This window comes from Delphinus delphis, chromosome 16 (genome assembly GCF_949987515.2).
Source record: "Delphinus delphis chromosome 16, mDelDel1.2, whole genome shotgun sequence".
NCBI classification, from domain to species: domain Eukaryota; kingdom Metazoa; phylum Chordata; class Mammalia; order Artiodactyla; family Delphinidae; genus Delphinus; species Delphinus delphis.
The window spans coordinates 69,739,422-69,883,600 of NC_082698.1; the positions used below are offsets into that span (position 1 = coordinate 69,739,422).

Sequence of the window (144,179 nt, forward strand, 5' to 3'; positions counted from 1 at the left end):
ATTCAGAATTTTTAAAAATCTATGGTAGATCTCAAATCATGTTAAAAATCATTAAAATTGGGCTTCCCTGGTGGCGCAGTGGTTTAGAGTCCGCCTGCTGATGCAGGGGACACGGGTTCGTGCCCCGGTCTGGGAGGATCCCACATGCCGCGGAGCGGCTGGGCCCGTGAGCCATGGCCACAGAGCCTGCGCGTCCAGAGCCTGTGCTCCGCAACGGGAGAGGCCACAACAGTGAGAGGCCCGTGTACAGCAAAAAAAAAAAAAAAAAAAAAAAAAAAAAATCATTAAAATTGATGTAATTAATGCCAACAATTACTGCCTAAAATGTGAAGACGATAAAAATATTTAGACAAACTGGAAAAAGTTGGGGAAAAAAAATCAAGCTTGAACTTGACTGGGCCTCTAGAGTTTCGCAACCTTGGCACTATTGGCACTTTGAGCTAGATAATTCTTATTGGGGCAGGGGGCCTTTCCCATGTATTGTAGGATAGTTAGTAGCATCCCAGGTCTCTTCCCACTAGGTGCCAATAGCACTCACTTCCAGTGTGACAACAAAAATGTCTCCAGGCATTGACAAATGTCCCCTGGGGGCAAAATTGTCCCCCCTACCCCCGACTGAGAACCACTACTGTGGATCCAACTACCAATTTACAAGAAGTTCAGAGGACAGAGGAACAGGAGATGGAATCAACAAAATTTACTCTGTGGGAAATTCTGCAGATCAAATGACCTTGTTTTTTCTACAAATAAATTGCAAGAAAGAAAGAAAAAGAGGTTAAAAGAGACTTAAGAGGCATCAGCCAATTGCAATGTATGGAACGTATTTTTACCCTGATTCCTACAAAGTATAAAAATATTGTGCAACAATAAGAGAAGTAGGAACACACTGAATGGATATTTGATAATAGTATGGAATTACTGTAATTGTGAGATTGTGGCTATGTCCCTAAAAAAAGATTTTATCTTTTAGAGAGCCTACTGAAATACTTTCAGAAGACATGATATGGAATTTGGGATTTGCTTCAAGGTTGATCCAGGAGGGCTGGGGTTGGGAGGAGGGAGCAACTTAAATAAAACAAGACTGATTATGAGTTGATAGTGTTGAAGTCAGGTGATGGGTTCATGAGAATTCACTTAATTAGTTTCTTTTACTTTGGATTATGTTTAATATTTGCTATAATAAATAATTTAAAAATATTTAGACATGTGTTTTCGAATAGTTTTAGCCTCATACACTGTCCCTATAGTAACAGCTTAATTTTTGTACCGAGTTATTAATTAATAAGTTAATTGGCCAGAGAAAAACACAGTGCATTTGCTTTAATCTATATTGGTTGGCTCTATTGATCAACTTAAAATTATTGGTAAATCACTGTCTTATATTAGGTAGACAGAACAAAATCTGACACAATGCTCAGTATAGTAGTTTTCAGGTAATGCCCCCCTCAACCCTGGGGCCCCACAGAAGTACTTTCAGAAATATTTGATTCAAATTTCACTTTTTAAACACTTTTTCCGATTATTTTTTTTAAACTGTCATTTAAAATAATCCAACTTGGAGATTTACCTATCTGTTAGCATGTAAGTAAAGTTAACTTGATTTTCCTGACACTGAAGAGTGAAGTTACGTCTGCCATCACTGTTTAATTGAGTAAAGAACATACTGCAATTGCAAGGTGAGTGGTTGAAAAGTAGTACAATTTCCATGACTAGTCTGTGTGAATTCAAAATTTCTCAGCGTTTTGTAACCCTCCCCAAATGCAAATATTTAAAGTACCTTATGACTGCAACTTGCAATACTAATATCCAAATATTAATTTTTTGTTATCCTTGATCATTGTATAATACTATAGAAATGTTTTCAATTATACTAAAATCATTGTGTGCCAATCAAATGCTGTATCATTTACTTTATACATTTGAAAAAATAATGCTAGAGCAAGAAGTTTGAATATCAATGTCCATGTGGAAAGAAAATCAGGAGACCTAGTGAGGCCTGGACATCAGGTTTGAGCAAACATACCAGATGCATCTGAGGCAGAACCACATTTCAAGAAATGAGGCCTTACATGTTAGAAATTTCATTCCAGTTAGAAGCCCCATAAGGTCAGGAATCACATCTGGGTTATTCACAACTGTATGCCCAAGCCATTACCAACAAATGGCTTGTGAGAGCTTTATTTCCCACCTGAATCTCCATTAGTTCCCACCAAGACACGCTAAATTCCAAATTAATTATTTGCAAAGTCTCTAATTCATAGTTTATATAAGTTTCTCGAAATGATTAAGTTATTATCTAAGCAAACAGACTCCAATTCCATTTTTAAATGTGGTAAATATTTAGAAAATGTAGAAAACACTTAGAAAAATGGCATGCTTTCCTAAGCATACCATTTATTCAGCATACTAAGGTCCATAGATACAATTTAAGAGTAGAAAAATAAGCCATGAAATCAAAGCCATTAGGAAAATATGTGCTACTTTTAGGTAATGTAGGTGAGAAAGGAATTGGCCCCAATTAACTTAAATGATAAACTTAACATTAAGAATAATTGGTTGGGGGACTTTCCTGGTGGCACAGTGGTTAAGAATCTGCCTGCCAATGCAGGGAACCCCATTCAAGCCCTGGTCCTGGAATATCCCACATGCCTCGGAGCAACTAAGCCCGAGCTCCACAACTACTGAGCCTGTGCTCTAGAGCCTGTGCTCCGCAACAAGAGAAGCCACTGCAGTGAGAAGCCCGTGCACTACAACCAAGAGTAGCCCCCGCTTGCCGCAGCTAGAGAAACCCCATGCCGGCAATGAAGACACAATGCAGCCAAAAATAAATAAATAAATTAAAAAAAAAAAGAATAATTGGTTAGTAGAATTTTCAAAAAAGAATTGTGTTTTCAGGTTAATGATTCTGCTTATCTTTATCCTGCAATTATTTTCACAATTTTTTCCATTTTATTATTCATCTGTAACTTAGCAATTGCTAAATGAAGTGGTAAATTCTATAAGTACATAAAGGGAATGAACTTTCTCAAATATAGAAACTATGGAAGAGCTTAAGCCTCTGTCAAAAACCCAGCATCTCTTCAACATGCCTAAGATTCACAGGTTTAATTCTTATTCAACATTTCAGGTCTATATTATTTACTATAGCTTGTTAGATAATATGATTCTTGCTAGTATTATATCCCCTGCTAAAAGAAAATGCAAAGAGTTTGATCCTTAATCTCTTGGACTCTAGCCTAAATTAATGACAGATTTGTGTACCAAACATGAAGTCATAAAAATCCAAACCAGAGTACAAAATAATTTAAAAATTAAGGATGTTAATGTCCCCTTTTATACTTTTAGCTAAACATCTTGAAAATAAGTTTCCCCTAATCAATAGTGTAATAATGAGAATGATGTTTGTACTCTGAAGTCAAATATGATTAATTTTAGAGTAAATCAATTTTACAAAATTTATTAGAAGTAGAACTAATAAAATTACTGTGGTATTATCATATTAGTATATGATAATTAAAGAGAAAATGAGCATATCAAATTTAAAGGATCAAAACATGATTTATAATATCCATAAGGATTAATAACTTACAAGAGAATCACTCATTTCTTTAAACAGCTTTGGTTTATTAAAAACTAAAAGTGTGAAATGACTAGCACTCATTTCATGTTGACCTATTTTAGAAAAAAAGCAAGTTGATTATTAGGAAAGCAAATGAGAGCCAAGAGAAATAATCTATCCTAATTGATCATTAATTAATTTTGACTGGTTGTTCTTGCTAGACATTTGTATGAAATTATTAACATTGAAAGTACTTCAATAATTTAGCCAAGTATTTGACACAAGTTATTTTAATGATACATGAAAGACATCTTGTTAACATTCTGGAGTGAATAATGTTATTCATACAATCATAAATATGATGATCATAATAATAGATTCAGATTTGTAGTCTCATTTTTTAAATTGATTACCATGGCATCAGACCGACATTTTATCTAGTTTTGTATAAGCTTTTGATATGAACCTTGTTAATTTGGGGTTTATAGCCACAGAAATAAATAATAATGATCCCGAGGAATTATTTAATTCCACATACAGAATTTTATAAAGTATATGGGAGAATTGAGACTGAGGGTGTAGGTGGCAAGGCTTTTTCTTATACTTTTCATCTGAAAAATCAACATAAAATTAAGCAGGTAAAATCCTATGTTGGTTATACTTCCAACAGAAACCTTTCTCTAATAAAACCTGAAAATGAATTCAACAACGCTAAGGCTGACTCTTGACTTTAGAGAGAGAGAGATGTGACTACTGATCAAGACCTCTATCTTAAAAGCTAGATTATGCTTTATTTTTCAAAAGAAAAATTGCTGCTACTGCTAGGAAGAAAAAAATTACTTTCTCAGTGGACAAATGAATATATTTGTTTTTTGGTTAGTGCAGCTGTACCATAGTGCAGTCAAGGAAGCGTTTTATTTAAAAGACATTACAGCTGTCACGACCCCTGAGCTCCGGGTGATTAATGAATCTTACATAAACTATGACAATTGGATATGGAAGACTGGAAAACAAGTGGCACAGCAGGATCTTCAATACTAGGCATCTTTTCCTTCTCACTCTTTTCTTTCCATTTAACTGTTTACATGTCCAATAGGACATGTAAACTTTTAGGCTCACAGCCTGAAAGAGAAACCATAGCAGGAGCCTTTCATATATTTCTGTTGATGTTGATGAACATGAGGAGATGGCCATTGGGGAAATCATAAATTGCTACCTGGGTGAAACCTTTACCAATACTGTAAGCAGTCATTTTAAAGTGATGGAAAAATATTGTGGTAGCCAACCATTAACAACCAATTCATGTCCTTCAGTAAATGTTATCATCAAAAAGGCCACATCAGAAAACCACTTTATGAAATGTTCTTTTGTCAGATATAGGAACTGCACCTTAAGATGCCTTATAGTATATATCAGTGTTTATACAAATACATAATAAATGAAAGCTAGCAATTTATCACATTACTAAAGATCTTTAGGAAGAGATTGCCAGTATGCCTCAGTAGCGTATTAAAGGTATTTAATAAGAAGTAAATTCTTTGTTATTTTTATAACATTTTACAATCATTACATTGTTTCTATCCTCTTTTATAAAATTGTGGAATAGAACTAGATAGATAATCTCTAAGGCTTGTTCTAATTTCTAAAATTCTGTGATTGAATCTTTTTTGCTCTGAAAGTCCTATAGTACATTTTAGTAATAGTCACAAAAATTCTGACCTGATAAGCCATAAAGAATTGACATCAACCCAGATCTTTTTTTGCTAACATTGTCACACAATACGTTTTATTCTATACCTTAGAAAAACATAGTATAGCACCTATCTTGTTCATCTGGTGATAATTAATAACCCATTCTCATATTCAAAATATGTATTGTAAGATCTTCTATTTATTTAATAAATTTAATCTGTTATTCTATTAAGATGAATTTTCTGGGACAACCTACATTTTTTCAGGGGGAAATATTTTGTTTGAATAATAAAAGGTGATTGACATTATCAGTTTGAATTAAAAAGGTGATTAACATGCTTAGTCAACAATTAGTTTGTTTCCCCTATTAATGAATTAAGGCATAGAAAAAAAAGATACACTAAGGGCTTTTAATAATTCTTTTTTTTTTTTTTTTTGCGGTACGCGGGGCCTCTCACTGTTGTGGCCACTCCCGTTGCGGAGCACAGGCTCCGGACGCGCAGGATCAGTGGCCATGGCTCACGGGCCCAGCCGCTCCGCGGCATGTGGGATCTTCCTGGACCGGGGCACGAACCTGTGTCCCCTGCATCGGCAGGCGGACTCTCAACCACTGCGCCACCAGGGAAGCACCAAGAATTTTGAAAATTCTACAGACATCTTCAACTTATAAAACTTATATTTGTTAAAACTGCAGTATGTTAAAAAGTAACTTATAGTAATCCCAATTTTGTTAACCATTATTTTAATTTTTTTAATTTTATGAATTTGAAACACAGTTAACAAAGGCAAATTTAGTTTCAGTAAATAAATATAATGTTCAAAAGGGGAAACTAATTTCACGTTAGGTAATAAAATACAAATCATTTTGTATGTAATTTCTATAATTAGCTTGAACATAAGAAACTATTAAGCAAAGATGCGAAGTAGAACTCAATTAAATAAAAACTATGCAGAAAAATAAGGTATTAGGCATTGGGAAGAAAATTCTTTCAACAGGGAAACTACCTCATCTTTTCTATTTAGTATAAATAGCCTTTCTCAGTACAGCAACATTTAAAAGAATATTTTGGTTAGATACTTTTCAAGTAAAAATCAAGTGTATGATTAGTACATAGAATTCTTCAAAGTATTTAGAGCTACACATTAAACCTGCATGTAAAATCTCGGGTTTTATTAATACTATGCTAGGGAGAAAGAGTGACATTGTTATACTAACATCTACAAAGCAACAAAATGAAACTCCAAAAGATGAAGATATTGTTAGGACATAAAAAATACAGATGTACATCTAATGACTATATGCTTTGGCATGCACAAATGTCCTTTCAAGAACTCAGAGCCACATTATTTGAGTTACAAGTGACAAGTTTCTTGTTGATGCTATACTATATACTATTCTATATTTTACTTATTTCAACTAAAGAGTTTAGTGCATGTTTTACAAAATGAATATTTTTCTGTAAGTAGCAGAGAAATGATTTGAAGAAGTAACTCAGCATTTCATGTATAATTATTCATCACACATCATCATCATTACTGTGATAGCACCAGACAACCAAGCACTTTATAGAATTAGCATGGAGCCCCACCCTACCTGCCTGGCCATTCATAACACAGCAAATGGCAAGCCAAAAATAACATTCCCATAAGACCCAGAATTCTCTCTCACGGACAGCTCTAGTGAACAGTTTACGGTCGTTGTTAACCAGTGAAGAAGAGCTCAACAGGCTCACACACTTTGCAAAGTGGTCAAAGGATTCTCCTGCCTTTAGGTTTTCAGAAAATAATAGAAACAGCATTTTTTCAAGACTCTGTGATTCATTCTTTCCAATGTGAGGATCTCAATGGAAGACAGGGGTCAAGCCCTTGGAACTCAGAATGCGGGGGTGAAGGAAAGGCAGATGGAGTTTGAAAACAAAACAGTTTAATAAGCTTGACTCTGCAATTTGTGGTAAACAAGCCAACTCAGTGCTCACCTTGACATCACACAAAACAAAAATGTAATATTTTCTAAGGTCAAAATAAACTTTTTTCTTCTAAAATTACCTTTGGTTTTACTTTTGTTAGTCACAACTTTTTAACTTACAATAAAATTTCAAAAGCATTAAAGACTCTTTAAAGAAGTTTATGGTTGTAAAAGAAGGTGTGCATAGTTATTTAGCTACTTTAGATGGAAATATTACTACTTCATGCTGAAATTATCAAGTCATTCATTCCACTGTTATCTGATTTAAATCTAGAGTTTTCATAACTTCCCTAATGTTTTCTTCTTGGGATTAGGATTATATAGGGGAGAATAAACCAATTCAGTGTTGTTAATGATACTACTGGCATATATTTGCACATGCTTTACATTTTTCAAACACTTTCACAAATACTGGATACCAAAAAAAAAAAAATCCAGTGACAAGGGAAGAATGATTAATCCTATATCACAAGTGATGAAACTTACATTTACAGATGTCAAGTGACTTGGTGCATAGGTATTTGGTGGCAGGGCTAAGACTATAGTTTAAATACCATCTCTTAGTTTGGTACTTGTATCAATCAGGATGGGCTAGGTAATGCTGTAGTGACAAACAATCCCCAGATCCAGAGGCTCAAAACAACAAAGATATATTTCTTGCTCCTAATATATGTCCATCAATAGATGTCTGTGGGTTCTCCAGTTCTCTCACTCTGAAACCCAGGATTTTGCACCATCCACTATCTGTAAGGTTGCCTGTCACTGGGACAGGGGGAAAGAAAATTATAGCAAATCACATACTTGCTCTTAAAGCTGCTGCACAGACACTTCTGCTCACGGTTCATCAGCCAACGCATGGCTCATAGGCACAGTCAACTGCAAACAGGCAAACTTAGGAGCAAGGGAACCAAACCAAAACTATTTTGTGAATGTCACTGATTACAACAGTCAGTCCTATTAGGCACTAAACATTCAATTCACTCTTCTTCCTATAGGCAATATGTACTCACCTGTCCCTGAAGGAGAAAACCGAGAAGTGTCTTTCAATGAGAACATCAAGTTCAAAGAGCAGAATCTATGGGTGATACAGTGTAGTCCCTACATCAGGAAGAAACATGCTTCATGTCTGAGTGTGGCTCTGCTTGATCCAAAAAACTTCTGAACTAAAAAGGCAAGTCATCAGTTCCCTAAACATCCAGTATACACTGGTAAACTTGTGTTCAGGGTAACCTCAATAACTATTCCCTGGAGAAAAATAGGAGACACAGCAGTTGCTGGTGTGTAGCAGGTGTGAAATCCCAGTAGGCAGATATTGTAAGGATCCTTTATCCCGAGACGAGAGAAATGTTCCTTGATTAGACCCGGAAGGGGCTTCCCAGTCCAGTTATTCTCCATGGGTCTCTGTTCTAACCTTTGAAAAATGCTGTCTTTTCCATTTTCCTTTTTGGACACATTCAAAGTGAGCATCAGAATATGACCTTGTTAGGACACAGAGCAGCTTCTTCAGTGGCTACATGTGCAGAAGGAGAAAAGCAAAGATAATATGGTGAGTTTTCCTTAAAATCAAATATGTGCAATTTGACTGCTTTTTATTCTGTAATTATTCTTATATTTGTGCTGTTCAAATACCCTTTCTTGTGGACTTTTATATCAGCAGCATGGTGGACTTCATGAATAATGGTTCCTCTCACTATTGAGTAATTTTGCATGAAACATAAATTTTGCATAAAATATAACTTTTGTAGCATTGCTGAGATCTCCAGAAAGAAGAAAAATCTCTAAGGGACTAAAATTAGAATAACAACAAAAATAACCAACCAAACAAAAAAACCTTGAGTTGAAACCAGAGCTGTAAGCTATATGTGCACACATGCATATGCACTCACACACAAAGCATTTTGCTTTGTCACTGGCAAGTAGAAGGATCTGTACCTGAGAACCTTATATTAAACTTAAGAATCTGGCCTGACTGGTCTTAGGTACCTAGAGCCTTTTGGCTCCAAGCAGAAGCATAGGCAAATCCTCTCTGGAAAAAAGTCGAGATTAGCTGAATTTGAACACAATAAATAAGACGATAGAATAAGGTTTAACCTCTGTCTAATTGTAGTCCCTGAATAACAGAATAGAGAGAACAGAGGAAAGGCAATTTTTGAAGAGTTAATGCTTAAGAATGGAGAAAATAAATCCAAAGTTACAAGGTGAACAATGTATACTTAGTGAGATAAAGAGTTAAACATTAGAAACATTTCCTTTAAAATCGTGAAGAAAACAAATATACCCACTATCACCACATCATTTAACACTATAATGGCTGCCTGTCTCAGCCACTGCACTAAGTGAGATAAAAAGAATAAGGAAAATTAGAAAAGAAAGAAACAAAATTGTTATTATTCACACTGAGTCATTTACATAGAATACTCCCCCCCAAAACCTACAGACAATTTATTGGAAATAAGAAGAGAATTTAGCAAGGCATCTGGATATAAAACCAGCAGATGAAAATCGGTTTTATTTCTATATACTAACCACAAATCGAAGACATATTTTTAAAGCATTATTTCCAATAGCAAGAAGAGATACATGGAATCCAAAAATGGAACAAAAGATATGCGAGGCCTATGTGGAAAAAACTGTAAAACTTTAAAGACATTAAAGAATCTAAATTTGCAACATATGTGATGTTCACGGATAGGAACGGCCAATAACCTAAATATATCATTTCCTTCTAAATTCAGTGCAATTCTAATAAAAATTCCAGTAGGCTTCTTTTTTATTTCTTTGGAACTTGAAAAGCTGATTCAAAATGTTATGTGAGAGTGCACAGGCCTAGTATGTTGGCTGGGTACTCCTGAGACGGAGAAAACAATGGTGCATATCCATAAAGAGAACCTTAAAAGAACCAAAGCAGGAAGAGAAGGGTTTGTCTTTAGCCTAACTGATGGCATTAATGCGCCTAAAGAAAAAAGTTACCTAGAGAAGGAGCTGGGTTTATCTTGGAAACGAGGGGCGCATATGAGAGGCTGTGAGGGAAGATGGGGAGTGGAAGAAGCAGAATTAGAAAAATTTGAGGAGGTGAGTCTGCAGGTATGCCCTCTGTTAAACATAGATGGGTCTGAGTATTGTAGCGTGATGCTATTAGATATGTAAGTCAGCGGTTTTCAAACATTTTCGTGCAAAACACCTAAAAGAATTTTTTAAAACTTTTTACCCCTTACATATTTTTAAGGCGGCATCTGTTATGTTTTAGCATACATCTAAATAGTTACAAAGGATGTAATTGCTGATGTATTAAAAAAATATAATTTAAAATTTAAAACATATTTATTTAGTGTATCCAATGGAATCCAAAATGTCAAAGACCCAGCCATCATTTAAATATATGAACAACTTAATCTATAAGTTGGAAATTTTAGTGTTCCTTTTCCTACTTGAACTTGTATTTTTATTCCACTTCCTCCACAGAATTTTATGCTCATATAAAATATTTTTATGCTTGAGAGGTCTTTATTGCTCATCCTATCATGTTTCTCTGCAGCAAACATATGCATGTTAATTGGAATTTTATATTTAACTGTCAAGAGTTTTCTTTTGGGTTGCATTATTAAAATCATTAGTAGTACACAATTGATAAAAACAAAATAAGTATATTACAAATTATAATGGATCAATATTAAACATCAAAAGTGAAATTTTCCTGGCAATGAACCTCATAATGAGATGGATGAGCCCCTTCTTCCCTCCAATTAGTTTATGTATCCATGGGTGAATATTAAATAATGCTAGAATGAGCCAGCTTTCAACATCAAGTCCACATCTGGTTTTCATTTTTATAAATGTAAGCCCTAAGCTTGTGGTTCATTGCTTATAGCAACATCAATACCAATAAATTTAATTGTCCCTTTGGCTCCCATGGCTTCTATACCCTGGGGCATGCAGTAGGAATGGGTAAAAGTGATGCCTTTCTTTTGTCAAGTGGGAACAGGTGGCTGTGAAAAGGGGCCTTATGTGAAGCCTAGAGAGCAGGCAGGTCATAGGATGGGGAATATAAGTTGAAGATCATGATGATGATTCCTTTAAAACTGCCCAAGCCTATATAAACCCTGACAAGGTCTTTGTGTGCTATAGTTTGTGGCTCATTGATTCAAGTCCTAAAACCAATTCCTCTGGCTGATTTGCTTGCTCAGTATGGAGCCCTCTGATTTTAACGCCATTCGAATGTCCTTAGGCCTGTGTGTAATATGCACCTCACGTTAACAGTAATAACTCAAATTGAACTTAATTTCGTCCCCACCTGCTGACAGAACCGCTCATCCTTTGCAAATTCCACCCACCCAACCCCCCACCCAAGCTCCTAAACAGCGGCTCTTAAGTGTTCACAGATAAATCCACATGGCCAGTTCTTGTCTCTCACTGGGCATGGGCACCAATGCATTATGGTTGTACTTTTAACTTTCACATAGTATAAAATGTACTGGAAATGAATTAAATGTAAATTAAATTTTGTAAGCCAAAAAATGTATTATTATTTTGTCAGGTAAGTATCTGTTAAAATACCATACATTATTACCATTGTTTAACTTGTACAAGAATATTTTAAATGTTTTAGAAATATTTCTTATTATGAAATGTTTAAGACACACAAAAGAATATATGTAATATTTAGGTAAGTTACCAGGTAAACATTAAAATGAATACATGTGAACCCATCACCCAACATAAGAATTAAAGCATTACCATTACTAAAGCATGCCGTTTCCATCCCATCCCACTGCTTTTCTCCCAGAGAGTCACTATCCTGAGTTTTGTTTTTAGCACTCTCTTCCTTTTTAAATATAAACTTGTAAATACATATATAAGTATATGTATGTATTCCTAAGCAATGTATTGTTTAGATTCTCTTATTCATCTTTATAAAAATTATATATTTTATGTACTCTTCTTCAACTTGCTTTCTTCATTCAGTATTTCTAAGACTCAGGCATGATGTTACATGTATCTATGGTTCATTCATTTTTGTTGATATATAATATTCCATTGGGTAAATCACCACAATTTTTTTGCCCATTCTCCTGAAATGAACATTCGGATTGTCTTAATATTTTTGTTATTACAAGCAGTGTTGCTGGTGCACATTTGCAAGAGTTTATCTAAGGATATATAGATCTAAGAGTGGAATTGCTGGGTATTCCCATTTTCAACTCTGTTAAGATAGTTCTGATTTTTTTTCCAAAGTGATTGAACAAAGTTACATCCCCTCTACCAGTGTATAATATTTTCTTGATTTTCACTTTCACCAATCCTTAGTATTATCAAACTTATTGTTACCAATCTAGTGACTATAAAATATTATCTCAATTTTACAGGTTAAAGCTAATGATAAATTTGAGCAACTTTTCACATTTTATTTGCCATTTGGATTTACTGTCCTGTAATATGTGCCTACCATAACTTTTGATCATTTTCCACTGGGACTTTTTTTGATTTGTAGGAATTCTCCCTATATAATCTAGGTATTATTTTTCAGTGGTGGGTAATATATCTTGAATATATCCAACCCTATTCACATAAGCTTTTCTCATTCAGTTCTCAGTGTTCCTCAGGTCCTGTACGTTAGCTCATAGGCACTGGTGTTTTCTTCCTGCAGTAGCAATGCCTCATGTTTATGTGGGATAGCCAGTTTACAAAGCACTCTCACAAATCTTATCTCATTTGAGTCTCTCAACAACTTCTAAAAGAGAAGTTGGGTATTATTATACTTGTTTTATAGATAAGGACACTGAGTGGCTTGCCCAAGGTCACAGGGCTAATAAGTCCTCAGACTCCGTATTCCATATCCCCCTTATGATTATATGACGCTTCGGCTGTTTATAGATGATGGCTTATTCATTTAAGCAAATGCTGCACTTCTGCTTAGCATCTTTACTTCAGTTCCTTCTTTTTTATGTTTATAATTCAAGATACAGCTCTAGTCTATGAAGTTCATTCTAAATTCATTACCTACAAGATAATGTAAGTATCCAGATGAGTAAAGGAAGCTCCAATATGATTATTTAATAGGGTTTTTAAAAAAAGAATGTCCAGGGCTTCCCTGGTGGCGCAGTGGTTGAGAGTCCACCTGCCGATACAGCAGACACGGGTTCGTGCCCCAGTCCGGGAAGATCCCACATGCCGCAGAGTGGCTGGGCCTGTGAGCCATGGCCACTGAGCCTGCGCGTCCGGAGCCTGTGCTCCGCAAACGGGAGAGGCCACAACAGTGAGAGGCCCGCGTACCGCAAAAAAAAAAAAAAAAAGAGAAAAAAAAAGAATGTCCAGGAGGATACCAGAAACCACAACAGTTACCTGTTCTGGGGCAAATCACATTTTTGAAAGTAATGGGTCTATTATGTAAGAAAGCTGATTTCAAATTCAGTATTTTTCTTTCTTTTGGCCTTTTAGAGAGTTAAAAAGAGGAATACGGTGAATAAAGAGAAGAAAAATGTACTTTAATATTTATTAGTATTATCTAAATTGGCTGTTCTATTTATGTCAAATACTGATTTTCTATTTATTTATTAATTACTAAATATTATTTATTTGTTGTATTAGCTATAATTAATACTTATAATTAGTATTAAATGTTGAACTTATAATGGGAAGTGATATTGATAGGACAGTAATTCCATCACTCAACCTCTGGCTGAAGCTCCTACACCTGGGCAGTTGAGTGAGAAACCACCTACTGTGCGAGCCCAAGTGGGTGGGCTGTTAGCTCTCAAATGAGAGATGCCCAAGTGTCACCTGTCAAGCATTTGAGACGGTGAAATGTAGTACTTCTTACTTTCTGGGAGTTGTTAAATTCGCTCATTCATTCACCCTCAAGCTGATCAAACCACTGCATGTGAAACCTTTAATCATTTGATAGTTTTCATAGATTATTCAATTTTTATGTACATCACATACACCAGAGAAAACTATGTTTGATGAAATTAGCAGTAATAAGAAAGGACCTGAGTATAAATAAAGAAATAGCATTCCTACTCTGAGGTATTTTAATCACCATAATAGTTGTGTCTTAAGCACTTCCTGGGTACATCCCTTGATGAGTAATAAAGAGATAGAACCTCATTGTATCTTCTTCTCCAAAGAGAAAAGTTTTAATAGCAACTGTCTGTTCTACAGATAATTACTAAATATGACCTTTCCTAGGTCTCTTTTTTCTAGTATAAATGCATCTCCAATTATATACCTAGTATTTACTCATCAAATATTCCTACATCAGTGTCCAATTTAAAATTTGTTGGCTTGCTATTTTATTTTTGATTAGTGGCATTTTGCTACTTTAATTAGGGTACTGAACATCACTGTCAGTACTAAGGTTTTTGTTTTTGTTTTTCTTGGGTCTTGCTTTTTTGGCACGTGGAATTTTGTTTCGTATAAAACAAAATGACTTTCTCGTGGTCTCTGATGATGGTCTCCTTTAAAATTAAAGGAGCATCTGGTTTTGGTGTGGGGATGATCCACGATTACGTTGTGACTGATCTATATTAGTTACTTGTACATTCTTTTTTTTTTTTTTTTTTGGAATTTCACAAGGGGAAAACTACAAGTAATGAGTTTTATATAATTAAATTTGTTACAGATTTTCATGTTCAGGATAAACGATTTTTCAACCTTGGGTGAAAAAACTTGCATCAGTTTAAGGTGACTGTGTTTTACCTTAGGACAACTGTTGCATGCCAATTTGCGCCTGCGCACACGCGTGTGTGTGTGTGTGTGTTTAAACAGTTAAAACTGAGTTAAAAGATGTAAATTTAAAATTGGTTGTGTATCTAATCTGCTCCAGGTTCAGTATATAAACAATTCTTTAAAAACAAACAAACAAAAAAATGGTTGGCTTGGTCCTGTTTCCATGAAGTGATGGTTTCTCTCAGTATTTTGTTCTGAGTCTGAGAGCTGTGTATATGAGAAATAATATATGGCTGATAACGAGTACCCTGTGTGTATTTCTGAGTCAGGTACTATACTAGGCTCATAAGGCTCACTTTGAATAGGGGATAATTATACCACAAAGTGGTAAGCATGAGAGAGAGGTGTGCATAAGGGGAGAAGGGTACCTAATGACTCTAGAATTCAGATCTGTGTTTGGAGAGAATGAGTTGAACTCTGTATTGGTAGTTTTGAACTCTACATATTTCATAGTTGTGTGTAAGGATCTGGGTCATCCCTAATGACCCATACATTCCTAATGTAAGGGGAGAGCCATTCTTAGATGGGCAGCTTCTAGTGTCACTTGGTCCAGGGCCTTGAAGAGGCAAACTACCCTTATGAGAGAAAGGGCATTCTTTACATTTTCACAAATTCATCTCCAAACTAACTGGTTTAAAAAAGTCTTGTGGATAATGTGACCACATAACTTAATATCCACTTTGCCTAGGACAAGACAAGATTTGTGGGACATTGGGACGACAGACCCAAACAAGGACTGTCTCAGGCAAATAAACAGTCACTTTATATATGGAATGAAAAGTGACCTAGGCCTTTATGAGGTGAGCTGGGATGGTTGATTTGATAGATTCTACCCTCAGGAGAAAAAATTGTCAGAAGCCAGAGACTTCTGTTGCCTTTTCAAGGGAAGGACTGTGGATATTTTTTGTTGTCGTTTTTAATAAATTTGTTTATTTATTTATTTTTGGCTGTGTTGGGCCTTTGTTGCTGTGCACAGGTTTTTCCTAGTTGTGGCGAGCGGGGGCTACTATTTGGTGTGGTGCGCGGTCTTCTCATTGCAGTGGCTTGTCTTGCGGAGCACAGGCTCCAGGCGTGTGGGCTTCAGTAGTTGTGGCACATGGGCTCAGTAGTTGTGGCTCATGGGCTCTAGAACACAGGCTCAGCAGTTGTGGCGCGCAGTGTAGTTCCTCTGCAGCATGTGGGATCTTCCCCAACCAGGGCTCGAACCCATGTCCCCGGCATTGGCAGGCAGATTCTTAACCACTGCACCACCAGGGAAGTCCAGGACTGTGGATTTTTAAAGAGTTTACAAAGGCCTGAAATCTTTGGCACTTCAATTTTGATTTTTAAAGATTCCATGCTTTGCCATTATATTTAATTCCCAATAATTAGTTTCCCAATATGATTAAAAGGGTCTTTATATTGGTCTTTAGTGACAGCAAGAAATGGGACTCTGGGGAAATGATACCTCATTCAGCTGTCACTTTGGATGTTGGTGGGGAAAGAGTAATGAAAGAGGTTTTTTGCAAGAAATAACAGACTACTCGGCTGGGGGGGAGGGGCATCTGGAATTACAAAGAAACACTGTGGACACAAGAAAAGGGCTTGTTAAATGCCTGACACGGTGTCTCACCAGCCTGATTAATAAGGCCATGATCTCTAAGTGACCCCGGGTGACAATCTGCGCTGTGTGTGAGTGATCGCTGAGGGCCGTGTCATTTGGTTCTCTGGGAGTGAGAACACGGGTTGTCTGTGGGAGTCCAGGGACTGCAGCCTTGGGTCAGCCCACCCCGAGCGCTTTGGAGGGCCTATGCAGGCCGAAAGCACCCTGCGCAAAAGGCTGGCCTTGAAAACCAGCAGCCGAAATCGTGCACCAGGGCAGGTGGTCTCAGTGACCAGTGCTTTCCCCACGATCCCGCCTACTCCTGTCTCAGGCCCGCCCACACGCCAAGCATTGCCTTAAGTCGGCCCACCGCTCCCTATTGTCCAGCGGGCACTGAGAACTCGGGTCTCCGCAACGTTCAGGCGTGGGCGGCGCGGGGCGCGCCCACTGCGCGTGCGCGCGCCGGCTCGCAGGCCCCCTCGCCCCCTCTACGCCGGGACTTGGTACGGCCGGGACGTCCCGGCGGTTGGCGTCCTCCGCTGCTCCAGTCAGGGGCGGGCTTTTCAAATCTTACCTTTGGAAGAGTGGCGGCGGCCCAGGCTGTGGCGCTGGTGATGGAGGGGCAGATCCTGAGGGGACCCGAGCTCCGCCCGGCGGGGCTTCCCGCTCAGCAGGTGAGTGAGGAAGGGAGCCGGCTTCAGGTCCTCAAGCGGTCGTTTTGCCTGGACGACGGGAAATCCCCCCCCCCCCCGCCCCTTCGCGTCTCGTATTCCGCCGTGGCCAGGAACAAAGAACTAGGCGACTGCACTTTTGAGGCCTAATGGAGCTTGGAAATCTCCCCGTTCCCGTCTCCCCACCCTCTCCCCCAATTTTCTTAGGGAGGAAACAGGCCCGGAATGGGGAAGCGACGCCGGAGTCTTGAAGCGCGTTTTGGGGCGCACCTGTCCGCCGCCCCTCCTCCCAGGATTGGGACGCTTGTCTTTTTGCAAGGGTGGGTGACGCAGGGGGAATGGGAGCCCCGGGATATCCCGGAAGCCCACCCGAGGCCCGTGGAGGACACTTGGCTTATTACTAGATTTGACGCAAAGCACAATCACTGCAGGAGCTTTGTCTACACACAGTATAAACTTGGTGGAGAGGGTGGAGAAGTAAACTGCAACCGCTGAACTCGAGAAAAAGTTGGTCTGATAGTGGATTCTTTTTGAATTGGATAGGAGAGAAGTTTGGTGTTCGGTATTTATCCATGTAAAATGTGTGTTAGGAACCTTTCTACTTAATATAGTCCAACATTATTTCTTGGCAGTTATTAAAAGTTTATACTTTCCACTCTTAACCTTTAAAGAGAACTTAAAAGATGGGACTTAGAACTCTGATGTCTTTGAGCTGGATCTCCACTTCCAGTTTACTCTCCACCGTGTTTTTCCTATTTTTAAAGTAGATTAAACCATATGAAATTCCGAGTTTTGTAGGTCAAAATTGGTAGAATATTAACAATTTTGTATGGTCCCACCTATTACCTTTGCTTAGCAACCCATTTTCTTTTCTGTAATCCTTAGAACCCTCAGCAGATAGAAAATTGTTAGGAAGTCTCCATAATGCTGTGAAAAGGAAGACCTTGAGTCGTTATGCAAAGAGGGCAGTAACTTTATCAGTAATTTATGCTGTGTTATGCCAGCATTTCCAAAAATTTCAAACATTTCGATGCAGAGTGTTTCTTTTCTGTTCTATCCTGTTATGTACTTTTGTTACCGAAATTGGGGCCCGGCTGCTGGCTGCTCAAAAGCCAATAAAGAGGCAAGATTGGTGGAAAGGAGTTTGCTTTGTTTTGGATGCCGGCAAAGGCCGGGGTCGGGTGGTGGGGTGCAGTGTTGGACGCCTGTCCAAAGGCTGACTCTGCCCCGCTGACAACCTCTGGACATGAGCTTCTGTAGACAGAGGGAGGGGCCACATGTGGAAACGGCACAGCCAGCTCTGACAGCCGTCTTGAAATTGGTCTTGCAGTGGTCTGACCAGTGTCGTCGTGATTATTTTAAGCACAGTTAACCTTCAGTTCCAGGGTTGGTTTGTTCCCATTTCTTTGAGGCTAGTTCTCGGATTCTGGCAGCTTATGTCTCGGCGCAGTCTGGTCGCCATGTAGTTAACGTCCACCTGCTGGGGGTTTCAGTACCTATCAGACAGCTCCCAGGATGTGGCTCAGAATATTACCTATAGCCCTTGAGAAGGAACTGAAGGCCCTCGACTTGGCTTACTGACTAAATTATTATTGTTTTGTCCCATTTGACTGCTTTTCTTTGCTTCTGCATATTCTCACTTCTCTGATTAAACTTATCGTTTGACTCAAGTTTTTCCACGGGCAAAAAGGCAGGCTGAGGACATGGGGGGCAAGGACCACAGGGTCCTGCTCCGTTTCCCTTTGATTGTACTAATTATTTTTTTAAATTTGATTTCTAGTGAATCGGTGATCTTGAGGTTCTTGCACTTACCATGTAGGTGTTGGTGAGGCCGATCAAGTATATTTCTTGAGCTGTGTGCACCAGTAAATGTTTTTGTATGGTACAAAAGAGATAAGAGGATAAGGTCATAAAAGGAGTTTAGCTACATGGAATGAAAAGAAATATTTAAATATACGTAACGGCTGGATTATTTACATGTAGGAAAATACATTACTTAAAGATTCTTAGGCAGCAACAAATTAAAATAATTGAGTTGTGGAATTCCTTCTGTTTGGATCTTGGAGAAAAATTGCAAAATAGTAATAGGTTTTAACCTAACAGGAATATTGAGGGTCAGTAAGAGAATTTTATACTTGACTAACACTGTCTCTGTGTTTCCTTTGATCCTAATGAACCTGCCGTCAGATAGGGATAGCACCAAAGATTTTGAGATGGTCACTCACTAGTGTAACACCTCTACTCAAACCTTGGAGTCATCTGTGACTACTCACAGCATAGAATATTGGCTTTGGAGTCAGATTAAGGTAAAATCCAACTCTGTTTGTTGTGCAGCCTTGAATAAGTTACCTGTCTTTTCTAAGTTGCAGTTTCTGCAGTTGTAGGATGGTAAACTGCTTATCACAGAAATTTGTTGGAATTTGAGAACCTCTTTAAAGTACTTGCCACAGTACCTAGCACTCATACATGCTTGAGAGATGACTTATTTTTGTTAGTATCTTTTGTCCCATTCACCTGAATAGTTGGCATAGCCACCTTTTCTTACAAATGTTTAAGCTTTTGAAATTTTTATAAAAATAAAATTTGAGAAATAATATTTTCTCATTGCAGAAAAGTAAACATAGACAGAAACATGAATTTAAGAATTCTTTCTCCAATTCCATTCCCCAGAATGAGCACTGTTAACAACTTCTAGACTTTTCTCTGTATGTAAACAACTCTTAAAATACACAAAATTTCTTTTGGAAAGAATGTATACTGTATATACTCTTCTGCAATCTTTTTCATCTTGCTCTCTTAGCTAACATGGTTTAACTATACCCATTAGGTGGGTGATAGTTTCTATCTGGATTACTACAGTTTTCTTACCAGCAGCCCAACTTCGTTTGTTTTTTTACTTTTTTTTAGTCAGTGCCTAATTCCAACACTAAAGTCATTTTCTTTGTACTTCCTTTGTGCCCTTCTAGCTCTTAAAATCTAGTATATTTCCATTTTCTACATTATCTAAGTTTGCACATTTAAATCATCTGTTTCATTCTTAGCCTTGCCCTATCCATTTATTTTTACCTGCCTGACTTTAAATACCTATGAGATAAGGCTTCTCTTTGACCTGACAGCAAGCGCTTATTTAGAAAATTGAAGAAGAAATAACAAAAGGAAGGCTCTCTCCCCATTCTCCGCTCTTCTTGGAGGCTTGAATTCACACACTTCTAAGAGGGATGCATACAGGGAAACATGCTTTTGTCATGGGCCCTAGTCAGTCTTGACTCTGCCATTATGGTTGAGGCAGTGATGATTTTCGCTCCCTACTCTTCCTCTTTGAGGTCAGTAAGCATCATCATTGAATGCCACCCTCATTACCTGATCATTGTTCTCTCTGTGGTTCGCACTAGACATCACTCCTAGCCTAGGAGCACTTTGTACCCCTTTTTAACTTAAAACAAATCCTTTGACTCCATTATGTTTTTCTTGGCTAGAGTAGTTTGCTTGACCAGAGATGTTTTCTCTGCATGTAAAGTATAGATGTGTACTAAGTATTATAGTATATATTATGCTAAAAGAACTTGTATGGAGAACACAAAACTGGCTAATACAATGGTCCTTTTTTTCACCCTGAATGTGTTAAAAAAAGAAACTAGCACAACATTTTAAATCAACTATGCTCCAATAAAAAAAATGCATACACTTAATTTATCCGTCTCTGTCAGCCCTCCCAGATCCACATCCACTCACTGTAGAGCAGGGGAGGTAAGGTCATAGTTTACTAAGTATGTTCATTTGGCTGGGTTAGGGATCAGCAAACCACTTCTGTAAAAGGACAAATAGTAAATATTTTCAGCTTTGTGGGCCACACAGTCTCTTTTGAAATTATTCAGCTCTGCCTTTGTAGCTTGAAAGTAGCCATAGACAACACAAACGGGCATGACTGTGCTCCAGTACAACTTTATTTACAAAAACAGGTACTGGCCAGGCTATAGTTTGCTGCCCACTGCTCTAAAGGACAGAATTCTAATATAATATCTGCTAGCTATATCTCATTTCCTTACTGAATATTTAATCTTAAAAATACTGTAATTTTTTTTAAACCCTGACTTTACATTTCCTTTCTCCACTATATCCCATGCCTCTCTACTTTTATGAAGTCTTTATCAATAAGTGAAGAAAGACAATCTTCATTTACCAGATGGAAACCTTTAGAAGTCCGAACTGATTCCTTAGTGTTGTCTCCGGCCACCTACTGGTTTCTAAAGGTTGTTGCAACTTTCCAGATGGCTGGGGAATTTCAAGTAGTGCAGCCCTGGTTCTCTGCCGTGGCTGTGCACTGAATCACCAGAGGAGCTTTAAATAAAAGAGCAGGTTCCACCTCCAGAGATCCTAATTGTTTGGGGGTAGGTCATAAGCTTAGGTACTTTTGTAAGGCCCTTCCTCTCTGCCTGAGGTGATTCTAATGTGCAGCCAGCTTTAAGAAGGACTGTGCTAGTCGTTCAACTGGCTGCCTGACTGTAGTATTTAAACTGGCTGCCTGACTGTAGTATTTAAAAAGCAAACTTGAATTTAATGGCACCAGATGGTATTCGTTTATATTTGAGTTGTGGGGTAAAGTTATTCATCCCACTTTCAAGTTTCTCCCTAAGTAGACTCTCTAATGCTAACCCGCCTGCCAGAGTTTATTTCTATAGACATATGGGTCACATAGATAATTCTTATAATTGATTACTAATTACATTAAAGAAGAATTTACTTTGGGACTGACAAGTCATAAAAAGATGAGATGGAGTTGTTGAAATTCAGTCATGTGTAAAGAAGGAAAAGCAGCAAATGACTACATTTATATAGTACATCAGTTTTGAGTTATACTACAAAAGAAGGTTTTTATGTGGCGATTACATCATGTAATTACAGGAGGTAATTAAACAGATCTGTTTTCTGCGTGTGAATAGCACATTTGATTGATTTGGATAATCAAGTTAAATCATCTGCAGTTTTTCTTTTTGGGTAATCATAGACTATTGCTCTAACTTTCAGCTTTTCTTTTTGAAAAGATTGTCCTTTCAATATCTGGAAATTTTGTTATTAGATTCATTCAGATTTTTGATATAAATTTTATTCCAGTTAAAAGGTAAACTATAGCGTTCATTTTTTTGTTTTTTTTAACTGCAGAAGCTAGGATGATCTCTTCATTTTTAGAAATAGACATACTGAAGCATTATTACATGTTTGTAGTATATTAAAGAGTATCTAGTGATTTATAGTTTTTAAAAAGTCACTGAATTTAAATCAGAACAATACATTTCAGTTTATAGAATTTTGATGTTACATATGAAACTTGTTTATAGAGCCAGGCCATTTTAAGATCATTGTACAGAATGAAAGACTTTCAGAACTAAAATGATTTAGTAGTTTCATGGTGACTCTTAAAGCTAAAATAAATATATCCAAAAACTGTGTTCTAAATCTCTGTTCCAGGTAGCTAAAGCTTCTGACATTTTCTTAGCACAGTTCTTTCACTCTCTTGCTTCTGAGATTTTATTTACATTGCTTACCCTAACAAATAGCCTGTCACCTCTCTGCTGTTTAACCTTGGTTTCTTTATTCAGCATCTGTTCTTTTAGAAAGTGTTTCCTTGGTTAATTTAGTGTCATCAGTTACATCTTGCCATCTCACAGTGCAACTTACATAATACATGCATGTGCTGTATTGTTCACATTGGTTATTATATTCTTGTATTAGTTTCCTGAGGCTGCCATAACAAATTACCAAAACTGAGTGGCTTAAAACAACAGAAATTTGTTCTCTCAGAGTTTTGGAGTCCAGAAGTCTGAAATCAGGGTACCTGCAGGGCCATGTTCCTGCTGAAGGGACTAGAGAAGAATCTGTCCTTGCCTTTTCCAGCTTCTGGTGGTTGCTGGCAATACTTGGTGTTCCGTGGCTTGTAGACTCATTACTCCAGTCTCTGCCTTCATCTTCACATGGAGTTCTGTATGTATCCCTCTGTGTCTTCACTTGGCTTTCCTATGAGGCCAACAGTCATTGGATTTAGGGCCCACACTAATCCAGTATGACCTCATCTTAACTAATTACATCTGCAAAAGTATGTCCAAATAAGGTTACATTCTAAGGTTCTGGGAGGACAGGAATATGTGGGGGACACTATTCAGCCTTGTACAGTTACAGTAAGAATATATATTATTTCTCACCTTTGTTTCTGTTCTGTTTATCCAGTAGATTGTAAAGACTTCCTAATAAAGCAAGAAGTTAAGATTTTGCACAGAGCCTTTAAAAGATTTTGTACTATCATACACTAAAACTTTGTTACTTTCCCAATGTAGTATAAAATTATAATACTAGATAGTACATTTTCCATCTATTAGGGGTAAAAAGAAATGTTATAATTTTGGGTTTTGCTACCTTTTAAAAATGCTTTTTCTCTCTCTTTTTTTTAAGGACTGCAGCATTCAAGAAAAAATACATTTAGAGATGCGAATACGAGAAGGGGTATGGAAACTCCTTTCTCTGAGCACTCAGAAAGACCAGATTTTGCATGCAGTTAAGAATCTCATGGTGTGCAATGCTCGAATAATGGCTTACACATTGGAGCTGCAGAAATTAGAAGAGCAGATTGCATATCCAATTGGAAGATGGTTAGTGACATTGTTTACCTATGGCTTTTAATGTACTTAAATATTTACATTAAAAACATCATATAGGGCTTGCCTGGTGGCGCAGTGGTTGAGAGTCCGCCTGCCGATGCAGGGGACACGGGTTCGTGCCCCGGTCCGGGAAGATCCCACATGCCGCGGAGCAGCTGGGCCCATGAGCCATGGCCGCTGAGCCTGCGCGTCCGGAGCCTGTGTTCCGCAAGGGGAGAGGCCACAATAGTGAGAGGCCTGCATATCGCAAAAAACCCCCCCCAAAAAACGAAAAAAACAACACCATATAATTTAACCTGAAATGTCAAATCATCAAAGCTTTTAAAAATTACACTGAAGTAGCCTCTGATATCATAAACATTTTTAAGTAGGGCTCAGAGTAAACTTACTATTAAGGCAGCAGTTTTTACTGGCCAGTTTTGTTGTGTTCAGTACTTCCAGATTGTAAAATGAAGTGGTTAAGAAGCAAGGAGTGAGGAAATATTTTAAGAAGAAGGACTAAGACTGATATCTGAGTGTATAGAAATGTAAATTAAAAAAAAAAACTAATTGCTTAAAAATAAACTGATAAAAAGATACTAGCTGAGAGTAATGGAAACTTAGAAATTGAAATGAGTGGGCAGCAAAATTAAAGATATAAATGGAATTAAAGCTATGAGTGGGATTAAAGCTATGAATAGACTTAAAGATATGAATGGAAGGGAACTTAAAAATCTGGTAACACATTCCTTTCATATGTTGAGTGTAAGTTCCAGAGAGGCAGGTGACTTACTCAAGGACACTTGAGTGACACTAGTGATGCTAGAACACTAGTGAGTGTTCTAACTAGTGACAGAAGCTAATGAGAGGTTACTTACCATTTGCTAAGTAACTTCTGGTCCTTGTTCTCTCTGTCACTACATGCTGCCTTTTTGGATCAGGTCTAGATTTTGTGTATGAAATTTACATCCTATCCTACTTACAATGCCAAGTCTTATTTGGACCTTAGGATTGACTCGATTTAGTGGCTAGATATTGGTTTCCTTTTTAATATAAATGGTTTCACATTATTCATTGTTGATCAGTCTTAAAGCTGTAACACTAATTAAAAGTTTCTTTTTAGACATTAGTGGCCATTGATTGGGCTGTTCATGGTACACCTCCATGAAATTCTTGAAAAGTAAGGTAAAAACACAGGTCAGAGAAAGAGATTTTTGTAAAAATAGAATATTGATGAAATCGTATAATAAACACTTATGTACGAAGTGGCTAATATTTATTAGCTTTATTCCCTTGGGATAGCTGTTTAATCTCTTTGTGCCTTATTTCCTTCATTACAGTTGACATAATAATATTTACATTTTGAAAATTAAGATGATATATATTAAAAACCTAATAATACCTTTTATGTAATTAGTACTCAACGTATGTCAAACAATTTTCACTATTATTTATCCCTGGCATTATAAAATGAAATTATTCCAGTATCATAATCCAGGAAAATACTTTTCAGATACACATACACTGGACTAAGGCAGTGCTTTACCAGCTGTGTCAAATATATTACTTAGAGTAGATGATTTTGTATCACAAGATATGCAAAGCCAACGAATAAATATGGCGTATCTTTTTATAGCATGAATTTTTAAGATAAAGCATTAGGAATTTAGGATTGTGGCATGGTTTTGGATTATGCTGCTCATCGGGATACATGTTCCTTCTCCCCAGCCTTTATAACAATATGTTGTCAAGGGGCGGGACTGTTTAAGTGGAAGAATTTTAGAAGCACTGGTTTAAGTACAGTGTGGGACTAAACACTCAATATTATATCATTTCTCACAGTTATATGGAATGTTCCTCCGGGAATCATGTCTACCCTTCATATTCATGTTCTTTAAGTATAACGAATTGTGAACTGGCCATTTTCTTTAACAACTTTCCTGCAACTTTCCTGAAGTTGCTGATTTGGAAAAATGTTAAATAAGCTTAATTCCTGTTGGATTTATATAACAAAGATAAGAAAAAAATATCTGGGACTCTCAACTGAAGATGTGTACAATTTTCAGTTTCTTTACTGATTATCTTTGATAGATGAAAATAGCTTTGATGCTATATTTGTTTTATATTTGAACATTTATATTTGTTCATCATTCCTTGCCTCCATTAATTATTGAATTATTTCTTTAAAAAATCTGAATATTCTATATGAATTATTTTGTTTACAACTTCATTTTGTTATGTGCAGATATAACCTGAGGTTACTGATCAAACGTAACTGGAAATTATAATACTTTCCTTCTTACTACATAAAAATGATCTAAAGATAAAAGAGAATCCCATGATAGTTTTTTTAGTTCCTTGAAGAAAGTTATGTAAATTATGCCATTTGATTAGTCAATCCAATATTTATTGAATATCTACTACTTGTAGAACACTTATTTAGTATTGTGCCACTGTATCCAAATTCAAAGAACAGAATTTGTCGAAATGTGAGTATGTTTGTATATTCAGTAGTCAAATACCTTACCTTTAGAGACTCAGTGGTCTGTTCCTTAGCTTGGTTTTGAGGGTCTTTAAGATAGAAAAGTGCTCCACTTCTACTTTGCTACCAGAATTAAAATAGCATTTTAACGAGCATCCTGCCTACCACTAGTCTACCTTCTCTAAAATTTTATGATAAAATGTAAAAAAAATTAATACAGACAATACATCTAGACTCTTTCAAAGAAGAATCACATCAGTATGAAATGGTAGAATCGAGGAAGGTCTAATGGAAGAATTGGGTCTGAATCTTCCAGATCATAAAGGATGGGTAGAGTTTGGTTTGTTGAGTAGAAAGCAAGCAGATTAAAAGTAAGAAAAATAGCAAAACAAAAGCTTAGGGTGAAAAATGAGCATGAATTCCAGAACATTGAAGAGATGTGTTTGGTTGAGGCTGAAGATCAAGCCAAAGTTGAAGAGGAGGTGGGTAGCAAAATTCAAGGAAGTTTACAGTGATATCAGGTTAACTGGTATTAGCTGACAGCCTTTCCAGGTGCCAGACACTGTGCTAGGGTTTCACAAATACCACATCACAAACTGAGAGAGGTATAAACCTCTTTATTAAAGATTTGGGAACAGGAACTTGGAAAATATTAGATAACTGTTTCAAAGGGCACACAGTGACTCTGTGACTAGGATGTGAACCCAAATGACTTAAAAGCCTGAGCCTCGCTTAACCCTCCCCAGAGAAGCCCATGTATTTTGTACTACCCCAAGTTGCCCTGTTCAGTTGTTATAGGACTTTACATTTATTTCATTGTTTATCTTTTACCATTTTATTTTCAGTAAGAGAGAGGCATGATAAAATGGGTGTTTAAGAAGGTTATCTGGCAGTAGAGTATTGAAAAGGATGGTGAGACAAAATAATTGAAATAATAAATTTTTAGGGAAAATATTTAAGAACAGGCAGATAGAGAAGTGATCAAATAAGTAACTTTTGATGAGATAAAAACTAGTGCGTGAGTTTTGGGTTATTTTAATAGATATTTACTCAAGGTCCTCTTGATACAGTAACAACCATTCTGCAAACAGTTTCACTTATTTCTCAATTTATTATGAGTTTATTAAAGTAAGCAAATAGTCTTACTTCATTTTACAGCCTGTTTAAACTGGGGTTCCAGGAAAGAGTTAAGCCCTAATGCCCCAAGACATGCATTGTATACAATGACTTAACTTCCGTGTATTTAGAATACTACTAGTTTGGTACCATTCTTGGGAGAATTGAGAAAATAGTCATTCTCTGGTTTAGTTGAGGAACCCCACTTGGGAAATCAGTGATATAGTCATATCATTTATTCTTTTTTTAACCACCTATCTGAGAATATTGGTAATTGGTTAAATGTTCTAATAATGTAACGGAAGCTTTGTTCTCCTTAAATGTATGTAATTATGAAACACCTTCTGGTATACTATCTATTTTTTACATCTAAATATGCGAACGATACCCAGGTTTGTGTAAAATTCATAATAGAGTTGTGTAAAATTCATAATTATGAAACACCTTCTGGTATACTATTTTTTACATCTAAATATGCGAAAGATACCCAGGTTTGTGTAAAATTCATAATAGAGTCAGGGTGACTCAAAAAAAAAGTAGAATATGGAAAGTTTTCTAGGTTGAGTAGACAGTAGCTAGTGAGGGTATGGAGTGGAGCACGGACAGCTGACTGCCTTATTAGTTCAAAGGGTAGGATTACTTGGTTACAGCAGTCTGTCAGTATGCTAGTCTTTTAAGTGGTAAATGAGACTATCTCCCTGCCTTTTGCCTGCATGTTATAGCCATATATACCTACTTAAAAGACTTGCTTATATTGGTCCACTTCTTAAAAAACAGCTAATGGTTTCCATTTACTAAAATTCCTTAGGTAGGCATCGCATTCCAGGATCTTCGTGGTCTGATCTCAAACTACTTTCATAGTAGTTTACAAATTAGTTCTTAACTTTCTACTTAACAGATTTATTTCAGCCAAATGCTTGATCTGTATCCCCAAAACAGTTCTTGATTTTTCTGTCTCCAGTGCTTTTGCTTATACCGAAGTGCCCTATCTTCCATTCCCATTTCATAAGACCTCTTTTGCTCTGCAGTACCCTACTTGCATCATCAAAGTTTCCTTTGAAATTGTATTCAGAAAAAGATCATTTCTTCCTTTATGCTCATAGTAAGGACTCAAAAAATGATTATTTGCCTCCTTTTAGTTCTAGTAGCATCTGAACCATGAATATCTCACTGTAGTATACTATATTCTAATATTCTATATTCCATTTATGAGCATGTATTATCAATTAAATTATAAACTTTTAGGGGCAGGGACAATGTTGGTTCTTACTTATTAGATGAAGAAGTAGAGATGATATCACCACTCATTTCATATGGTCATTTTTGAGGATTTAGTGGCTGGAGCTTGGAGGCAACTCAACTAATGTTGATTCTTTTCTCTTTCTTCTTTGTATCCCCAGAACACCTAACAGTGCTATGTAACTATTTAAGAACAATTTAATTTGTGCTTCATAACGTTTTGCCTCCTCCTCCCTTCCATGTGTATGATGAGCAAATAGGGCTTATAATTTAATAACAGTTAATTATATGGCAGTTACTCATTTTTCTTCTTTTTACTTTCTTCCATGTTCTTAGGTTCTTCCTGTTTTTGTTGGTCTCTGTGCTTGACATGTTCCAGATTATCATTTACTATTTTCTACTTCGTTCACTTTTTTAAAACCAACTTTTTATTATGAAATTTCATATGTAAAAAGTTTAAGAATAGTATAGACGTCATGTATATTCTCCACCTGGAAGGACCAGTTAATAGTTTGCCACATATGTTCATCCACTCTCCTTCTCTATCTTGGTACTCATACACACAGACACATACTCACACACATGTGCATGCATGCATGTACACACATACACATTTTTCTTTTTCTGTGTTGAACCATTTGAAAATAAGTTGCAGACAACATGGCATGTATATCTCAGTAGTTCAGCGTATATCTTCTAAAAACAACATTCTCCTATATAACCAAAATATGATTATCATATATAAAATATTGACAGTAATTGCATAATCATCCACTAATATTCAGTCCATATTCAATTTTACCTAGTTGTCAAAAGAAAATTCTTTATAGTTCCTTTTCCAAAACCAGAATTCAGTCAAGATTCATTTGGTTATGTTTCTTTAATCATTTTACCTTTATCTAAAAACTCCTTGCCATTGATGCTTTGAAGAGTCTAGACTTTAAAAAATATCCTTTAAAAATATTCTGCACTGTATATTTGTCTGTTTAGGGGAGGGAAGAATTTCTGCTCTACCCCTCTTGGTTCTTTTGACTGGTCTAATAATTAAATAGGTACAAGACAGATTAATAGGAGAAAAACAAATTTAATTTCGTACATATGGTGGTCCCATAGGTATAAGACTCAAGAGGTGACCAAAGCATGTTGTTTATACACCTTTTTAGACAAAGAGTAAATTATTTGTGAAGATTTGACAAAACAAAAGGGTTTGGGCTTGGAGTAGCAAATTAATGAAGAAGTAATAAAGTTTGTTTATACAGCTTCCTCTGCCCCAAACTCTGTATCTCTGGTAATAAGGATGCCCTCCATCCTCCAGCATAGGGAGGATATCTTCCCATGGGAGCTTTGTTTCCTGCTTTCAGGGGAACAAAGGAGGGTTAGGGTGTTCTTCTTGCATGGGCTGTTTCTCAAGTGACTTGATTTCATTTTATTTTTAATAAATTTATTTATTTATTTATTTTTGGCTGCATTGGGTCTTTGTTGCTGCACGCGGGCTTTCTCTAGTTGCGGCAAGCAGGGGCTGTTCTTCATTGTGGTGCACAGGCTTCTCACTGCGGTGGCTTCTCTTGTTGCGGAGCACAGGCTGCAGGCACGTGGGCTTCAGTAGTTGTGGCACGCGGGCTCAGTAGTTGTGGCTCACAGGCTTAGTTGCACCGCGGCATGTGGGATCTTCCCGGACCAGGGCTCGAGCCCGTGTCCCCTACATTGGCAGGAGGATTCTTTACCACTGCACCACCAGGAAAGTCCTCTCAAGTGACTTTAATTCAAAATAGTCAACATTCCACTTTGGCATATTTTGGGGTGGCCTCCCACAAACCCCATCATCTAATTGTTTCTTTTGGTATTATTGAACCTTTTCTCACATTCCCTGTTTTTGCTGTAACTGGAAGTTGGACCAGACTTAATCAGACTCAGGTTAAACATTTTTTTTGTAAGAATTTTTCTTGGTTAGGTTGGGTACTGTATATGCTGCCAGTGTGGTACGATGTGATGTTTGTTTTTACCGCTCTAAATGATGCTGAGTTTGATCCCTTGGTTTAGATGGCAGTTGCCACATTTCTCCTCTGTGATATAATGGTTTTCCCTTTGCAATTCATAAGTAACCTTTGGGCTCTTATATTGGGGCTGGGAGAATATTCTGTTATCCAACAAGCTTTCACTTAATGACTGTATCCATTTATGATCCTTGCCTAAATTATTAGGGCTTTACAAGACAGTGATTATCTAATTCTATTATTTTTTCTATACTTTTTAGCTAATATTCTTCTGTAAGGAAGGCCATTCCTCTTCTTTCTCTCTCCATAGATTTGTGGATTTTTATTTATTCAATGTTTTATCATTTATAGTCATTAATCATTTTGATAGATTAAATTTTCCTAATTTTGTTCAATGGAAGTTCCGTCAAACTGGCTTCTTTTTTCTTTTTTTTTTTTTTTGCGGTACGCGGGCCTCTCACTGTTGTGGCCTCTCCCGTTGCGGAGCACAGGCTCTGGACGCGCAGGCCCAGCGGCCATGGCTCACAGGCCCAGCTGCTCCGTGGCATGCGGGATCCTCCCGGACCGGGACACGAACCCGCGTCCCCTGCATCGGCAGGCAGACTCTCAACCACTGCGCCACCAGGGAAGTCCCTGGCTTCTTTTTTCTTTTGACCTGCTTCTATATAAGTCTTTAAGAACTTTCTTACTTTCTGGCCCAAAAGGTGACCCAGGCTTGCCTTGTATTTTCTGTGCCTTAGACCTAGAGTCGGCCATTTCTCTAATGACTCCTGATTCCCTTTAATGGTGAAGAGTACTTTGAAACCAAGATGTGGGCACTAGGTGTGCTCATTGTTATTGGGGATCACTTCTTTTAGGCCTTGAAAAGGACATAGCTATGGGAAAGACTTTTTTAAAAATCATGAGTTTATATTGATATTTATAGGCTTTGTTTTCTTGAATTACTTTATATTTGTATCTCTTTTTCTTATGCTGAAAATCTGAATTGCTAACCAACAGTAATATATTTCCTTATTTATATGTTTCTTATTTGTTTTATACTATGATTATATAAAATAGTTTCATAATTATAGTACCAATATGATTGCTGACATAAACCCACCTGGGCAAGTTCAAGATGTCCTTATAGTTCTTTTCCAACGTACAGAAATTATGGAAACTTTCCAATATACAGAAAAGTTGAAAGAATTGTACAGTGAAGACTGATATATCCATCACCTAGAGTCTGCAGTTAATATTTTACTATATTTACTTTATCCTATATCCTTTTATTTATCTGTCAATTCATCTTATTTTTTATGATGCAGTTCAAAGAAAGTTCCTTTTTGTGAGTGTGTATGTGTGTATACATACAAATATACATACATTCTCGTGGATAAAGGGTTAGGAGACTATGTTTAAAAGTTACTTAAAATGATCTTTTTCTCTCTGTATGGTTATGTTACCAGTTTCATAAACAGTCATTTGTTACTTGTGTCAGTTTGGGGTTGCCTTTTTTCCCCTCTTTGAATAAATCATGCTTTCTGGATATGTTGTATTTCTTTTTCCCCAAAGCTGGATTAGTCGTACCTGCCTCTGTCCCCACTTCAAGAGGCAGCCACTGTTCTGCTTTTTTTTTCCCCACCATATGTTTTGCCTGTTCTAGAACTTAATACAAATGGAATTGTCCAGTGTGTGCCCTATCCTTTTCATCAGCATAATACTTTTGAGATTCTTCAGGTAGCTAGCATGTATCAGTGATTTGTTCCTCTTTATTGGTAAGTAATATTTCACTGTATGAATATACCATGGTGCCACTTCTTTCCTCTGGGGTTGACTTTTCTCTAATTTCTTCCTGGTTTTGGTTGCTTGCCAGTCCCTTCAGGTAGTTGTTTTTTAATAGTTTTTCCATATTTTATATTGTTTTCTATGGGAGAATTTCTCTGATATGAGCTATTCCAACATTACCAGAAGATAAATTCATTTTGTTGCATCTTGAGCAAATAAATTTTTAGTTTTTTCTACTTTATGAAATATTTTGACATTTTCTTTCTGACTTAATATGGTCAGCTTTCATGACTGTCATGGGCTTTTGAAGTTATATTTCATTTTTCAGAGTACGAAGTTCAATATGTATATATATATTTATATATATGCAAAAGATTTATGTTATTGATTATGTTTTTATCTTTTGACCACTTGAACTATCTTGGACTGAAAGAGATAGGTTAAGATTTTTGTTATTAAGGTTTTGCTGTCTTACCCTTGTATATCCTGTACTTAATGTTTTATGAAACATTTGGTACTTTAGTACTTGTTATATATTTATTGCCAATTGCAGCCTTTAGCATTATAAAAGTGTCCTTTTGTTGTTGTTGTCCTATAATGCTTTTGGATCTGAGTTCTACAGTTTCCTGATAACAAGATCATATACCCTGATTTCTTATTGTTTGCATTTGTTTGGTGTATCTTTGCCCATCTCTTTAGTTTGTTAGCCTTTATGAATTGTTTGGTTGAAGGTGTGTTTCTTGTATTCATCCCAGAGTTTGGTTTTACATTATGAGCCTATCTGAAAATCCTTTTACTAGAGGAGTTAAGCATACTTACATATATATTACTGATATATTTGGTTTCAGCTTTGTCATATGTTCTTTTATGTTATGTTAACTTACGTGTGTTATAATTATAGCTTGTCTTTTACCCTGTGGTCTGTTTTCTTTTTTTTAAATATTAATTTATTTATTTTTGGCTGCGTTGGGTCTTCGTTGCTGTGCGTGGGCTTTCTGTAGTTGCGGCGAGCGGGGGTACTCTTTGTTGCGGTGCATGGGCTCCTCATTGCAGTGGCTTCTCTTGTTGCGGAGCATGGGCCCTATCTAGGCACGTGGGCTTCAGTACGTGTGGCTCGCAGGCTCTAGGGCGCAGGCTCAGTAGCTGTGACACATGGGCTTAGTTGCTCCGCGGCATGTGGGGTCTTCGCGGACCAGGGCTTGAACCTGTGTCCCCTGCATTGGCAGACGGATTCTTAACCACTGTGCAACCAGGGAAGCCTGGTCTGTTTTCTTTATTTAATTTAAGAAGAGTTTTATTGGTCATAGAAGTTACTAGAACTTTATATTTATAAACTATATACTGATAACTTTATAATGACCTTAGTTCTTTTTTTCTTAGGCTTTTCCTATTTTGTTTTTCTGCTTTAAACGATATCATTTTGTTTCCACTTAATATTTTCTGTGTAGAAATCAATGAACTTACTCTATTTTCCCATGTCTTTCTTCTCTACCTTTCTTTTTTTTTTTAGGGTTGTATTTCTCCTTTGGTAGGTGGATAGTGTTTACATACTAATCTTGTACTTGTAACTTCACCTTTGTTTTAGTCTTTGATCTGCAATTAAATATATATAATGTTCACTACCTGTCCTTTTGTTGTACTTTCCAAAATTATCTCTTGTTTAGAGGAAACTCATGAGCTAGTAGATTCCACAACCTGAGTGCAGTTTTCTTCACATTCTTGCATGTTTAAAGTGCTTTTCTTTAGTGTTGGTACCTAAAGTGCAGCTTGGCTGGATACAAAATCCTTGGCCAACACTTTCTTTCCTTGAGCTTCTTGAATACCTTGCTCCATTGTTGTCGTGTTATCAACAAATCTAATGTCTAATTTTTTTTTCCTTTGTGGACTGATTTTTTTCCCTGTAAATGACTTGGTCTTTTTATCTGGAAGCTGAAAGATGTTTTCTTTATCTTAAAGGCTGGTAATTTTACTGGAATGTGACTACGGCTGAGCATTTTAGCTCATTTAGTGCCTTTTAAATATGTAGATTCAGTTCTTTTATTTTCAGGTTTTCCTGGAATTAAAGCCTCCAGAAAACATTAATTCTGTCCTATCTCATTATTTTATTTTTCTTATGTAAGGACTCCAGTTGCACACAAGTTGGATCTCCTTTGCCTGTCTTCTATGTCTTTCACTTTTTCTTTGATGTTTTTAAACTCTTTATTTTATTTTTGTTCTTTTGGTTCTTTGGGTTCTCATCCACTGTGTCCCTTAGTGTACTTTCAGTTTTATATTTTTGTCCTTGGGCACCTTGTATTTACTCTTCATTTTAGAGATGATTTAATTTTTTCCAGCTTCTTTCCTTGTTCTCTTATTTTTTTTCTTCTTTTTTCATTATTTACCTGCTCTTTATCCTTTACTAATGTGAGGTGTTAGATTTCAGATTCATGGTTTCTCTCATATTTGCAATAGCTTACTTAGCTACACTTAATTTATTTTGGAGTATCGTGTTACCTTGTTTGTTATTCTATATTTTTTGGAAAGTTTTTGGTGGGGTATTTTTATCAGCTGAAGCATTCTGATTCTTTCTACTTTCACTTTATAATAGCTTTCTATGGGTGTTTGGATCCTTTTTTGTTGTTGTTCCTAATGAAACAAAATGAAATACGTAGGATATAGCATTTTCCTGGGCCAAGTGATGGTGGTGGGGAGGGGGTTGGGTAAAAAGGCTTACTTGGTTTCTTAGTTCAAGAGTGTTTTCTATTATTGGAACTATGAAAAGTAGTTTCTTTAATAAATGGTTCCTTTTGGGATGTTGGTTGGTTGGTTTTCTGATACTTTGATACTGGTTTGTTTCTTAGGGTTTTTAACTTAAGCTGCTTTCTCCTTCTTCTCCTCTTCCTCCTCCCCCTCCCTGTCCCTCTCCCCTCCTCCTCCTCCCTTTTTTTTTTCATGGCCCAGTCTTCAAAGGATACCTCCCCTATTGCATGTCTGTCTTCTCCACAAGACTAACAACTTCTGAACCAGATTATTTTGGAGCCCCTACCAGTGCTGTGGTAGCACTGGTTTTATATCCATTCTCTTTTCTTATGATCTTCTAGAGGAGATCATAAGTTGATCTTATTTGCGTTTTGCAATACCAGACTCTTTACTTGTGTAAGGCCTCCAGGAACTGGTTTTGATGTTTTCAGTTGTCAGTTTCCTCTCTTACATGTAAATTGAAGTTTGTGATAGTCTCTTTTCTAGTTATGCTGTCGGTGTGGGCTGTAGATGATTTTGCTTTCCTTGTTGACGTGAAACCTTTTGTAGGATTTCCTGGAGAGATTCCAGTTTAGGTGGCTACCATTATTTTACACAAACTGGAAAGTCATACTCTGATCACTTTAACAAATGATTTAGTGCCTCTTCCACATAAGCTCCAAGTTAATACTGAAGCCAAAAATACAAACACTCACAAAGTAATCCTAGTATTTGTGTAGCATTTCTAAGAATGATTCAGAATACATTAAAAATATTGCATTCAGTAGCTGTGAGGTAAGTAGATACTTCCCGCATTTTACAGATGAGGTTGCTGAGGCTAAGAGATTAACAGCAACTCATTAACCAGTTATTGATGGATAAGAGTCACACCTAAGACTTTAGTCTAAATCTACTGCTTGCTCTACCAAAAAGACATATCCTATTTTACTTCATTTAGTATTCACTAAGTCTTTACTGAATGCCTTAGAATGTACTGAGCTGTATACCAGGCACTGGTGATTGAGCAGTGAACAGAATAGACAAAAAAAATCCCTATTCTTGCAGAGCTTACATTTTAGCAATAATATTCTCCTCTGCCCCAACCCACTAGTCTGTCTCTTGCCTTAACTTCTTAAAACTGTATTTGGCTTTGTGAAAATAATACTAGTCAAAGACATTTATAGTACCTGATTTTAGGTATCATTCACCATAATTCTGATTTTAATAATGCCACAAAAACTAGTTTCTCATACTCCAATTGCCTAGTTTAATTGCTTATATACTACAATATAAACAAAAATAAAAATGTGGGTTGCCAAAAATAAAAATAAAAATGTGGGTTGAAAATTATGTACTCCTGGTATTTCTACAATAAAACATGGTATAGTTAAGACATTAATTATTTTATTTTTTAAAACTTTATATTGTTTGGTATCTGTTGAAAAGAGGTTGTTGTCTCAAGGTTTGAAGTAGAAAACTCATCTTCCCAGCTTAACATAGTTATGAAGGTATTAATTTTATACCACATAGTTTTAGGATGGTTTAAAAGTCCACATTAAGCATTTCTGTGTGTTTTAGTTTTCACTTATTTGCACAAGAGGTGAAGAATTTTATAACCTGCTTTGAAATAATAGAATAGTATTTAGAATTCTTCTAAATGCTTTGTTAATATAAAATTCTTTCATCATTGTGTTATTTCTCATTGTATCTTGTTAATTCTGGAAAAGAAATGCTATTTTAAATTCCCATATGGAACAATATAAAATAGGATAATATGTATTTACTTGGCCAATTTTAATACAGATTTTTGAGCAACAAAGTGGCTGATTGGCACCCTCTGTTGGTCATTTTATTTACCTACAGGCAGAAATATAAGTTAATAAAACAAAGTTAAAAGTTGGTCTTATATATTTTTATCTCTATCTTTTAAATTACAAGTCTTACCAAAATAATGCTCTAAACTGGGTTCGTAAGAATAAGGTACAAAAAAAAAAGAATAAGGTACACTATTATTTAGCTGTGCTTTTGTTTGAATGATTTTGTGGTTATTTGCTTTTTCCTCAGACTGGCTCTCTAACTGTAGCATTTAGAATTGACATTAACATTGCAGATTTTAAAACAACTATTGATTTAACTGTAGCAAACTGTTAGCTACAGTAGCACATTATTAAACAGATAATGTTTAACAATTTATTGTCAATTTGGATTAATTAGAAAAACATCACATTTTAGCACCCTAAATAGCAGTTGAGTTATTTGAAATGAAAATAATTCAAGCTTCTGAAACATGAGTCTGGATTACTTTAGTTCATCTCTCAATTTTTTAAAGAAAGAATCATTCTGTAAGATTATATGGTTAATTGGATTTATATTATAATTTGATAATATTTGTATATAATAAGTTTGTTGACAGGTCCTGAAAATGCCTATGCAAGTAATTTTATACTTATAGGGGAGAAAGCTATACTCTGCCAGGTGGTTGAATAGTTTGGAGGGGAAAAATTTTTTTGGTAAATGTTCAGCAAGTTTGCTTTTGGTGATTCTAGTATTTTAGAATTTCACTTGTCTGCCAAAGCCTCAAGTTTAATCCAATTTAATAATGCCTAATGGATTTCAATTTTAACATAATTTATGACCTATTCCATAATACTCAAGTTACTCACTGTATTAGAGCTTCCTTGTATTTTTTCACTGAAATAAATATTTTAAGAATTTATATTATGCATTGCTCATATAGAACGTGTTTTTAGAAGTATTACAAATGCCAACCAACTGTATTTATATTGTATTTCTTGTACCAATTTGAGGAAATTGAGATTTGTGTTTGGTTTCTAGTGGGCCTTTCAGTATATTATTTTCACCACAACATAGTAGACTATTCAATTGAATTTTTCACTCTGATGAATTAATAAGCCAGCTAAAATTCTCCAACGTGACAAACTGAACTTGCGTATAAAATACCGAACTTGACTCTTTTTAAAATTTATGATTCAACAAAACATTATTTTGAAATAATGAGTACTTTTATTTTTCACTGAGTGAATTTCCTTTTAACTTAAATACCAGTGTGACCATAAGGTAATTAGATAGGATCCTGAAAATTTATGGCTGTAAGTCTACAACATTACTTTAGTTACACCTAGTGCTTGATTCTGTAAATACCGTATAAATGTCCCATATAAGCTTATCGACTTCAATACATCAGTAAGGAATATATTTCACCTGTAATACGTATGTGCTTAATCCACTAAGAGAGTAAAAAAGGTGGGATGATGTATTTTGTTTTCAAATTTGGATGCATGATAATGAATATATATGCAATCTTTTTAACAAGGCTACTGAAATGTGTTAAGGTGTGTCACTCTCCTGAAACTTAGTTAGATACACTTCAAACTCCCACCCAATCTTTCTCCAAAAGCCCTTTTAGAATCAAAACAGTATTCAAATGAAAAGTTTCTATCTTACCACGTATTTGAAGTACCTAGTTAAATTAACTGGCAGTTAATTGGCTAACCAAATTAAATAGAGGCCAAAAAAGAGTGCAAAGAAGAATACTCCTGGATACATTGCTCTAGAAATGGAATGCTAATCTCTAAATGCAGGTTATTAGGAAATAGGATATTGGATAACTATTCAGAGATGGGATTGATTTGGTCTAATAGAAGATAACTATTTTGAAAAAAAATTTTTTTTAATATTTAAGTATTTATTTATTTGGTTGTGTCGGGTCTTAGTTGCAGCTCGTGGGCTCCTTAGTTGCAGTTCATGGGCTCCTTTGTTGCGGCTCACCAGCTTCTTAGTTGTGGTACGTGGGCTCCTTAGTTGTGGCATGCAAACTCTTAGTTGTGGCATGCACGTGGGATCCAGTTCCCATACCAGGGATCGAACCCAGGCCCCCTGCATTGGGAGCATGGAGTGTTAACCACTGCACCACCAGGGAAGTCCCTGAAAAAAATTTTTATGATACTAGTATAGTCTACAGTCAGAACTGGAAGTGTCTTATATCCCAAGAATTTCCTTTGAGACCTTTTCTATTGTCATGATAATGTTTTCCTCTCCACATTTTATTCTCTCTAGAGGGCTACTCCCTTCCTTTGCCAACTTAGTTCATTTATTGTTTCAGTGTATGCTTAGCTTTTTAGAACTTCAAGGAAATGAAATATGATATTACCACACATGAATATGTAGCAGAGAGTAATTTTTTAAATATTTGTTAGATTTTATAAGGATAAGATACTCTTGGGCAGCATGTTCATGGTTGGGAAGTTCATTAACTTTTTCAGGCAACTATAATCTGGTAAGCTAGAAATATAATTTATGAAATGGTGATGCAACGTATTATACTTCCTAGGACCTGTACAAATATTGCACATCTTGTTTTTAAATGTAAGAGGTCACAAAAGCCTTTCATTGTAGAGTAAGCCATTATATAATCATCAGGGAATGTAAAGCTTGTATGAAAAAAATCAAAGATAATGGCTCTATATATTTCTTTTAAAGCCAGCTACTGTTGACTAAACATCATAAAGTTTAAATCAAATAGTTTGTTAACTGGAAGTCATTATTATTCAAGGATGTGGTTTTTTTTAATATTTAGGCATTTGTGAAAGTTCGTTAAAACAATTGCTTATTAGAGAAGATCCTTTTTTTCATTAGGGTTTTTTTTCTTTTGACAGTGATGTGAATTTTGAAAGTAAAGCACGAACAGCATGTAAGGGAAAGATTGCCATATCAGGTATGCTATATTGGATCATTTTTCTATTGCTGAATAAATTCCATAAAGTAACTTCCTAGAGTTAGTGGGGCTTTTTAATTCCCTATGTCCATTTTCTTTTTTCATTTTATTTTGCATACCTCTATCAGAATATTTGTTCTAAAACACTGTTTTCATCATTATGCTCTACATTTGTGTAGAATTTTACAATTTGAGAAAACTGTTTCATGTATATTACATATATTATGAAGTTTTCTCCTCACTGCAACACTGTGTAATAGGTAGGGTAGTTCCCTTTTTCTGTAGACTCAGAGGTTAAATGACTTTGGTTGAGCTGGGCTGCAAACTCAAGTCTTTTGACTCGCCATTCTGTTTTTGCTCAGAAGTTTCAATACTGTGTTTAACCTTTGTCTACTCCAGAATTTCCATGAGGGTTGGAACCTTGTTTGCTTTGTTCATCACTATATACCCAGGAGCTAACACAGTGCTTGTACGTAGTTATCACTCAGTGAATATTGATTGGATGGATGACTACACTCCATTGCCCATAGGATAGAGACTAGACTTCCCCCTAGAGTTTTCTATTCCCAAATATTTTTCTAGTCCTATCTTCCACTACTCCTATACATAAGCTGTCTGCTTTAGCAAGACATTTCTCTCCCTGTTCTGTCAACACACCCCATGTTCCTAATACCCAGTTAGCTCTTGAAATAACTATATTATCTTCAGGACCTATTTGCTCATCTATAAAGCCTTCCCTGTTCCCTGCTAGAAATGTTTTTCCCTTCTGTAATTCTTAATGCAGTTAGGAGACACTTTACCACTAGATGGCACTTATGCTGTGTTGTCTCAGTTTCTCCAAAGTGTTAAGGAAGCTAAAGACAATGGCTTGGAGATGCCACAGATTGAAGTGAATAAATACATGGCTGACTCATGTGTATACTAGTTAGATAATGTACCTTTTATAAATATTATCTCATTGGTACGTTTTGGAAACAACAGACCTCCAGCGGTCCTTAAATAATAACTAGTTTGTTTCATTGGCTAAAAGCCTCAGGGAGGCTGCTGCTGTATTTCAGGCCCTCTTACCCAAGGAACTGTTTGGTTGTTGTTTTTTTTTTTTCCCAAGGAACTGTTTTTAAAAATGTCTTCATGTTAAAAATTCTCCTACAGGAAGGATATACCTGAATTTTACATATGAAATAATTGTCCTAAATCAGAGGAATTACCCTCAGCAAAAATTCTTCAGAAGACTATCTGAGCTATATATAAAAATCCATTGCTTGTTTTATAGTTATTTATATTTATGTTTTCATCTTTCCAATTATGAATGGAATAAAACATGTTTTATATCTTATTTATCCTTTTGATGCCAAGCATAGCACTTTTACATATTAGTTGTTCACTATGTTCAATACATTTTAATGTGAAAAAACAAAATATTATAGATCTTTAAAGGAGGTTTTCTAAAAATACTTAAACATAATCCTCCATTCCTTGCTTCTGATGTAGTGCCACTCAGTACACAAATGAGATGTGTTAAATTGCTGTTGAAGACTGAATGCCATGATAAAGTTAGCCTCTACTGTCATTTCATAATAGTTTATTGACTGCAGCAATCATGAAATTAGCATTAACTCTCCATTTAGAAGAGTGTTTAAATAAAAACATTTAAAGTAGAGAAAAAACTATTTTCTTGACCATGAATACTCGAGTATAGAAATTAAACTTATTTCTGCATGTGTTTCTTCTTTTTAAAAGATCATTTTAAATTAAATTAAGGAGCCAAAAGTCTCAGAAAATGGGATACATATGTAATTTGTTTACATCTTTCCTTAGGCTTAATTATATCTTGTCTGTGTATTTGTGAAAGATAAAAACAAAGAACATTAAAAACTAATTCACCTTTATAAATCCATTTTCTTTTGACATGGGAATGAAAATGTGACTTTTGTTTTGATCAAAATGAATATTTGCAACAAAGTTTTCATAATGTTTCTGAGATTACATTGATTTCCAGGAGATACCTGGGATTTCTATTTCTAGCTTCACCACTCACTGGCCAGATCTTTATAAAAGTAAAAAGAATAATTGAGGTTTATCCCGATTGTTTCTGCTCAACACCAAATAATTGCATATGGTAATTGTCTCAGCCTATTCACTAACTACTAATTCGATGACTAAAGCCAAGTCAGTTCACAAAGTACCTCGGTTTTCACTTTTGAAAACGATAGACTTCTAGGACCTGATAGCATCAAGTTAGCGATCCTATTATGGCTCTTTCACTTTACCATTAAAGTGTCAATTAAGACATTAAAAAAAAGACAAAGGTAAGAGTACTGTAAATTAAAACTGAGTCAACCATTTGCAAGAAGCTGGAAGGAATTTCTGCTCTTCGAGACTGAATTTTAAAATGTAGCTAATGAGTTACACATCTTTTGCCATCTGAACAGTACGTGACCACCTGGGAAATAGATAAGAAATGTCCACCTTCTCCTCTTGAGGATCTGACATAGCTAGGCATGGGAAAGGGCAAGACTGACCAATAGGCCATGGTTGTACAGCAAAGTAAGTAAGGGTCCATGTTCCTTCCAAGATAGTGTAAATAGTTAATACCACCCTACTAGAAAAAGAATAGCTGTGAAAAAGAACAGTTGTGAACTGCAGTGAGGCAGCAATTCTGGTCAAGAAAGAAGCAGGCCCTTTGACAGGACATCAGCCAAGTCATAATTATAAAACAATAAAGGTGAGCCCATTAAAATCAAGAACAAAATAGCAATGTCTATTATATTAATATTACAAAAGAGTTTTAGAAATTTTAGCTAAAATAGTAAGAATGAAAGATGAAACTACTGAAAATAAATAGATAAATTGAGTACTATTTGAAGATAATAGATTGCAGACCTAGAAAATATAAGGAAATTTACTGAAACATTGTTTGAATTAATAAAGAATTCAGTAAAAGTGGCTAGATTCAAGATATATACATAAAAAGTTGTAGCTGCTCTCAACACCAGCAAGAACGAGTTACAGTAAAAGCAGCAAAAAACAAAAACATTAAATACCGCATGAATAACCTTAATAAAAATATGAGGGTAACTGTATTATGCTACTCTATGTAAATAGCATATTGTAAAGTTAACAGTTCCCAAGTTACTTTGGATACTAGAATTCTAATAAAACATTGGAGGGGGAATTTTGACACATTATTTCTAAGATTTACTTAAAGAAATTAGCAAGAGAGAATAAAATGTTTTTGGAAGGACATATTTCTGACAGATGGTAAAGTATATTATAATGTTTCAATGGTTATGATGGTATGGTATTGGTATCAGGATAGATAACGATTCAATTAGATCTATAAAGCATATAGCCAAGGAAAGAACACTTACTCAGAATGGCATATATGATAAAGATGGCATCATTCAATCAGTGAAGAAGAGAAGGCCTATTAAATATATAAATGGAGCTAGAACTGTTTTTATAAGAAGAATATTTATATGTTTACCTCACATACTCAAAAATCTTACAAATATTAAATAATTTTTTAAGATTCATTCATTTATTTATTAAGATTCATTCATTCATTCATTCATTCATTTATTCATTCATTCATTTGAATTGGGTCTTCATTGCCACGTGGGCTTTCTTTAGTTGCGGCGAGGGGGGGTTATTTGTTGTTGCCGTGCATGGGCTTCTCATTGTGATGGCTTCTCTTGTTGTGGAGCACGGGCTCTAGGCTCACGGGCTTCAGTAGTTGTGGCACACAGGCTCAGTAGTTGTGGCTCACAGGCTCTAGAGCACGGGCTCAGTAGTTGTGGCTTGCAGGCTCTAGAGCGCAGGCTCAGTAGTTGTGGCGCCTGGGCTTAGTTGCTCTGCGGCATGTGGGATCTTCCTAGACCAGGGCTCGAACCCGTGTCCCCTGCCTCGGCAGGCAGATTCTGAATCACTGCACCACCAGGGAAGTCCCTAAATAATTAATTTTTAAAAGTACAAACCATAAATATATTTTTAAAAAGAAAAAGAAAAATGGGCCATGGATACAAACATATTCACTGAACTGGCCAGTAAGTTTATTAACATTTTTCTTAGTCAAGAAAATGCAAATGTCCAGTGGCTAAGACTCCATGTTCCCAATACCTGCCTTCGATCCCTTGTCAGGGAACTAGATCCCATATGCCACAACTAGAGGTCCCACATGCAGCAATGAAGATCCCGCGTGCTGCAACTAAGATCCGGTGCAGCCAAATAAATAAATAAATATTTTTAAAAAGAAAAGAAAACGTAAACAATTAAATCCTGTCACTTGACTATTAAATTAGTAAATATATGTATATTTAATTGAAGTACAGTGAGTTTACAATGTTGTGTTACTTTCTGGCATACAGCAAAGTGATTCCGTTATACATATATGTGTGTGTATATATATATATTCTATTTCATATTCTTCTCTATTATAGGTTATTACAAGATATGAATAGAGTTCCCTGTGCTAAACAGTAGGACCTGTTGTTTATTTTATATATAGTAGTTTGTATCTGCTAATCCCAAACTCCTAATTTATCCCTCGCCCACCCCCTTTCCCCTTTGGTAACTGTAAGTTTGTTCTCTGTGTCTGTGAGTCTATTTCTGTTTTGTAAATAAGTTCGTGTTGTATTTTAGATCCAAAATATAAATGATACCATATGGTGTTTGTCTTTCTCTTTTTGACTTGCCTCACAGTATGATAATATCTAGGTCCATTCATATTGCTGCAAATGGCATTATTTCATTCTTTTTTATGGCTGAGTAGTATTCCATTGTATTTATGTACCACATCTTTTTTATTCATTCATTTCTCAATGGACATTTGAGTTGCTTCCATGTCTTGGCTGTTGTAAATAGTGCTGCTATGAACATTGGTGTGCATGTATTTTTTCAAATTATAGTTTTGTCTGGATATATGCCCGGACTGGGATTGCTGGATCACATGGCAACTCTATTTTTAGTTTTTTGAGGAACTTCCATACTGTTCTCCATAGTGGCTGCACCAATTTACATTCCCACGAACAGTGTAGGAGGGTTCCCTTTTTTCCATACCCGCTCCAGCATTTGTTACTTGTAGACTTTTTCATGATGGCCATCCTGACCAGCATGAGATGGTACCTCACTGGTCAGGTAATTTTTGTAGTTTTGATTTGCATTTCTCTAAAAAATAGTGATGTTGAGCATCTTTATGTGCCTGTTGGCCATCTGTAGGTCTTCTTTGGAGAAATGTCTATTTAGGATTTCTGCCCATTTTTTGATTGACTTGTTTGTTTTTTTTTGTTACTGAGTTGTTTATATGTTTTGGAAATTAAGGCCTCATGGATTGCATCATTTACAAATATCAATACTTTCTCCCAGTCCGTAGATTGTCTTTTCGCTTCGTTTATGATTTCCTTTGCTGTGCAAAAGCTTTTAAGTTTGATTAGGTCCCATTTGTTTGTTTTTGCTTTTATTTCTATTGCCTTGGGAGACTGACCTAAGAAAACATTGGTATGATTTATGTCAGAGAATGTTTTGCTTATGGTCTCTTCCAGGAGTTTTATGGTATCCTGTTTTATATTTAAGTCTTTAAGCCATTTTGAGTTTTTGTGTATGGTGTTGAGGGAGTGTTCTAACTTCATTGATTTACATGTAGCTGTCCAGCTTTCCCAACATCACTTGCCAAAGAGATTGTCTTTTTTCCATTGTATATTCTTGCCTCCTTTCTTGAAAATTAATTGACTATTGGTGTGTGGGTTTATTTCTGGGCTCTCTTTTCTGTTCTGTTGATCCATATGTCTGTTTTTGTGCCAGTCCATGCTGTTTTGATTACTGTAGCTCTGAGGTATTGTCTGAAGTCTGGGAGAATTATGCCTCTAGCTTTGTTCTTTTTCCTCAGGATTGCTTTGACAATTCTGGGTCTTTTATTGTTCTGTATAAATTTTACGATTATTCAAGTTTGGTATAAAGTGACAGGGGTTAATGTGACAGGGATTGCATTAATTCTGTAGATTGCTTTGGGTAGTATGGCCATTTTAACAATATTAATTCTTCCAATCCAAGAGCATGGTATATCTTTCCATTTCTTTAAATCATCTTTAATTTCCCTTATCAGTGTTTTTATAGTTCTCAGCATATGTCACCTCCTTGGTCAGGTTTATTCCTAAATATTTTATTTTTTTGATGTGATTTTAAAAGTGTTTTTTTTTTTTAACTTTCCCTTTCTGGTATTTCATTGTTATCGTAAATAAATGCAACAGATTTCTGTATGTTAATCTTGTATCCTGCTACCTTGCTGAATTTGTTTGTCAGTTCTAATAGTTTTTGTATGGAGTCTTTAGGGTTCTTTCTATGTACTATCATGTCATCTGCATATAATGACAATGTAACCTATTGCCTTCCAATTTGGATATATTTTATTTATTTTTTTCTTGTCTGATTGCTGTGGCTAGACTTCCAATGCTATGTTGAATAGAAGTGGTGAAGGAATTCCCTGGTGGTCCAGTGGTTAAGACTTTGTGCTTTCACTGCCGTGGGCCCGGGTTCAGTCCCTGGTTGGGAACTAAGATCCCACAAACTATGAGGTGCGACCAAAAAAAAGAAAAAAAAAAAAAGTGGTTAGATTGGGCATCCTTGTCTTGTTCCAGAATTTAGTGAGAAGGCTTTCAACTTCTCACCATTGAGTATTATGTCAGCTGTAGGTTTGCCATAAATAGCTTTTATTATGTTGAGATATGTTTCCTCTATACTCACTTTGGTAAGAGTTTTTATCATGAATGGATGTTGAATTTTATCAAGTGCTGTTTTTGCATCTATTGAGATAATCATGTGGTTTTTGTCCTTTCTTTTGTTGATGTGATGTATCACATTGATTGATTTGCATATGTTGAACCATCCTTGTGACCCTGGGATAAATCCAACTTGATCATGGCATATGGTCTTTTTTATGTGTTGTTGGATTTGATTTGCTAATATTTTGTTGAGAATTTCTGCATCTGTATTCATCAAAGATATTGGCCTATAATTTTCTTTTTTGATAGTGCTTTTGTCTGATTTTGGTATCAGGGTGACGGTGGCTTCATAGAATGACTTTGGGAGTGTTCCCTCCTCTTCAGTGTTTTGGTATAGTTTGAGAAGGATTGGTCTGAGTTCTTTGTATGTTTGGTAGAATTCCACAGTGAAGCCATCCAGTCCTGGACTTTGTTTTGCAGGGAGTTTTTGTTTTTGTTTTTTGTTTGTTTGTTTAATTATTTTTTTGTTAAATTTTTGGCTGTGTTGGGTCTTCGTTGCTGGGCGTGGGCTTTCTCTAGTTGAGGCGAGCAGGAGCTATTCCTCATTGCGGTGCACGGGCTTCTCATTGTGGTGGCTTCTCTTGTCACAGAACACGGGCTCTAGGTGTGTGGGCTTCAGTAGTTGTGGCACATGGGCTCAGTAGTTGTGGCTTGTGGGCTCTAGAGCACAGGTTCAGTAGTTGTGGCGCATGGGCTTAGTTGCTCCGCAGCATGTTGGATCTTCCCGGACCAGGACTTGAACCCATGTCCCCTGCGTTGGCAGGCGGATTCTCAACCACTGCACCACGAGGGAAGCCCCTGGAGTTTTTGGTTTTGGTTTTTTTTGGAGATTCTATTTCACTTCTAGTGATTGGTCTGTTCAAATTATCCGTTTCTTCTTGATTCTTGATTCAATTTTGGTGGGCTCTATGTTTTTAGAAACTTGTCCATTTCTTCTAGGTTGTTCAGTTTGTTGGCATATAATTGTTCATAGTGTTCTCTTATGGTTTTTTGTATTTCTGAAATATCCATTCTTACTTCTCCTCTTTCATTTCTTATTTTGTTTATTTGACTCCTCTCTCTTCTTGGTGAGCCTGACTAGAGGTTTGTCCATTTTGTTTACCCTTTCAAAAAAACAGCTCTTGTTTTTATTGTTTTTTTTTTTATAGTTTTTAAATCTCTATTTTATTTATTTCCTCTTTGATCTTTATTGTTTTCTTCCTTCTGCTGACTTTAGGTTTAGTTTGTTCTTTTTTTTTTCTAATTCTTTCAGGTGGTAGGTTAGGTTATTTATTTGAGATTTTTCTTGTTTTTTGAGGAAGGCCTGTATTGCTATGAACTTCCGTCTCAGGACTGCCTTTGCTGCATGCCACAGATTTTGAATGGTTGTGTTTTTACAGTCATTTAAACTTAATTGATATTTTCAGGACATTATATCCAAAAAAATCCAGAATATACATTCTTTTCAAGTGCACGTGGAACACTCTCTAGGATAGACCCACATACTAGGACACAAAACAAGCCTCAGCAAATTTAAGAGGATAGAAAGTTTTTCAAGCATCTTTTCCATGTACAACGGCATGAAACTGAAAATAAACCACACAAAGAGAAACAAGAAAAAACAATTACATGGAGACTAAACAACATGGTACTAAAAAACCAGTGGGTCAGTGTTGAAATCGAAGAGGGAATTAAAAAATACTTTGAGACAAATGACAATGAAAACACAACCATAAATTAGTAAATATATTTTAAAAATTATTGTTGGATGAAATGTATGTAAAGTGTTTAGCCAAGCTTTCTACCTGGTTGGCAGAATAGGGATGGAGTAATACAAAGATGTTCTAGAAAGGAAATTGGAAATAGGCACTAAGAACCTTAGAATTCTAAACAAATAAAAATGTAGACAAAAGATCATGGGATCTAAAAGTGAAGCACATCATAAAGGTAGCCAAATAGCTTATGTTCAGAAAGATTTATAATTATTTGAAAGTGGCATAATTAATAGGTATGAAAAATATGCAAATAAACTTCCTAAGTGTAATAAGGAAATGTCTTAAACAGAAATTTTCCAGAAAGGTTCGATATCGTTTTTGTACTGAGTACAAAATTAAAAATTAAAACTAACTTCACTTTATCATTGAGATTTCTACTGTGCTGTGTTATGCTGTAATCACACATCTTAATCTATTTGGTAATACCTTAATTCTCTAACTTTGAAACTATGCAGATAGCATAAGAATGTCAGAGGAAAATTGTTACTACATAATGTTAACCTAGTATTAAAAGTAAAGGGAAGAATGGAGAAAACTAGGAAGGCAAAATTTTGACTGTGTCAAAGCTCTAGATTAATTTCCGGAATAAAGATTGTTAACACAGTCACTTTGGAGTTTGAAGAACGTGTGAATGAGAGAAATATGTTTAGCTCACTTTTAGAACGTACGCCCTTTTCTTGGCCTGAAAGAAGTAATACATTCCTCTTTTTAGTTTTCTTAAGGAAAATGCTACAGTTTGTAACATGAATATACAAAGATCTGCAAATTCTTTTGTAGACAAGTTAAATCTTCTTAATGGAGAGATCTTGGATTTGTTTGTTAAGAGCTGGGTCTCTCCCAGAAACCAATGATCTTAGACAAGTCAATCTTAGACAACTTAATTTTCTTCATCTTTAAAGTTTGCATAGTGGACAAAAGTTCTAAAGTCATTTCTACCTCTTACTATTCTATGATTTTGAAATATATTTAACTACATTTGCTGCTACTGCTTACCCAAAATAGAAATTGAACACTAGGTTACCCAAATTTCACCTATTTCAAAAACATAAATCATGAAAAGAAAATTTTATGGCATAAGCTTATTACAGACCTTTCTTAATCAATTAATTTCTTGAGTAGTAGTTGGTGGGTTTTTTTAGTAAAATAAATATAACAGATTTTATATTCCTAGTCTAAGCTGTTTTTAAGAGAAAACATTATTGTGTTTGAAAATTTAAGTAATAAATAAATATTGGCTTTAATGGTCAGAATCCATTGTGGAATTCAGAGGTTTATTTCACTCTAAGAAATGAAATTTACCAAAATTATTACTTGTCATTTCTTTTCCCCCTCCTCTATAGATATTCGTATACCACTAATGTGGAAAGACTCTGATCACTTCAGCAGTAAAGAACGTATGTATGATTTTAATTGTAATTGAAATATCTTCTGTAATATGTAGTAAATTTGAGATTATTAGGAGAAAAAGCTGCTTCTCCAGTGAAATAAATGGATGTCATTTGACAGAATAAGCAGAATCTTGTTGATAGGAACCTGTGCAAGGATGGTGAGTAACAGGTAATAGAGAAGGGAATTGTGCAATGGAAGGAAATGTTTGAGTCATGGTAAAGGCAACATTATTTGACCAAGATCTTGGAGATCTTTCTGCCTTGTTTTCTTACTTCAGATTATTTAACAGGATGTAAGAGGAAAAGATTTTTAGCTTGATCTGATTGTTTTCCCCTTCAGCATTTTATGGCTTCATATAGTCTTAACAAATCCATGCATTGTGGGTCATGGAAATGAACCTCAAATGATTTTTAGCTGTTAGAGGCAAAGCAGAAAAGATATGATAATCCTTTATCTTTCTTGTCTATTGTGATAGCTTTGTTCCTCATACTTTAAAATCTGAATCACATTGAGCACAATTAGTTTTATATGAAAAATCCAAAATCAGATTAGTACATTTGTTATTCAATTAGGAAATATAAATTACTTTACAAAGGAATACATGCAGGTATTAAGTACATCTTTCTGATTGCAGTAGAGAGTTAAGTTTTTCTGAAGAGGTACATTTTCTCAGTAATGAGGTTTCAGTCCTTTAATCACCTAATACTGCTTAAAAACATCATCAAATTAGAAGGCCCAGCAGCTATGGTTTTTGTATTCACATGTCTACTTTTTATTGTTTTTGTGGTTTCCTCCCTTTCAGTTTGGTGGAAAATGTTTTGCTGTTAATGTGCTTGCTCCTAACCTCTCATAATAGAAAACTTATTTTTCTTAAAATATACTTGGAAACCAAATGACAGGGGTAATAGTATGTATATAAAATAATAAATTTGCTATTAATTAAAGCTTAAAGAGTTTTCTAGGAATAAAATTTGTGAGTTTGGTGGGTACTTTTAGGCTGCTGAGAGGCCTCTATTTTTAACTTTATTTTTTGATACTCCCTACTTTCATTGTTGTGCCTTAGTTGGGCAAGCTATTAATATATATTGGCAAAACAGTCTCTATAAAAAGTTAAAGGATTACAGTGTACAATGTATGAAAATAAGAATCTATTAGCAAATATTTAGGCTAATTATTTTCATTTTCAAGCAGATTTTAACATAATATAGGCATGATTCATCACATGAATCATTGTGTTATGTTGTTTTTCTTCTCCAGGATCACAGCGCTATGCCATTTTTTGTTTATTCAAAATGGGAGCTGAAGTTTTTGATACTGACATGGTGATTGTGGATAAAACAATCACAGATATATGTTTTGAAAATGTGACCATATTGTAAGTATTTTTTAATCTTCATTGAATGAAAAGAATCTAAAATTCTACCTTTTTCAAAGGAAGGCAAATTTATTGGATTATTTTTGAAGCATTAAAATCTTTAAATTGATTTTGAACCTTGCATTATTCAAAATAAGCCCATCTCTGCATTTGAGATTTTTCCAGTGTAAAATAAAGTGGAAATCATGTAATATTAGTAGTAACACTATGAATACAATGGAATCTCATTATAACATTATTTTATGTAGAGTGAATTTGGGCATAAAAGAGGTTCTTACATCTCATATAGGAGATTTGGTTACAGAAATACCAAAATAGTATAACAACTTTATGAGATAGTTCTGAAATATGTACCATAGGCAAAGTACTTTGGTAAAATTTTGAGATATTTTTTTTCTTATGGTGCACTTTCATGTTTTCACTCCAAAACAATAAAAAGTTGGGTGATCCTCAGGGCTGTTTTTATTGCCCCTGCTCTTTTACAGGCTCATTTTATTGTGGTCATAATATAGAACCAGAAAGAACTCCTCAGGTAGCCATAGAAATCATTTTTAACTAACATAAGTTTTTCCTGGCCTTTTTTTCTATTGGCCTAAATCAGTATGATTTTTATTTCTTACAGGGTTTCAAAGACAGTATCTTTGCATCCAAATATTAATAACTACTTAACTATTAAAATCAATATACATGTTTTTTCCATCTTTAGCTATGGAGCTATATACAGTTGAGATTGAAAGTACTAGTTTTGCCACTCATGTAGCATTAAAAAAATGATTGCAAACCATGTTTTGTGGCTTTGGTTCAGTGTCCCATAAGGAATTGTACAGCACAGAAAAATATAATACATTTTTCTGAGTTATCAGCAGTAGTGCAGGCCATCTTATAAGCTCTGTTGAACCAAAGAAATTTACTTAGGATGCCCCAAATATTGCCAAATGTTTACATAACTAAGACTTAAAAATAAATATTTATTATTTACCTAAATATACTAATTTCCATTATCAACTATTACTAGTGCATCTTTTCCTGCCAAAATCATCCTGTTAATGGACTCTTTTCTTCACATCACTTTGCTATTGTTTGTTTTTACCACAAAGACAAAAATCATAATTTTTTTCACAGAAAGAACAATGCAAGTTACTTGGGAAGACAACTCATGATTTATAATTTTTTTTTAATTCTGTAAATATTTTAAATTGTTCTAAAAATAACTGCTCACAGATGTTCTAAATGTTATTTTAAAATGTGCTTTTTGTTATGATTGTTTTAATAAATATTCAATATTTATGAATCTCTGGTTTTTCTCTAAATATTGACATTTGTTAGTCATTACCAGGAATACTGTATGTTTCAGAGTTGCCAAATAATAAACTATAAAAATATTTGGAAGTTATTCCTTGGATTTATTCAAACTATAGTTTGGCTATTTAAATCTTAAAAAGTCTATGCTGTGTTTTTAAAATCTCTGAGGCTGATGGATTGTCCTCTACAGACAACATCTACTGCTGATGGACCTCCTTTGCGATTTGAAGTATATTTTACTGTTACTAACATCACCACAATCGTTTATAGTAAAGATAGTTCACTGTGTCTGAGAAAGAGCAAAGCCAATCTTGGCATTGCAGATTTTCTGCATATTGGTTTAATAAATACATACTGAATATCTTTTATGCTAGATTAAGAATACAAAGATTACCAAGACATCACTCCCCCTCAAGGAGTTCATGCCTTGAAATATATCTCTTTATATTCATTTTTTTGTTTGTTTTCTCCTGTACAACTAAATAGTGAAATGTTATTTCAGAGTTATTAGGTACAAAGGTGGAGCGGGGAGGAGGGGCGCGGTGTTGAGTGGACTGTATGACTTTTATGAAAAAGGCGTGAAAACTAAAGGTTTCAGCAGAAGAAAGCTTTTGTTTCTTTTAATTTTCTTTGTGTTCTTTGTTTTCAAATCTTTTTCCTTTGGAGGAATCGTGATTTCAGGAAATCATACATATAATGTAAATACCTTAAAAACAGCTATATTATAGGAATGAAAAGGAGAAATAGCATTGGCAACGAAATGACCAGGGCATTTTATTCTTTTCCTTTAAATAATTTGCCTGTAAATATTGGTTAAATTGAGTTAAGATTGCCCTACTTTAGAAGCTGGTAGCTCTCGAAGTTGTAGTGACTCTCTCAGGTCATTTAGATACTAAATAAACACTGGGATATTCTATCTCATTAACATATATTAACATAAACCTGTTCCAAATGCTGCTTTTAAATGTTATGAAAACATCACAGGATGTTATTTTATTTTCTACTGAGTTAAATTTCTAACATTATGATTGTCCTTGTTTTTAGTAATGAAGCAGGGCCAGACTTTCAGATAAAGGTGGAAGTATATAGTTGCTGTACAGAAGACTCTTCTATAACCAACACACCAAAAAAATTAGCTAAGAAACTGAAGACATCTATAAGCAAAGCTACAGGGAAGAAAATAAGTTCAGTGCTTCAAGAAGATCATGAAATGTGCTTGTCCTTCAGTTCTGCTATTTAGTAAGTTTTCTAATACAATATTTACAGCGATACAGTATAATTATGTATTTGTGACATTTTAAAGTATTGTATATGGAGAATATCTTTACATTTTAAATGGGAAAAAACATCCTGAGGCAGGAATATAACTTGGTTGTCTGACATTTACCCAGCTGAGTTATCCTTAATACCTTCCTTTGAAAGTAGAAAGTTGGGGCTTCCCTGGTGGCACAGTGGTTAAGAATCTGCCTGCCAATGCAGGAGACACGGGTTCGAGCTCTGGTCCCGGGAAGATCCCACATGCCGCGGAGCAACTAAGCCCGTGTGCCATAACTACTGAGCCTGCGCTTTAGAGCCCACAAGCCAAAACTTCTGAAGCCCGCGCACCTAGAACCTGTGCTCTGAAGCAAGAGAAGCCACCGCAATGAGAAGCCCGCGCACCGCAACAAAGAGTAGCCCCTGCTCGCCGCAACTAGAGAAAGCCCGCGTGCAGCAACGAAGACCCAACGCAGCCAAAAATAAATAAATTAATTAATTAAAAAAAGAAAGTAGAAAGTTGGGTGACAGTGTGCTTTCAGTGATTTTGAATTCCAGTATCTAGCAGAAAGGTGAATTATTTTTCTTGAAAAGGGACTATCTACATGTTAAGTTGTTTGCTACATATCAGTCTACTAATTGGATTTCTGCATATGTCATGCATTAGTCTTAAAGATTTTAAAAAATATTTTATTTCTTTATAACAAAACCACATTACCATTATCACATCTAACAAAATAAAAAATAAGTTCTGAATATCATCTGATGTCCAGTCTGTGTTCAAATTGCCCCAATTCTGAGGAAGTTCTCTTCTGATCTGTGCAAGTCAAGATGCAAACAAGGTCTACAACATTGCATTTAGGTGAGTCTTTTAATCTTTAACAATTTCCCATCTACTTTTTTCCTTGCCATTATTTATCGAAGAAGCCAGATCTTATAGATTTCCCATATTTTGAATTTATCTGATTCCATCTTTGTGGTCTTTTTAAACATCTTTTTCTATCCCCTGTGTTTCCTACAACTTGTAGTCAGATCTAGAGGACTGATTAGTTTCAGGTTCTCTTTTAGGACAATGTACTTTCTACTGTATCCCATTTGGAGGTCTTGTCTCACTTTTACTCACGTTAAACCTGACCAGTGGGTTCAGGTGTTGTCAGCCTGATCCATCCATTATAAAGTTCCCTATCAATCTTTTATCTAATGGTGTTAGCAGCTATTGCAGGTCATTCATTATTTCATTAGGGGTTATAATTTGGTGACTTTCTAAATTTGTCCTTTATTTATTTATATTTTATCTTGATTCTTTTCTCTCTTTTTTAAAAAAATTATTTATTTATTATTGGCTGCGCTGGGTCTTTGTTGCTGCATGCGGGCTTTCTCTAGTTGCAGAGAGCAGGGGCTACTCTTCGTTGCGGTGCACAGGCTTCTCATTGCGGTGGCTTCTCTTGTTGCAGAGCACGGGTTCTAGGTGCGCGCACGCGCTTCAGTAGTTGTGGCTTGTGGGCTCTAGAGCACAGACTCAGTAGTTGTGGCGCGTGGGCTTAGTTGCTCCATGGCATGTGGAATCTTCCCGGACCAGGGCTCTAACCCATGTCTCCTGCATTGGCAGGCGGATTCTTAACCACTGCGCCACCAGGGAAGTTCTGCATTTATTTTTAAACCTAGAATTCTCTCAAAGAAGAACTTTCTTTTGTTAACTCTCTGGATATAAATGCAAAAAAATTGGTAGAGGAGAAGGAGGAAAAAAATACTCGGTTCCTTCATTTTAGAATAATAAGTTGATGTTCTACCATGGAGGTGATCAATGTTTTGTTTTATTTGAACTCTTGTATTTTTATATATTTGTGTTTCAGTCTATTACAGTTATTCTCTTTGAAGCCAATTTGTCCCATCTTTGATCAGTGGGGAACCTTTAAGCTGACTCTGCGTCCTTTTGACACAACCTAATCTCTGATTAGCTTCTTTGCTCTCTGGCCAGGGAACACGTTCCATGTTCATCTTCTGTTTTTCTGCCCACAGTTGGAATCACCATCTCTTCAAGAAGCCCTGGTTTCTTTCAGATACTTTCTTTAAACATTGTGTTTGCTTCTTTACAAGTATTTTTATCTTTTATGTTTCTTGGGAAAACTGTTGTACAGGCTGCATTCCTAGAATTTCTTTGCATGTCTTGGTAGGATTGGCTCTTCAGCATGTAAGTAATTTTACTGTAATTACAAAAAGCAAAATATTTTAGGTGTAGATCCTGGAAATATCAATCATCAAAATGTAACTAAATAACTCTTTTCATATCAGATATATTACATGTGAAAGTGACTTGGGACCCTAGCATTGTGGCTTTCAGTTTATTTTGATTGAGAGCCACAGTAAGAAATACATTTTACATTATTACTGAATGCACAGTAACATAAGCAGACAGATTTCGTGAAGCAATACTTAGCCCTTGCTATTTATAGTATAGTCACTTGACTTTTTTTATTCTAGTTATTTTCAGTTTCTTTTAATTCCGTTTATGAATCATTAAATTGATTTCATGATTGTTGAATGGGTCCCATCCACTGAAAAAAAGAAGGCATAGAAGATGTAAATCTTTGCTAATATAAATGTCATTAAAAAGGAGGGAGGGATACCCTTTCATTTTCTTCCTTTAGAATTAAGGCCGTCTTAAAACTTTTGTAGATTAAGGTGATAATCAAGTATTTGCTGGAAAATGCTTTAATTCAACTATAAGGTAATGGAACTCTGTCTTTTTGATGATTGAATGAACAATTGTATTTCTAGTTTGAAGCATAGATTTTAGAACTGAAAGAGATAATCACCAAGTTAGTAGTTTTAAAACGTTTTTAAGCAGCAAAATTCTTTATTTTAAAAAAAAAAAAAAACAGGACCAACATAGGCAGAACACTCTATGACATAAATCACAGCAAGATCCTTTTTGACCCACCTCCTAGAGAAATGGAAACAAAAACAACAATAAACAAATGGGACCTAATGAAACTTCAAAGCTTTTGCACAGCAAAGGAAAACATAAACAAGATGAAAAGATAACCCTCAGAATGGGAGAAAATATTTGCAAATGAAGCAACTGACAAAGGATTAATCTCCAGAATTTACAAGCAGCTCATGCAGCTCAATATCAAAAAACAAACAACCCAATCCAAAAATGGGCAGAAGACCTAAATAGACATTTCTCCAAAGAAGATATACAGACTGCCAACAAACACATGAAAGGATGCTCAACATCACTAATCATTAGAGAAATACAAGTCAAAACTACAATGAGGTATCACTTCACACTGATCATCGAAATATCTGCAAACAATAAATGCTGGAGAGGGTGTGGAGAAGAGGGAACCCTCTTGCACTGTTGGTGGGAATGTAAATTGATAACAGCCACTATGGAGAACAGTATGGAGGTTCCTTAAAAAACTAAAAATAGAACTACCATACGACCCAGCAATCCCACTATTGGGCATATACCCTAAGAAAGAGTCATGTACCACAATGTTCATTGCAGCTCTATTTACAATAGCCAGTACGTGGAAGCAACCTAAGTGTCCATCGACAGGTGAATGGATGAAGAAGATGTGGCACATATATACAAGGGAATATTGCTCAGCCATAAAAAGAAATGAAATTGAGTTATTTGTAGTGAGGTGGATGGACCTACAGTCTGTCATACAGAGTGAAGTAAGTCAGAAAGAGAAAAACAAATACCGTATGCTAACACGTATATATGGAATCTAAAAAAAAAAAAAAAAATGGTTCTGAAGAACCTAGGGGCAGAACAGGAATAAAGATGCAGATGTAGAGAATGGACTTGAGGACACGGGGAGGGGGAAGGGTAAGCTGGGACGAAGTGAGAGAGTGGCATCGACATTTATACACTACCAAATGTAAAATAGCTAGTGGGAAGCAGCCACATAGCACAGGGAGATCAGCTCGGTGCTTTGTGACCACCTAGAGGGGTGGGATAGGGAGGGTGGGAGGGAGACACAAGAGGGAGGTGATATGGGGATATATGTATATGTATAGCTGATTCACTTTGTTATAAAGCAGAAACTAACACACCATTGTAAAGCAATTATACACCAATAAAGATGTTAAAAAAAAAAAAAACAGGACCAGTAGTGTCCTGAACAAGTTACATTATTTCCTGGGCCTCAGTTTTCTCATGAAAGGTAAGGATGCTTAGACATAATCATCTATTTTTAGAAGGCTCCTTAGAGACATTTTAGGGTTTCATATACCTTTCAAGCATGTAAAAACAATGACTGGGCTTCTCAAACAGTTTAAAATTTCATTGTTTGGCAGGGAATACTTGATTTTTCTATCCTGTCATTTATTATTTGTGTGACCCAAGACGGATTAATTTACTCTGGGTTTTTATTTTTCCCTCTGTAAAATGGGAATAATAAAAATGTAATAATATCGAACGCCATTGGATTATTATGAGACTCAAAAAGGTAATTCATGAGCTTGGTATGTAGTAAGCATTTAATAAATGTAGCTGTTACTATTATTGTTACTATTTTTACTGTTCTGAGACCAGTGCTTTTTCTGAAATTTTTTTTCAAATTCATGCTGAAGCACTTCAGTTTAGAAACCTTCATAGGATTATAAAATGTAGACAGATATTTTAAAATTGAAAAACCAATGTTTATCATTTCATAGAAGATACTCTAAGTGATGTTGGAACTTGTGTTTAACCTATACTCCTCTTCAAAGCCTAGAGGTGTATTTGAGAGTAACATTATTGCTATTAAGCTCTTTGTAATAGGGACTGCCATATTTGTCTTGAAGTGTTCATTCTCCTCTTCAGATTTGTCATTCTATTTGGTTTATTTCGTGAATCCAAACACCAATTTTCCTTATCAACATTTCCCATGAAACTTGCATGCCATTTGCTTATTTATACCATTAAAGCTGATCAAAAGATAGGGTAAAGCCTTTTATAACATTTCACCAAATTATATTCTTCTAATACCAGCATTCTTTTGAGCTTCTGGTGTGAATGCCAAGTATACTAGGTTAAACTCATAGCCCAGAACTACTCTTACCTGATACTTCCTTAAGTGACCACTTCAGCACCCTGATAGGAGTTTGAGAATAGCATTAGTAATCAGAATGCATAAGAGGATCAATTTTTATTTCTTTAATAGTGATCTAGTTCAATGAGAAGATTCCTAATATAGCTTTTAATTTTTAACCAAAATGGGCAAACTATATCTTCTCTAATTATATGGCATGTGCCCAAATATAGCTGTTCTTCCTAACAAAAGAGTGCATTTTTTTCAGACTACCGTTTAAGGTAGTCATTTATTTTTTCACAACATTTTTGGAAACCCCGCTCCATCAAATGTTACAACAATTGGCCTATTTGCTTTTTTAAAAAAATGTAGCTGATTAAACTTTTGGGAACTCAATATTAGGGTTGGCTAAAAAGAATGAGAGTAATGTTTTAGTAAGAAAACGTTATCCTGACAAGAATGTTTTAAAACTGAGATCATTGTTGATTTTGGAAGCATTGGCATTGTAATTAGTCATGGTTTAAAAATGAAGTAACTTGAAATATCATCATAAAGTATTGTTTGATCTGAAAGAAGACAGTGAACATTTTTGGTAATTTTTAGCATGCTCCCTGGTGTGATTCATTTACTCATTTTATTTGTGGAATTTAGCTTACTGAAATTCCTGTAGCTAGATTTTCCCAGTGTTTCTAATAGCTGAATTAACTATTTTATGCTCCTTGAGAACCATTTAGTACATTATTCTTCATTGTATAAATTGTAATTTTAAAGAATTGTGAAAACTAGTAAAATTGAGAGTGATTATTTACTGGACAGAAATGTGTATTAAAAAAAATAAGCCCCAATACTACATTTTAAATTGGATTGAAGTTACAAAACAAATATCCTTGGGCAGAATAAGTGGATTATTTATGTTTTGAGGAACAGTGGTGTTAATGGTTTGGTAGTGTGAAAGATAATGCAGTGTTCAAAAATAACTGAGGAATTACTCACCTGTTGGGTATAATTTTGTTTATTCATTAATTTAATCATCTTAGAAATTATAATTCAGCAGTTATGTCACATGGTACTTTGGATCTAAACGTTAGTAAGTCATGTTTCCTGCACTCAAAATTCTTAAGGAAGTATGAAGGTAGTAAGTAAAGTATAGTGGGATTCTGTTTCCAGTGTACCACTTGCTAGTTATAGGCAAGTCAATTACATTCTCTGAACTTCAGTTTCATCATTTGAAAATATGGACCGAAATATCTGCCCTGCCTACCTTAAGTAGCTATTGTGAACTCTTAAAGATATTGCATGTTAAAGTGCCTTAAACTGCACATAGGTAGATGTAGTATTACAAAGCTTTGCATGTCTCTGATTTTGGGGGGAGGTTTTCATCCTACCACCACTTCACAAATCCTATGGCATTTATTATTTCATTACAAAAGTAATATAAACTTGAGAAATAGAATCTAGAAGAGAAAAAAATGTATTCATAGTTCACCCTAAATCAAATACTTTTTATAATTTTGAACTGATATTTTTCCTCCAGGTTTTAAAATTCCTAGCCTTGGGGATAGATATTCATAATTATACTACACATTCATATACATGCATGTATATACACACACACATTTTCTTCTTGAGTTATTACAGACTCTTCACATGATCATTTTAATGACCACTATCAACTGTCTCTCTCATAGCTTATTCTTAGGGGAGGTTATCAATAATCTTTTTTGTATTGTTATTTTAAGATGTGTAATTCATTGGAAATAGAGGCAAATGTATTACATGTTTACCTTAAAGTAGTTGAGGAAAAGGTGTCTTAGTTACAATTACTTTTTAAGGCCTGAGAAAAAAATTAAACATATACTTGGGTCATCACATAATTTTAGCCTCTTTTGTCACACAGGTTGTCACCTCTCCAGCGCACTCAGTGCAAATGAGCTTTATTAAAAGTTATATTAGCTACTTCCTGTGCGCACTAAAAGCAGTATTTCGTACTGCACTGTGTATGGAAATGATGCTATTCCTGAAGTGACGCATACTCTAATGTTTTTAGTGGTCAGCGAGAATAAATTACATCACTCCTAAAAGTAAAACACAAAGTATCTTTATTCTCTTTCTCTCCCAGTCTCTGCCTCTCACTATTTCAGGTATTTTTCTTGTTGGATTTAAAAATACATATAGACTGTCCATCTAATACTTCGACCTCTAAGTTTGATGACCTCTTTGCCTCCAGTGATCTTGTTCTCATGCCTATTTTAGCCATCCACCCCACAATTGTACCATAGGTCTTATCTGGTCTCTGTAGTAGTGTCCCACACTATCTACCACCTCCCACGTTTCCAGCTTTCTCCTTTCAGTACTCTGACTCCAACTTAGCTCAAGTTCTATGATTTACCATTTTGTTCTTTCCTAGCATTTCTCTCCTTTTGTCATACTTACCTTGGAAAAAATTCAACCTTGGTTAAATCCTGCCTTTAGCTCTTCTGCACCTGCACTCGTGAGGAATAGATGAGGAACCTGGAGAAAACAGTCATACTGACTGGTCTCACTTTAGAAGGATCACTAACCTTAAGTGAGTTCCAGTATGTGCAGTCCTACTAAGTGTCCGTAGCCCTCCACTTTACCTCTCGTCAGAGTATTTCACATTGTGTCACTCTCTCTTATGAAACCTCCAATACCCACTCCTCTCCACTCCTTATTCAAAGCTGATGACTTCATTTCCTATATCATTGATGCTGCTGAAGTAATCAGAAGAGAACTTGCATATCCTCCATCAACCAAATCTATCAGCCTACCTGCATCTGTATATTTATTTGCTGCTTTCCTTCCTTGTAACTGCCTTTGCTCCATCTGAGGCCACCTACCTGTACACTAGATCCCATCTTCTCAAGTACACAGAAGTAGGCTCCTGCACATGTCCCCCACTTCTACTACATCTTCAGTGTTTCTTTTCCTGCATCATTTCCAAAAACATACAAACATGCTGAAATACCTCACATTTCCTCTGCCCCATTTAACAGCTATCCTTTACAGAAAAGTTTTTTATATTCTCTATCTCCACTTTTTGTCCTCCCATTCTCTCTTGAACCATTTCAGTCAAGTTTCATCCATCGTTCAGAAACTGCTCTTGTCAAGGTCAGCAGTGATCTACATGTTGCCAAATACCATGGTCATTTATCATTATTCCTTCTCCTGGACCTTTCAGTACTATTCAACACAACTGATCACTGTCCTGAAACACTTTTTGAACTTGGCTTCCAGGATACCACTTTCGGGGTGTCTCTTCTGCCTCAGTGACAGTCCCTTGCCTGTCTCCTTTGTTCATTGCTCTTCAACTTAATCTGAAATGATGGAGTACTTGTGTCCCAATATTCAGTTCGCACATTTTATTTAATTAACTTTCATTGAATTTCATCTATATACTGTTAACTCCCAAATTTAATTTCTTGAATAGTTTTTCCTCTCCTAACTGCAGATTCATATATCCACCTGCCTACCCTACAACCCATTCTCAAACTTAATCTGTTCAAAACTAAATTCTTACTTCCCATATCCATTCTCTCAGTCAGCCTCCTTGCAGTTAATGACAATTCGCTTTTTCTGGTTGCTCAGGCCAAAAGCCTTGGAGTTGTCCTTGACTCTGTCCTTTCTTTTACATCCCATGACCACATTGGGTCAACTTTAAGACTATATCAGGAATCTTAGCACTTCTCACTACCCCATCAACCACCACCCTGTTCCAGGCCTGCATCAGCTCTGGACTGGTGAGGTGCAGTAACTTTCTAGTTGGCATTACCATTTTCAATCTTGGCCTCTGTGGTCTGTTCTCAACATGGCAGCCAGAGAGATCATTTAAAAATACAAGTCATATCATAGCATATGCCTCTGCTCCAAATCTACCACTTGCTTCCCATCTCACTCAGAATAAAATCCAGGGTCCTTATCATGCTCTACAGGGCATGCCCTACTGCAGTGCAGAGTGTCTGCCCCTTCTTACCTTTTAGACATCTTGTCTCACTCTCCCTCACTGTACTCCAGCCACACGGCCGTCTTGTTGTTTGTCAGATACACGCAGCATCACTTGTCCACTTACTGTCAGTAATCTGTTCCTGAAAATAACATGTTTTGCACTAAAATGCTGATAGGGAGTCTATTTACCGTTATTTTAAGTAGGAACAATTGTAATGTAGTTGCATAAAACCTATGTTATCAGTTGACAGATTATCATGTTGAGATCATGTTTAACACATTGTGCCCTGATCACCAAACAACTCATATGATTGTTAATAGGCAGTTTTGTGTGTAGTAATATTTACTCTTCATTCTAATTGCTGTTCTCAATTGCTCCTATTCTTTCTCCACAGTTTTTTAAAATACTTCCTCCACTTTGGGGGGGCACTTTTTATGTAACAGTAGGGAAAAATAAGAGCTAATTATGGAAGGCACTACAGAAACGTGTTCAGGATAAGTGAAAATAGCAGAGAATGGCCCACACTGAGAATGAGGCTAGTAGTGCCTCTTAGCTCTAGAAACAGTGGAGATTTGTTGATACTTAGTGGACTTTCCCAGTAATCTACACAGGAGTCTGAATTATACCAATCGTATTCAGAATGTAACTTAAAATTCTACTCGTGCATTGTTTTGTTAAAATTTTTTTGTTGAGTTTTGGAGAAAGAAACATAAATTTTCCTGTGTAAACACTGACAAAAAACATTGGCTGGTGAGAGATACCTCTGGTCTATATTGGTTGTATATTAAAAACCAAGATATATCAAACGAATAAATCAAATGCTTTAAGCCTTAAACTTATACAGTAAAGTATGGCAATTATTTCTCAATAAAACTGAAAAAAATACCCAAAACCAAGAGGCATTCTCCCAGGGAACAACATTCCGTGCGGTATGCCATTGTTTATTAAAGAAGTGCGTGCATGCATTGCATTCTTGCTACATGTATATATATATTTTTGTGATAGAGATTTTATTACATATTTAGTAAGAGACAAAGAAGGTTTATGAAACATATCACCTGGCCCAATTAATAAAAATTCTCATCAGACTTTATATGGTAATTCTATTTTTAATTTTTTGAAGAATGACCACACTGTTTTCCATAGTGGTTGTACCAGTTTATGTTTCCATCAGCAGTGCACAATGGTTCCAGTTTGACCACATCCTGGCCAACACTCGTTGCTTTGTTTCTTTTTATTTATTTATTTATTTTAATAATGGCCATTCTAATGGGTGTGAAGTGGTTTCTCATTATGGTTTTGATTTGTGTTTTCCTAAGGATTAATGATCTTGAGTATCTCGTCATGTTTTTATTGGCCATTTGTATATTTTCTTTGGAGAAATGTCTGTTTAAGACCTTTGCCCGTTTTTTAATCGGGTTGTTTATTTTGTTGTTGTTGAACATCTAAATATTTTATGTAGTGGAAAATATACTAAAATACTTATAACATGTCTTTTTTCTCACTATTAGTGGTGCAAAGTACAGTTTGCTAGCTCATACTACCCTGAGCTTGGAAAGTGCTGAGAATAGCTTCAAGACCCATAATCTGTCTGTTAATGGGGATGGTAAGTACAGTCTATATTTTACTTATTATACATGTTATGTCAGTATATGTGTGGTGACAGTAATAATTTTTAATTTTAATATGTTCCCCTGAAGTGATTATTGGCTTAAATAATGTAGTCACGAGTAACTCTGTGGATTCTTGAAAATATGTCTGTCCCTTTTCCCCAAAAGCAGAAAGTTTATTTTTCTCTTTCTACTGTTTGCTAGAGATTTGTTTGTGAGGCTTGCTTGGTGAGAACAGAAAGGTTTTGCATATTCTGAATCCTTGTCTTTGACTTGAAATTGGTGACTTTACCACTCTTCTAGTTGTCAAAGATGTATCTTATTTTTAAATTTGAAATTGAGGAAGCCGGTAAAAGCATGAAGAGCCATCTATCTTTACAACAAAAGGTATAAGGAAGGTAGTATATAATTTTATATATTATACTTCAAAAAATGAAAAAGAATAAGTAACCCAAATCATATTTCCAAACTACTTTACCAACACTACTCTATATTTTTCATCACAGGTAAAAATAATCTTGGAGCGTGGACAGTGCTCCTGCTGTTTTACAAATCTTCTAATCACTTACCTCCCTTCTTCACCTTGCTATATATTTCTTTTTAATAAACTATAACTACAAATTATCATCTAGAGAAAAAGGTTTAAGATTAATTTAGCCCTACCTTCCCATATATCCTCTGCTTGCTACCAACAGAAGGTAGGCATGAGTGGTTCTGCGGATCACTCATTATGTCAGTATATGTTATGTCAATATATGTGTAAACACTGACAAAAGCATTGGCTAGTGAGAGAGATCTCTGGTCTATGATGGTTGTATATTAAAAACCGAGATAAATCAAACCAGTATTTTACATTCAGTATCAAATGGTTTATAACCCATATTATATGATATTAAGTATTTGAGTTTAAATCTACCATCATATTCTGTGTTTTCTGTTTGTCTTACTTATTCCATGGTGGTTTTCTCTTTCTTGCGTCTTTAAGGATTGATAGTTTTATCATTTCAGTTTTTCCTTGTTCTAATTAAAGTTATAATTCTTTTTCTCATCTTTTAGACATTACCTCTAGAAATTTTATTAATCATACTTAAGTCTAAAATTAAAAGATAATTTTACCTTTTTCTCAGATCCTGCAAGGACTTTAGAATAAACTCCATTTCTTTGACCTATGTGCTGTTGTTATACATTATAATTCTGTTTGGTTTTTAAATTTCACAAGATGTTTTATACACTTAATATTTAGTTAGATTTGCCTGCATGTTTCCATGTACTGCTTGTGTCTTATACCTTACATCTGGTATTATTTTCCTGCTGCCTGAAGTGTAATCCTTAGAATTTATTTTAGTTTGTTCTGCTAATACCATACTTCTTAGTTCTTTGTGTATGTCTGAAGATGCCTTTGTTTAGCTTCATTCTTGAAAGATATTTTTTACATGATGTAGAAACTTTAATATTTTACTTTGTGAATATTAAAGATATAATTCCAGTACCTTCTGGCATCTCATACTGGCTGTCGAAAATCATTTGTCAGTGTGTTGCTTCTGTGAAGTTAACTTTTAATTTTCTCTTTGTCTTTGGTTTTCTGAAGCTTCACCGTGCTATAGGTGTAGAATTTAATTTTATTTATTCTGCTTTTGGACATCCTTGAACTTCTTTAAATTGATGGATGTCTTTCATTATTTCTGGACAAAATCTTACTTGTCTATTCAGGCAGCCTCTGATCCATTCTATTGCCTTTCTCCATGTAGCATTCCTAGTAAACCTATGTTAGTCTTTCTGACTGTATCCTCTATGTTTAGTACCCTTTATGATGTATTCCTCATCTTTTTGTCTGTCTTTGCTGCTTTTCTGGATTTTTAATGCACTATCTTCTGTTTCCTTTATTCTCTTTGCAGCTCTGTCTGATCTGCTGATAAATCTGTATACCAAGTTCTTCATTTCACTTATTGTACTTCTTATTTCTAGAAGTTCTGTTTGACTTTTTCAAATCTGCTATGCCACTTTTCACTTTTTATTCTCTGCATATATTGTTAATATTATCTTTTAGGTTTTTATTAAAAGAGTAGGCATAGCTGTTTTATAGTCTATGGCTAATGATTCAGATATATAAAGTCTTTCTTGATCAGTTTCTCTCTCTTTTTTTTTTTTAACTGGTTCTCAGTCATGATGTCTCAATTCCTTGCACGTCTAGTTATCTTCATGTGCTTGTCATTGTAATTGAAAGTCTACATAGAGGAATAAATTAATGCTTGGTGTCTCTTTTTGCATCTCACAGGCACCTGGTGAGACTATCATTCTGGCCTCACTTTATCCAAAGACCATGTCTGAGTTTCTCTGCATCCCTTCATCCCTACCTCCGGGCAGTGGGAATCCTGGGCAGTTAGGTTGGTTTACTCATGGTTCACCACTACCCTATTGGTGATTCCTTTGGGATATCAGTTTAATATGAGGAGAATCGTCCCATTAATCTGCCTACATTGTTCAGGTCCTAGACTGTGATTTCTGTTCTGCTTCCCTCGTCTTGCAGGATCATTAAGTCATAAATTGGATTTTCTGGGATTGGCAAATGCTCTCAGGACAAACACAGCTTCTGTGCTCATTTAACTCACTGGTTCTCATTTATCAGATTTGTACTGGAAGTTTATTATAGTTTTGTTACCTCTTTCTTGCTCTGGAGAAAAGTTTTAAAATATATTTGGTTCAGCATTTTTAGTAGTTTTCAGTGGGAAGATTGGTCTGAACAATCTAATCAAGCCTTCTATCACCCAAAACTTGAAGTTTGCAATAGTATTAGCATTGTCAATTTTATCAGAAAACTTGGCAAATTAAGTTTGTTTAATTCCATTTGTGTTAGTTCTCTAGAATTACCAATATTATCACCATATGTTGAGTGCCTATTATGTGCCAGACATTGTTCATTGAAATATTATTCAGCCTTGAAAAAGGAAATTCTGCAATGTGTGACAACATGAATGATCCTTGAGGACACTATGCTAACTGAAACAACCAGTCACAGAAGGACAAATACTACCTGATTCCACTTATATGAGGTATCTAAAATAGACAAACTATTAGAAGCAGAGAGTCGAATGGCAGTTCCTAGGGGCTAGGAGAAGGAGAAAGGAGGAGCTGCTAATAAACAGATCTAAAGCTTCAGTTATACAAGATGAATAAGTTCTAGAGATCTGCTGTACAACATTATAACATTTGTTAACTCTACTGTATTGTACACTAAAAATCTGTTAAGAGAGTACATCTCCTATTACATGTTCATACCACAATAAAATATAAATAAATAAATGAACACTGTTAAAACAGTTTTTATTCTTAGTCTCTGTGAGACGTAGTTATAAGGGAGCATCACAGTGAAGTGATTAATAGTGGAGACTGGAGCCATCAGCCTTAGATTTGTATTCTAGTTCTAGCACTGGCTAGCTGTGTGCTTTCACAAGTTCCTCATTTTGTTATCATTTATATTTTACAAATGAGTAAAATACAGCTTAGAGAATGTAACATGCCAGATTATGTAGCTAGCCAGTGGTCGAGCCAGACTTCAAGTAATCTAGGAAAGGCTGTGCTCTTTCTGCTATGCATTCCGGTTAGGCATGATTACTGATAAAGCACCTAAAGACTCAAAATACTATTGATGTGTGAATAATGGAATTGGTGATGAAAGGTCCCATTCTTTCAACCAAGTCACCTGAAAGGTTGTGGAAGGGAATAAAATTCACAAAGAAATCATCGATTTTAGCAGTGTCACGTCTTCAGTGTTCTATAAGATATTACTAGATTCTCCTTTAATAAAATGCTCCTGAGCAAATAAGCATGGGAACTATGTGGTATACTTCTTTCTTTGAGAAACACAATAAAGACTAGCGTTAAAGACTGTGAAAAGACCTGTGCTTACAGCAATAATACCCAACCCCTGTTGACATTGGAACTTGTAGATTCCGCAGAAAAAAATTTCAAGAACACTAACCTATATGCCTAACCCTTTTGATGTGATAGGTATATCTCTAGAAATGTGTGTAAATTAAAATCTTGTAAATCAATTATATTTTGAAAAAAAAAGAAAGCTTGTAATTAAAAAGAAACAAAATTTTATACAGAAAAAAGCCACTCTCGGATTTATTCATTAATAAATCTATGTTTAATAGGGTTTCCTAAATAAATTTATGTCAGTGTCTACCAAATACTATAAAATAAAGAGGAAATACAAGATTTTTGAAATTTATAACTCAACTTTATTACTTGTGCTAGTTTAAGGAAAAAGCCAAAATGATATCCTAAGGCTTATATTTGTCATCAAGAAATTTTTATACTTTTTACAAAACAATGAAACCACATTGTAAAGATTGACTCACATGGAACTGAGATGTTATTGATTCTTTCTCTTGCCTGTGTTTTGTTTTTGTTGTTGCTGTTGTTTTTAAACTCCATTTTGCTCCCCATCTGAAACTACAGATGAATTAGATAAAATCTTTAAGTAATGAAAAGTCAAACTGCTCTTTCACTTCCTGTTTCATTTCATCTTGTCCTAATACCACCTTTGGTTAGAAAAGAAGAATTAAGTATTTTGATTAATGTGTTGCACAAGGGCAGAAAGACAGCATTGAGAAATGGAAAGGATATGGTTTGGGGAGTGAGAGTGCCCTGGATATGAAATTATGAGAAGCATCTTTTACATGCCAGACACAGTGATAAATGTCATGCACACATTATCTTATGTGATTTCACAGCAACCCTAGTACTTAATAGGTAGTATTTTAAGAATGAGAAATTGATACTCGGGCAAGTTAAGTGAATAGCCTAGATGCTGTATTTCTTGTCAGAAGTAGGGAGAAAAAGCTGTGACTGTGCTTTATTCCACAGTGGTCATGAGCTGTAGAGAAACCTATGTAGGAAGTAAGAGGTGATTGCAGTGTATGTGGCACGTGATCTGTAGAGCAAAGAATTTTACATCCAGTATATCTTTTCAAGGTCTGCAGTGAGGAAGGAATTATTTTTCTTGGTGTGCCATGAAATCTGAACTTATTTTACTAGAGAAGCACACTGTTACATGTGGTATTTAGGTTCCAGATACATTATTGATTGTGACTGGTCTGAAAAACTAATCATTTATGATTCTGTTTCTTTAGGAGGTGGATCCTAACTTAAAAACAAGCCATTCATAAATCTGGGTTTGCTATGTAAAGAAATTCACTTTTGGGGCTTCCCTCGTGGCGCAGTGGTTGAGAGTCTGCCTGCCGATGCGGGGGACGTGGGTTTGTGCCCCGGTCCAGGAGGATCCCACATCCCGTGGAGCGGCTGGGCCCGTGAGCCATGGCTGCTGAGCCTGTGTGTCTGGAGCCTGTGCTCCACAACGGGAGAGGCCACAACAGTGAGAGGCCTGCGTACCGCAAAAATAAATAAATAAATAAATAAATAAATTCCCTTTCAAACTTTAAACTCATAAATCACAAGGGTGATTTCAATTGTATTACGTAGATGCATGCTTTTATAGAATTTTTATTTCATTTCCTGCCTATTTTACAAAAGGAGATTCTAATTTATGTATTTATGTCTGCATTTTTAAATCATTGACTTTATTGTATTTATACACTTATTTCTCTCAGATCAAACCCTTTGTTTCTAAAAGACAGCACCTTTAACAAAGAGTTGAATAGTCCCAGACAATTTGTGGTATGCTATTCTTTAGTAGAATGTTGAGCAGGTAAATTGTTAAAAAACTGTTTTTGTGTTAACTTTGTGCTCTTCATTTATGCTGGTCTTTTTCATTTAACTGATGTGTCAAGCCTTGGCTACACTGCCTCTATATATTAAATAATTGTATTTTTACAAAAAATGTTTTATTTTCCGGATTACTAAGACCTTTTGGTCAATGATAGTAACAGCCAATGGTTAGTCATTTAATAGGCAGTTACCAACATGGGTGCAGTGAAAACTTTACAGATATTTTTTATGTGGTCCAGTGTGAACATAGGACCGTATGTTGCATTTTTATTTATACCCCAATACACAGAATAAATTATGCAGTGCTTTCCTTCCATACAGTTATAAAGGTTGTATACCTGCCTGCACACTACATTAAAGGACTATCTTAATGTTTTTTGAAAGAACTTTTTTAAACAATTGCAGACTTACAGAACAGTTAAAAGTTGAATATCAAGATTTTTTCCCCCCAAAATATATGAGAACAAGTTGCTTACCTGATGCTTCATTACTCCCAAATATGTTAATACCGGTTCCTACTAAAAGACATCTGGCTACATCACTACAGCTATTCAAGTCAGCATTAATACATTACTATTATTTCTACTAATACAGACACCATTCAAATGTTACTCCAATAATGTCCCTTATGACAAAAGGATCCAGTGCAGATTCACGCATTGCATTTAATCATCATGCTTCTTTAGTTTCTTTCAATTTAGATCAGTTCTCCAGTCATTCCTTGGCTTTCATAACCTTGACATTTTTAAACATCATAGTTATTTTGTAGAAGTTCCCTCAGTTTGGGTTCGTCTGATGTTTTCTTGGACTGAGACTCAGGATATGTGTCTTTGGCAGAAATATCGCAGAGGTGATGCTGCGTTCTCATTGCATTCTGTCAGGTGGCATCTTTTGATTCATCCCATTACTGATGATGTTCACTTGATTAGGGTGGTGTCTGTTAAGCTTCTCTACTGTTAAGTTACTCTTTTTGTTTTCCTCTTTGTAATTAATACATATTTTATGTGTGGGAGGGGGATACTTTGAAACTAAGTATATTTATTAGACTTTCAACTTATTCATTGATTTATTTATATCAACATGGACTCATGTTTTACAGTTTTATTCAGTGCCTTATAATCTGCTAATATCTTGTTTAAGATTCAGATTGTCTCCATTTTGGCCAATGGGAGCACATTCAAGATGGCTTCTGTGTCTTTTTACATGTCCTCCTCATTCATTGAGTACTTCCTTACGTAAGGCATAACAAGATATTTCAGGCTCATCATGTACTTTCCCTGCCTCAGTCCTGGAGTCATCCGTTTCTCCAAGGAAGACTGGTTCTTTTTAATAGAAATAATATTTAGAAGACATGATCTGAGCTATAGGTATATTCATTGCTATTAGACTGTCACTATTAGGTGTCACTTTTCCTAGGCCCTCTCAGTGGACGTACATGTATATATATTTTGTCATGCATTTCTTTTTTAAAATTTATTTATTTATTTTTGGCTGTGTTGGGTCTTCATTGCAGTGCGCAGGTTTTTCATTGTGGTGGCTTCTCTTGTTGCAGAGCACGGGCTCTAGGTGCACGGGCTTCAGTAGCTGTGGCATGTAGGCTCAGTAGTTGTGGCTTATAGGCTCCAGAGCTCAGGCTCAGTAGTTTTGGTGCACGGGCTTAGTTGCTCCACAGCATGTGGGATCTTCCCGGACCAGGGCTCGAATCCATGTCCCCTGCATCGGCAGGCGGATTCTTAACCACTGCACCACCAGGGAAGTCCTGTCATGCATTTGTTCTTTTTTTTTTTTTAACATCTTTATTGGAGTATAATTGCTTTACAGTGGTGTGTTAGTTTCTGCTGTAAAACAAAGTGAATCAGCTATACATACACATATATCCCCATATCCCCTCCTTCTTGCGTCTCCCTCCCACCCTCCCTATCCCACCCCTCTAGGTGGTCACAAAGCACCGAGCTGATCTCCCTGTGCTATGTGTCTGCTTCCCACTAGCTATCTAGTTTACATTTGGTAGTGTATGTAAGTCCATGCCACTCTCTCACTTCGTCCCAGCTTACCCTTCCCCCTCCCCGTGTCCTCAAGTCCATTCTCTATGTCTGCATCTTTATTCCTGTCCTGACCCTAGGTTCTTCAGAACCATCTTTTTTTTTTTCAGATTCCATATATGTATGTTAGCATACGGTATTTGTTTTTCTCTTTCTGACTCACTTCACTCTGTATGTCATGCATTTCTTAATCTCTGTATGTTGAAAACCATGAGTTCACACCAGTATGTCTAGTTCTAATCCAATACCAAAGAGTTCATTCTGCACATTTGTAATTCCTTCCTCTGACAGTGAGAAACCTGTCTTCTGTTATCTTTAATGCTTTTTATTCTTTGGTCAGTCTCCTTAAAAGCAACCATTTTCCATCTTTCTCACATAACTGCTTCTCTCTCCTGCCGGGGCTCTGATTCCCCTTCTGGGCTGCCCTTGGCCCCACAGGGATACTCCTTACCTTGCTCAGGCTCACACAGCCCCACCAGGGCTGCCCTCCTCAGCCCATGTGAACACCGTCCTCAGCCTGCTGTGCTCTGACACCCCATACCCGGCTGTCTCTCTGCTTGCATTTCCATCTCCCCAGGCTCTGACACACTGGTCTGGGTCACCAAATGTGTGAATGGTCCCCTCGTTACTCTCAAACTGACTCCCGTGGCTGGACCGCCCCCCGCACTCTTCTTAATTTCCCTGGATTCGGACACCTCACTTGGGCAGCACCGCACACAGATACCCTCCTTACTCTACCTGGGCCCCTCCTCCCCACGCCAGGCCAGCCACTGAGCAGAGACCCCTTTTGGGTTCTATATTCCCCATGTGATCTGTCCTCCTCAGCCCCTTCAGGCTCTGATTCCTCATGCCAGGCAGCTCTCCCACTCACCTTCCTTACCCTGACTGGCCCCAGCACCCAGCTCTGGCACACTACTGCTTCCCGCCCGCCCCCTGCCCAACTCCTGGCACAGATACCCATTGTGGTGGACTCCACATAATGGCTTACACCTGAGTTGTTCAGTAAGGGAAGGGACAAGGGGAAAGGTCAAAAGGGTTATTATTAAATTCTTATCATAAAGTTGTGCCCTGAAGTGTTTTATTCAGAGCATCACTTTGCTAATTATTATAATGAAAATCAGAGCAAAAAGTAGAATTTGACAAACAAAAATCACTTTATTAGGATGTTTTTTAAAATACATGAGTTTACTTATATGCCCTGAACTACCTCCATTGATTAATTACTTTAAGATCAAACAAGAGATCAAGAGACTAAACATTCCATGTCTACTCCAGGTGATAGCATGCTGTAAACTATTAGTTTAATACCATCCTGTCCTGACTGCTTTCTTTTATTTGATTTTGTCATTGAATACAGTCATTTGAGCAGGATGAACCTTTACATATGTTCTTATATAAAGCAAAAAAAAATTGTAAAAATAATCAAAATGTATAATAATGACCTGAAATAAACATATATTTATAACTTGATTTTTTTCTCATTTAAATAGAAGAGTCCTCGTTTTGGCTTCCCTTATATGGTAACATGTGCTGCCGATTAGTCGCCCAACCAGCTTGTATGGCTGAGGATGCATTTGCAGGATTTCTTAATCAGCAGGTTAGAGAACTTTAAATATCCTGCAACAATTATAGCTCTAATTTTGATCTTAATATCCTGGCAGTTGTTTGGCATTCTGATATTGTGAAGTATTTTTTTTTTTAATAAAGTCTTCTCTTAAATGACAGTTTTCTCCTTGTTAGACATCAAATGTGGGGGGAGGGTGCAGCTGGGAGTGAGAAGGTAGGGAAGGGGAGGGGTCTGATGCAGTTTTGATGGCTAAGGGGCTACCTCTTCCAGGTTCCTCTGCTTCATTAATAGCAGTAACAGGATAATCAGTACCAGAGGACTCCTTGTGGAAACTGATGAGGACTGCTCAACACCTTTCACATGAAGGCCTTTCTGGCAGACAGCTCTTGGCACAGTTTAGGCCTCTGGGCTTCCAAAGCTGCCTCTGTGCCACCTACTCCTAATTTATTTATAACCATAGTTATTTGTATTCAGTAAATAATTAATTATGGGCCTCAATGAATCAATAGCTTTTTAAAAAAGATTCCATTAAGAGGAAAGAAAATTTGCATTCTTACAGGGAAGTCAACATTTTCCAGTGTTCTTAGAACAGTAAGAGAATATTTTGAATATTCAATTATTTTGAATATTCAGTTATTTTTATACTTTTCCTGAGTCAGTACGTGAATTGCTGTGGAATTCCAATCACTAATTTTTAATAGACTAGCTTCTCTAAAACTGCATTGATTTATGATTTTATGTATATAAAAGTTATGTGATAATTATTACCTCTATTTTGCTTAATGCTTTTGAGAATTCCACACCTTTCTTCTCTGATACAAACTTACTTTTTTACTTTGGGCTATTGACTTATTGTATCGTAAATTAATGGGTAACTCTATCACATTAAAACATTTCAAAAAACTAACTTTGCTAATTCAAGTATTTTGTTGAATTTAGAGTTAAGATGATAAATAATGATTTAAAGTTGAGAGTTTCTTGATTTTTCTTTTTCAGCAAATGGTAGAAGGTCTGATTAGTTGGAGAACGTTGTATTGTGTTTTAAGAGGGGGTAAACTCTATTGTTTTTACACTCCAGAAGAAATCGAAGGTAAAGTGGAACCAGCTTTGGTAGTGTCCATTAACAAGGTAAATAAAATGCTATTTTGAAAATAAAGGTATAACATTTTATGAAGTTTGTTCTTTTCTATTACAATTCACACTGTTGTCATCTTATTTACAAAAAGGGAAGGACTGCTAAAACTAGGTTAGTTCGTAAAGATATTCTTATTTTTCTTTCCATTTATAGAGCTTATCTGGTAAAGGAAATACTATATATTTCCTACGAAAACATAGTAATTGGAATCTATACTAGCAAATAGATTTTAAAGCAGAGAATGTAACTCCACATTAACAGGGTATTTAAATTTTTTAGGAATTTATTTAATTAAGAGATTATAAAAACATAAATTGTTAGCTCATGTTAATGATGATGCTCTTTCTAGTTAATACTTAAATGAACCCATTAAAAAGAAATTCCTGAGTATACTTTCTGATTTCTTATGGGGCTAATGGGCAGTTGTTCAACCTTCTGCCAGGACAAGAAAGCCTCATATTCTGTTGAGAATACCACATACACATAAATATACTGGTTTGATACAAAGGAAATTATAAAATTTTAGTTAGAAAGTTTTCACTCAAAAATCTGTAGGAAAAGTTTTCAGTCTAAGGCAGGCTTATTTTCTTTATCTCACAATCTTAATTTGTTTTCATCTATCATCCAAGTCTAGTGTTTATTAGAGGTTTTTCCCCCTCTTTTTATAGCATTCCTACTCTAGAGTTAAAATGGCATTTCTAGAGTAGAATGTCATGTTTTCTGCCTATGGACTGCAATTAATTGTCTTAGTTTTTTTACTTTGCTTACCTGCAGAGTGGTTAAAGTGAAGTATATGATAAAATATGAGCCATCACATCTGTTAACTGTAAGATACATGTTCTACTTGCCTTTAAGTTATCTTTCGAGGAAAAATGTAAAGTTATATGTCCTGAAAAAACATGTAGATACTGGTCTGCTAGTGTATAAGGATTTAGTTAATTTCTGTGATCTTTGCAATAGTAACATTTGATCTGTTTCTATCCTGCTTTTAGAAATGACACTACCTTTTGCTCAAAGGAAATCCTTCAGTGAGACCTTTTTACTATGTAATTAAGTCCAGTTAATTTGTCAGTTTTGTGTATAAGAAAGATTAATGTTGCTCTTAAATAATATACCTCAGTATTATAACATAGTGAATTTATTTTCATTTAGAAAATTAGGTTAATGAAAGTATAATTTTATTATTGGAAAATTGATACAATTTTTTCATTGTTTTGTTTTGTTTATGCAGTGTTCATTCCCCCCCCCATAGTCTTTTGAAAATTTCAAATGTACAGAAAAGTTGAAAGAAGAGAAAAGTAAAACCTGACACCCATCACCTAGATTCTTCAGCTATTAACATTTTGCCACATTTGCTTTCTCTCTAGATAGTTAAAAAAAATTTTTTTCCGAACCACTTGAAAGTAAGCAGCATACAGCATAACATTTCTTTCCTAGAATATGTCAGCATATTTCTCCTGAAAACAAGGACATTTCTTTCATAACCATAATATTATTATCACACTCAATAAATTTATTGTTGATAAAATAATATTATCTAAGATACAGAGCAAATTGCCCCAGTTATTCCCAAAATATTCTTTCTTATTTTTATTTTTTGTTTTATCCAAGACCCCATCAAGGGTCACAGATTGCATCTGATCACTATGTCTTTTGTTTCCCTTTTACCTAAATTGTGCCCTTCTCTTGCCTTTTTTTTTTTTGGTTTTTATGACACTAACATTTTTGAAAAGTCCAGGCAAGTCCCCAAATCTGTTTTTGACTAATTGTTTCGCTAGATTCATGTTAAGTATTTTTGGCTGGAGTTCTACATAGATGATTTTGTCTAACCTTATTTTCACTAGGTAGTAAAAATGGAATCCTACCAATTTTTTTCTTACATGATGCACAATGGAATATGGATAGCTATAAACCAAATTAAAATGTAATCTAAGCAAATGAGATTTTAAAAGTTTGATCTGAAAATAGTCTTCAAAGTATTCATTTTACCTATCTTAGCCCTTTAAGGGAGGCAGAGCATGTAGGTCAGCCCTGATTTACAGGTATCTTATTTCTGTTTTACAAGTGACAAAACATACTCAGAGATCAGATAGAACTTGTTTAGCTAGTAAGTAGAATTATATGGCTTACTCTTTCCTAATGGGTAGAAAAAAATAGATAAAAATTCATGGATTGTTTATCTGTTTCTTCATAGACATACTGCAAGACAAGATTTGGAAGGCAAAATTAGACTTTTCCCTATCTCCATATCCACTTTGTATCAGTTTTGAAAGTAAAAAGTAACTCTGAAATGAAGTTCTGAGTCCAAAGCCAAGTTACCTGTAGGCAATGACTTAGGCATGTATTGAATCTTTACCATTTAAATTTAAGAGGACAATTATAATAGAACTCCTCTGTTATTGTAGTCAGTGCATCTGTATTTTCTTATTTGATGACAAGAGTCTAATTCCAGAAAAGTAGTTAACAGGATCTACATGGCCTGACTAAATTGACCTTTTTCAATTGACTCATTTTTCCTTGTGGTAATAAAGGTGATGGCCTGGCAACCGATGGGATTCTGTAGTCAGTCGACTCCATTATTAAGATGACTGAAATCAGTGTACCTAGAAATCCCAGTGGTGGCTCCACTATTGAGCTTTACAAATTCACAGGAAAATGGTTTGTCTAGTAATTTGTATAGACTCGACCTTAGACTTGGCGGGACAGCGTGGGCTGTATTTGACCCTGAGGACTGATGACATAAATATCTCTTCCATCAAATATGACTTTTGTCTAAACTACCAAAAAGAATTTTAATATTAAACCATGAGGTAAGGTTAAGGTTGGGAAGAATAATATAATTTAGTTGCTTATCTCAAAGATTAAACTGATGACAAAGTGTTACATTCTGTAGCTTTGCGATATTTCCGTCTTAATTTTCTCCAGTGCCGTTTCCAGCACTGATTCCTGCCCTTTCTCTTTAGAAACTTTCCCCTTTGCATTTCCTACTTCTTTTTTTTTTTTTAATTTTTATTGGAGTATAGTTGATTCACAATGTTGTGTTAGTTTCTGTTGTACAGCAAAGTGAGTCAGTTATACATATACATATATCTACTCTTTTTAGATTCTTTTCCCATATAGGTCATTACAGAGTATTGAGTAGAGTCACCTGTGCTATACAGTACGTCCTTATTAGTTATCTGTTTTATATATAGTAGTGTGTATATGTCAATCCCAATCTCTCAATTTATTCCTCCCCCTCTTTCGTCCCTGGTAACCATAAGATTGTTTTCTACCTCTGTGACTCTATTTCTGTTTTGTAAATAAGTTCATTTGTACCATTTTTTAAGATTCCACATATAAGCAGTATCATGATATTTGTCTTTCTCTGTCTGACTTACTTCACTTAGTATGATAACCTCTGGGTCCATCCATGTTGCTGCAAATAGCATTATTTCATTCTTTTTTATGGCTGAGTAATATTCCATTGTATGTATGTACCACATCTTCTTTATCCATTCAAATGTCAATAGACATTTATGTTGCTTCTGTGTCCTGGTTATTGTAAATAGTGCTGCAGTGAACATTGGGGTGCTTGTATCTTTTTGAATTATGGTTTTCTCTGGGTATATGCCCAGGAGTGGGATTGCTGGATCATATGGTAGCTCTTTTTAGTTTTTTTAGGGAACCTCCATACCATTCTGCATAGTGGTTGTACCAATTTATATTCCCACCAACAGTGTAGAAGGGTTCCCTTTTCTCCACACCCTCTCCAGCATTTACTGTTAGTAAATGTTTTTGATGTTGGCCATTCTGACCGTTGTGAGATGATACCTCATTGTAGTTTTGATGTACATTTCTCTAATAGTGATGTTGAGCATCTTTTCATCTTTTTTGGCCAACTTTGTCTTTGGAGAAATGTCTATTTAGATCTTCTGCCCATTTTTTGATTGGATTTTTTGTTGTTGTTGTTATTGAGCCGCATGAGCTATTTGTATATTTTGGAGTTTAATACTTGGTCAGCCACGTTGTTTGCAAATATTTTCTCCCATTCTGTAGGTTGTCTTTTTGTTTACGGTTTCCTTTGCTATGCAAAAGCTTTTAAGTTTCATTAGGTCCCATTCGTTTATTTTTATTTTCATTACTCTAGGAGGTTGTTCAAAAAAGATCTTGCTTTGATTCATGTCAGAGAGTGTTCTATGTTTTCCTCTAACAGTTTTATAGTATCTAGCCTTACATTTAGGTCTTTAATCCGTTTTGAGTTTGGTTTTGTATATGGTTTAGGGAGTGTTCTAATTTCATTCTTTTACATGTAGCTGTCCAGTTTTCCCAGCACCACTTATTGAAGAGACTTTCCTTTCACCATTGTATATCCTTGCCTGTTTTGTCATAGATTAGTTGACCATAGGTGTGTGGGTTTATCTCTGGACTTTCTATCCTGTTCCATTGCTGTATATTTCTGGTTTGGGGCCAGTACCGTGCTCTTTTGATGACTGTAGCTTTGTAGTATAGTCTGAAGTCAGGGAACCTGATTCCTCCAGCTCCATTTTTATTTCTCAAGATTTCTTTGGCTAGTCAGGCCTTTTGTGTTTCCATACAAATTGTACAATTTTTTTGTTCTAATTCTGTGAAAAATGCCATTGGTAATTTGGTAGGGATTACACTGAATCTGTAGATTGCTTTGGGTAGTATAGTCATTTTGATAATGTTGATTCTTCCAATCCAAGAACATGGTATATCATCCATCTGTTTGTGTGTCATCTTTGATTTCTTTCATCAGTATCTTATAGTTTTCTGAGTACAGGTCTTTTGCCTCCTTAGGTAGGTTTATTCCGGTATTTTATTCTTTTTGATGCAGTGGTCATTGGGATTGTTTCCTTATTTCTCTTTCTGATCTTTTGTTGTTAGTGTATAGGAATGCAAGAGATTTCTGTGTGTTGATTTTTTATCCTGCAACTTTACCACATTCATTGACGAGCTCTAGTAGTTTTCTGGTAGCATCTTTAGGATTTTCTATGTAGAGTATCATGTCGTCTGCAAACTGTGACAGTTTTAACTCTTCTTTTCCAACTTGGATTCCTTTTATTTCTTTTCTTCTCTTATTGCCATGGTTAGAACTTCCAAAACTGTGTTGGATAAAAGTGGCGAGCGTGGACATCCTTGTCTTGTTCGTGATCTTAGAGGAAATGCTTTCAGTTTTTCACTGTTGAGGGTGATGTTTGCTGTGGGTTTGTCATATATGGCCCTTATTATGTTGAGGTAGGTTCCCTCTATGCCCACTTTCTGGAGAGCTTTTTTTAATCATAAATGGGTGCTGAATTTTGTCAAAATCTTTTTCCACATCTACTGAGATGATCATATGGTATTCTTCAATTTGTTAATGTGGTGTATCACATTGATTGATTTGTGTATATTGAAGAATCCTTGCATCCCTCAGATAAATCCCACTTAATCATAGTGTATGATCCTTTTAATGTGTTGTTGGAGCATTTCCTACTTTTATCTCAGGTTTCCTTTGAGCCCTTCCATTCACCTGAAAACTTCACTCTTAATAGTAAATGCCACTGGTCTCGTTATTTAACTATGTCAAACACCATCTCAGTCAAGAAATCTATTTGTTACTTCTAAAAACATGACTGTTATCTAATTATATCTTATATTAAAGTAATTTTTACTTATTTTTCTCAGCTTATAAGATTATTCAAATTTATAGAAAAGTTGAAAAAAATACTACAGTGAACACTTGTATACCACCCAGATTTAACCGTTAACATTTTGTCATATTTGCTTTATCTATTTTTCTTTTTTTTGGGAGGAGTTTAAGCACTTTATATTTTATTTAATTTTTTAATCAGCTGTTATGGTGGTATGGTTTACATAAAATAAAATTCACCAGTTTTAAGGGTACAGTTTGATAACTTTGACAAATAATATACAGTTGTGTAATCATTACTATAATCATTATTGGATTATAGTTTTTTAAATCTTTTTTTTTGTTTTGTTTTGTTTTGTTTTTTTGCGGTACGCAGGCCTCTCACTCTTGTGGCCTCTCCCGTTGTGGAGCACAGGCTCCGGACGCGCAGGCTCAGCGGCCATGGCTCACGGGCCTAGCTGCTCCACGGCATGTGGGATCTTCCCGGACCGGGGCACAAACCCGTGTCGCCTGCATCGGCAGGCGGACTCTCAACCACTGCACCACCAGGGAAGCCCTAAATCTTTTTTATGAGAACATTAAGTCTACTCTCTTAGAAAATGTCACTTATTCAATAGTGTTATCAACTATAGTCACCATGTTTTACGTTAGATCTTTGGACCTTATTTATCTTATAGCTGAAAGTTTTGTTTTGTTTAGCTGCAAGTTTATAAAGTCTCTTATCTATATTTCTTGCTGAGCCATTTGAACATAAGTCTCCAACATTGATAATTCATCCCTGAATACTTCAACATCTTCCTTTTAGAAATAGGAGCCTCTCAAATTATATAAATTTATATATATATATAAAATTATGTATATGCGTATATATATATAATTACAATACCATTATCACAGCTAAGCAAGTTAACAGTAATTCTCTTATATCATCTAATATCCAGTCCATAGTCAAGTTTCCCCGTTGTCTCCAAAATGTCCTTTTAGCTCTTGTTTTCAATCTAGGACTATTCGAAGCTTGTGCATCCTTTGTACTTCTTCTAAACTGTAAATTAGGTCTAGGGGCTTGATTAAATTCATTTTAAACATTATTATGAGAATATTTCATGGATAATAACAAATACTTTATGAAGAATTCTGTTCAGAGGCATATGATGTCAAGTGTCTTACTATTGGCAATGCCAGGTTTAATGACTTGGTTAAGGTGGTTACCACTAGCTCTCTCCACTATAAAGGTAAATTTTTGCCTTTACAATTAGCAAGTAGTCAATGAAGTGATGCTTAGACACAGTGTGACTATCTTTATTGTTCAGCAATCTTTCACATAATGGTTTTAGTGAACTGATTGCCCTTACCTGAATCGGTCATTACATTGGAGATTGCACACGTTCTTCTACTACTGTCCTTCCTTCTGTCTGTGTTAGCTGGCATTCTTTTGTAAAGGACTTTTTCTTATCAACTAGGAATGAATTACAGTCTTTCCTGAAAAGGCTGGGTAAATGTTTAATGTTAATGACCAATTTTCAGAGTAAGGAGTTGTGTTATTACATGTTGACATTGTATTGTTATTGGCAATATGTATTGGAGTGGAGTTACCCCCTGCAGAAGTAGCACATGAGTGTCGTTTCTGTTGTCCCACACCACCTCCAATATTATGAAAAACTCATAGATTTTAAACTATTCAATCTACTCAGTGTTTTAAATTACTTGGGTTTTAAATATAAGGTAGATGTTTTAATTATTTTGCTTACTTTGTAAATTTCTAAGGGACATGTACTATTACAGTATTCTTAAATAAAGGGGATCATTGATAAAAGCCAACTTGGTTGGATAGTGTTTTTGTTTCAGTTTTTAGTGTATTTCCAGTGCTGGGTCTCTAAGATCTTTTTATGCTTAATAATGTTAAATATTAAATACAAAGTTTCTTTCTTTTGGTTGTCTTTCTCCTCTCATGATTTAGAAAATAATAATTTTGCTTAATGCTGCTTTAAAAATTATGTGAAAACATGAATTTTACAGTTGCTAAGGTATATAAATAATAGTTCTGCTATTTTGATCACAGGATCTGTTCTCTGACTATAATTCTTGTCCTTCTAAATGGCATTTCCTGTAAGGCTAAGTCAGTTCATTAATTTTCAGAGGGAGCCATCTGTGGAAATAGTCACATTAAGGAAAGAAAAGCCTAAAAGCTATCCCCCTCCTCTTTTCAATCCAAATTTGAAAGGATGATTTACTTCAAAGTGATTGCTTCAACTTCAAAAAACTTCCTATGAATGTTGTTGAGCTAGACATTCTCAATAAGGGGTACTTAACTGGAGCCACTGAATCTCCTGTACGTTGTAGAAAGCATTTTATTAGCCAAAGTTTTATCCATTGCCAGTGGAGTGGGGATTGGAATGGAAAAGAAATGTGAGTCTTTGAGATCAATAGTCTTTTCTTGATCTAAATAGTATGCATCACTTCATTTTAGTGAATCATAAAATCTGTACCAAACAAGTCAATAACACTAGTTGGTGTGATAGTCCTTTGTTAAATTGTCTTGAAATTGTTTTTAACCATTACATTTATCATGGACCCTAGCAAGTAAAATTACCATGAAGCACATGGGATTTTCTTCATATTATGTTAGTCCTCTTAATGCATGTATCACCTATTCAGATTGTCCCTTATTAAATACAGCAAAAAGAATTTTTTAAGCAGTCTTTTCCTTTAAGAGTTTACATCTGATTTCATTGACATAAATTGAAAATAACTATATCACTAATACTAATCAGACCTAATGCTTGGTTTAATTTATGGTTATGCTTTATATACTTCAAACATTCCTTGTCATATATGGTAGAAGGTATGCTTTCTTTGTCATTAGAATACATATAAGGTCTAAAGCTTGTTTTTAGCCATCAACAATTTTGTCTTCATCCCTGGTTAACAAGACTTTAGACCAGACACCTTTCAAAGAACTCATTTATCTTTACAACATGTTTGTGAGGAAGGTGTGAGTGAAATATTATCTCTGCATTATAGATAAGAAAGCAGGCTCTTAGTTTTTTGTACTTGTATTTTATTTTTTAATTGTTTTTTTGAAAAATTTCAAGATAATCTATAGAAAGAATAGTATAAATGAACCCGTCTGTACCCTCACACATTTCCTCCACCGTTGGATTATTTTGAAGCAGATCCTAGCAATCATATCATTTTACTTGTAAATATTACAACTGCCGTACTGAAAATTTATAGCCGTACATGAAGTCAATATATCATCAAAAATCCAGACAGTGTTCAAATGTCTCAGTCTTGTAATTTTTTAAACAACTTTTTGAATCAGGATCCAAATAAGGACCATACATTGCATTGATTGATTAGTTCTCTTAAATCTCTTAGTCTGTTGGCTTCTATTCTACCCCCCTCTTTATCTCGCTCTCTCTTTCCCCTACACATATACACACACAATTTGTTTGTTGAAGAAATTTGGTCATTTATCCTACAGAGTTTTTCAGAGTCTAGAATTTGCTGATTGCATCTTCAAGTTGTCTTTTTTCTTCTATTTCTGAATCAGATTTAGGTTTGTTTGTTGGTTGATTAGTAAGGATATGTCTTAGTACTTTTATCAGGAGGCATATAATAACGTCTGGGTCTTCCACTCACGTTAACATCCACTGATGAACGTTGCTTAGATTCTTTATTTCATTAGGGATTGCAAACTGCTGCTATTTTAACATTCTTTCTTCATTTATTAGCTGGGACACCTCTACTTCATCAGCTGTTAGGTTGAAGGACAGTTTTTACAAGATACCCAAGATAAAGGTTTGATTTTTTGCGTTTATATACTAGTTACCAAATCTATGAGGCGGTTCCCTAGCATCCTTCAGAGGTGACCAATGAGTTAGTTTTTAAATATCATTATGAATTTGTGGATTTAAAGACTTTTCATGCATCAGTCCATTACCATTGTAATTCTAATTGATGCTCACATTGTCCCATCCTTGGCTACTGGAAGCCTCTTCAAGTTTACTTTTGAGTCCTTTTGGTACAACCCTAGTAATCTTTGATTTCTGGTAGGACAAGATGTTCCAGGCCCATCCTATATATTTCCTGGCCCAGGCTGGGGATAAGCCATTTCTCTAAAGAGTTCTGATTCCTTTTATTAGGAAAGAGTATTTAGACACTATAATCTGGGTATGTAGTAGACATTTTTAAAGTCATATAGTCAAAAGTAAAGTAGGAAACAATTTATAAATCTAGTTCTGATCTGGTAATTTTCCATTACTACAGAAATGGAGAGGTTGAAGTACAGTTTTAATTCAAAAATAATGAAAAACCTAAAAGAAACTTTCCTTTGACTTCAGAGTTAATTATATTTTGTTACAAAATTGACTTCTCAGATTGTACCTTTCTTGACTTCACTTGGCCTTCCTCGGGGTAACCATCGTCTCATGCAGTGGAAAGTTGTAGTTCAATATGTGCCGATTGACAAAAGTAGAGCCAGCCAAGGATGAAAATTTCATCGTGAATAATCTCAAATCTATCTACGTATCAATAGGTGTTGGTTTTAAAGCCTCCCAAATCAAATAAAAAGGTTTGGAATTAGCAAAAACAAAACAAGAAACTGACCTTGCAGAGAACGCTTATCTCAGAACATGTTTCCTCATCTATAAATTAAAGAGCAGATTATCTCTAGGATCTGAGTCTATCAATGTAAAACTTTTTAGCATTATCTGAGTTATTCTTTTGTTATTCATTTATTCATCAAATATTTTTCAATCACTTAGTGGGTACCAGGCAGTATTTTAGTTGATGTAAATAATGGGGGCAAGAATACCAAGTTGCTTGCTTTCATACCCTGCTGAGAGGAGATAGTTATCTATACATTGTGTGAGCCCATAATGATAACAGTCCTAAAATTCATCTTGTGTTTTCTAATCCATTCCTTGTTTGGGAAGTGAAGTCCTGAGCACTATTATTGATACTTTAGCCATAGTGAAAAAAAAAATTGCACGAACTTTCTGACATTATCAGAAACTTTGTTTACTCACTTTTTCTTTGACATACAGTTTTTTTGGTTGAAAAAATTTCCCATTAGTTAAATTATTTTGGATGATAAAATATAGAGGTTAATTCAGATGATCTGTGTTTCATTTGCACCTTTTAAAAACCTCTCGTGTTGTAAAAATTTAGCGGTATTTATGGTTACCAGTGTTAACGGAGTGTACAGTATTTATATACTATTGTATTATTTTCTATTAGAAGGATATAAATGACCCAGCTTGTCAGATTTTCTACATAGCTATTTTTGTTTGAAATGGTATCCTGGTATTATTAATAATTGTACCTATTCATCTGTAAAAATTTCAACTTATTTAAAAGTTGAATCCATTTTAATTCTATATACAAAAGGTAGTCAGAAATTTGTATTAAAATGGATTTGGGTGGAGGGAATCACAATTTCAGCAACAAGAATACTTCATATTTTATCATTCAGGTTTTTTTTTTTTAATACAGCAATAGAGGGTTGTCCCCCCAGCCCTCCATCTGAGTCAGCTTTCATTTAGTCTGAAAGAAGCATATCAAAGATTCTTCTGAGAGCTTAAGTCATTCTCTGCTAGTGATAATAAACTTTATATTTAAAGAGGCTGATTACATGTTATCAGGCTCCAAAGATGCCATTTAGGCAGCATTTTTAAATACTGTGTAAGTAATTACTTTAAAAAGTTAATTCACAAAGTTTATTACCAAGGAGTATAAAGTATAAAGGAGTATAAAAAGACCCTATTATGATAAAATTACAGTGTCGGCCATAAGTGTTAACAATCCTCTGAAGACCCTCGCATTCCTGCTTTTTAAAAAATGACAGGATAGACTGTCTCTAAGTTATCAATCCTTATATTTGGGGATACTTGAAAATTTCAAAGTTATGTTGCTACTTTATATAGCATACTTTTTCTCAAGTGATTTTTGAATAGGAGTTCCTTCCTTCAGAAAAGAACTTCTTATGTAGCCTGTATGGTGTTCACCTGCCCATATTTACCTGTTTTTCAGGGAGTGAACAGCTTTTCTTCCAAACTCTTTCCAACTTCTATAATGTCCGCATAGACATCATTAAATGTGTATTTTGGTGTGTGACTCTGCACACAGACTTTCTTCACTCTAAACTCAATGAAGTGAAGAATTTCTTCCCACTCTGAATCAGCTTTTGTAACTGCTAGCCAAGTATTCTTCTACACGCATTACAGTAAGCTTAACCATACTGCTGTAGAGCTGCTCTAGCCGATACAGTAGCCGCTAGCCACCAGTGGCTGTTAGGCATTTAGGATGTGGCCAGTCCAAGTTGAGATATGTTGTAAGTATAAAATACAGACTGGATTTTGGCGGCGTAGTGTGAAAAAAGAATGTAAAGTATCTCAAATTTTTCTTATCAATTACATGTTAAAATAATACTTTGAATATATGGGTTACAAAAAATACATTATTTTAAAATAATATATTAATTAATTATTACATAATTATTTTCACCAGTTTCATTTTACCCTTTTTAATGTGGTTACTAGAAAATCTTAAGTTACTTACATGGCTCACATTATATTTCTAACGAACAGCATTGCTGTAGAAAATGTCATGTCAATCATTATCACTATCTTTGCTTAATAGATAGGTCTATTCCAGACTTTCTTTTCCACGATTCCTTGGAAACTACATGTAGTTGCTCGCTTATCATGTGACTTAGCAGTGCCTGTGTGTGACTTGGGAATAGTCTCTTCTACACATAGACACAAGAAGGATCACACAATGTCATACCTAGTACCAATCAGAAAAAAGGTTTAGACTATCAACGTGTATGAAACCATTGCCTTTGTTGTAAAATGTTGCATTCATCATTTAAAAAAATAATTTTTACCATTATAAAGGTTATATTACTTCATGGATCTTTACCTATGAGCTTTGTAAATGAATGTTACATATGAAATAAGTGTTAATGATGAAAGCCTGATTGTTTACTGTAGTAAACATTAAGTTATGGTTTTACTGCTTTAACTGATAACACTGTATACTATGCATGAGTATTAGAATAAGAAACATACTTTACTGATTCTTCTATTTTATTACTGTTGAAAACACAGTTAACATAACTCAGAGTTATAACATACTGTACTTGTTTTATTGCAAATTTTAAGACGTATATAAAAGACAGCAAACTCCTACTTAAACTAAGAGATAGACACAGAGATTATGTTTTAATCTCATGTAATTTAACATAAGTGCTATATGTAGTATACTTTGAAATATTACTCAGTATTTTTAATATCAAGCATTTTTAAAATAACCTTCTAGATATGAGCTTGAATATTGAAAATTCTCAAAATTACATATTTTAAATTTCAGACGATCAGCAATAAGATTGTAATTGCATCTGGTATAAATATGGTAGCTAAGCAATAAAACATTTATTCGATCATTACAGAAATAGTCTCTTGTAAAACAACAGTTTTGTCTTAATATTTAGGAAACCAGAATTCGGGCAATGGATAAGGATAAAAAGAAAAGAATCCATAATTTCTCTGTCATCAACCCTGTTGCTGGACAGGCTACAACTCATATTTTTGCAGCTGACAACAGAGAAGATCTTCAGAAGTGGATGGAAGCCTTCTGGCAGCATCTCTTTGATCTTAGTAAGTTGACATTTGGATTTTCTAGTAGTATATTCATGTCGCATGAAGGGCTGTACATAGCAATCTAAATATTAAGATTATATTATAATTGTATAGCTTGTATCAAGAATTTGTTATGCTCTTGAATAAAATGGTAGTATATCATCAGTGCATTGATGCTTTTTTCTCTCCATCTTTCCCCAGTGCATGACTGATTATAGTATAGTATACCTTTGAATTCCTAGTATACTTACCTGTTACTTTTAAGTTCTGGTCTCTAAAACAACTAGACCACATTTTTTCAAAATATTCGGTCAAACTACTTAAGGCAGTGTGTTTGATCAAAGGAATAATAAACTACATGAGGAGTAAAAAACTTCTCTAGGGTAGTGATGATCATAAAATATTGAAATGTTCAAAAGGAGATTCATTTTTGTGTAGGCTTCTGTTAACTCTCAATTCATTATTATATCATTTTGGACATCATCCAAAGAGATTTTTTTTTTTTAACTGCACATATGGTTTTTCAGTTTCAATAATACAGTTCAATGGCATGGATTATAAAAACAATGTGATAGTAATGTAATAGAGTCCTAGTATGTAAAATATGTGAAGTTCTAATATTCTCAATTTAAGGAGGAATTTTATCAACAGGAAAATACTAAAATTGTATATTGAAGATGTAGACTATTGATAATGGCTGTTTCTAAGCAAACTAAGCCTACTGTAGATTCAATCAGAATTTTATGTCTTTAGAATACTTTTCTACAGAACTGAAAAGTAGAGCCATTTCCAAACAATAGAAAGTTATTTCTGCAACTCCTAGAAATAATCCTGGAGATATTTTAGGACATTTTAGGAGCTGTTACCGAGAACTCTAAAAACAGTTAATATCTGCAGTCCTCAGATTAATTTTTATAAGCCTTCTCTGATCCATGGCCTGGTCAGTTATTACACTGATGGTTGAGGAGGGGGAAGAAAAGGGATCTAAATTTATTGATTACCTTCCACAGACCATATGGCTTCATTTATTTTTCATAACAACCCAGTGAGGTAGAAATTTTTTCCCACTGCTCTAAAGATGAGAAAATTGAGGCCTGAAAAGGTTACAGGTTTATTGCAGGGAACCAGAGGACTCTCTGCATGGCTTTCTTGGATTCTTTATCATTTGTTTTCCTTAAATACTGTCCTTTGACACTCAGTAGATATTTAAATATTTCTTCCAGGCTTATTAGCATGCGCTACATTTCTTTATTTTAAAATTTCAGCTGATCTTAGGTGTGTAACTTAAAAGACAGCAACTTCCTTTCATTTGCTGATCACAGCTAAAATTTTAACCGCTTTCCTAAATGCTCTGATTTAGAGAGTCTGTCTTATAAAAAAGACTGTGTTACTTTTAGAAATGATTCTGGCATTTTATAATTTTTATGTAGACAAAAACAGGAAGGAGGAGTAAAGGAAAGTAAAAATGCCAGAATATTATAGTCTGGATATCAACTACTATTAGATGATCTCATGTTTTCATTCCCCAAATTATGTAAAATAATTTATCATGCTAAAAGAGGGACTTAGAGGGATAAGAATCTCATGACATTTTTATAGTGTCAAAGTAATAAGAAAGTGATGACGACTAGGTTCTCAGGTCTGGCTACTTTTTTAGTATTTAATGCTTTGGGGATAAAATCTGCCAATCTGTCTAATTTTTAAAGTATAAATTCTATTACATTTGCTGTTTAGAATTCATTGTGTAAGATATGAAGGTATGAAGCAAAGATGGAAGGGTTTATACTATCCTGAAGATTGACTTGTACTTTAAAATTTTTACCCTCCTAGTGATAAGTGTAGCCTCTTGTGATCTTAGGTGAAATATGATGTGTAGAACAAAGTAGAGGATAGATATCCAGGGCAGAATAAAGTAACAGTAATTTAGTACTTAGAACAAATTTCAATTACTTGACTTAGCTTAAGAGTATAAAATCGTGAGGGTGAGATAACTGTAAATCATGAGAAAACACTAATGGAACTCGGTGTGTTTAGCCTGTGGAAGAACAGCCTAAGGAGTGAAGGTTAGGAGGCAAGGGGGAGGTAATAGCTAATTTTTAACATTGGAGAGCTAACAAACATGTAAAAGAGGAATGACACTTGCTTTGGATGATCAAATAGGGTAGAGGTAGGAATGGTGAGTCAAAGATAAATTTTTTCAAATATTTAATAATATAAATACTGAGTTAAATAAGCAGCTTAACTTGACTGGGAACATTGTAACAATAAATATGGTGGGAAACATCTTCAATATACAGATTTTATGTGAACAAAATGTATCCATTTAATATTTCATATTGGGCCGTTATTTTTATGTTAGCATATTAGTATTACATTTAACTGTGCATGGTAAAATTTATTTAGTGGTAAAGTAAATGTTTAATTGTAACATCTTGACCAGTGAACATACCACATTTATACCTATGACTCTGTAATACATGGGATAATGTGGCTTTATATTCCAGTTTTCAACATGATTAGTATTCTGCTATCAGTTTAACAATGAAGAGCTTTCATCTATCAATATAGAAAAAAATACTGCACTACATAACTTGTCTAAGGTTTGACAGAGAATTGTTTGCTGGTTTAAAGTGTTTCATTACCTTCCCAGTAGATAAGGCCTTTTTTTCCTGCCCCCAAGAAGGAAAGGCTGGCTTTTACATATTCATCTAAAAAAGTAGAAAGGTGGAATAAGTTATCGGATCTCAGATCCTACTAGATTTAAATTCTACAGGGCAACCTCTGAAGCCTCAAACTCAAGATTTTATTCCCTTTATAAATTGCTGTGTGAGTTATTTTGAAATTTTTACCATATTCTATACTTAGCATTGTAATAAAACATACTGAAAGGTTTTTTTTCATGCTTCTTAACTATTTTTTATGTTTCTAAGCATACTGAAAGGTTTTTTTCTGTTTCTTAACTATTAGGTGGTGGATTTTAAGTTTATGCATATATTACCTTATTAACATGACAGTAAATTAGACTTAAATCAACAAAAATAGATAATTTGACTAAACATGAAGTGTCTTTAATTTTTAAGCCATGGAAAATACGTTGGATATTGAATATGGAGGTTGAGAATTAATAAGAGAGAAATATAGATCATAAATCATTATAAAAAGGCACGTGTATATTACATTTACTTTTCTGCTAATGTAAGGTAGAATATAAGAATGGTAAACCTCCATAACTTACTTTTATAATGAATATATAGACACATAGTTTCTAGCACAGCTGTTACCCAGCGTGCAGGTCCACAATAAAGACGGAAAGGTTACATTTCTTTTACACCCACTCAGGAGAAATAAATCTGAGAATTTTATTTTGAGATGAACATAGTAAAACATAATTACAAGAAAAATTAATGTTGTCCACACTTTTGAATCTTAACTTAATTGAAACAACTTATTCAAGAGTATTTTTATTATTATTCTGAATGCCTAATGGCTTTATTTAACGTGTCCTTCCTAAAACAGATTAGATCCAGTTAGAATTTTGAGTGATCTGTCTTTATGCTAACAGGTTTTTATATATCCTAACTAAAATGAAAATACAGCATTTTTCTAGTTTCCTGATTTTTGAAAGGGCATGATAATCATCTTAAGAGATCATTTTTATATAAGCAACTCTTATTTCTTAATCAAAATTTTCAAAGTTAAAATCATTTTTGAGAACCACTACTCCTTACGTTTTTTTCTACTTCCTGCTAGGTAATTATATTTCAGTTAATTTTTACCTTTCAACTGTATTAAATACTGGATGTTTTTATTTAATATTTAAAATGAGAGAATTTATACAAACCTTTGCTGTAAATAGAGATTTCAGTTATTGACCATCTAGTGAAGTAGTATAGTATTTAATAGCCTACAGATCTTAGCTTAATATCTGTTCATAGAGATTTATATTTAAAATAGAGTACTTTTATGCCTAGACTTAGACTTTGAAATCATGGGAAGTGCTAGGATTTTATAGCTTCTTTAAGATAATGCTTTATAAATTCACTTACTTTTCAAATCAAAAAATGTGTTAATATCTGTTGAAAATTAAATATACATCTTCACATTTATGTTTTAAACTAGCGTGCCTTTTTCCGTCTTTCTTAGGCCAATGGAAGCATTGTTGTGAAGAACTTATGAAAATTGAGAGTATGTCACCACGGAAACCACCTTTGTTCTTGACAAAAGAGGCAACCTCAGTCTACCATGATATGAGTAAGTGGGGTTTGTCTTTTCTAAGCTGCAGGGTAACAAAAACAACATTGTCCTGACTCAAGCAGCTTATTCTGTTGACATTAAAATGCTAAAATTTTCAGGGCACAGTCAAAATGAATGAAAAAAGACTATGATTATAGTCTAAGGAACTCATGTTTAATAGATGAATTAATACAAAATTAATGAATACACATTTTTCATAGTTTGAATGCTTAAGATCAAACAAAAATGTTAAGGCTTCAAAATGAATAAGGGTGCACTGAAAATAAATATTAGCTAAGTAGCTGATGAAAATTCTGAAATGTAAACTTGAGATTCTAAAATATAATTATGTTCAGTAATTTTTTTCCATATTTTATTAAATTTGTTTTAAAGTAGCATTGATAAATGAATATTAATAAATGGACCCTTTCATCTCAGGCCAAAAAATTGGTTAAGTTTAATACTTTGGAAAATTTAAAATTTCTAGACTCATTAATATTCCATTTTCCCACACTTTGAAGGTTATTTGTCTTTGTGGGATTGCCTCAGTGAATAGTGTTGTGAATAAGCACAAGTCAGAGCTAAATTCTGGTGTATTTTTCCACCAGTGTCCCTGCACTTACATATACCTTAAAATGTTGGATTTAAAATGAAACATTTGAGTTTACACATTTGAATATATCATGTAATAGACGTTTATCTGTGTTCTATTTTTCCCAAGGATCATAACCAAAGTGGTATTAAGGCTTCACTCTGTTTCCATGGGTTTTTTGTTTTGGATTTTTCCCCTATTACAGAGACCGCTGGTCTACAGGAAAGAATACTAATCCAGTTACATTTTCCCAGTTTACATATCAGGGTTTTATAAAAGGGAATCCACTCTTACCTAGAAGTCAGAATAGATTTTAAATCCAAGAAAAGATATTTTATAGATACTTAACCTGTAGAATTCAAAAAAATTCTGATGTAGCTCCACTCCTTTGAAAGCTGGATTTTACACATTTGTTTAGGAATATCTTTAAGTGTGTGTGTGTGTGTGTGTGCAGTGCACAGTACATGATCTCCTTATTTTTTTTTTTATTTATTTTTTTGCGGTACGCGGGCCTCTCACTGTTGTGGCCTCTCCCATTGCGGAGCACAGGCTCCGGACGCTCAGGCTCAGCGGCCATGGCTCACGGACCCAGCCGCTCCGCGGCATGTGGGATCTTCCCGGACCAGGGCACAAACCCGCATCCCCTGCATCGGCAGGCGGACTCTCAACCACTGTGCCACCAGGGAAGCCCGATCTCCTTATTTTTTGGTTCCATTAGTTTGGTTATTTTTACAAGTAAACACATTAAAAAAAAAAAAAACACTTGCTTATCCTAGTCTGTTTTTGATAACTATTTTTAGATAACATTGTAATAACTTTCTTGGGCAAAGCATATACTGCTTTTGAATTTTTTTCCATGTATTTTTTCTTAAAATTATTACAGGCATTGATTCACCTATAAAACTTGAAAGTTTAACTGATATAATACAAAAAAAAATTGAACAGACAAATGGAGAGTTCCTTATTGGTCAGCATGAAGAATCCTCACCACCTCCTTGGGCCACACTCTTTGATGGTAATCACCAAGTTGTCATCAAGAAAAAGGTATTATCTCCTGCAAGCAAGCAGTTACATGATGGGAAAGGGAAAAAGAGACGAGCTCCCCTTCCTCCTTCTGGTAAAGCTGCATTCAGCTTAAAAACACAGAGCAACACAGATCAATTGGTTAAGGACAACTGGGAAAAGACAAGTGTATCTCAGACCTCACCTTTGGATACCAAATTATCGACCCTAATGCATCACTTACAGAAACCAATGGCTGCTCCTCGAAAACTTCTTCCTGCCAGGAAAACTAGTTTAACTGATGGTGAGCACACAGACACTAAAACCAATTTTGAAGCCAAGCCAGTGCCAGCTCCACGGCAGAAATCTATCAAAGACATTTTGGACCCTAGATCATGGTTGCAGGCACACGTGTAGAAAACCCTTGATGTCTAAGACATTTAACAAAATCTGTAACTGTGAGGCTTAATTCAGAAGCACTATAGATGTAGTAATATGTAATTATGTAGGTAAATATGACAGTGATTTACATCAATAATTAATAAGCTATTAGTTGTAAAAAAATGTTTTATAATGAAGAAATGGATTTCTCTAGCAGAGTGCAGGAGGCAGTTTCTAGACAATATCCCAATTATTGGAAGGGTTAATTTATTCCTAAGTTAGTACCAGGCAGTGAACAAGCACTAGGCAGAAGAAAGCATTAAAATTTCTTCGGGGAGGGATTGTCTAGTAATTTAAAATGTGTTAAATAAGAGCCATATTCTCACTGTGAGGATTTTAATACTAATGGAATGTTTCAAAAGTTTTATTCAAACCACAAATTATAAAATCCACCCAAGAAAATTTCTTCTTAGCATTCTGGAATTCTCATCTAATGGTCCACTGGCTCTCATCTATTGTTTAACTCACTACTTAACTCAGTGACCTTTCAGATTCCTGAGATACATTTTTGAATATTAAATTCTTCATTTTTAAAGGGAATATGTAATGTGCTGTTCAAAGTTGTTTCCTTGATGAGCCCTGAAATCCTGTTGACATTAACTCTCATAAGTAAAGCAAAACATTTTTTAGTTTAAGAAACAGGTAGATGAAATATACTTTACTTCCACTTTTCTATGCATGGTACTAATTTCTATTGTGACATTGGCATTTGGGGAAGTGAGTAGTTGATTAACACCTTAAGATTCATTCAGTACTTATTTAAAAAGCAGATGGCCGATTCAAAATATCAGAAAAGTTGGCCATGATAATAATTTTCAGAATTAATCCATCTAAAAAATTTTAATTAGATTTCCTTTTTCTATTTAGGGTTCATGTCTGCTACTGATATTTGTCATTAAAAGTCATACTCTTTCAATAATGACATTGGAATCATTTCCATAGGAGGTAATTTCCATAGCAACTAATCATAGTGACACAAACAAGATTATGAAATCAAGTGATGAATAAATAGCAACAGAATGAATACCTCAAAGGAACAAAAAAATCCATTTTCTTAATAATTATGCTTCTTATAAACAACAGCTAGACAATCTTAAAAAATCTAATCAGAATTTCCAAGTAAAATAAAACAGTTTCCTTAAGGTGTCAGCAACAGCACTAAAAATCTCAATTCACACTGAACCCTAAATGTCATTGCAACAAATGAAAATATAAGAATTAAACTACTGCCCTGTGTATAATCTCTAGAGATCTTTTTAAAGCTTGTAAGAACTCTATTTGGATCAGAACTACATTATTTTAAAGTAAAATGAACACTTGACAAAAAATAACATTAATTTAAATGGAGCCTTTCATTATTTTTAGATAGCAGAGTCTTTTTTCATTTATGTAGAATGATGTAACTGCCAGGTTACTTTTGTGTTTACCCAGGACTCCTAGTAAGAATTGGGACTCAAGGGAGTAATGATACAAAAGGTCTCTTGTGACTGGCGACACCAGGATAGACATAGCATTTGATGAGAAGGAAATCCTATATGCTTGCCTGATAGAATTTAGAGACAATCAAGTGTATGAAAACCTAAAAAGGTAGGATTAATTTGTTTTTTCTAACTAGAAGGCTCTCGTAAATCTCAGTTGTGATTGCCGATTCAGTAAATGACATTAAAAATCTAATGGATATTATTTTTGTTTATTTTTTAAACCTCACTAATGTTTTTGACAGCATTTTAACCGTCGTTGCCACTAAATTATTGAGCTAGAAGATGCTGCAGGAAAAATTGTTTCTGAAACTGGCATCTAAGCATTCTTGTATTTTTGGTTTTTTTTAGTTAAAGCCTTCCTTAGAACAAACCAGTGTTAAAACTTCTAAATTATATGCTTGTCATTTCTCCTTATGCATATTACATCAAGAAGGATTTAAGTTGTACAGGAAACAGAATTTGTTCTTAGAGAAATTACCTAGCAGTTGTGCCCTTAGGGGGCACTTTGAAACAAGCCTGAAGCCCATCTTCCTAGAAACATTTAGGCGAAGGCTGACCAAGGACCACCTCCCCCCAGAATTATTTAGGCTGTTTCTGGGGTCCCATCTTAACTGTATGTTACAAAGCCTTTAAAATCCGACTGTAGTCTTCAGCTGTACTTCTTTTGACATGGTACTCACTAGATGTTAGTTCTCCCCACTCTCCACTCCCCTCGAAAGGTATAATAAAAAGTTAAGGATCCTTCCCTCCTTCCTTCCCTCCCTTCTCCCTTCCTTCCACAGTTAAACAAAAATCTAAAAATACTGAGTTAAACACTTTGTCAAGGAGTTTGTCAAATGAACTGTTTGTTTTCTCATTTCCTAAACCGGAAGTTTATGACAGAGAAAAATATACCATGTAATAAAAACATTTCAGCTTTTTATGAGCTGGCTTTTTACATTCCTTGTTTGTCCTTTTCATTTGTTTCTTGATATATGAAGACTAATAAACTTGAAACAAGGAGTTAGCTGTCAGATCTTGATAATAATGTTATAATTGGAGATACATAATAGAAAGAATAGGTATTTTATTATAATTCAGATGATCTGATAATAATAGCTTAGAAAATTACATTTCAAGCTCTGGGATATAAATTACTTAAAACATCATTAAGATAGTATTTTAATTGCTACAAAGTAATGAGCTTTTTATTTAAACATCTTGCAAGGACAAAGAAAGCATTTTGTTACTATAAATGCACACCTCCTAAGGTAAACAGTCTTTAAAAATATCAGACATGCCAACTCGTGGTTAGTTTTGTTAAATCCTCCCTAATTGTCTGCAGTGCCCCCCTGACTTCTTTTAAATGGACGTGCATGTATGTGGAAAACTAAATCCATTTATTATAAATGCCTTATCTTTACCCTTTAGGTTCCTACTAAATGTATTTTACCGGGTACTGTTTATTAAAATGGAAGCTTCCTTGATTTAGAGACAGTTCATGTAAGGTAGGTAAGCAGTCAAGTATTTCTTTAGGCTTATGTTCAGCTCCTCAGCCACCTACTGAGAAGTTAATTAATTCAGTACAAAATGAAATTATAGGGCAGTTTGGTGCAGTTTATGTTAAATGCCATTTGAATGTAATCACCTGTGTTACCTTGAACGAGGAACAACCATACTAGATAGAGATAGAATGCTGCACCATGAGCAAGAGAAGTGCTTTGGCAGGAAAAATATCGGGCCCTGTGGTTAGAATTTATCAAAACTCATTGTCTTTTTAAAGAGTGAATTATTGAGCAGTAATTAAACTTTAACTGATGACCATTTATATTCTCATAGTTGTCTTTGGTGTTCTATTAGTCTTAAACTATAATGTAGATAGAGTTGACTTTTTGCATTTACATTTCAAAGACATTACTATTTGTAAATGTTTACATGTTTATGTGTAACTGCTTCATTGCTAATAATAGTTATAATTAAAATGGTTTATTCTGTATCATGCATATTCTAAGTTAATACTAGAAAAGTGTTACCTTTGATTTTTTTTTTTTTTTTTTTTTTTTTTTTTTTTTGCGATACGCGGGCCCCTCACTGCTGTGGCCTTTCCCGTTGCGGAGCACAGGCTCCGGACGCACAGGCTCAGCGGCCATGGCTCACGGGCCCAGCCGCTCGGCGGCATGTGGGATCTGCCCAGACCGGGGCACAAACCCGTGTCCCCTGCATCGGCAGGCGGACTCTCAACCACTGCGTCACCAGGGAAGCCCCTTTGAATTTTTAAGAGACGAGACTTCAGTTGAAAATATGGTCAGATATGTTATTTTCTATGACATACTTATATCATTGGCATTGTTTATAATTTTTATTTTTAATTAAATGCGGGTCAAGCTTCTGGATTAGAAAGTATTATATCATGGATACATATATATATTTGTTTAAGTATTAGAGATTGATAAGGAAGCCAAGGTCATGTGATGAAAACTTCTATATTTTAGAAGAAGTGATTCATGAAAGCATTTTCTAGATTTTTCCTTTAGGTACCCCCTCTGGGCTATAGACTGGTAGAAGTAAACAGTGTTGTGAAATCAGGTTAAACAGAGAAAGACATACTACCCGGCAGCTGGTACTAATATTCACAGGCCTTGGTATAACTTACATTTATTACAATGTTGTACATAATCCTCTTACACTGTATTCTTCTGAAAATCCATTGAAGTATCCTTAGTTTTTAGGTTAGTGGTGCATAATTTCCCCAGAGCTTAAGTTACTCTGATAATAAATTAGGGACCTAGGATACTCAGTTGCTGTTAGCCACAAGGAGACTCATTTTAATGCACCTCCCTCAGTACTTAATTTATTCCCATGGAGCACCTCAGGGAAGAGGGAGAGAAATGAGCAATCCTGGCTCAAATATATTATTTCAGCATTTTACTTCTAAATCTGTAATGTGACCAGAAATATTTAACATTCCTTTTTAGAAGAAACATCCCTTTCTCTAAGGAGAGAGGACTGCTAATCAATGTGCTCACAGAAGCAAAATACCTTAAGTTTCCAATAACATAAATTTAACTATTAAAGAAATATTAACATTTTTATTTATCTCAAGATAGGAAAAAATACCAATCCTGGCATGTTTGATAGGCAAAGTCATTCCAAATCTTGGTAAAATTGTGTTTTAAATTGCAGCAATTTGCTTTGAGAGATGTGGTAATCTCTTAATGTAACTACTAAAGGAGAGATAGATTGAAAAGATCTTATATATACATAATTATGCTGTATCATAAACATGTTGCAAGATATCCAAATAGATCATTTTGCTGAAAATGAATACTTTTCTGAGTGTTGTATCAAGATATATTTTATTTTTGTTTACTCAAAAGAAGACAATTTTTTGTGTGTGTGAATGGATATATTTTTGTTGAATTTAGCCAACTGAGAAACATATTTTCAACTTAATTAGTTGCAGCAATTTTAATTTTACCTTAAAGGGGAGAAAAAGTATCAAGAGTTATCCATCTATTCACCTTAAGTATTAAAACATATGTTTTATATTTATTACATATAAAAGTAGAAGTGTATACATACATATACATACATGTACCCTGTCAAATCTTCAATCCGGATATTTTCAATTAATTTTAAAAGATTCCTTTAAAATGTGCTGCCAGTGCTAGCAGAGTCAAAGTCCAAACCTCTTTCCACAGTTCGCAGGAAACATCACAACCCAGCTTCAACTGCCATACCCTTCTAGGCGCTTTCCTCTTATGGCTCTCATCTTTTGGACGTTGCCTCAACAATCTGTGCTGTTTCTACTTGCTCTTCATTTCTTATGCTGTCCTCTCTTTGCCTAGAATATCTTTTCTGCTCCTCTTCTTCATGCATTCTCCTCTCAACCCACAGTCAACAAATTTTATTCATTCTTCAAAATGGTAGCACCACTAAATTCACAAAGACTTTGTACCCTCCTCAACCTCTCCATCTAGGTGAAGTTATAGTCCTTCCTCGTGCTTTATATGTACCTCTATTTATAGCCTGAAGTCCTTGTTTGTATTTTTGTATTCCCCTATGTATTAATTTTATGAATTTGTTGCTCCTGCGTAACAAATTACCATCAACTTAGAACAACACCCTTTCATTATCTCACATTTCTTTGGAATAGAAGTCTGGATGGGCTTCAATGGGTTCTCTGCTTAGGATCCCACAAGGCTTATATCACCGTGTCAGCCAGGCTAGGCTCTAATCTGGAGGCTCTGGGAAAATCCGCTTCCAGTCTTTTTTAGGTTGTCAGCAAAATTCAGTTTCTCATGCTTGTTCATTGGCCAAGGGTCACTCTCCTAGAGACCACCCTCCAGTCCTTGTATGTGGCCCCCTCAATCTTCAAAGCCAGTAATAGCTCATTAAACCTGACACATCCAAATTCTCCTTAAGGAGGATTCGAATCTGTCTGACTTTTCTATCCACAATCAACTGGAGAAAACTGCCTTTTAAGGGCTCATGTGATTAGATGTAGCCCACAAGGATAATCTCCCTTTTGATTAATTCAAGGTCCACTGATTAGTAACCTTAATTACATCTGGAAAAATCTCTTTTGACTATAATGTAACATAGTCATAGGCATGATATCATATTCATAGGACAGGAGATCTTGGGGGCCATTTAAAAATTCTGCCACCTACCGCAAGTTAGATTTTTCAAGGGCAGGGAGCGTGTGTTATTTGACTTTTAACCCTGTCATAATAGTAATGAGGGAGGATTATTGTGTATTTATTATGTGTAAGGTATTGTGCTAAACACATGAATTAACTCATTTAATCCTTAAAATAGTCCTCCTAGTAACCCCACTAAACAGATGTAATGTAGGAGACTTGCCCTGGGTCACACTGCGTGGTAGTTAAGAGTGTGATTTCTGGAATTAGACCTTGATTAAATTCTAGCTCTGCCATGACCTAGCTGTGCGATGGTGCTGGGTTTTTTTTTAACCTCATCTAAGTTTGGGGGTTTTTTTGGTGTTTTTTTTTTTTACATCTTTAAGCTAGAAATAGTACTTACCTCACAGGATAGTTGCGATTACTCAAAAAGATAACGCATGTAACACATAGCCCAGGGCCTTCAATTGTTTTTATGGCCTGACATGTAGCATGAAACAAATGTGTGGTATGTGTACATACATACATGTATATCCTTAAAAGAAATTATAACCCTTGTCCCATTTTTATTTTTTGCTTGATGAGAACATACTGGAATTACAGTACATAAGAATTTAAGAGATACTTAAGATATGTCCATATACTCACTGTCCTAATATAAGAACCCTATGTTATGCACTCCTGGGGTTTATAAGATTAAGAAGAATACTTGGGCTTCCCTGGTGGCGCAGTGGTTGAGAGTCCGCCTGCCGATGCAGGGGACACAGGTTCGTGCCCCGGTCCGGGAGGATCCCACGTGCCGCGGAGCGGCTGGGCCCATGAGCCAAGGCCGCTGAGCCTGCGCGTCCGGAGCCTGTGCTCCGCAACGGGAGAGGCCACAACAGTGAGAGGCCCGCGTACCGCAAAAAAAAAAAAAAGAAGAAGAAGAAGAAGAAGAATACTTATTCCGGAGAAGTTCACATTGTAGTTGTTGGGATCAACTGTATTAGAGAATATTGATATGGATTACTGCTTAAACTTGACTCCTGTATATATAACATAGATATATCTGTATACAGACATTTAAAACAATCCCTACCTACCATCAGTGAACTTAAAAAATTAGTTGAAAAGGTTAAATAATACATAAAATAACAGTGGGCAATATGAAAAAAACAGTCAGTGTAACACAATTAAGCATCTGATTTTAAGTGCTGTGAGAGATCTGTGAGGGGTATGAGAACTTTTACACAGCAATTTTTCGACAAGAGCAAAAGGCCTTGTATCTTTTTACTACTAAAATGATGAATTAAGCAGTGCAAAATTAAATACTATGAATATCTTTGCTGTGAGAACAAGTCATAATAGGAAGATTTTTCAAATCTAGGGGAAATAAGTGAAATAGAAGTCAATTTATCCAACAGGCTCCTGGAGGAGTTTAATTTTATACCATTCAAATTTAAGGGAGATTAGTTGTCATGGAAGTCTGTGGAAAGGAATGGATTGGATAGGCAGTTAGCCTATTGTTAAGAATCAACAAGAAGATTAGCATGGCTGAAGTAAAAGTGGCAGTAGGGGAAAGGTAGGGTATATTGGACCACATGCAGGACCTTAATGCCAGTTCAAAAAAATAAGTTAAACTAAGTAGGACAACAGGACTAGAGTTGGCAGAGTTAGTGGAAAGAGCACGCAGCTTATGAATTGGGAGAATTGGATTCTAGTCCCTGGTTTACAATTAACTAGCCATCTTGCCTTGGGTAAGCTATTATTTACCAGTTCAACTTCATTATCAGTAGAACCACTGAAATGGCTGTTGGTGTTTGTCTCGAGCTCATCTAGAGAGCCCTAGGTTCTTGAGTTGATGACCTTAGAGTCTGCAACCAGTGGGGGTGATGCCAAGTGAGTGAGTCTCTGGGGCTCCCTCTCCTAAACCTCCTGAATCAGCTAGAGCAGCTCCAAGTTGATCTGTTTAATTTTAAACCCCATGAGGTAGTATTATAATAGCCACCGTTTTACAGATGAGCAGTTTGAGGCACAGAACAGTTAAGTAACTTGCCCAAGGTCTCATGGTGAATGAGACAGGATTTGAAAGTAATCAGTCATCATCCAAAGTGAGTGATCAACCTCCTCATTGTACTACAACCTCTAATAAACGTGAAATAACAAAAAAACATTGAAAGCAAGTTTTGCCAGCCTAGCCTGAAAACTGTTTTTCCCTAGTGATGTGATCACTTGGAGTATCTCTTTGTATTAAAGCCCCCCATGAAAATCGGTTTCATTCACAGTTACATCCAGCCTGTACTATTCCGGGCATCATGTCTGGCCCTGGAAGGTATTTGGGAGGGGAGGTTTGGGTATATGTAAACCTGACTCTACTAGCAGGCCGTGGAGAGCATTATAATAGAAATATGAAAGGGAGGAAAAGATAAATTCCATCCAGGAACATCTGGGAGGATGGGTATTTGAGCCAGGCTTGAAGTATGAGTTGGTTTTTATTAATTACATTTCTTTTTGGTAAAAAAGCAACAGGTGATAACTTAAGCAAAAGCAACAATAGCAAAACTGGTGGGGGACTTTATTGAAAGGCTATTAGAATCATCCAGAGGAATGAAGGGGGCCTAAGGAAGGTTGGACAGGACAAGTCAGGGTCCTCAGCAACATAAAGATTGAAAGAATAAAGTTTTATTCTCCTAGAGTAGTGACTACATCAACATATTAAAACTTTTTAATATTGGGGTGAAAACATGAATCACAGAACTTAACATCTAGAACTGTGGTTCTAAATCAGGAGTAATTTGTGTTCACCATGGACTCTTTGGCAGTGTCTGGAGACATTTTTGATTGCCCCGACGGAGGTTCAGAGTGCTGCTCGAATCTGGTAGGAAGAGACCAGGGATGCTGCTAAGTCTTGTAGGATTGGGCTCTGCAGATATGGGAAAGGGCATTCCGAACAGGGAACAGAAAGAACAGTGGAGCAGGAGGATCACCGTGGTTTAAAATATGTCCACAGATTCTTTCACACTTCTTCCAACGTAGAACGTAATTCTCCTCCCGTTGAATTGGGACTTAGGGATTCACTTCTAATGAATAGAGTATGGTGGAAATGATGCCGTGTGACTTGTGAGGCTAAGATATGAAGGAGAGTTTATACCTAAGCACTCTGTCTTGGATCACTGACTTTGAGGGAAGCCAGCAACTACACTCCCATCAGTCCTGGAAGAGACCCATGTGGAGAGAAACTGAGACCTCTGCCCCACAACCAGCACCAACTTTCGAATGAGCACTCAGAAGCGGATCCACAAACCTAGGCATGATGGCAGCCTCTGGAGAAATTCCAAGCCAGAACCACCAAGCTAAACACCTCCTAAATTCTTGACCTGCAGAAATTGATAATAAGATAATAAATATTTATTATAATTATTTTTTAACATCTTTATTGGAGTATAATTGCTTTACAATGGTGTGTTAGTTTCTGCTTTATAACAAAGTGAATCAGCTATACATATGCATACATCCCAATGTCTCCTCCCTCTTGCATCTCCCTCCCACCCTCCCTATCCCACCCCTCTAGGTGGTCACAAAGCAGCGAGCTGATCTCCCTGTGCTATGCGGCTGCTTCCCACTAGCTATCTGTTTTACATTTGGTAGTGTGTATATGTCCAAGCCACTCTCTCACTTCATCCCAGCTTCCCCTTCCCCTTCCCCGTGTCCTCAAGTCCATTCTCTACATCTGCGTCTTTATTCCTGTCCTGCCCTTACGTTCTCTGGAACCTTTTTTTTTTTTTTTAGATTCCATATATATATGTGTTAGCATATGGTATTTGTTTTTCTCTTTCTGACTTGCTTCACTCTGTATAACAGACTCTAGGTCCATCCACCTCACTACAAATAACTCAATTTCGTTTCTTTTTATGGCTGAGTAAAAATAGTCCATTGTATATATGTGCCACATTTTCTTTATCCATTCATCCGATGATGGATACTTAGGTTGCTTCCGTGTCTTGGCTATTGTAAATAGAACTGCAATGAACACTGTGGTACATGACTCTTTTTGAATTATGGTTTTCTCAGGGTATAAGCCCGGTAGTGGGATTGCTGGGTCGTATGGTAGTTCTATTTTTAAATTTTTAAGGAACCTCCATAGTGGCTGTGTCAATTTACATTCCCACCAACAGTGCAAGAGGGTTCCCTTTTCTCCACACCCTCTCCAGCATTTATTGTTGTTTGTAGATTTTTGATGATGGCCATTCTGACGGGTGTGAGGTGATACCTAATTGTAGTTTTGATTTGCATTTCTCTAATGATTAGTGATGTTGAGCATCCTTTCATGTGTTTGTTGGCAATCTGTATATCTTCTTTGGAGAAATGTCTATTTAGGTCTTCTGCCCATTTTCGGATTGGGTTTGTTTTTTTGATACTGAGCTTCATGAGCTGCTTGTAAATTTAGGAGATTAATCCTTTGTCAGGTGCTTCATTTGCAAATATGTTCTCCCATTCTGAGGGTTGTCTTTTCGTCTTGTTTATGGTTTCCTTTGCTGTGCAAAAGCTTTGAAGTTTCATTAGGTCCCATTTGTTTATTTTTGCTTTTATTTCCATTTCTCTAGGAGGTGGATCAAAAAGGATCTTGCTGTGATTTATGTCATAGAGTGTTCTGCCTATGTTTTCCTCTAAGAGTTTTATAGTGTCTGGCTTTACATTTAGGTCTTTCATCCATTTTGAGTTTATTTTTGTGTATGGTGTTAGGGAGTGTTCTAATTTCATTCTTTTACATGTAGCTGTCCAGTTTTCCCAGCACCACTTATTGAAGAGGGTGTCTTTTCTCCATTGTGAATTCTCGCCTTCTTTATCAAAAATAACATGACCATAGGTGCGTGGGTTTATCTCTGGGCTTTCTATCCTGTTCCATTGATCTCTATTTCTGTTTTTGTGCCAGTACCATGCAGTCTGGTTTACTGTAGCTTTGTAGTATAGTCTGAAGTCTGGGAGCCTGATTCCTCCATCTCCATTTTTCTTTCTCAAGATTGCTTTGGCTATTTGGGGTCTTTTGTGTTTCCATAGAAATTGTGAAATTTTTTGTTCTAGTTCTGTGAAAAATGCCATTGTTTGATAGGGATTGCATTGAATCTGTAGATTGCTTTGGGTAGTATAGTCATTTTCACAATGTTGATTCTTCCAATCCAAGAACATGGTATATCTCTCCATCTGTTTGTATCATCTGTAATTTCTTTCATCACTTTCTTACAGTTTTCTACATACAGGTCTTTTGTCTCCTTAGGTAGGTTTATTCCTAGGTATTTGATTCTTTTTGTTGCAATGGTAAATGAGAGTGTTTCCTTAATTTCTCTTAGATTTTCCATCATTAGTGTATAGGAATGCAAGAGATTTCTGTGCATTAATTTTGTATCCTGCTACTTTACCAAATTCATTGATTAGCTCTAGTAGTTTTCTGGTAGCATCTTTAGGATTCTCTACGTATAGTATCATGTCATTTGCAGACAGAGACAGCTTTACTTCTTCTTTTCTGATTAGGATTCCTTTTATTTCTTTTTCTTCTCTGATTGCTGTTGCTAAAACTTCCAAAACTATGTTGAATAATAGTTGTGAGAGTTGGCAACCTTGTCTTGTTCCTGATCTTAGAGGAAATGGTTTCAGTTTTTCACAATTGAGAACGATGTGGGCTGTGGGTTTGTCATATATGGCCTTTATTATGCTGTGGTAAGTTCCCTCTATGCCTACTTTCTGGAGGGTTTTTATCATAAATGGGTGTTGAACTTTGTGAAAAGCGTTTTCTTCATCTACTGAGATGATCATATGTTTTTTCTCCTTCAGTTGGTTAATATGTTGTATCACAGTGATTGATTTGCATATATTGAAGAATCCTTGCATTCCTGGGATAAACCCCACTTGATCCTGGTGCTGTTGGATTCTGTTTGCTAGTATTTTGTTGAGGATTTTTGCATCTATGTTCATCAGTGATACTGGCCTGTAGTTTTCTTTCTTTGTGACGTCTTTGTTTGGTTTTGGTATCAGGGTGATGGTGGCCTCGTAGAATGAGTTTGGGAGTGTTCCTCCCTCTGCTATATTTTGGAAGAGTTTGAGAAGGATGGTGTTAGCTCTTCTCTAAATGTTTGATAGAATTCGCCTGTGAAGCCATCTGGTCCTGAGCTTTTGTTTGTTGTAAGATTTTGAATCACAGTTGTAATTTCAGTGCTTGTGATTGGTCTGTTTATATTTTCTATTTCTTCCTGGTTCAGTTGTGGAAGGTTGTGCTTTTCTAAGAATTTGTTCATTTCTTCCAGGTTGTCCATTTTATTGGCATATAGTTGCTTGTAGTAATCTCTCATGATCTGGCTAATGGTTTATCAATTTTGTTTATCTTCTCAAAGAACCAGCTTTTAGTTTTATTGATCTTTGCTATTGTTTTCTTCATTTCTTTTTCATTTATTTCTGATTTGATCTTTATGATTTCTTTCCTTCTGCTAACTTTGGGGTTCTTTTGTTCTTCTTTCTCTAATTGCTTTAGGTGTAAGGTTAGGTTGTTTATTTGAGATGTTTCTTGTTTCTTGAGGTAGGATTGTATTGCTATAAACTTCCCTCTGAGAACTGCTTTTGGTGAGTCCCATAGGTTTTGGGTCATCGTGTTTTCATTGTCATTTGTTTCTAGGCATTTTTTGATTTCCTCTTTGATTTTTTCAGTGATCTCTTGGTTATTTAGTAGCATATTGTTTAGCCTCCATATGTTTGTATGTTTTACAGATTTTTTCCTGTAATTGATATCTAGTCTCATAGCATTGTGGTCAGAACAGATACTTGATATGATTTCAATTTTCTTAAATTTACCAAGGCTTTATTTGTGACCCAAGATATGATCTATTCTGGAGAATGTTCCATGAGCACTTGAGAAGTGTATTCTGTTATTTTTGGATGTAATGTCCTATAAATATCAATTAAATCCATCTTGTTTAATGTATCATTTAAAGCTTGTGTTTCCTTATTTATTTTCATTTTGGATGATCTGTCCATTGGTGAAAGTGGGGTGTTAAAGTCCCCTACTATGATTGTGTTACTATTGATTTCCCCTTTTATGACTGTTAGCATTTGCCTTATGTATTGAGGTGCTCCTATGTTGGGTGCATAAATATTTACAATTGTTATATCTTCTTCTTGGATTGATCCCTTGATCATTATGTAGTGTCCTTCTTTGTCTCTTGTAATAGTCTTTATTTTAAAGTCTATTTCGTCTGCTATGAGAATTACTACTCCAGCTTTCTTTTGATTTCCAGTTGCATGGAATATCTTTTTCCATCCCCTCACTTTCAATCTGTATGCGTCCCTATGTCTGAAGTGGGTCTCCTGTGGACAGCGTATATATGGGTCTTGTTTTTGTATCCATTCAGCCAGTCTATGTCTTTTGGTTGGAGCATTTAATCCATTTACATTTAAGGTAGTTATTGATATGTATGTTTCTATTACCATTTTCTTAATTGTTTTGGGTTTGTTATTATAGGCCTTTTCCTTCTCTTGTGGTTCCTGCCTAGAGAAGTTCCTTTAGCATTTGTTGTAAAGCTAGTTTGGTGGTGCTGAATTCTCTTAGCTTTTGCTTGTCTGTAAAGGTTTTGATTTCTCTGTCGAATCTGACTGAGATCCTTTCTGGGTAGAGTAATCTTGGTTGTAGGTTTTTCCCTTTCATCACTTTAAGTATGTCCTGCCACTCCCTTCTGGCTTGCAGAGTTTCTGCTGAGAGATCAGCTGTTAACCTTATGGGGATTCCCTTGTATGATATTTGCTGCTTTTCCCTTGCTGCTTTTAATGTTTTTCCTTTGTATTTAATTTTTGATAGTTTGATTAATATGTGTCTTGGCATGTTTCTCCTTGGATTTATCCTGTATGGGACTCTGTGCACTTCCTGGACTTGATTGACTGTTTCCTTTCCTGTGTTAGGGAAGTTTTCTACTATAATCTCTTCAAATATTTTCTCAGACCCTTTCTTTTTCTCTTCTGGGACCCCTACAATTCTAATGTTGGTGCATTTAATGTTGTCCCAGAGGTCTCTGAGACTGTCCTCAATTCTTTTCATTCTTTTTTCTTTATTCTGCTCTGTGGTAGTTATTTCCACTATTTAATCTTCCAGGTCACTCATCTGTTCTTCTGCCTCAGTTATTCTGCTATTGATTCCTTCTAGAGAATTTTTAATTTCATTTATTGTGTTGTTCATCATTGTTTGTTTGCTCTTTAGTTCTTCTAGGTCCTTGTTAAACGTTTCTTGTATTTTCTCCATTCTATTTCCAAGATTTTGGATTACGTTTACTATCATTACTCTGAATTCGTTTTCAGGTAGACTGCCTATTTCCTCTTCATTTGTTAGGTCTGGTGGGTTATTACCTTGCTTCTTCATCTGCTGTGTGTTTCTCTGTCTTCTCATTTTCTTAACTTACTGTGTTTGGGGTCTCCTTTTCACAGGCTCTAAGTTCATAGTTCCCGTTGTTTTTGGTGTCTGCCCCCAGTGGGTAAGGTGGGTTCAGTGGGTTGTGTCGGCTTCCTGGTGGAGGGCACTGGTGCCTGTGTTCTGGTGGATGAGGCTGGATCTTGTCTTTCTCGTGAGCAGGACCATGTCCCTTGGTGTTTTGGGGGTGTCTGTGACCTTATTATGAATTGAGGCAGCCTCTCTGCTAGTGGGTGGGGTTGTGTTCCTGTCTTGCTCATTGTTTGGCATAGGGTGTCCAGCATTGTAGCTTGCTGGTTGTTGAGTTGAGCTGGGTTTAGCGTTGAGATGGAGATCTCTGAGAGAGCTTTCGCCGTTTGATATTACGTGGAGCCGGGAGGTCTCTGGTGGACCAGTGTCCTGAACTCAGCTCTCCCACCTCAGAGGCACAGGCCTGACACCGAAGTGGGCCACCAAGACCCTGTCAGCCACACGGCTCAGCAGAAAAGGGAGGAAGGAGGGAGGAAGGAAGCAAGGAAGGAAGGAAGGAAAAATTAATAAAATAAAAAAGGGCTTCCCTGGTGGCACAGTGGTTGAGAGTCCGCCTGCCGATGCAGGGGACGCGGGTTCGTGCCCCGGTCCGGGAGGATCCCACATGCCACGGAGCGGCTGGGCCCGTGAGCCATGGCCGCTGAGCCTGCGCGTCCGGAGCCTGTGCTCCGCAATGGGAGAGGCCACAACAGTGAGAGGACCACGTACCACAAAAAAAAAAAAAAAAAAAAAATTAAAAAAAAATAAAATAAATTATTAAAAATTAAAAAAAATTGAAAAGTAATTTAAAGAAAAGAAAGAAGAGATCAACCAAACCAAAGAAACAAATCCACCAGTGATAACAAGCGCTAAAAAACTATACCAAAAAAACAGGCGGAACCCTAGGAGAAATGGTAAAAGCAAAGCTATACAGACAAAATCACAAGAAAGTCCATCGCCTCAATTTGGGATGATTCATTGTCTATTCATGTATTCCACAGATGCAGGGTACATCAAGTTGATTGTGGAGATTTAATCCACTGCTCTTGAGGCCACTGGGAGAGATTTCTGTTTCTCTTCTTTGTTTGCACAGCTCCAGGGGTTCGGCTTTGGATTGGCCCCGCCTCTGCGTGTAGGTCGCCTGAGGGCATCTGTTCCCGCTCAGACAGGACGGGGTTAAAGGAGCAGCTGATTCGGGGGCTCTGGCTCACTCAGGCCAGGGGGAGGGAGGGGTACAGAAGAATGTGGGGTGAGCCTGCGGCAGCAGAGGCCAGCATGATGTTGCAACAGCCTGTGGCGCGCCATGTGTTCTCCTGGGGAAGTTGTCCCTAGATCCCGGGACCCTGGCAGTGGTGGGCTGCACAGGCTCCCCGGAAGCGGGGTATGGATAGTGACCTGTGCTCGCACACAGGCTTCCTGGTGGCTGTAGCAGCAGCCACCTTAGCGTTTCATGCCAGTGTCTGGTGTCCGCGCTCACAGCCACGGCTCGTGCCCGTCTCTGGAGCTCCTTTAAGCAGCGCTCTTAATCCCCTCTCCTCGCGCACCAGGAAACAAAGAGGGAAGAAAAAGTCTCTTGCCTCTTCGGCAGATCCAGACGTTTTCCCGGACTCCCTCCCGGCTAGGCGTGGCGCACTAACCCCTGCAGGCTGTGTTCACGCCGCCAACCCCAGTCCTCTCCCTGCGCTCCGACCGAAGCCCGAGCCTCAGCTCCCAGCCCCGCCTGCCCCGGTGGGTGAGCAGACAACCCTCTCGGGCTGGTGAGTGCTGGTAAGCGCCAATCCTCTTTGCGGCAATCTCTCCGCTGTTCCCTCCACACCTCTGTTGCTGCGCTCTCCTCCGCAGCTCCGAAGCTTACCCCCACTCCCACCACCACCCCCTCTCCCCGTCTCCGCCAGTGAAGGGGCTTCCTAGTGTGTGGAAACCTTTCCTCCTTCACAGCTCCCTCCCACTGGTGCAGGTCCCGTCCCTATTCTTTTGTCTCTGTTTATTCTGTTTTCTTTTGCCCTACCCAGGTACGTGGGGAAGTTTCTTGCCTTTTGGGAAGTCTGAGGTCTTCTGACAGCCTTCAGTAGGTGTTCTGTAGGAGTTGTTCCACGTGTAGATGTATTTCTGATGTATTTGTGGGGAGGAAGGTGATCTCCGTGTGTTACTCTTCCGCCATCTTTAAAGTCTCTCAAATGTTTATTATTTTAACCAGTAGGTTTTGGGCTATTGGTTTCCATGGCAGTATATATTTTTAAAAAGCATAAAAATATAGGGTATGCCAAGGGCTTGAAATGGTTTAATTGTGTATGGTTGGGAATTAGTGAGAAATAAGGTTGACTAGGCAGGTGAACTCAGGTCATGGAAGGCCTTGAATGTCAGGCTGAAGAATTTACCTTTTGTTTGGTAGCTGAAGAAGTCTGCCATATGGGCGTGGTATATCCAGATCACATCTGGCTTATTCTCTGTTAGAGTAGCAAGGGAAGAAGTAACTACAGTTAGTATTGGGGTTCATGCACATCATTAAATTGTCTCTAGAAGAAAAACAACCTATAAATGTCAGCACTACATGTTAAGTTCATGGAGGGCAGGGGCCATTTTATCTGTCATGCTTTGTCAGTATAAAGGTACTGAGAAGATCAAGTCTCCCCTGACTTTATAAAAAATTTTTTGAAGAAGAGAGAAACCTCTCACAGGTGTCCAGGTCACTAATGTGACACCATTGAGTTGATTTTTCTTACCTGCCAGCCTTTTTGCAAGGGTAGGGTGACACATTAAATTGCTTCCACCTGCAGCATCTTAGCATGACTGGGTTTATCAAGTTCTCTTTTCAGTAGGCAAGAAGGAAGGAGAGGCCTGAAGGGCTGTGAAGAGTGACACAGAGGGGTGAACAGATTGAAGGGAGGAAACATTCAGGGGCCCAGAGCAAACCTCATTGGCATGCGTCCACACCAAGGGGTTTGAGTGGATTCCATGATTCCTCCTCCCTGCTGGGGGAAAGTCAACTGTGTATTTGGTTTGGTTTGGGTGGGGTTTTGTTTGCTTGTTTTTATCATTTGTAATACCAAAAGTGTTTTTTAAATAGTCAATTATGAGAGCCGAGCTGTTATCATCCCAAAATCAATCACTCAGGGTTTCTCAGGGAAATTAGAATAGCATGCCCGGTATACTTCAACACCTTTACTATGTCATGTAGCAAACATCCCAAGAAATTAAATTCAGTAAAAATTTGGAGATATGATTACACTTGAGATGGATTTCAACCCAAATCAATTGCTAAAATAAAAAACTGAGACTGGAGAACTCAGAAAGTATAGGACTAAATGTACCACAAGTCTTATCAACTCCAGTGTAAATAGTCTGTTTAATTTTCTGCCGTGAACTTCCTGGGAAGCAGTTGATAACATGTTCTGTTTATATATTATTTTGGGGACGAAAACAACATGTATTCAGCCAAAACTTTGCTAATCGCCGTCATAGGTAGACCTCTGCTCATTGCCTGGGCGTGTGAAGATGAGGATGAAGGCTAGTCTGTCCTCACAGAGTGTATCGATTAGTTGGATTGATTCATGCGGTTTAGTTCCAGTGTCAGAAAAAAAACAAGTATTTTTCTGATCAGTAACCAGCATTGAAATGACAACAGTACAATGGTTTACTTTTGTTTCAGCAGCAGAGCCCTGTTTCCAAATAAAATTTTATGTAGGCCTTTTAATACGTAAAACAGGTCAAAGTGGAACTAGTCTGGAGTGGGAAGGGAGTGAGGAGCTTCCTATCCTATCCTACCTCGTCACCCATTTCACCTCCTAGCAGTCCCAGAATCTTCTCTGTAGGACCTTGGGGTTTCCCAGAACAGTTTGAAAACTGCTGATCTAGTGCATTGCTTGAGTCTTGGTGAAGTATTGCTGGACATTCAGTTTAGAAGCTGATGAGCTATAGATTAACTCTTCTTTCTTTTTGCAGTTAATTGGCCTTTTAGAACCTTACATTTTGACTGCTCAGTACTGGATTACTCAGTAGGCAAAAATAAGCAATGCTCAATCCAACAAAACACACACACACACACACACACACACACACACACACACACAGAAGAAAGAGACCAGACTTTTTAATAAGAAAAAAAGAAACTATATTAATTCCATCACAAGTATAATATATATATTTTATGGGTTGGTATAGTATTGTTTTTTAATTATATAGGGTGGAGGGAAGAGGGCACCAAAATTTTCAGTGCTTGAAGTCTTCCAAAGGCTTCCTTCCCCACTCGGTAGCCGTCAACTGATTCCTGGGGCCATGAATCAAGGAGAGAACATAGCTCCTTAAACCACACAGGTCCTTCTCTGTCGGGGCTGGTAGCCACATTCCCTGTTGTACCAATGCCCATTCCAGTTAGCAGACAGAGGAATGCAAAGATGTTCACTGTGCCCTGTCTGCCTCCATGGTTGCAAAGTCTCGTATTTGTCCCCTTCAAGTCAAGAACAGTTTCCCTCATCAATTCTGTTTCTCGTAAATCACTCACTTAACTTGTCCTTTAAGCAAAACTTTACATGGATTTGTAGGGAGGAACCTTTTGGGGAACTTCTCAATATCTAGATGCATTAAGTAGAAACTTTCACTGAATTATAAAATATTTCCCCAATGTAAAATAAAACAAGCACAAAATAAAAGTTTATATGTTAAGAATAGGTGAGAGTGAGATCCCCTAGGCAGGGCAGTCAGGCATGGAGGGGAGAAAAGCAAAGGTGTGATGGTCCAGCTCCCTCCTGTGGTTAGTCACGTTTTACATTCTCCTTCCATTGCAGTGCTAAAAGTGCACCACCCTGGGTTCCAGTCCCAAAGGTGCTGCCTTCACCGACCCGCTTTAGGTCAACACCTAACTCTGCTAAGCCTCAGACCGTGTAAAATGGTAATAATAGAACCTTCCTCAGAGTGTCGTTGCAAGCATTCAATGAGAAATTGTAAAGCTATCTGTAAAGTTCCAGGAAAATAGTAAGTGTCCAATAAATGTTAGCTACTAAGGCTATTAGTATGGCAGCCACTGAGGTGGTGCTGAGCGCGAACAATACCTGATACACTGTTTAGGAAACAACACAGCTTGGGGTGGCTGCAAGGTGAGGAGCCACTGGTCAGGTACCATGGCTTCTCTTGTTAGGTTCACCTGGACTCCTCCTTGAAAACCAGCCCAAGAGCTCGTCCTTTGAAGTCTCACTACAGTTTGAAAGTGAGGCAAGTCTTTACCAAAAGCATTTTTTTTAATTGAAGTATAGTTGATTTACAATGTTGTATTAATTTCTGCTATATAGCAAAGTGATTCATTTATAAACATATAAATTCGTTGTTATATTCTTTTCCATTATGGTTTATCCTGGGATATTGAATATAGTTCCCTGTGCTCTACTGTAAGACCTTGTTGTTTATCTATTCTATATATAATAGTTTGTATCTGCTAATCCCAAACTCCCAATTCATCCCTCCTCCACCCTCTCTCCCCCATGGCAACCACAAGTCTGTTCTCTGTGTCTGTGAGTCTGTTCCTGTTTCGTAGATAGTTTCATTTGTGTCATGTTTTAGATTCCACATATAAGTGATATCATATGGCATTTGTCTTTCTCTTTCTGACTTATTTCACTTAGTATGATCACCTCTGGGTCCATCCATGTTGCTGCAAATGGCAGTATTTCATTATTTTTTATGGCTGAGTAGTATTCCATTGTGTATATGTACCACCTCTTCTTTATCCATTCATCCATTGATGGACATTTAGGTTGTTTCCATGTCTTGGCTGTTGTGACTAGTGCTTCTATGAACGTAGGGGTGCATGTATCTTATTGAGTTACAGTTTTGTTTGGATACATGCCCAGGAGTGGGGTTGCTGGGTCACATGGCAACTCTATTTTTAGGTTTTTGGGGACCTGCCATACTGTTTTCCATAGTGGCTGCACCAATTTACATTTCCACCAACAGTGTAGGAGGGTTCCCTTTTCTCCACACCCTCTCCAGCATTTGTTATTTGTACACTTTTTAATAATGGCCATTCTGATGAATGTGAGGTGATACCTCATTGTTGTTTTGATTTGCATTTCTCTAACAGCAATTTGAAGCATCTTTTCATGTGCCTGTTGGCCATCTGTATGTCTTCTTTGGAGAAATGTCTGTTTATGTCTTCTGCCCATTTTTTGATTGGGTTGTCTTTTGTTATTGTTGAGTTGTATAAGCTGTTTGTATATTTTGGAAATTAAGCCCTCGTTGGTCGCATCATTTGCAAATATTTTCTCCCAGTCCGTAGGTTGTCTTTTTGTTTTGTTTATGTTATGTTTCCTTTGCTGTACAAAAGCTTGTAAGTTTGATTAGGTCCCATTAGTTTATTTTTGCTCCAAAAGCAGTGTTGGAATCAGAGGTGGAGGAACTGATGGAATCAAATGCTTATTAGCTTAGGACTCAGTGCCTAAGTCAACTTGGAGAGGCTGCCACTCAAAAATGTGAGTTTTTATTTTTACTGTGGAGGTCATATTTATGATAACTTCTAGAAGCAAGAAATGGCAAGTTAAATTATCATAAGACAAAACAAGAGTCATCTGAAGTTGACACTTAAATCAGATATGTCGGTGGCAAAATTAATTAGAACATGGAGGCAAAAGCAATGGGAAAGATTTTAGCAAGATTTCTGGGGAGTTGGGGATGGTGATGGTGAGGGAGCCTGGACTGACCATTGACCAGTGGTTTACCTATTAAATCTGACAGGCGTTTGGCCAGTGAATGGTAATATTCATTATGAGGCAAGAGAATATCTGGTAAAACCTACACTTTTATTCTCTCTTCAGTAATTAACAAGGCCTGTTTGTTTTCTTTACTCATCTCTGGTTTGAGATCATCATTAAATAATTATAAAATATAAACAGAGTGCTAGCATCTTGGGTGTCTTTGGTTTTTGAGAAATCTTTCTCTAGAGAATATATAACTTCACAATCGCTGTACTTATTTTAAGTTCTTTAGGCTGGAAAGGAACCTCAAAGGCAATCTACTCCAACTTCCTTCCCAAGGCAGAAGCACTCCCCTAACCCATAATATCCATGTGTGCCAGCTTCTAGTTGACATGATTTTTTTTGTTTTTTACTTTTTAGATTGTTTGTGTTTAGAATATTCAGACTGATTTCTTGTAAGTTCCAGTTCTAAGAAAGGTGGTCTTACATATTTTGATGGCTCATTTTTCTTGAAACTTGCAGCTTTCCTCTGACTCCCCTTTGTGATTCTGACTGGCAGTGACTTTCTAGTTTTCTTCTCACCTTTATGGGAGTAAAGGTGATTTTTTTCAAAATATTAATAATCAACTACATAATCTCCAGAAACAGATACTGCCAGCAGTCTTCAAATTCCTCTTCACATAGTATCTCAAATACTATATTCAAACAGCTGCACAAAATTTAAAATACAACATGGCATTTCTCTGGCAGAATATAAGCTTCATAAGGGAAAGGACATGTGTTTTCTTCTTGTATTCGTAGCACCTAATACAGTACCTGACACATAATAATGGCTTTAGAACAATTCTTAAGAGGCATTGAATGAACGTTTTGTAGAGCTGTCGCTGTTTATTATTTTCCATTCAACATTTACAGGTACCTTTCTTTTAAAGACGTCTGCTATTTTGCTATTTACATAGCCACTTCATTGTTCATTAGTACATGACTCTGGTAAGCGTATCTCCTGTGAAGAGAAATATTATAACAAATTATTACGGCATTCAATACTGGTATTTCAGTTACTCAACTAATCCACCCACTGATAGAGTGAACTGAATTAAATACTTTGAAGAATAAACTCAAGTAAATCTTGATAAAAATCAAAGGCTGAGGAAATCTTGTTTGACACAAGTCATGAACAAAAATGCTAAAATGAATACTGTTTAGGAAGAAATCCTCATTCTACAGCAGACTAAATGAAGAGTAATAGTTCAAGAGTATCAAAATGCCTATGTGATCAAAAGGCAGAAACAGCTTCTTTTTACTATGTCTCTTAATATTCCAGGACTCATAATATCCTGCCTGCATGAGCACCTGTCTTTGTGGTAATTCAGAGTATTTGAACACCTTATCTAATCCAACCTCAAATTTCCTGTGAGGTAGGTAAGCACTGAGGGCTCTTGGTACTGTTTTCAAGATGAGGCAAGTGAATTAGAGAGACTGTTTACACACTCCAAATTTCACAGAAACTTAAGGAGGAAGTGAGGGTAAGAATTAGCAGTTAATTCCCAGTCGTAGAAATCAATATCAGAGCTTGAAAGGACGTTGTTGATAACCTGGCCCAACATGGGCTTTCCTGATGATACTTACTTGTGGTGACTTGATTCATTTCACCAACCACACAAATTTTGTGTAATTTTTAAAACATAAAAATAATATAGAACATAGTTTTATGTGTGTGTGTGTGTATATATGTATATAAATACATGGTATAGAAGGGTATTAAATTTTAAAAACAAACAAAAGATATGTATTACTCTCACATCTCAGTGCCACTTTTGAAGATTCTCATTACCCAGATGTAGCTATTAACAGTTTTTAATATATATTTCAAAAAATTTTTCTAAGCATTTTAAAGTATGTGCGTGTATACATGTACACACACACACGTGCAACTGTATGTTCCACTTTCTATTAAATAGCTATCCTTGGAAATGTAATAGTCATTCCAAACTTAACATGACCTTCTGCTGTTCTCTCCCAACCTGATGTTCCCAGTTTTCTCCATCTGGTGAATATCAACTTCATCTTTCCAGTTGCCCAGGTCAAAAATCATGAAATCATCTTCAGCTTCTCTCTTTCCTCCCTACTCTATGTCCAGTCCATCAACAAATCTTATTGAGCATATTTGAAAAATATATCCAGAATCCAACCAGTTATCGCCATCCCTGTTGCTTCCACCCTAGTTCAAACCACCATCATCTGTTGCCTGAGTTGTTGCAATAGTCTTCTAACTGTTCTCCCCACTTCTCTTTAGCTTCCTGTTGTCTATACTCAGTATAGCAGGCGGGCATCCTGTGAAAACACAATTCAGTTATATCTCTTCCATATTCAAAAACCATCCATGGACTTTCCCTGGTGGTGCAGTGGTTAAGAATCCGCCTGCCAATGCAGAGGACATGGGTTTGAGCCCTGGTCCGGGAAGATCCCATGTGCCACAACTACTGAAGCCCGCGTGCCTAGAACCCCTGCTCTGTAGCAAGAGAAGCCACCGCAATGAGAAGCCCATGCACCGCAACGAAGAGTAGCCCTTGCTTGTCGCAACTAGAGAAAGCCCTCCTGCAGCAACAAAGACCCAGCGCAGCCAAAAATAAATATAAATAAATAAGTTTATTAAAAAAAAAAAACATCCAAAGGCTCCCCATTCAATTCAGAGTAAAAGCCAAATGACCTGTAAGACTCTACATGGTATCTTGACCCCTTACCTCTCTTACTTTATCTCCTGCTCTTCTTGAGACGCCTCACTCTCTTTGCTTTAGACATACTGGCTTTTTGCTGTCTTGAACATTCCAAGCATGTTCCTGCCTCAGAGCCTTTTGCACTTGCTGTTTCTTTTGCCTGGAATGTTCTTGCCCGACTTATCCTCCCTTCCTTCAAGTCTTAATTTAAATGTAACTTTCTTAATGAGTCCTTCCCTAGCCATCCTATTATAATTGTTACTCTATTCCCAAGCTCATACTTTCTACACCCTTCCTTGCTTCAGTTTTCTCCTTAGAATTCATTTTTACTTATTTGTCTTACTAGTTATCAATCCCTCTGAGATAGATGGCTTCCAAATGTAACCACATTAACTTCCATCCCACATACTCTTTTCTGATGTGACATTGCTGCTCCCCCCCACCTTCAAGAAATGGAGTCTGTTTCCCCTCCACTTGATTCTGGGCTTCCGTCTTCCATGTTTGGAATGCTTTCATTGGAGGCCAGTGGCCACATAAGAAAACCAACTACCCTGAGACCACCCAGCTTTAAGGAAGACCAAGCTAGTGGAGAGAAGCCACCTATGGATGAGTACCCCAAGGCTCCAGACGTGGGTAAAGTCTTACTCCAGACTGAGCAAAGGCTTCTTGAACTTTCTAGCCCATCATAGCCATCAGCTGAATGGAGTCAAGTGAATGACCCATCATCCGACACGATATGAACAGAACTGTCAAGCCAGGCCCTAAATTCCTAAATCATAGAATTGTGAGGAAATAAAAAGTTTGCTTGAAGACACTATGTTTTGGGGTAGTTTATTAAGCAACAATAGATATGTGAAACATTCCCATACTAGAATGTAAGCTCCATGAGGACAAGGATATTTACTGGTTTTGTTGACTGCTGTATCCCCAGTGTATCCAGTAGTACTTGGAACAAGTTAGGTGCTCAGTAAACATCTGTTGAGTGAACGAATAAGTAAATCAAAGAGAGAGAGAACATCATGAAGGGAACATTACTAGCAGATCAGTATTTCTTTCTAATGCCATAAAACAGTAGGATATGGGTCCTAACTATGGCCATGATGCTGCCCACAGGGCCAACTTCCCAGGCTGGCCAGGACACAGAGGGTGCTCAGCACTGCATCTCAGGAAAACCAGGTTCACAGACATTGTCTTCAAACTTTTTATTTGAGATACTAAATCAAACTTTTAATTAACCAAATAAACTTTTAAGATGAAGTTTGTCTTTCTAAATATAAAAGGAACACAGATACATGGCAAAAATTTTAAACATCACAGGAAGTTTGTGCCATGAAAAGTGAGTTTCATTTTTCTCCCCGTGTTAACATTTCCTTTGGTAATAGTCTAGAAAATGTCTAGGCACAAGTGAGGCCTAAAGATTATCCCATTCTGTTCCTTGCTTTTTTCACTCTACACAGTATATTAAAGAAGGTTCCCTAAATGGCATTTAGCCCCCATTTACCGAATACCTACTATAGCCACCATCCAATGGCCCATTTAATCCTCACAACAACCCAGTAAGGTAGATAATATCATTTTATAGATGGAGGAATTGAGGCTTGAATAAGTGACATAACTTGTCCAAAGTTAAACACTTTGGAAATGATAGATTCAAGGTCTAACTCCAGAGCTACGCTTAACTTCCTTCCTCTACCGCCCGTGTTGCAGAGATGGAACTCATCGAGTTCTGCATTGTTATATTCCATTGACACAATCTTTTGGGCATTTTAGGCTCGAGCAAATGACTAAATAGATTGAAGGTAACGGGAGCCAGGTTTCCCACTATTGGGGAAGGGAGTTATAAGTATGGAAAGGGAAAGAGTAGAATATACCCCTTCATGTTAGATTGGAATTGGAAGTATCACTATGAACTCATTTTTATTACATATCTATATCTTAGCTCTGTCCACTGAGAAGGCCTAGATATAAAGACATACCAGTAGCAATGAATGTGCTCAGATCTTGCTTCTAAATACTATTCTCCACTAAAAGGAACCAGAGTTCCTTGGAGAAATGAATGAGTCTGTTGCTGGCACAGGGACAGCACAAGATAAGTCTGGAACATTTTAACGCACCAGAAAGTAAGAAAGTGCTCCCAGTAGTCAAGCTGGAACCATTTGAGCAACCAAATAAAGTAGTCTTGGATTATAACACACAGTATAAAATAACTATTCATGAATTCATACTGACAAAAATAAAAGAATGAGTAAATAACAAGGGAGAAGAATTCCAATATACCTTTATATATGTTATATTTATACATTTATAATTTACATAGATACCCCTTTCTCAAGGAAGTGGGGCATAACTCCCCACTCCATGAACTGGGGCTACACATAGTGACCTCCTTCCAAAGAGCACAGTATGGAAAGAAGGAAGAAAAGTGTGGTGAGATGTGATAAACACTACCTCATCTAGGTGAGCTCTTTCACTTGGCCCAGTATTCCTTTGACATACCTCATACATTGCATTTTTGTTTGAGTACTTCCTCGTTTTCTGGTACTACAGAATTCTCCAGGCTCATCTGTGTATTTCCAGCCCCAATCCTAGAATCACCGATTTCTCTAAGGAGCCCTGGTTCCTTTTACTGGGGAATGGTTTTAGAAACCAAGATCTGATTGCTCACTGTGCTCATTGTTACTGACGTATCCTTGCTTCTAGCTCTCTCTGCTGACAGAATAAGAAAATGTATGTGTATATACTAACATATGTATGTGTTTTTCAAAGAATTTGTGCATTTCATCTAAGTGGTCAAATTTATTGCCATAACACTGATAATTTCTTATTTTTTCTGATCAGTATGACTAGAGATTTATTAATTTTTTTTTAAGAAAATGTTGGGGGTAGGAGTTTATTAATTAATTAATTTATTTTTCCTGTGTTGGGTCTTCATTTCTGTGCGACGACTTTCTCTAGTTGTGGCAAGCGGGGACCACTCTTCATCGCAGTGCGTGGGCCTCTCACTATCATGGCTTCTCTTGTTGTGGAGCACAGGCTCCAGATGCACAGGCTCAGTAGTTGTGGTTCACGGGCCTAGTTGCTCCGCGGCATGTGGGATCCTCCCAGACCAGGGCTCAAACTGGTGTCCCCTGCATTAGCAGGCAGATTCTCAACCACTGCACCACCAGGGAAGCCCTATTAATTTTATTGATCTAAAAAAATCAGCTCCAGGCTTCCCTGGTGGCACAGTGGTTAGGAATCCGCCTGCCAGTGCAGGGGACATGGGTTTAAGCCCTGGTCCAGGAAGATCCCACATGCTGTGGAGCAACTAAGCCCATGTGCCACAGCTACTGAGCCTGCGCTCTAGAGCCTGTGTGCCACAACTACTGAAGCCTGTGCGCCTAGAGCCCATGCTCCACAACAAGAGAAGCCACCGCAGTGAGAAGCCCGCGCACCGCAACGAAGAATAGCCCCGCACGCAGCAACCAGAGGAAGCCTGCACACAGCAACAAAGACCCAATGCAGCCAAAAATAAATAAATTTATAAAAAAATTTAAAATCAGCCTTTATTGATTTTTTTAATTGCTTCTTTGTTTTCAAGGTCATCAATTTCCACTTAATTCTGTATTATTTTTCTTCTTCTCCTTTGGATTTCATTTGCTCTTCATTTTCTACTTTCTTAAGGTGGAAGCTAAGGTCACTAATTTGAGACTGCTTTTCTTTTTTTTTTTTTTACTACAGGCACTTAGTGCATGAATTCCCCTCTAAGTACAGCTTTACCAGCATCTTACAAATGTTGATAATGCTGTGTTTTCATTTCATTCAGTTCAAAATACTTTTAATTTTCCTTTTTTATTTCTTTTTTGATCATAGGTTATTTAGAAGAGTATTATTTAGTTTCTAAACATTTTAAGATTTTCTGCAGATCTTTCTGGTATTGATTTCTAGTTTAATAGCACTGTGTCAGAGAACATGCTTTGTATAGCCTGAATTCTTTTAAACATGTTGAGTTTTGTTTTATGGCCCAGAATGTGGTGTCTCTGGATGAGTGTTCCATGTACATACACTTAAAAAGAATGTATATTCTACCGTCCTTGGGTGGAGTGTTCTATAAATGTCAGTTAAGTCCAGTTGTGTTGTTTAACTCTTCTATGTACCTGTTATCCACCTTTTGTCTACCTGTTTAGTCAGTTATTGAGAGAGGGATATTGAAATCCCTAACTATAATTGTGGATGTATTTATTTCTTCTTGCAGTTTTATCAGTTTTTACTCATGTATTTTAAAAATCTGTTATTGGTTTCATAAAAGTTTAGGATTTTCATGTCCTCCTGATGAACTAACTGATCCCTTTATCTTTGAGAAATGACCTTTTTTCTTCTTATTACTATCTTTGCTCTGTAATTACTTCATCTGATCTTAACATAGCCACTCTTACTTCCTTTTGATTAATGTTAGCTTGGTACCTCTCATTTCAGCCTTTTACATCATTTTACATTTAACCCCATTTGTTCTTTATGTTTTAAGTGAGTTTCTTATAGGATTAGACAGTTAAGCGCTTGCTTTTTAATCCAATCTGACAATCTCTGCTTTTTAATTAGGATGTTTATTTAGATCATTTACATTTAAGGTGATTATTTATATGATAAAGTGTAAATTTTTCATTTTGCTATTGTTTTCTTTTTTTAAATATTTACTTGGCTGCGTTGGGTTTTCATTGCGGCATGTGGGATCTTCGTTGCAGCACGCAGGATCTTTCAGTGTGGCATGCAGGAGTTGTGGTGCACGGGCTCAGTTGTTGCGGCACGCGGGCTCGGTAGTTGCAGCATGCAGGCACAGTTGTCCTGCGGCATGTGGGATCTTAGTTCCCCGACCAGGGATCAAACCCATGTCCCCTGCATTGGGAGGTGGGTTCTTAACCACTGGACCATCAGGAAGTCCCTGCTATTGTTTTCTGTTTAAGCCATACATCAGTTCATTGTTCTTCTCTTCTTCTTTTTTTTTTTTTTTTGCCTTCTTTTAGATTAACAGAGTATTATTATTATTATTACATTTTATCACCTTTGTTGGCTTATTTTTATTACATTTTTGTCACCTTTGTTGGCTTACTAACTCTTAGTAACTCTTGCCGTTTTAATGGTTCTTTTATACTATAATAAAGACCGACTTGTTAGATTAGCAGTTGAATTTCTCTGTTATATTACTGCCTAACTTTTAAAACAGAAATAACATTTTTGAGTATCTACTATGTGCCAGGTACTGTTCAGCACTTGTAATATCTTGTAATTAGCTCATGTAATACAAGAAGACTGTGAGGTATGGACTGTTGCTTTCATTTTACAAAACAGGCCTGAGAGGTTCACTTGCTCAAGGTTACACAGCGAGTAAATTGTTGAGTCTGGATTAACCTACCCTCTCCTTAGCCCTGTATCTCTGAGTCTTAGTAAATTCACAGTGGTGATCTCAAATCAATACTGTCTGATTTGAGATCACCACTGCTTCCTTTGAAAATTTAGTTTTATATGATTATTTTTATTTTTTATTATTTTAACTCACAAATCTATTTGTGGTAGCTTAACAATTAAGGGTTTCCTTGCATTTTTAATTTTTTGTGATTTGGGAAATTGCCATACCACGTGGCTCCAGCCATGGCCTTCTCAGTTCCTGCAAAGTAATCCATCAAACAGAAACCAGAGCATTTATTGTTGTAAGTATTCTTCCACTGGAGGTTATACTGAACTCCATAATTTCTGAGGTTGTTTACCAACTTTACCAGTCTGCATTTAAAAATTCTCCCAAGAACTAATTACTTAAAAATCATAACTTGTTTATAATTTTTTAAATTTGGTGTTTTCCCATTTAATATGGATGTACATTTTCTTGTTGCCAAGAAGATGTTGTACCAAAAGAATAAGATTCCATTACTGAATGATTTCAGCCAATATGAATGTATGTTTAGCAGGTTGGTATATAACTGATTTTCTAAGTATGTGCCAAGGTCCACAAATCCTTGGCAGTAGTGGTAATAGGGGTATCTCTGAGACCCCTTCAGCAATATGAGAAAACAAAACAATTTTCATAATAACACTAAAAAGATAATTTGCCTTGTTGACTTTGTTGACATTTACACTGATGGTAAAAAAAAAAAGAAAAAAGCACTAATGGATAAAACTGCTGGCACCTTAGAGGGAATAACAGACTATACTTAGTAGTCATGTTTTCTTCACCACCATGTGGGAGAAAAAAGACAGTTTTGTTAAATGTCCTTGATGGATCAGTTAAAAATTATTAATTTTATTAAACACTGATGCTTGGTTACATGTGTTTTTAGTGTTCTGTCTGATGAAATAGGAATTATGAATATTCCTATATTTCATAATTAGGAATATGAATAAAGCACTTCTCTGTACCAAAGTATGACAGTTGTCTCGAGGAAAAGCACTTACATGGTTGCTTGGGTTGTGAGCTCAACTAGACTTTTTTCATGGAACGTTTTTACTTAAAAGAACAAGTGACAGGCAAATTATGGTTATTTAGACTTGGTTATTTGGCAGACATTTTCTCAAAAACGGATGAAGTCAGTCTGTTTCTACAGGACATGCAATTGACAGTATTTTTTTCCAATGCTGAAATTTAAGCTTTCAAGTGAAAATTAGAATTTTGGAAAACTAGTATCTGTTACCATGAATGTGACAGTTTCCCAATACTTAAAAACTTTTCTGAAGAGATTGGTAGTGATATTAGAAGCTGTGATTTTTGTATATTGTATAATGAAATTCATCAACATTTGGAATATCTACATAACTCTGTCAGCCAATATTTTCCAAATGACCCATGCATGATGTTACAAAATCCTGCACAGGTAAAATTGCAAGATAAACCAATGGATATTATTGTAATAGAGTACAAAATTTCCATTGATATAATTTCAGATTCTAGATTGCATCTGTCTCTTGTCAGATTTTAGCATAGTATCAAAAAAGATCTACGATTATATTAAAAGGCTAAAATACTCCTTTTTTTTTTTTTTTAACTATGTACATATCTATGTGAGGCCAGTTTTCTACATACACTTTAGCCGAAATAACATAGATTAAATGCAAAAGCAGGTATGAGAATCAGGCTGTTTCTTATCAAGCCAGACATTAAAGAGACTTGTAAAAATGTAAAATAATGCTACTTTCCTCACTAATTTTTTATTTTTTTAAATATAGTTATTTTTCATAAAAATTTTAATGATGTTAACATATAATGGGTTTTTTAAATGAATTAGAAATTAAATATTTTTATATTTCTCAGTTTTAATTTCTAATAGTAAATATTTATAGCTACAGTGCACATAAACACTGTTGGGGTCTTGGAATAATTTTTACGACTCTAAAGGGATTCTGAGACCAAAGCATTTGAGAACTGACAGTATAGATCTTCCAGCTCACACTGAGCCTGCCTCTCTGACAACTGACCCTCCCTCTATCCACAGCAGTTGTTTATTTACCTAAGCTACAATTCTTCCCCTCCTCCCCCCTCCTCTCTAGTGTACTGGGGGCCAGGAGGAAATGGGGAGACTGAATGGATACCTGACTCCAGCAAGGCCTGTCTTGTTCTCTTACAGTTCAGGTGGGGCTAAAAGAGTGTTGGTGTCTCTCCAGTGCCTGATTCCATAATACATGATGTCAGTTACCACACAGGGCCCAACTTTCCACCTAGTGGAGGAAATAAGAGCAGAAATTGGTTTGCAGACCGAGAAGTGAATGAAGCAGATAGACAAAGAGAAGTCGAGATGAGAGGCAGAGCAAAAACATAAATTCCTAGGGTTTCCCACAGACCTCCAGCTTGGTTCCAGTTTATGGCTGAGTACTGGCTTGGGTTCTATGAAAGAGCCCAGTATCATAGTAATAAATAATATCTTTTCCTTTAGCCGGCTTGAGTGGGTTTCTCTTACTTGAAACCACATGAATCATTTATAGCTAATAAAGTAGGACTCATGATCCGTTATCAAACTTTATAAAGTTTATGATCTGGTATACATTTCAGAGTACATTAGGCTAGAAACACAAAGCCAGTTTCCTGGAAATGCAAATGTACTATTTTTATATTGGAATTAAAAGGAATAATTAGCATAGGCTACATATGGATTAATTCCTACCTTCAAAGAATTAGGACTCTATCAAACATTCTTACCACAAAATTACGCTGAACAAAATTTAGTCTTTCTGTGATTCAAAAGAATTTAGAATCTTTTAATGCTCCAGGGACATTACCATTTTATAAATTGCACAAAAAATTCTCATTATTTCAGCTTTCTGGTAGTTTGGATTCAGAATAAATGGGAATTTACTGCAATACTTTGAATTATTAAGTTCTGAGGAGCTCAAAGTACTTCAAATTCACGTGAATTATATCATTTATCTTTCTCAACAGTAGAATGAAATTTACAAATGGAAACAGCAATGGGTGGATTCAGGCTCCAAAGTCATGTTTCTCAATGTTCAAATGAGTATTTCTTCTCTTGGGCTATTCTGAATGGATACTGGCTTCTTTTTCCACTTCAAAATATGATTTTTTTCAGCTAATGATCAAATAGGACTAAGGCCAGCAGCAAAGAATTTGGGCTATAATTTTATTTTATTGTTAAGTGCATAGTGATTTGATTATGGGTATCGGCTCATAAATTTTCTGATGAACCTGAATCCTGCAGTTTATTTTCATGAAAAAGGAAAACTCAAACGTAATGGTGAAAAATCAAATGCATCTACATATACTTCTGGCTTTCACCAGGGCTAAAAATATGCTTTAAGATGTACAGGAAATAAAGTGTTTTAATTTTAAAAACTTTTGCTGTAGTGTGCAGCCTTGGCCATAGTATACTAGAGTTTGATTTTCTATTTATGGATTATCTATGACCAAATACAATATTTAATATATAAATGACCCTCTTGCCATCCAAGCTCCCTCTGAACACCTCTCTCCCTTAAAATGTAATTAGTTTCTTTCTGCTGCTAAAAAATTTAACGCTTTCTGAAGCCAAAGCTTATTTCTATATCACCTGCTGTTTTGGAGTATCTGTACCTTTCCTCCTTCCTGCCAGTTAGCATGGATAATCAGAAGCGAACGGTAAGGAGAAATCTTCCATTTAGAACACATCAATTTGTACTAAGTCTAATCTAAAAGATTAATATGGAGCATGTGGTACATTCAACAGGAAAATGGCATTTAAATATTAATACTAGATAAATACATTCTTGCTGCTATCTTTGATAATTTATAAGTCATACACTTCTAGAAGGAAGTAGGTCACTTTTTTCTTTTATGCTGTTACTCAGTAACATTATACAGCAACATGTAAAACAAGGCACCATTTTCCTAGTCAGATTTGACAAGGGAAAGTGAAAAATTTGGGTCCAATTTCAACCTCATTTCCTTACAGCCTAGATTTGTGTCACATGCTTGATCCTAACTGGTGCTTTCCAAATTAAATGTATATTTCTCAAACCAATATCTTAAGTGGTAATGTTCCAACAGTCCAAATGTCGATTACCAAAACAAACATTTGTTTCTCTAGCGAGTGTTTTCACACAAAAGCATTTGATTCACGTACTGCAGCAAACAAACATTTGCTTTAGGCAGTTGAGGCAGCCAAAAGTTCTTACAGAAACATTTCACAGGCTGGCTGGCATCCCTCCCTGGAGCAGGGCTTGCTGATGTCCGAGAATGCTTGTGAAGCTGGTTGCTGACCAAGAGAATCCTTTGCAAGACATTTAGGCCATGAAGAGGCACAAGCATTTTCAAAACAAATCTTATGAGAAAATGTGCTTCTAATTATGATGTTTCTATTAGAAAATTTCTTCATGTCTTCACAAAGCTACATTTGCTGATATAAATTCAGCCTTTGATGTAATCACAAAACCAAATTCTTATGAAAGTTCACAAAGGCAGATTTCACATAAAAACTCATACAGTTCAGGAATCATTATTTATGCAAGAGCCCATGAGAGTTTCATTACATAAATAGTCCCATTACTACATTAAAGGCTATTTTCTCTCTGAACAAGATGTAGATTATATGCGTAAATATGTTTTTCTTAAGTGCGTGTCTACTTCACTGTAAAGATGCAGCTTCCACATAAAAACCTCTTATTTTCCATATTATTTGAATGCTATTAGAATGAATCAGTATTTCTGAGGAAGTCATTTACTTAACTATATGTTCTTTAAGGCATGGGGAAATTGATTCTTAACTTCTGCACCAAAGACAGAGTTTCCTAGCAACAGGGTGAAGACTGATTCTTTGAATAGTTCTAAGCTGAGAATAGTTACTAGCTGGCTTAAAAGCAAACTAAGAGAGGTTATTCTTAGATGAATGAATGATTGAAAACACACACAAAGTGTCACTTGGAGTATATTTGATAGAACACATGAGAAGTTGGATTGCTAAGCTAATCAACTTGCAAGAAGAGTTTACTGATTACTTTCTATGGATTTGATTCTATTTTGACATTGCTGCGATGGGGCAGATATGATGCAGCTATGCAACCATAATCATTATAGTAACAATTGATTTAGCATGTATTATGGGCCAGTGCATACAGGTGAAATAACTTAAAAAATAGGTAGAGAATGGCTGATCAAGGTCCAACCCAGGTCTGTCTGATATTAAAACCTTGTAAACTGTACTGCCTTTACATGGGAAGCCCAAAGTATCTCTTGTCTTCCAGAAACTTTCAAGCTCATTGTAAAGAAAACACACCCAAAAGATTTAGGGACTCGCCTAAGAGAGTAGTTGTTTAAGGATTAATAATATTAAAGTAACAAAAGCTTGCTTTTATTGAGCCTTACTTGGTGTCAGGGACTGTGCTAAAGACCTGACATCATTAAGGAGATGGAGCTTGGGCTTGGCCTCAAAACGGGTGGGCAAAGATAGAAGCCAGGTCCTTTGAGAGGATGAAACAGCGTGGGGGAGGGGGTGCTATTTGGCATCTGTCAGGCTTGGGGTGACAGGTTGGTGTGAGAGGTGGCACTGAATGGGTAGGTGGCCCCAATTACGGAGGGCCTTGCAAACCAGACTCTAATGCAGACATTTGACCCAGGAGAGACATGTGGACTCGTTCCATGTTCTTAAACATTGGAGACATGATCATTCCCCCCTGTAATTACTAGGATAAAGGGAATACAGTTATGCCCCGCTTCTCAAAAGTTCACTTTACACCACTTTGCTTTAGCAAAACACCTACACTAACACCTGTTTCTGAAAGCCAAAAGAAATCCAAAGAGTATTTTCACTTCTACAAAAAAAAGGGGGAAAGTGCAGATAGCATTCAGTATGTGTTTTGCAGTGAGCCATTATAGAGGCAGCTCACAGTGCACCCCAAGCAGAATAGCAGTGAGAACAGCACCGCCAAGCTCCTTCCCGGGGACTACACTCAGCATCTCAGCATGAAGCTGGCATAACTTGAACTGAGTCCATGAGCATCTGTGCTTTATCTTGATTTATTTTGTGCATTTGTTAGCAGAATGTGTCCTAAGGTAATTGCTTCTCCACTCTACACCATTTCTGCTTATGAAAGGTTTCACAGGAGCACTCTACTTTCAGATAGTGGGGGGAACCTGTATGGATTTTCTGTTGAAGTAGCTACTGCCAATGTTCTCTCTGAAAGGCTTGCCAATTACTCTACCACCAATATGCCAACAGGATTTTAGAGTTTTCCATCTGCCATATTTTCAAACACTTTAATATTTGCTAATTTTTTCTTTAAAAGTGATATCCCATATTTTTTGTTTTGCACATCTTTGGCTTTTGATGTGATTGTGCACCTATTTATATATAAAGTTAATTTACAGTAACTGGCCATTTACATTTATTTTTCTGTGAATTCATGTTTGTATTTCTTTTCTTATCCTAGTGGGTAGGTTTTTTTCTTGTTGATTTGTGGAAACTCTTTATATATTATGTTTTCTGTCTCTTTGTTTATCATATATGTTCAGTATTGTCTCAGGGTATTGTTTTTCTTCCAACTTGGATTATAGTATATTTTTTCCATATACATTACTATTTATGTAGCTAAAGGTAAAAATCTTTTAAATATAGATACTAGGCTTCATATGCCTAGAAGGAAATGCCAACATTATAAAAAATATTCCAGTATTTTCTCCTAGAACTTAAATTTTTTGATACATTTACATTTCTACACATTTGATACATTTGATCCATCTGGAATATAATTTGGTTTAGGTGTGAAGTAGAAATTTATTTTCATTTTTGCTACTGATTTGAAATGTCTAATTATCATATGTTAATTTTCTATACATGGGTCTGTTTCAGATTTCTGTTCTATTTCCTTACTCTATGATGAAATGACACCATATTGGTTTAATTACTATCATTTTATTAAAATGTCCTGTTACAGTATAGCACAGTGGTTAGGAGCCTAGTAGAGAAGAGCACAGACTCTGGCACTGAGACAAGTTGCTCAGTCTCTCTGTTCCTCAGTTCCCTATCTTTAAAACAAGGATAATAGGGTGGTCATGAGGATTTTATGAGTTTCTATATATAAAGTACTTAAAACAGTGCCTGGCATGTAGTAAGTATTTGTAAAGGTGTTGACTGTTATTATTTGTCATAATTTTTCACCAGAATTTTCTTGCTTGTATTCTGCATCTTCTGGATGATTTTTAGAATCAATCCCTAAGAGGGCTTATCAAGAGATTCTCAAAAGACCATTCCCTTCTTACAAGGAACTCTGATGCCACCTGTTAAGGTAATTTCATTTTCCCCTTGGCACATAATAAGCACGTAATAAGTGGCAATAACTTCATTGTTAAAGTTATTATTTTGGAAGGAACAGCAATAGTGCGAAAGTGAATACATTTTCCTCAGATGTGTCATTTTCCTCCACCTGCTTGTAACGGAATCTATGTAGAGAAGGGAGAGAAAGCTGGGGAGTGGGAGATGGAGGGAGGGTGCCAAAGGAGCAGCTTCTCTTAAATTCCTTTGCAGGAATTTGTAAGTAGGTCTCTTTCTTGCCCCCTCAGCATTCTTCTGTGGCCCTTGCCTTTAAAGAACTTTTGTGGAAATCAGAAAGGGCTGTATTTCAGTCCCTTCCTCCCCAGCAAGCATGTTGGATCCTCAGAGATCCGGGGGAGATAAAAACTCCCAGAAACTGCACTTGGGGATTAACATAGGCTTTAGCAGAGAGATACTCAGTTGTTTAGCTAAAGCAGAAATCATACTGAAATGCCTACAGGTGCCAGCAGCCAATGCAAATCAAAGGTAGTCAAACTATTCTCTCATGAACCTCCTGAAAAATTTTCGGAAAACCATGTACCCTTATCAGATTTTAGGTTAACATCTAAAATTCTTAATAGTGAGCTTAATAGTTAGTTTTACAAGGTAATTAGTGGTGCACTGTAAACGGTGACATTTTAAAATAAAAGCCTTATATCACTCTGATAGAAGTTAAACCCCATTGCAATTTGATAACCACCACCAACCATAAAAAGGTATACCAACAAATTTTATTTGACAAACAAATTTTACTTCCTTTTTCTCCTTGAACTTATTTTTTAATTTCTCTTCTCCCACAAAATTTTATTTGAATATAATGTTTGATTTAAAGTGTTTTATTCATCACACTTTCAGACTTCTCTGCCACATAAATTAAAATACAAATTGAGAGTTTATTTCCTGTGACCGTAAGAGCATATGTGTTAAAATCTTTTCTTCTGGAAAAATTGATTAAAACAGCCTGAATATACTTATAAAGTTGTTATGAATAACTGTTAAACATAAAATTTTATTTGAAATGCATACCTGTATGAGATAGGTGGGTTTTATTTTTTCCAATTAGTTCATATATGCGTAGGTGAACATTACTTAATGCTAGAATGAGATCGGGTTCAGCACCAAATCTGTTCCTGTGTTTGGTGTTTATAGATGTAAGGGCTGAGAAACCTCGTTTATAAAAACAAGTAAACGGGAACAGGAACCATTTTGTTACAGCAACGTCAAGATCAATATTTTGAATTGTCTTATTGTCACCCAGGGAGTTGCAACACCCCGAGGCAATGCACCACGGTAGGATTTGAGATGGGTAGAATGTGTGCGTTTGTTCTGCCTGACGGGTTGGGTTCTCCGGAGGCAGATGCTGAGACAGAAGGTGAGGGCAAGCGTTCTGGACTGGAGAGAACTTGGTGAGCACGTGGCCAACCCAGGAGGCAGCTCTGAAGCAATTATTGCCCATTAAAGTTGTGCTGGTGACAGGCTGAGGTGGCGGGCCCAGGTAGGGTGGGCCTTTAGTGGATGAGGCCAACCCTGAAGGAGCTTGCCCAGGGGGCCAGTGTAGTCATTTCCTGGGGTTGCCATAACCAGTTGCCACAAACTGGGTGGCTTAAAAGTGACAACTTTATCCTCTCAGTTCTGGAGGCCAGAAGTCCAAAGGCAAGGTGTTGATGGGCAGTTCCTTCTGGAGGCTTTGAAGGAGGCTGCTCCGTGCTTCTCTCCCAGCTTCTGCAGGCTTCTGGCGCTCCTGGGCATTCCCTGGCTCAGATCTCTGCCTCTGTCTTCACGTGGCCTTCCCCTCTGTGTTTCTGTGGTTCCCTACTTTTCAGTTCCTTCTAAAACAACACTCCTCATTGGATTTAGGGCCCTCCCCCCATAATGTAGGATGATCTCAAAACCCTTACCTTAATTATATCTACAAAGACCTTTATTCCGTGTAAGGCAACAATCTGAGGCTCCAGATGGCTGTATCTTTTGGAGGTCACCATTTGACCCACTACAGGCAGCTAGTGCTTTGTTGAAGGGGGAGTTGAGCAGTGTATCTTGGTATCTCCCACATTTTGCAACGTGAGAAAAAGGTGATTATAAAGGGGAACTGAGAAAAAGAGGGCAACTCTGAGGCTCAGAAGGCAAGCAGTTTGCCAATCAGATCGGCCTTAGAAATGAGAGCATATGGAAGCTGAGTGTCTAGAAATTGATACTCCTTGGAAAGCCTTTGTGTACCCCAGGGTGACAAGTAACCCAATTTGAGGATTTCGTTCCAGCTGACTGTTTCCTTGCAGGAATACAGGCCTCAGGTTCCTAGGTCTCCAGTTATTTAAGAGAATGAGAAATTCACACTTTAAGTGGTATCTCCTTATTTTTAAATGTTGTCAACTAATTCAAAACAAACAAGCAAATAAAACCTGTAGAGACCCAAGGAAAAAAATGTTGTGAGCTGAATACATAGCCACTGAGATAACCTGTGCTCTATGTTTCTATCCCTACTCCTCCCATAGTAAGTAAAAGAAATATCAGTGCATCTTCTTTGATGGCCACCAATTTACCGTCTCACCTGGAGAGCTGTGTCAGTCAGGGTTCTCCAGAGAAAGAGAACCAATCAAATATGTGTGTATGTATGTGTGCGTGTGTATGTATGTATGTATGTATGTATTTATTTATTTATTTATTTATTTATTTTAAGAAATTGGCTCATACGATTGCGGGGGCTGGCAAGCCTGGAATCCATAGGGCAGTTTGGCAAGCTGGAAACTCAGGCAGGAATTAGTGCTGCAGTCTTGAGGCAGAATTGTTTTCTTCTCCAGGAAAGCTCAGTTTTTGCTGTTAAGAACTTCTGGTTAATTGGATGAGGCCCGCTCACATTACTGAGGGTAATCTCATTCACTTAAAGTCCACTGGTTTTATTTTATTTATTTTTTTAATTTTTATTTTATATTAGAGTATAGTTGATTAACAATGCTGTGTTAGTTTCAGGTGTACAGCAAAGCAAATCAGTTATACATGAATCTATTCTTTTTCAAACTCTTTTCCCATTTAACTTATTACAGAGTATTGAGCAGAGTTCCCTGTGCTATACAGTAGGTCCTTGTTGGTTGTCTATTTTAAATATAGCAGTGTGTACGAGTCAATCCCAAACTCCTAATCTATCCCTCCCCCCAACCCTTCCCTCCTGGTAACCATAAATTCATTCCCTAAGTCTACGAGTCTGTTTCTGTTTTGTAAATAAGTTCATTTGTATCCTTTTTTTTTTTAAGATTCCACATATAAATGATATCATATGGTATTTTTCTTCCTCTCTCTGACTTACTTCACTTAGTAGTATGATAATCTCCAGGTCCATCCATGTTGCTGCAAATGGCATTATTTCATTCTTTTTTATGGCTGAGTAATATTCCACTGTATATATGTACCACATCGTCTTTATCCATTCATCTGTCAATGGACATTTAGGTTGCTTTCATGTCTTGGCTATTGTAAACAGCACTGCAATGAACATTGGGTTGCATATATCCTTTTGAACCATGTTTTTCTCCGGATATATGCCCAGGAGGGGGATTGCTGGATCATATGGTAGCTTTATTTTTAGTTTCTTAAGGAACCTCCATGCTGTTCTCTATAGTGGCTATACCAGTGTACATTCCCACCAACAGTGTAGGAGGGTTCCCTTTTCTCCACACCCTCTCCAGCATTTATTGTTTGTAGATGCAAAAATCCTCAACAAAATACTAGCAAACTGAATCCAGCAGTACATTAAAAGGATCATACACCTTGAACAAGTGGGATTTATCCTAGGGATGCAAGGATTTTTCAATATCCACAAATTAATCACTCTGATACACCACATGAACCAATTGAATAATGAAAACCATAGGATCTTCTCAACAGATGCAGAAAAAGCTTTTGACAAAATTCAGTACCGATCTATGATTAAAAAAAAAAAAAAACTCTCCAGAAAGTGGGCATAGAGGGAACATACCTCAATATAATAAAGGCCATATATGACAAACCTACAGCTCATATCATACTCAACAGTGAAAAGCTGAAAGCGTTTCCTCTAAGATCAGGACCAAGACAGGATGTCCACTCTCGCCATTTTTATTCAACATAGTTTTGGAAGTCCTGCCAGGGCAGTCAAGAGAAGATAAAGTCAACTGATTTTAGATGTTAGCCGTATCTGGAAAATCACCGTCACAGCAACACCTGGGTTAATGTTTAATTAAATAAGTGGGTACTATAGCTTTGCCAAGTCTACTCATAGAAGTAAATTATAAGAGCCATTACTTACTGTGTTGAATTGAACCCGAGATGTAGAAGGGATCATACAGGTCACCTGGTTCAGTGGCACCTCATAGTACAGAGGAGGAAAATGAGGCGCCGGAAGATGAAGCGACTTGTCCAGGATCACACAGCTGGCCTGGGAATGCAAACTCAAAGCAACGCTCTGGCCTCTGAGCACAGTGCTCTTACCACTGTTTTACCTTTATGTGCCTCAATGTCGCAAGGCCAAAATCATGGCATTTCAGATGGACAGAAAGTCCCTCAGAGGTTATATGGTACACACCTCTCATTTTATAATGAGGTCTATAGACATTATGCTTATAGCCTCAGTACAAAATGAGGATTTTGATTCCTAGTGAAAGGCATTTTATACCACACTGCATAGCCTTTCACACTAGGCGGAGATGATTGTACTTAAACTCGTCTCTGTTAAGTTTTTCTTTCAAAACATCCTCTCTAATAGAAGCTAGTTTGCTTGTCATTGACTTCCCGTGAGTGTGTAATGGTCAACAAAACAAAACAAAGACGGTACCAGTCTGATTAATTTAAAAGTTGTATTGGTTGGATGCCAATCAATATTTTTCCTGAAATTTTTGTGGATATTGACTATATTTCTAGAACTGCAAGACCAAGAATTCAGCAGTTCCCTTATGGATAATCTTTTACGGATAATAACCCCCACCTTTTCTGCTTGTACCAGTTATTCTCCCAAAACCCCATAGGACTGGCTCCGTTTTATTAGCTCATAACAAAATAAATTTAACTCTAATCAATTTTATATCGCATTACAGTCATTTCTCTGGCTTAGATCATAAGTTATATTTCTGAATCACCTTTGAGGGGGATAAGAATTCCCCCCCACCAAAATACACCAATTTGGTATAAAGGTTATTTTGAGCTGAAGGCATTGAGGAAAATGGCAGACACATTAAGAGCTCTCTGCCCTCCCCAAGTCTGCCTAAGAGTGGGGCATAAATTTTCCTTTGTGAAGGTGTACCCCTCCCATATCCCATACCAGGAAGGGGAGAACAGGCCTTGTCACTGGAAACAGAGATGACACTGTCATGAGTCTGCATAAGTAAACCTTACTAAGTAACCCTTATCTACCATTAGTTTCCCTCATATGTTTACCTTCCCAAAAATGTACTTGCCCTTAGAAGCCCAAACCCCTCTTTCCTTTGTTTAGTCACTTCTCCACAATCTATTGCCCTTTGTTAAAATAGTACATAAGCTCCCAAGTCTAATCACTTCTTCAGGAATTCACTTCTTTTCTGTGAAGATTCCACGCATGTAAAATTTTCTCTTGTTAATCTGATTTTTTGTTAGTTTAATTCACAGGCCCCTGTAACTGAACGTAAGAGGATGAAGGAAAGGTGTTTTTCCTCCCCTACATCTTCTCCATTAAATGACCCCACTTCAGCTGGTCCCAGCCATAGGATGAGGAAGAATGGCCTCTATGATGATGTTTTCCCATTTTCCAAGTACGGTTATCATTCACCCTAACGTGCACATTTGTAATCCCAACATGGTTAGAGCTGGTCAAGGGCACCTTAGGTGATAAAGGGAGGCCAGTGTGAGGCTTTCTAAGAGGCCAAAGCCAGAGTCATTTCTGATTTCTGAGGTCTAGCTGAGAGAGGGAAGTGATATCTAAATGGGTGCTGGTGAGCAAGCTCTTCCTCTTCTTACCTCCTCCATGATAAAGCTCTGACTTTCGTTTCCAACAGGGTCTTGATATTTCTAATATATTTCGTTTATTATTTTAAGAAGATCTGAAATCAGAGATTTTGCTTGTGTGTTTGAGAGAGGGGCAAGAAAAAAAAATCTATTTCCAAGGCTTAGCTGAGGAAAATGAAAATTCCTAAAACTACATAATCTCTTCTACCTCGCTGTCTCTTCCCCATTAAAAAAAAGAAAGGAAGATGGAAGAATGAATATAATTTTACAGTAGCGTGGATTTCACTGTTTCTCTAGGCAGCGAGGGGAAGAATCACGTCTCTGGATACCACATGTCCTCTGAAATAACAGTGAAAGAAAAATAATTCAGCAAATTCTATTTATTTTCACAGCCAAAGTCACAATTCTCTTCCCAGAGAGCCAAGGTCTAGAATCCTGTTATCAAATTTAACAGTATCAAATTCTTTGTTTTCCAGGATAAACAGGTTGGAGAAATGGCCAGTGGAATTTTCCAGTTCAGTTAGCCACAGTGGGGAGTTTATATTATTATACAACTGCAGTGAAGTTTAGTAATGGGCATCACAATGGAAAATTAATAAAGGTTCAGTGTAGCCCAGCCCATTCAAGTAATTGTCAATTAAGGCTACAATCAATACCGAGGTAATAGCTCATGAACAAGGATAGTTGGGTACTTACTTCATTAACATTGCAAATCGATGTCAACCATTTGGGAGTTAGTGCAGAGAAATGAGCTCATATATTGGAGGAAATCATAGCTGGGGAATTTGCTGGCTGGCTGGAGATTTAGGGATCAGAAGCTACAACAGGCAAATGCCAGGGAATGGCCCCATCTGGTTAACAGAGTGTTCTGGTTACTAAAAGGCGAAACCTTCTTTGTTCCAACCCTTGATGCTGAAATCCTTTGAAAGGACCTTCATCTCTTTTCCTATACTTTGGGCACTGATCGATTTGCGTTTATGTCCTTCTTATTCTTCTTGAGTCTCCTACAGATCTCCCATTAAAAAATGGCTATAAATATATTTTTTCGGTAGTCCTGTGTAGCACCAGGCAGCCCCCCCTGAGTAAGGTATGTTCATTCAGCAGGTGGACCTTCAGTTGATATTTGCTTAGGGAATAATCTCTTTAGGGTCAGCATCGGTTGACACTATCTTTGCCCTCCCCCCACCCTCTATCCCCTCTTCCCCTTCCCTCGCAATAGCACCTAAAACAAATCTTCACGTAATGTGAAGTCAGAATGTATTCCTAAACCTGAAATAATTATTGAATTATATGCCTGATGGGAGGAGCCTGATCACATAGCGAGTACCCTAAACAGTGTGTGGTTGTTGACTCTCCATCCTAAGCTGCAAACAGTACAAATCCAGCACTGCAGTCATGCCAGTGAATTCCCCTTATTGTCGTGCAAAGAATTTATTTTCCTGACCTTATTGTCTGAGAATTTATGAATGTCTTTCCTGCTTCATATTCCTCACCAGAATGTACAGCCCATGGCACTGAAATCTCCCTGGTCCCTTGGTTCAGATGTGAGCACTCAGAAAACCTCTTGGTATTGGTCATGTTGTGTGGAAAAGAGAGACACGATGACAGGACTAGGGTTCCAGACAAGCCTGGGTCAGAAGGCTAGGAGGGGATTCTAATGCCAACCTTGTGATCTGAGGCTCGGCGAACTTCCACAGCCTTTGATGGTTTCTGAGGTCTTTATGTTTAGAGCATTTCCACTTGGGACTCATGGAAAAGCAGATATCTGTGCAAAGTGGGACTAGCAGATAAGACCATGGAAGCAGCTGCACTCATAGCCCTCAACCTAAGAGTATCCCTTTAGTAGAAAAGTGGAGAAAAAGGTAAGGGGTGGGGAAATGAAGAATTGCTGGGCTCCTGTTGCCCCATCGACGTCCTCTCATGTAAAGAGCTCTCAGCTGAGTTTAGAAGCTGGGAATTTAGGAGCCACCTGTGTGGCCTTGGAAATGGCACTTAACCTTTGTGGAGGCCCCACTTTCCCATCTACAAGCGGTGACAAAGAACTTTGCAAGAGGTAAAGCTTTCCTTTCAAGTGCCCGACATCATCAGAGCATAACATAGGTTATGTCTGCACACACAGATCTGGTGGAAAATCCAGTGAGTTTAAACCATGCTTACAGTCATTCAAAAAGAACAATATTTTTCAAGGAGACGTTTTTCTATTTTGAATTCACCATGATTTTCTTTTCGAAACCAAATGTTCTCTTCCACGAAGAAGCCACTGAGAGTCTATGCTTATGCAATAGCAGTATCTGCCCTTACTGATTCCAGGGGAGCTGTAAAGTGCGGCACACACACGCAGCCAAAGGAAACCATTTCCTTGCCTGTCACCTCATATGTCAGCCATCAGTCAGGACCACGTTTTTACGGCCCAGGAAGTGGGGGACCCTGATGGAGCTGCACGCAGGCCTTGGACGACCCGTCCACTAACTGCGCACGTTCTGTGAGCTTGTCTGCCAGGAGATGTTTTCTTCACAGAGTTGAAATATGAGGTGTTTACTGTAGCACTTCATGAAGTGATTCCCCCCTCCGCAAGTCTCTCCCTCTGCGTAGGCCTCCCTCTCCTTCACTTTGTTCCAGGAGGGCAGAAAGCTACTCCACGCAGGGTGTAAGTGGGGAGGTATCTCCTGTATTCTGAGTTACTCCGTTCCAGAGGCGTGCAAGATGTATGCATGTGCCTGGCTCCATCAAGCTCCAGCGTGCTTGGGTCCCAGCCACCTCGATCCTCGGCTTCCCAGCCCGCATCTGTCCCTCTGGTACCCAACCTTGGTCACCAGAAAGGTGCCTGCTCTGCCTCTTCCCAGTCACCTTGATCGAATTGGGCCCAGCTATGCCTGGATAATGCTCCCGGGATTTTCCAGAAACGGCCATTTGAAACTCACAACTGTATTGTTTTAGGGATGTTGTTATATACTACTTCACAGAAAATCACTTTATGAAGACCCATAAAAATTTTTCTTTGACTCAATTCAAGAAAAGAACTGGACTTTTCCTGAGCCACTGCCTTCTTGTTCTTGTTCTTAATTTTGTATCTGTGAATCTAGCAACTGACCTTGGTCTCTTTTCTCTGGCTGCTAACAAGACTTTATAATTCACCTCTGTTCAAAGCTACTTGCTAAGGATTTTCAACCGTAATGTATTTCCCTACCTTCACATTTCCTTCCTCTAATTTTCTCATTTATTTTGTGTTTTAATAATATATGTAGCTCTGCATACAATTTCATAACTTTTTGTAACTGGATGGAGGATAAATACCCAAAAAGCAGACCATCTATTCCAACATTTGTTGAGCAACTTTATTGAGCTCCTACTCTCTCCCAGGTACTAAGCTTGGTCCTGAGGCATGTAGGTAAAAATAACGAGCTGGCTGCTCCTGGGGAGTCCACAGCCCGAGTTTGCTGTAACCTCCTGTGGACCTTAGAGCCTGGAAGTTAGTTACCATCAAGCAAACTGCACTTACATCGGACCCTGGAGGGATGGGAGGCAGAGCCATGACAAGGAAGGGCCACTCGCTTTCTGGTCACCGTCTCCTTCTCACACCTCCTGCAACGTACAGACGTTGGTCTTCTGCACGCTGGCTACTTGTGTCTGTCTTTTCTCTAGAAAGCTGAATCTCCAGCGCAGTTCATGCCCACGAACACCAGGCAAGAGAAGCGTCTCAAGTAACGTTCATTGACCGGAAGGATGGTTGAAAGAATGTCGTTTTTCTGCTTAAATCTTCCAGGTTTTTTTTTTTTTTTTTTTTGAGTCACACTTAGCGTAAAATTAAAACTCCTTACATTGGCCTGCAATGAGCTACATCATCTGGCATCCATCTATTGATACCTTCCACCTCTCTGAACTCCTTTGCTCTACTGTCAACCTTCCTTTCATTATTGCTGGTGCCTGGAAGGTTTTGCCCCAGGATACGGCAAGGCCAGATCCTTCTCCTCATTCAGGTCTCAGCTCAAATGTTACCACTTTTGAGAGGCTTTCATCTCAACCCCCACTGCCAGCCCCATCTCCAGCACTATGGATTGAGTGGCCCTGCTTCTTGTACTTCACACCACTCATGTTGACTGCTGATTCCTACACAGACTCCTGAAATGGCCTGCTGATTGCACAAAGCCAAATGTATTGCTTAGTGCAGTAAGGGATATCATTACTTTGATGGAATCATAGAAGCTTTTTAGAAGGGGGAGGTCAGGGTGGAATATTAAGATTTTGAGGTTCTAGTTTAACGTGGGTCTTTCACTGTGGAGTCCTGGTTGGAATTGTGCAGTTTGTGATATAATAGTTTAGGACGGATGAACACAGCAAGGTGAGGGCTTTGCAGGGGACCTTGAAGAGTACATAAACAAGTTGGGTTGTTCTGAGAAAGGGGCAACCACCCTGATCCCCATTAGTTGAAGAGTTTGTTGTTCAGATAAATGGGTTTTCAGGAAGTTCCTAAAACAAACAGTACCACTGTTTGCAACTCCATCTTTTTGGACTAGAATTTTCTAGAATGTTGCTGTCATGTTAACGCTGAGTGTCAAATAGTTGAATCATGTTAGCATGGACAGTAAGCCTTGTGGCTGCAGTGGTTTCGGGCCTCATTTATTACTAATGTATGAAATTATATTTATTTACTCTCTTATTATCTGTCTCCCCACCACACACACACACACACACACACACACACACACACACACAATTTCACACGAATGTGATTGCTCTAGCCTGTTTGTTTCTGTGTCCATAGCACTTACTACGGGGCCTGGCACTGATACTATTTGTGAAATTTAAAGCAAAATCAGGACTTTGCGTATGTTCAACACCAGGGGCCACAAGGCTGTGCTCTAAATTACCAGCTCCCTGCTGAAGGACCCGTACAATGGAAATGTGGGTATTGTGTTTGGGCTAGTGTGCTCCCAGGGTCTACAGGCGTTCATTCACTTACTTACTCATTTAATCAAAAGCATTTCTGGAATCCCTCCTGTGGGTCCGGCATGGTGCAGGGTGTTTGCCACATTAAGCATCTGATGGCTAACTGCTGTCTGCCAAAGTGGAGGGCTCTGAGGTCCGTTCCTCTCATTCCCCTACATGCCCGAGCTGGGAATTAGAGTCAGCATTTGTCAGCCATTAAAAGACCTGGTGATGAAAGATATTTGAAGACATAGGAAAATATATAGCAGTAAATATATACAATGATATATGAAATAAAGCACGTTATACATACATATAATGTTATAGGGAAAAACATAATATAAAACTGAATATTTGGATGTTTGGTGTAATCCAAATTTTATAAATATACAAGTGACAATAAATCACACACACACAGGTGTGTGTGTGTGTGTGTGTGTGTGTGTAGACAAGGAATAGACCAAAATAATAACAACTCTGGGTGGTAAAATTATTACTGGTTTTAATTTAATGTTTCATATTTTTCTGCACTTTTGACAGTGAATGTATGTTTTTTTTTTAGAATGGTATTTGAAAATGTCACTTTCCTGTTTGAGGGTGGAGAGGGTGGGAGAGTTGCCAGATAAAATACATAATGCCCAGTCGGATTTGAATCTCAGATAAACAACAATTTTTTTTAGTATAAGTGTGTCTTTAGTATCACATAGGACATACTTATAGTAGAAAGTATTCACTGTTTATCTGAAAGTCCCATGAAACTGGGTGTCCTGTTTTTTATTTGCTAACTCTAGCAACCCTAGCGGGTGAGGGCAACTCATCAGAACCATGTGGGGAGCTTTTTCAAACCTGTCCTCTGGCTCCCACCCCCAACCAGATTCTGATGTGCCTACCTAACCTTACCCGCCAACATTCAGAGTTTGAAATCTCCCAAGGTTACCCCTGCAGTGAGGCGGTGAGGGCAGCGTTGCAGTGGGGTGCTGTGGTTTGACAAGCCTGCAAGGGGGTTTCAGTCACGTCTCTCCTGTTCTCCCTGGTGGAACTCACTGAATTCCACACTGTGAGGACGACTCTTCACAGTGTCTGGACCCTCCCGACTGTGTTGTGATTGGGCTGTTTACATAATTCTAGTCCTCAAGGAGGAACGAGTGGGCCCTGGACAGTGGTGGAGCTGCTTTGCAGGAAAGAGGGAGCTCTCGAGGTTACTTGAGGTCTCTGACCTTGAAGATTCTCCTCTGGATCACTGGGTCCCCCGCAGACCCAGGGACTGAGACAGAGCGAGAGCTGTCTCCCCAGAGCACGAGTGTCTGGCAAGTCACCCACTAAAGGCCAGGAAGCCAACAGAACTGTTCCAGCCTCTGTGAGACTCTCTCCTCCAGCTTCACCACCGTGGGCATGGAAAAATGCTTTTCTGCCAGAAGACAAATATGTCCAGAGAACAGCCCTCTCTCAGGAAGGAAGTATCTGGGACCCAGGGCCAGTGACCATGCACCAGCTTGGCACCTCTGGAGAGCTGTGAAGAATTCACAGCATTGTCCTTTTGGGAGACCTGTGCAGAAGACCTGAAATAACTCTGTGGGGCAGCACCTCACAAAATAGTACTGGAGATGCAAAGAGCTAAACATTAGCCAGGACTTGTAAACACAGACTTCAAAAAGGTGATAATTAACAAGGTACAGGGCAAAGAGCAATAGAGGAGAAACAGTAGGCTTTGAACAAGGCCCCTGAACCCTCTAGGCCTCAATTTCATCATCCGTAAAATGGATGGTTTGAACAAGATGATAGAAAAGTACCTTCTAATTTTGATGTTCTGGAAGGTTAATTTTGGGAGTTAACTGGGGGTCAGTTTCTGAACCACGGAAGCAGAATGATGACTCATAAACACAGCATCATTTACTGAACACTGCCGTATGGGGGGTGATGGGGAAGAGGGATTCATATTCTTCAGGTGTATATTTGGTACTAGCCATTTTGGTACATGTTTGATCTCATTTCTATGCTTTATAACAGTTCTTGGAGCGTAGTATCATTGTCTTCATTTTATATCCAGGGAATTGGAGCCACAGAGAGGTTAAGTGACTTTTTTGAGGTCACACAGGGGCACGTGCAAAGCCGGGATTTTTAACCAGGGCTGTTTTCTGCGGAACTCGATGCCTCGGCCACCACACCATGTAGACTTCCCCTGGCCACCTCTGTTGCTGAGCTGAAGCTGAAGTTACCTGTTCCTGAGCTCTCAGCAGCACCAGGTGAGGTACAGAGATGGGGGGCAGAG

The 144,179-nt window shown here is 36.6% G+C and overlaps 1 protein-coding gene across 1 annotated transcript; it reads left to right on the forward strand.

Moving 5' to 3' along the window:
- The first annotated feature begins 17,038 nt into the window (after window positions 1-17,038).
- Window positions 17,039-94,877, forward strand: RTKN2 (rhotekin 2). Its single transcript, XM_060033765.2, has 12 exons — window positions 17,039-17,198; window positions 23,640-23,836; window positions 39,817-39,875; window positions 49,746-49,799; window positions 51,052-51,169; window positions 53,516-53,710; window positions 64,228-64,322; window positions 73,592-73,698; window positions 74,665-74,796; window positions 87,931-88,096; window positions 92,222-92,329; window positions 93,787-94,877. The coding sequence occupies exons 1-12, from the start codon at window positions 17,139-17,141 to the stop codon at window positions 94,320-94,322; spliced, it is 1,827 nt and encodes a 608-aa protein (XP_059889748.1). The 5' UTR covers window positions 17,039-17,138; the 3' UTR covers window positions 94,323-94,877.
- Window positions 94,878-144,179: the final 49,302 nt, after the last annotated feature.

Bases quoted from the DNA above. Each gene is read 5' to 3' on its own strand.
- RTKN2 (XM_060033765.2), top strand. From the start codon at position 17,139: ATGGAGGGGCAGATCCTGAGGGGACCCGAGCTCCGCCCGGCGGGGCTT. The intron at 64,323-73,591 runs GTAAGTACAGTC...TCATTTAAATAG, and splicing joins TCTGTCTGTTAATGGGGATG to AAGAGTCCTCGTTTTGGCTT. The intron at 73,699-74,664 runs GTTAGAGAACTT...TTTCTTTTTCAG, and splicing joins CAGGATTTCTTAATCAGCAG to CAAATGGTAGAAGGTCTGAT.